Source organism: Equus quagga, chromosome 6 (assembly GCF_021613505.1).
Source record: "Equus quagga isolate Etosha38 chromosome 6, UCLA_HA_Equagga_1.0, whole genome shotgun sequence".
In the NCBI taxonomy this organism is placed as follows: Eukaryota; Metazoa; Chordata; class Mammalia; order Perissodactyla; family Equidae; genus Equus; species Equus quagga.
The window spans coordinates 66,281,014-66,404,106 of NC_060272.1; the positions used below are offsets into that span (position 1 = coordinate 66,281,014).

Sequence of the window (123,093 nt, forward strand, 5' to 3'; positions counted from 1 at the left end):
CCTTTGCCTATCTTAACCTCTCCAATTTCCTCACTTTTTAATTTGGACCACATGTAACTGCCATTTTTGTAGGTCAAATTAGTAAACTACTAGCAATTTCATATGGTTCAAACAAACATAAAGGAAGATTTCTGGCCTATTTCACAAGGCAGTTAAAATGCTCAAATAAGATTAATATGTGCAAAAATGTACAGAGTAAATGTATAAAGCATTGTTATGAAAGACCTTGTCTAGTAACAAATTAGAAGAGGCATTTTCATAACTCAAGATTCATTCTCATGCAAAACACACATTTGAAGATGATTTCACGTTATCCATATGGAATCTGTTTAGGGAGGTCCCATGACCAAGTAAATGCATTTAGTAAATGTTTGAATGCTCACTGTATGATAGCACAAAGCTCATCACCTGTTTGGGCAACTGCTCTTAGACAATGCTGGGGAGATAAAGTCTGTCTGAACCTGGTTTCCAAAATAATCCAGTCTAGATTAATCCAAACCTGGATACCAAAAAGTGATCCAGTCTTGAACCAGGGCCTGCTGAAGTCAGTTTGAACTCCACTCAGTGCTGGGTAACTGGGTTAGTCACTCTATATCTAGCAACAATATCTTAGTTTGGTTGTTTCTTCTACCTTTGTTAACTGACCATTTAGCCCTGTGGTTTCCTTACTGTTCCTAGAATGTGCCAAGGCTTCCTCCACTCCCCCTACTCATTTTCCTACCTTTTCACTTGGTGTGAGTTCACTTCCTCGCCTCCTTTAGATCTTTGCACACATGTAAATTATTCATGGAGTCCTCCATTAACTATCCTTTTTAAAATCAAAACCACTCTTCCATCCAATACTCCCTATCCCCTTTCCATGCTTTATTTCTTTTTCATGGCACTTATTATCATCTGAGAAGGCAAAAGTCCCTGACCTCTGTAAATTTGCCTGATGCTCACAGCTCAGCCATGGTGTTCTGTTGGACATAAACAATCTCACAGAATGTCAACAACAGAAAAGAACACTCAGTTATAGAATTGTCTTTGCTTTCTGAAAATATACAAACCAGAGCAAATGTCCACTTCATTAGACTCTCCCCAACATTACTCAACCAAAACCTAAATCCTATAATAGGTTCTTTCTAACACCGTCTTACTGAGCCTCCCCATGGTTCCCCACGATGACAGTTCTCCCTCACTGCAACAATAAACCCAAGTTGTTCAACTATAGGTGTGTTCCTGGTGATCTTTACCTGAAGGACACTAACACATGTATAGGTTCTTCTTGTTTATTTGTTTATTGTCTGTCTCTCTCACTAGGATGTATCTCTATGCAGGCATAAATTTTTGTCTGTTTGGTCACTGCTAACATCCCCAGCAGTTAGAACCATAGTTGGTATATTATAGGCTCTCAATAAATAGTTGTGGAATGAAAGATTGAACATTAAACACTCACATTTTAATAGACATTTAGAGACACAAACATGAATCAGAGCAAGTCCTTGATGCGTTCAGACTAATGGCCCAGTTTCACCAATACTGGTTCAATAAGTTTTCCTGAGGAAATGAAGAAAGGGACGGAGACAGAAAGTCAAATTCTGCATTGGAGACTGCTGTGTTACTCTGCTTTCCATTCCCACTTTATTTTCTTTTCCTTTCCTTTCTTTCTTAATCAGGGTCATCTTTGGGAAAAAGTCAGACAGACTCTCCTGGAACCAGTACTGGCTAAAGGAAACTTGGGTTCAGCCTGTGCCAATTGGAACTGGACATGCCATGGAATCTCACGTAAAATCTGTAAAATATCCTCTTGATGGCCTCACTGAGACAATAATTCAAGAATTAGAGATTCATTCACCACAATTTAGAAATCCCACTTATGGTTCTCAAACTTCAGGGCACTTAAGAATCCCCTGAGGAGTTAGAAAAAAAGACTGTTTTTAATTGAAACAAAATTTACTAAGTTTATAATAAAATTAGTACATTGAGCTTAAAGTCTTAAAAGGTATAAATTTACATGTTTACAATTTTAGTAAGTTGAATATTCATTAAGACACTGGCAACCATAAATAGTTTTTTCAAGCCCAAAATCTCCCCTCAAGATAATTAGCGATACAACTGGCATTTCTCAAGGTTCTTTGCAAATCCTTTTTCCTTCACAGCCGACACACACACTTCTTTGGTTTCAACTATCATCTTTATGCCAATTATTAACAAATTAATAATTCTGATTTAGGGACTCTCTTAAAAGTGTGGTGAGCTTCCAGGCTGGTAAGGGCTGTGGTGATCCAGCCAGGAATTATCCCAGGTAGGCTCCACCCCAGCTGATAAAAACATCCTTTAGCAATACCATTAGGCTTTTACCCTCTGACTTCGACAATGCTTATTTTAAGTAAACTTTAAAGAATACAAATAAAATCTGGATTTTTAAAAAGAGAATAATTTGTTCAAGGAAAATACTAACACAATACTAGCTATTCCATTTGGTGCCACAAGATGTCACTGATACACAAGAAAAGTCTCCAAGTGCGATAGAAACAATTTTACTTTTTTTCAGCAACATTTTTTAAGGCTCTAATTTGTAAGGACACCAGAATATGCGTTCTGGATGATAGAAGTATGAACACTACAAGGTTCCCAACCTCAGGGAGCTTAAACTGTCACAGATAAATAGATGTGTCCAAGTTGCTAAATAAAATGCATTGGTACATACAACGCAATGCCAGAAATATGAACTGTCAAAGCAAAAATTGCTCCAGATAAAGTTAAAAAGGTAAGGAAGACTTTATTCAAGGCTATGTAAATAGGTAAGAGAGATCCGAACGCAGTCTAAACTCGACTCCACTGAAAAAAAGGATAGGAGAGTTGTTCGGGGGGCAGGGGGTAAATATTTTTTTATTATGGTAAAATATAGCTAAGATAAAATTTACCAGTTTAACTTGTTTTAAAAGTACAATTCAGTGGCATTAAGTACATTCACAAATGTTGTACAACCAGCAGCACTATCTAATTCCAGGACATTTCATCTTCCAAAATGGAAACTCTATACCCACTAAACAATAATTTCTCATTCCTCTCTCCCCACAGCCCCTGGTAAACTGTTCTACTTCCCGTCTCTAAGGATTTGACTATTCTAAGTACCTCACTAAGTGGAACCATACAATAATTGTCTTTTTGTGTTTGGCTTATTTCACTTAGCAAAATGTTTTCAAGGTTCATTCATCTTGTAGCATGTATCAGAGTTTCATTCCTTTTTAAGGCTGAAAAATACTCCATGGTATGTATATACCACATTTTGTTTATGCATTGATCTGTTGATGGACATTTGGGCTGTTTCTGCCTTTTGGCTATTGTGAATAATGCTGCTACAAACCTTGGTGTACAAATATCTGTTCAAGTCTCTGATTTCAATTCTTTTGGAAATATACCGAAGAGTGGAATTCCTGGTAATTCTATGCTGAACTTTTTGAGAGACCACCATAATGTTTTCCATAGCAGTGTACCATTTTACATGCCCACCAGCAACATACAAGGATTCTGATTTCTCCACATCCTTGCCAACACTCATTATTTTCCATTTTCTTGATAATACCCATCCCAATAGATGTGAAGTAATATCTTATTGTTGTTTTTATTTGCATTTCCCTAATGATTAGTGATGTTGAGCATCTTTTCATATGCTTATTGGCCATTTGTACATCTTTGGAGAAATGTCTATTCATGTCCTCTGCCCATTTTTTCCTATAGTTTCTTATTGCAATTTATGAGTTGCAGAACAGAAATTGAAGCTATAACAGAATTGCTGTGAATATAAACATCATATTATTTCATTGGATTGGTATTTGCATAAGATAAATAGTGCTCTCATCAACTGAAAGAAGCTATCAGCACTAAAGAAACAATTTAAAGTATTTCTGATCCTATGAGGTGCTGGCTAGTAAAACTACTCCCTCTTCAGGGGAATATGCTTGTCCACATGAGGTAAATTATGTCTTCAAGAGAGCCAAATGATGATGATGATTTTCGGAGGCCAAGTAATAATTCAGCAATGAGTAAAACTTTTCCATAGAAAATGAGTTTAGAGTATTTATAGATTCTCCAAGCCTTCCACATCAGAAATATAGCAAATGGCCCAATAATTTGATATTTCTAAACTTAAATGCATTTACCCAACGTGTAGCTGGTTATTAGAGATCACAGCAATATTTACAACATGTGTTTGCTGGCTCTGTTGGTGTACAACACATAGAGGCTTGATGACATCATGTAAAACTTTAAAACATATTAAGATATGAGCTGCTCAAGATTACACACATACACAGTGAAAACTGAGTAACTGCACATATGTCACACACATCTATTCCCTCTCAAGGGTACAGCTAAAAAGTCTACCATCATTCAGTCAGAAATGTTACCACTTGTCATAAAATATTTTTATTTGTTTTCTGTTATGGAGCTAGCTACAGTGGATGCTAAGGGAGGTGACTGAAGCATATTTGTTCCCAGTGTTTTTTACAGCTTCTTTTTCTTAGGTGTGTTACTGGATCAATCTCATTTGCAGGTCTTCCAAATAAATTACAAATCCCTTCAGGAATGATGGGTAATTATGCCTATGGGCAGTGGGTACTTAGAATGGCAGCAAGCAATGAATTTTCTCTGACAGGATATTTAGTTCTGGTGCAGTCAATGGAAAAGAAAACATAGCTGAGTCTTCAATAAAACTTAAGACAGTCTTCCTTTGATATCACACTGACTGAAGTATAAAGGTTCAAAGCCAAAACAGTTAAATACACAGGAGAGAAAAGTCCACTTTCTCATGTAACAAACAATACATCAATTTATCACATACTATATATTCTTCTAGTTTTACGTCTTTTTTTTTGAGGAAGATTAGCCCTGAGCTAACATCTGCTGCCAATCCTCCTCTTTTTGCTGAGGAAGACTGGCCCTGAACTAATATCCGTGTCAATCTTCCTCAACTTTATATGTGGGACGCCTACCACAGCATGGCTTGCTGAGCAGTGCCTTGTCCACACCCAGGATCCAAACCGGCAAACCCTGGGCAGCCGAAGCAGAACGTGAGAACTTAACCACTGCGCCACTGGGCTGGCCTCTTGACTTCCATTTTTTATAAAAGCAGAAAGAAATTATAGATATCTTTCAAGGCAACTTGAGAAACTATAGCAAACTCATCTCAGGCACTGGTCTTGCCATCAGCTTCATTTTATTTTCTCATTCTTTCTAAATAGCATTCTCTTATGTTTCAAAAAAATCCCTTAAACACGTTACCATTCAAATGCTCTTAACATAACCTCTTTCTTGTTAAAATGACACAAATGATCATCCAGAAGAATAAGTTTATAGGAATCACCAGAAAAATCATTTACCAGCTTATTATAAAGGATACAGATGAACAGCCAGATGAAGTGATATATACGGAGAGGTCAAGGAGGGTCCCAGGAGCTTCTGTCCCCACGGAACTGAGGTGCTCCACCCACCAGGCATATGGATGCATTCACCAACCCCAAAGCTCTTCCTCTGCCCATTTTTCAATCAAATCGTTTTGTTATTGTTGTTGAGTTGTACGAGTTCTCTGTATATTCTCGATATTAACTCCTTATCAGATATATGATTTGCAAACATTTTCTCCCATTCTGTGGGTTGCCTTTGCACTCTCTTGATTGTGTCCTTTGATGTACAGTTTAGCCGGAAAGGTTTTAAGAGCTTGGGTGAGGGGGTTGTAGGCCATCTGTGCTAAATGGCATTATCCAAAGGAAAATGAAACTTTCTCTTATCTTCATGACAGGGGGTAATTTTACAACTTGGAGCTAGGCATAAACAGAAGTTAGACTCCTACTCTCCCAGCAGACATTGGGAAATAGAGGCATATCTTCCCTGATGATTACATTTCAAAGGGATGGCTCCCAGGTCCTTGAGTCCTGGGTTGTAAAAACTGGTTGGAGGCTTTTTTAAAAATGTACATCTCAAAGGGGCAGAGAAAGAATTTACAATTACATGTTTTCCAAAGTATATTCTCTAAGAAAAGAAAAGTCAGAGGCCTAGAATCAGGAAGAAGCCTATGTAAAGTTTAGCCAAGCTAAGAGGAATTTTAAGGCTTTTTTGGTGAAAATAAAGCATTTGGGGACATCAGAGATGAGAAAAACTAATTCCAACTAGGGAATCCCAGAAAGTGTCTCAGAAGTGATAACATTTATGTGGCCTCGAAGGTGGTGTAAGATTCAGCAGGCAAAGTTATTTAGGAGGAAAATGCCAAGTAAGGTAACATCATTAGTAAAAAAGAGAGAGAGAGAAAGGGAAATGAAAGTTCACAACGAGATAGGGCAGTACAGCTAAGAAGACACCAGTGTGTAAAAGAAGTTGTTGTGGAATACTCTATCTGGAAACATGGGTGGAATCAGGCTGTGTAGGGCCCTAATATCATGTTAAGGAGGCAGACTTTATTTTATGAACACTGAGGCCTCAATGAAAAAGTTTAACAGTGGGGATATGACATGATCCGAGTTTTGGAAGTATGGAAAGCAGCTAAGTGAGGGGGAGACAGGCAAGAGAAGGAGGTCCTGCCTGTCAGGCCTTCCTGTTGCCACCGTTGTGACCAGTGATGCGGGGTCGGTGAGCCGAGGAGTCGAAAGAAAGATTTCTTAGACTCTCAAGATCTGGCAGTAGTGCTCTTTTATTTAGAGAATAGTGTGGAATAGCATGGGGACAGGACCCATGGGCAGTGAGAGCTTCTGCTGCCGCTGCTTCTGCTGCCCCCGCTGGCATGGGGACAGGACCCACGGGCAGGCAGAGCTGGTGTGTGGGGACAGGACCCACGGACAGTCAGAGCTCCTGCTGCTGCCCCGAGTTGAGGGTTAGGGCTAAATTTAAGGCATAGGTATATGATTCATCTCTTTACAAGACAAAGGAAAGAACATGAAAAAAAAGTTAAAATGGTATCAGTGCAGGTGGGGTCTGGTCATTGGGTGATCCCATGACTTTTAGACAAGAATCAAATCGGATTAAGCAAAGGTTAGAAAGGTTAGACGCCACCACCCTAAACCAGTTACATGAGATTGCCAGACAGCAACCAACTTAAGTTCTTGCCTTCCCCATTAAGAGCTTCTAGAGATAAGACCATCCCCCCTTCTTCCTGGCACAGAGAGGGAGGCATCTTCACAGATAGAGGTTTCCCTTAGAAATGTAAATGTTTCCCAACAAAGGGGCAAACAAATTCCACTCCTTGGAGCCTGAATCTCATCTGTAGTTTTAAAACTAACCAGCCTAAAAATCCTCATCATAAGCCATTTTAAAATTAAGCAGCCTAAAAATCCTCATCAACCAGCACACCCGACAAGCCAGCTATCCTTAAGCCAGGTCCTTAAACAGGCAGGTCCTCCTTGAATACTGCTGCAACCATCCTCTCCCTGCACTCACCATCCCCTCTCCCCCAATCCTGTGAGGAGCAGCCTGAGCCAGAAAAGAAGCTGTGACAGAAACAGCAGGGCACAGAGAGCCAAGCATTTGGGAAGGAGAGAGAAGGCGACACTCAAGAAAATAATTTCCACTCAGAGCAGAGCCAGGCAGTTAAGCCTTCAATTCTAAAATCGAGGACACACTAATATGGCAGGGGTTGGGGGGGGGGGGGGGGGGGGGGGGGCCCGGGGAGGGAGTACCGCTGGACAAACAGGCCTGAATGCAATCAGGGAAGGACTGTGAGACCCTTGATGAGTAACTTACATGACAAATGCCAAACATATCCAGATTTGGGCAGGTCTGCAGTGCCACCACTGCTAGTGACTGTAAGAAGAGAAAGAACATTTTGTAGAAAGTGTGATGCAGAAACTCAAAGCCTTCTGAGTCTCTCAGCTGTGTGATCTGGGGCAATTTACTTAAACTCTTTAAAATCTCATCTTCTTCATTTGCAAATTGGGATTAATCAGAGAACTTCCCCCATAGGATTGTTGTGAATGTTAAACGTAAAGCCCTTAGAACAATGCATGGCACATGCTCAGTAACTGTCGTTAAAAAAAAAATTATTCTGACACCTTAAAACTGTAAGACTATATTTGGGACTATAGCAATAGGCTTGGGTGTCAAGACTCTCACAATAGTGGAGACTGATGGGGCTCAACACCAAATACGACAAGGAAAAGTAGGGATTTATAGCCAAGGAGCAGGCTGGGTGTGGTGAGAGTGGCTTGTCAGTGGGTAGAAAATTACTAAGATAAAACATCAAAGATAGGGAGATTCTTGTTAAACTGACTTAAGAGGATTCTTGCTGAAGGCAGGCCAGGGTCCTCAGACATCAAGGGTGGGGGATTCTCTCTAAACTGATTGAGCAACATTCTTGCTAAAACTGTGCCATACAAGGACAGCAAGGGGAGAAGGAGTTGGTGGGGGTGGGGGGTGTGCAAGGCCGAGAGCTAGTCGAGAAGAGGGGTAAGAGGAGCCTGACGAACATTGGGCCAAGAAGAGAGTCTGTCACCATTAGATATTGTTTAACAACTCACAGAGTTGTGAGGATGAAATGAAAGGATACAGATCAAGCATTGAGAATTATGCTCAATAAACATTTTTCTATGAGTAGCAGCATAACTTTAGTAATTAAGATCATTATCTCCAGAGCCAAACACTCTGGATTCAAAACCCTGCTCTGCCATGCAGCAGCCTCAGATTTCTATCTGTAGAATAGAGATAAAAATGATACTTCCCTTGTATGGTTCTTATGAGAGTTAAATGAGTTAACTAAAGTAAAAGATAAATGAGTATTGCTCCAATTGTGATGATTTGGAGGTTTGTGGTATGAGGTACACTATCAACCTTTTATTAATTCATGTTTTATTAGGCAGCTTCCACGTGCCAAATACTCTGTTAGATGCAGGAAACAGAGTTAAGAAATATAGTTTTAAAATTAAAGTGTTCCAGATCTAGCAGGGGAGAAAGATAGTTACATTCCAGTGTAAGTGCTGATAGAAGGAGGCATAGGAAGCCAAGGAGCCTAGAGCTGCAGCACTGAATCAGGCATAGAATAGTAGGGAGGAAGGGTTAGCGATTCTTTCTAGCTATGACGCTTGAGCAGAAACATGCAAGGCAACGTGGGGGGAGGAGGGAAGGAAGTTATAAACGTACGAAAAGATGTTCACCTTCACTCATAATTAAAGAAATATGAAATCTAACAAGATCATGCTTTCACATGGACTGGCAAGATCAAAGAGTTTAATAATACACAGTTTTGGTGATAGAGGCGAGAAACAGACACTCTTGGAAGCGTTTGTGGATGCAAATTCTTAAAGTAATATTCTGCAATACTCTGATCTAATGAAATTTAAAATGCATCTATCCTTTGATGCAGCAATTCTACTATTTCTACTAACAATTTATTCTACAGATGATAAATTCTTACATGGGAACAAGAATTTATATATAAAGCTATTCATTACACTATTGTTTGTAATAGCAAAACATGAAGAACTATGTAAATGTCCACAATAGAAGCCTGGCTTAAAGAAATTATGGTACAGTCATCCAACAGAATGAGTGCATATGTTAGAAGGATGGGGTAGATCTGTACATGTAAATATGGAAAGAGTTCCAAAATGTATTGTCAAGAAGGGGCAACAGCATAGACAGGTATGCTCTTTTTCCATTCATGTGAAAGCAAAAGAGCATATATCCACAAGCATGCCTACACATACACAAAGGCTTGTATATGCATAGAAAATTAATGGAAAGTTAAATAAACATCTTGTTAACAGTAGTTGACCCTAGGGAGAGAAGTCAGTTATCTGAGGTGGGACCATAATAAATTTTATTATAAAAAATTTCAAACATGTACAAAAGCAGAAAAAAAAGAGAATATTGGCTTTCCATCCACCAGCTTCAACAATGATCAATTCATGGTTAATGTTGATTCACCTAAACCCATACCCATTTCCCCCACTACTGTCCCTATGTATTATTTCAAAGCAAATCTGAAACATATAATTTCATCTATGAACATTTCAGTATGTATCCTTTGAGGATATATCTTTAAAGAATAAAGATTCTTTTAAAAAAACAAGCCATGGTACCATTTTCACATCTAAAAAATAGCAATAATTCCTTAATATTATTGGATATGTAATCAATGTTCAAATTTCCTATATTGTCTCAAATTTTTATAGCTTTTTTTCAACAATTTCTTTTAATATGTAAGCTCTCCCTCCCTTCTGTTTTTTCCTTATGATATATTTGTGAGGAAACACTGTTACGTGTCCTGTAGAATCTCCTATATTCTGGATCTTGCTGACTGCATCTCTATTATGTCATTTAACATGTTCCTTTGTCTTCTTTATTCTTTGTAAGTAATTAGTTAGATATAGAGGCATAACTGGACTTTTGGCTTTTTTGCAAGACTCCTTCCTACGTAATTCTGTGTACATCTGTCAGAAGGAATGTAATATCTGGTTATTTTTCTTTACATGATGTTAGCAACCAATCAATGCCTAGATTCATTATTTCATTTGGAGTTTCATAACGGTGAAATCCTGATTCTATTCATCTTTCTGCATTTATTAGCCTTTACTCTTCTTTAAAAAGAAACTTTCAGGCCCAGCCCCATGCCCGAGCAGTTAAAGTTCTGTGTACTCCGTTTTGGTGGCCCAGGTTTATGGGTTCGGATCCCAGGTGTGGTCTTACTCCATTCACCAGCCATGCTGTGGAGGTATCCCACACACAAAAAAATAGAGAGGGACTGGCACAGATGTTAGCTCAGGGCAAATCTTCCTCAAGCAAAAAAAGAGGAGGATTGGCAGCAGATGTTAGCTTGGGGTGAATCTTCCTCAGCAACAAAAAAAAAGAAAGAAAGTTCCACTCATGATGAGGTACAGTGAATTACAAAAACAGGATAAATGCTCAGTTTTATCTCTTTACTTTCCAGTTTCCATTAGTATTGGTAACAAGAGGTACAAATATTTATCTATATCTACACATATTATATTGTATACTATATATAAAAAACAGAATAAACCAAAAAACTAAGATATAATACTTACCAATCGAGGGAGGGAGGAACAGGATGAGGGAACTGAAATAGAAGGTAGAATTTCTAAGTTTAACTTTGTTTTGTAGACTTGATTTGTAACTATACAATTATTTTACATACTTATAAAAATAAATAATAAAAAAATCAATTGCTAAAAAGAAATATCTCTATAATCAAGTTGTTGACATAACCAATCAGAAAAAAACTATTCTAATGACTTAAAAAACACATAATTTATATATGCATTTCCAGTAGTACATACTCTAAGGACAAAAAAATCTCCAAAACATCTTTAAACATTTCAGTGAACATATTATTGATGGTAGCATTGGTGGTGTTATTCTGAGACGGTTGCAAATGTTATGTGGGATAAAGCAATGAGTCATTATTTTGGTGCAGCTGGGAACCAGCATTTTCAGTGTGGGAGAAAGGCCTTACAGACATAAGATCAAGAGGTTAAATAAAAACCCTATAGTACTGAATTTGAATTGGAATGTCCATATAAGTTCATGATGTATGTTATCATATATATTCATATATTATTTTTATTTATACCTATATTTATTTCCTACCTTTGTCCACTGAAATGCCTAGAAACAACGATAATCTGGTAGTCATGAACACTATTATGCCAGGTTGTGCTCTACTTTCCCACTACAGGGAACCAGGGCTCAGTACAGGTGTAAGGCTTTTTTCACATAACAATATATACTACAGACCGAGATATTCCTCACTCCTTTTTATGGCCACAGATTACTGTATTATGCAGCCTTATCATGGTTTATTCAAGTTACCTTTTGATGGAAATTTGTTTCCTTGTAGATTTGTGCTATTATAACATAACGTGCTATTTATGAATAGTGCTACAGTGATAGACTTACTTTTTTATTGCTATATACTTTTGCACTGTTTCATGTTCATGTATTATCTGTCCACTTTCTTAAAAAGTTATGAGAAAAGAAAGCCTACTTCAGCAACAATCTGAGGAAAAGTAGAAGTGAGAGATACCAGGTGAGAGAGGAAACAGGGACTAAAGGTAGCAGGTACCTGTAGCTGCCCAGGTAAGAATACAGCAACCTGGAGCGAGAGCTGTGGAAGTGACCCCATAGGAGAGGAGAGGCCAGACCTGTGAAGGATCTAGAAATGAAACTCCAAGGACTTGAGGACCAGTGGGATGTGGGGCCTAAGAGAAGAGACCTCTAAGCCAGGCTCTAGTCTGTGGGAAGTTGACAACCACCAGCAGGGAGAATATAGAAAATCTGAGGAAAAAGATGATAAATTGATTTTGGACACTTTATATTTGAAGGCCTTTGGTACATCAAGTGAAAAGGCTGAGTTACCAGAAATGTGTAGAACTAGACTCAAGAGTCCTCAGCATATGTGCAGTAGCTAAATCCATGAGAGTGGATGAGTTTGAGTCCCAATCCTGAGATAAACTATATTTACATTTGGCATATACTGGCATGTTGTGTGTATATGTGTGCATGCACATGTGTGTATGTTTAATTTAATTTTATTTTGGACATCTTCAAACATATCAAAAAATGGAGATATAATGAATCACTAATACCTCCTACTCAGTTTCAATAATAACCAATAATTTACCATTCTTATTTCATCTACCATATCCTAATTTTTTGTTTTGTTTTGTTTTGTTTCTTTTTTTCTGCTTTATCTCCCCAACCCCTCCTGTACATAGTTGTATATCTTAGTTGCAGGTTCTTCTAGTTGTGGGATGTAGGACGCCACCTCAACGTGGCCTGACGACCGGTGCCATGTCCGCACCCAGGATCCGAACCCTGGGCCACTGCAGCGGAACGCGCAAACTTAACCACTCCGCCATGGAGCCGGCCCCTTAATTTTTTTATCTTAACTATTTTAAGGCAGATCCCCAAATTCATAATTTCACCTGTAAATGCTATATTTTGTACACCTAACACATAAGGTCCAATTGTCTTATTCTCATAACCAAAAGATCACTATTCCACCTAATGTTATTGTGTTAGTTTGCTAAGTTTCCCATAAGAAATGCCACAGAATGGGTGGTTTAAACAACAGAAATTTATTTTCTCAGAGTTCTGGAAGCTGGAAATCCAAGATCAAGGTGAGAGCAGGGTTGGTTTCCTCTGAGGTTTCAATCCTTGGCTTACAAATGGCCACCTTCTCGCCGTGTCCTCACATGGTCTTTTCTCTATGTGCTCACGTGCCTGGGGTCTCTCCATGTGTCTTAGTCTCTTCTTGCAAGGATACCAGTCATACTGGAAAAGCACCCACCTTAACAGCCTCATTTAACTTCATCACCTTTTTAAAGGTCCTATCTCCAAATACAGTCACATTCTGAGGTACTGGGGTCTAGAGAATCAACATATGAATTTTTAGGGGGACACAATTCAGCCCTTAACAGTTAACAGTAATTCCTTACTATCATGCAGCCAGTTCACATTCAATCTTCCTCCAGCATTTACCACATTATATATGGGGTGGATTGTATTATCATGGCATCACTTATGTTATGCTGTGCCTCTTTTTTCAAGTAAACTGGTAGTTATACCTTGAGGCTTTATTAGATTCAGATTCAATTTCTGTTTTTGTGAAAATATTTCATGAGGCCAGCACAGTGGTTAAGTTCACATGTTCCACTTTGGCGGCCCAGGGTTTGTCAGTTCGGATCCCAGGTGCAGACCTACACACCGCTTGGCAAGCCATGCTGTGACAGGCATCCCACATATAAAGTAGAGGAAGATGGGCACAGATGTTAGCTCAGGGCCAGTCTTCCTCAGCAAAAAAGAGGAGGATTTGCAGCAGATGTTAGCTCAGGGCTAATCTCCCTAAAAAAAAAAAGAAAATATTTCGTAAATAGTAAAAATACAAAGTACATCACATCAGGAGGCAAAAATACTGATCATCTCACTTTTAGTATTGTTAAGTTGTTCTGTTTTGGTTTTTTGCTGAGGAAGATTCACCCAGAGCTAACATATGTTGCCTACCTTCCTCTTTTTGTATGTGAGCTGCTGCCATAGCATGGCCACTGATAGATGAATGGTGTAGATGCATGCCAGGGAACTGAACCCAGGATGCTGAAGCCAGGCATGCTGAACTTAACCACTAGGCCACTGGGGCTGGCCCAGTATTGTTAAGAATGATCAGGTGTTGTCCTCCTTATCCATTCCTTATAAAGTTCTCTTTCAATTTTCTACCTAATAGTTATTTCCCAACCATTAGTGATTATTTCCTCAGCTGTGTCCAGTCTACTAAGAGGTCCATCAAAGGCATTCTTCATTTCTGTTATGGTGTTTTTTAACTCCATCATTTCCTTTTGGTTCTTTCTTAGGATTTTCATCTTTCTGTTTACATTGCCCATCTGTTCTTGCATGCTATCTACTTCATCCATTAGATCCATAGTAATCATAGTTTTAAACTGCCAGTCTGATAATTCCAACATCCTTGCCATGTCTAGTTCTGATGCTTGCTCTGTCTCTTCAAACTGTATTTGTAGCCTTTTAGTATGCCTTGTCATTTCTTCTTGATAGTCAGACATGATGTACTGGGTAAAAAGAACTGCTGTAAATGGGCCTTCAGTTATGTGGTGGTAGGGTTTGGAGGTGAGTGTTCCATTGTCCTATGATTAGGTCTCAGTCTTTTAGTGAGCCTGTGTCTCTGAACTGTGAACTTAACAAGTGCTTCTCAGACTCCCCCACCCATTGGTGGGACAGGATGGCTAGAATGGGCCAGAGGTGGGTACAGCTGTCACTTTGTATCTGCATGCAGGGTATTGGTTCCAGGAACCCGTGCAGATTCCAAAATCAGTAGATGCTCAAGTCCCTTATAGTAAAAAGGCACAGTACAACGAACACACTCAGGCCTCCACATTCATGAGTTTTGCACCTATAGATTCAACCAACCTGGGATGGAACGAAAAACCTGTGGATACGGACAGCCAACTATATTTCTTTTCCCCCAGGGCAGGTGGGCTTTGATAGAACTCCAGCAGATTAGGCTCTGCTTAACTAGTTTCCACTGATGGCAGGCCTTGTTAGAAAGAACAAGAGTGTTCTGGTGTATTTTAAAATGGTTCCTTTTCCCCTCCTCCTGCCTGAAGCACAAGGGGATTTTTCTCCAGTATTTACTATGAGAATCTGATAGACCTCCTAAAGGTAAAACCTACAAAAGTGTGGGGACTACCTTATGACTGGGTCCCCCTGGAATTTTTAACTCACAGAGTTGTCCACACTGAATCTCCAGCAATGCATCAGTTACAGTTCAGGTTTCCTAGCCCCAGCACTGGTTCCCACGGAGACTGCTGCTCCATTAAGTTGTGATTCTATGTTCACTTGTCAGTCTCTCTATTTTAGGGGCAGCAGTTTGCCCTGTGATCCCCCTTCTCTTATGGATCTAAGAAGAGTTGTTGATTTTTCAGCTTTTTACTTGTTGTTAGGATGAAGTGACTTTCAAGCTCCTTACATGTGGAACTAGACAGATTATTTCCTAGAAGCATTATTTTCTTATGGGTTGCAAAATGGTGATATTCTATCATCCTTCTTTATTTCTTCACTGAACTTTCCCTATAAAAAGTTTTCCCTCATTGATAATTTGGTTACTGCAAATTTCAGTTTGTGTAGGAAAAGCAGGACAATTTTGATTTTTTTAACCTTTATTTACCAATTTCAGAATAACAAGTTGGTGTCCTAGCAATCTTCAATGTGACCAGTGAGTTTTTTAAGCTTTATTAAGAATTCACGTATTTTTAACATATCCATTGCAGTCAAAAATCTTTTTGCTTGTCCTTGGTATTCAATTATCCCTTGTTTTGCCAGTAGGAGCCCCTGCAAACTGGATACTATATCATTGCCTACAGAAACACACACACACAAACACACACACAGGCACACAAAGCCAAAGGATTCAGCATATACATGTCTCCCCCTTCTCTCCAAGACCCCATCTAGTTTCCCAGCTAGTGGACTATGTTACACCTGCTCACATTCCATTGCCCAAAGCAAGTCATATGGCAAAATGCAAAGTCACTAGAGTGGGAAAGTATACTCCACCCAAACTGAAGCCATGAGAAGAGTGGGAAATTTTATTTTAAAAATTGTGAACTAATGATACCATCTATCACACTGGGTATGATGGTTGGCTTTAGTGCTATAGTGGCTAGGCTACAGTGCCCATTTATCTAATCAAACACTAATCTAGGTATTGTTGTGAAGGTATTTTGTAGATGTGTTTTTCACCTGTGACCGGTTAAATTTAAGGAGATTACTCTTAATAACATGAGTAGGCCTTTTTCAATCAGGTGAAGGCCTTAAGAGCAAAAATAAGTTTCTCAGAGAAAAAGAAATTCTGTCTCAAGACTACAGCATCAACTCCTGCCTGAGTTTTCAGCCTGCCATGTGGATTTCAAACTTGCCAGCCTCCACAACTGCATGAGCCAATTCCTTAAAACAAAGAGATGACTCTAGCCAGAGCAATTAGGCAAGAAAAAGAAATAAAAAGCATCCAAATTGTAAGGAAGAAGTAAAACTATCTCAATTAACAGATAATATGATCCTATATATAGAAACCCTAAAGAACACACGCACACACAACTATTAGAGCTAATAAACAAATTGGTCAAATTTGCAGAGTATGAGTTCAACACTAAAAAAAGAGATGGTTTTTTATATACCAACAAAGAATAATCTGAAAAGAAATTAAGTTAAAATTCCATTTGTAATAGCATTTGCTTTGGACTGAATTGTGTCCCCTCAAAATTTGTATGTTGAAGCCCTAACACCCAATGTGATTGTTTTTGGAGACAGGGCCTATAAGGAGGTAATTAAATAGGTCATAAAGGTGGGGCCCTAATCCAATAGGATTAATATCCTCATAAGAAGAGACATCTGAGCTTAGTCTCTCTCTCCCTCCTGCCCTCTCACTCCCGTACTACGTGAGGACACAGTGAAAAGGCAGCTGTCTACCGGCCAGGAAGACAACTCTCACCAGAAACTGAATCAGCCAGCACCTTGATCTTGGACTTCCCAGCCTCCAGAACTGTAAGACAGACATTTCTGTTGTTTAAGTTACCCAGTCTGTGGTATTTTCTTATTGCAGCCCAAGCAGACTAAGACAGCATTCAAAAAGATGAAATACCCAGGAATGAATTTAACTAAGGAGATGAAAGACTTGTACACTGAAAACTACAAAACATTGCTGAAAGAAATTGAAGAAGACCTATATACATGGAAAGATACCATGTTGATGGATTGGAGAACTTAATTTTTTAAGATACCAATACTTGTCAAAGTGATTTACTGATTCAATGCAATCCCTATCAAAATCCCAGTGGCCTTTTTTTCAAAAATAGAAAAGCTATTCCTCAAATTCATATAAAATTACAAGGGGGCCTGAATAGCCAAAGCAATATTGGAAAAGAACAAAACTGGAGGATTCACACCTTCCAATTTCAAAAGTTCCTACAAAGCTACAGTAATCAAAACAATGTGGTACTGGCGTAGGATAGACATATAGACCAATGGAATAGAATTAATAGTCCAGAAACAAATCTATATATCTACGGCAAACTGATTTTTGACAGGGAGGTGAAGATCATTCATTAGGGGTAAGAATAATTTGAACAAATGGTTCTGGGACAACATGCAAAAGAATGAAACGGAACCCCTACCACACGGCATATACAAAAATTAACTGAAATGGATCAATGGAAAATATAAGAGCTAAAACCACAAAATTCTTAGAAGGAAACATAGGGGTGAACACGGTAAAACCCAAACTAAAGCAGAGTCATTTATGTTGGAGCCAAAATAGAAGTGGACAATGCAGGCACATTAAAGAAAAATGAAACAGCCTTACCTAACATAAATTGCAGGAACTGACAGCTCTTCTCAGAAATTAGCACAGGATGCCAGCCAATCCCCAAATGTCAGGTCTGTTCATGCCATCTTTGGACTTCCTTGTTCCCCTGACTCAGCTACCTTGACACAAACAAGGAAGAAGACAACTAGGCAACCAATCAGCTGAAAAAAGTCAAATAACCTCCACATTTACCCCATAAAAACCCTTTAGTCTGTGAGCAACGAAAAGCATTGCTCCTGAGTTTCCCAGCTTGCAGGTCAAAAGCCCTGCAATAAACTCATCTTTCTGCATTTTTTTACTTAGTGTGCAGAGTTTGGTTTTTGACCATCCTTACGAACTTGCATTTGGCAATGGATTCTTAAGTATGACATCAAAAGCACAAGCCACATGAGGAAACAATAGATAAATTAGACTTCATCAAAAATTTAAAAGTTGATGCATCAAAGGACATTAGCAAGAAAGTGAAAAGACAACCTACAGAATGTGAGAAAATATTTGCAAATCATATATCTGATAAGGGTCTAGTATCCAGAATATTTAAAGAATTCATAACTTAAACAACAAACAACCCAATTAAAAAATGGGCAAAGGACTTGAATAGACATTTCTCCAAAGAAGCTATACACATGGCTGACAAGGACACGAAAAGATGTGCAACATCACTAGCCACTAGGGAAACGAAAATCAAAACCACAATGAGATACCATTTCATACCTACCAGGATGGCAATAACAAAAAAAACAAGTGTTATTGAGGATGTGGAGAAATTGCAAACACCACACATTGCTATTAGAATGTAAAATGTCTCAGCCACTGTGGAAAGCAGTTTATCAATTCCTCAAATATCCAAGCACAGAATTACCATATGACCCAGCAATTCCACTCCTAGGTATTGACAATGACTCTCTCCTTGACTAAACTTTAGTCAGGCTCCTCTAAACCCTTTAGGCCTCTACCTTAGCATCCACCTGTGGGACTTATATCAACCAATTGTGGCAAGAATCCTGCTAAGTCAGTTTAGAGAGAAGCCTCACCTGGATACCTGATCACCCTCAATATCTGATCGAATTCTTCAGCCCCCACCCATGGTATCTGATCACCCTGATCTGTCTTCAGTCAGAATCCTCTCAAGTCAGTTTAGCCAGAATTCCCGCCTTCAACCCTTGATATTTCCTTTTAAGAAATTTCCATCCACTGACCTCAACCCTGCTCCTTGGCTATACATTCCTACTTGTTCATGCTGTATTTGGAATTGAGCCCAGTTCTATACTGAGATCTCTTTTCCCCTATAGCAATAGTTCCTGAATAAAATCTGTTCTTACTCCGTGAACTCCTGTCTGGCTCTGGTTTTCTTGAATAGTATTCACCTAACAGAATTGAAAACAGGGACTCACATAAATACTTCCACACAAATCTTCATAGCAGCACTATTCACAATAAATAGCCCAAAGGTGTAAACAACCCAAACGTTCATCAGTGGATAAAATTGTGGTATATACATACAGCGGAACGGAATATTAGCCCTAAAAAGGAATAAGTACTGCTACCTGCTACAAGGTGGATGAACCTGAAACATGATGCTAAATTAAAGAAGATAGACACAAAGAGGTCACTTTCCATTTATGTGAAATATCCAGATTAGGTGAATCCATAAAGTCTGAAAGCAATTGGTGTCTGCTAGGGTCTGGGAGAGGGAAGAATGGAGAGTAACTGCTTAATGGGGGTGATGAAAATGTTTCTGAACTATATAGAATTGGTGGTTGCACAACATAGTGAATGTACTAAATGCTACTGAATTGTACACTTCACAATGTCCTGTGAATTATACCTCAGGAATAATAAAAAGAATTGTATAACCCAACAACCGAAGTCGTTTAAAGGTGTAGAATTACAATTATATATTGCGATGTGTGCTGGTCATTTATTTTCTGAATTTTTAAACTTGTCAGCGAGGTTTTGTTTTTTTTTTAGCATTATATTCATTGGCACCTGTTATACTATTAAAGGCTGCACGGCTTGGACTAGTCAAGGTAAGAAGGCGGTCATTCTCTTTCTGTCCCCATGGGCTGGGCAACAAGGTAAACCAGTTGGAAGTTTCCTTCACTCTAGAAATTCGCCAGGGCACCCAAACCCCCAAATAACAGCCACGGCCTACTTAACATTTTACGGACCTGGACGCCAGGCCAGCGAAGGGCTCGTGGCACTGCTCTCTGCCGCACCTGGGCCTCGCGGGGACTCATCCCCGGCGGAACCACCTGCATGAGCCTCCCGGGCGCGGCCCGAGCTCCTCAGCTCCGCCTCTTCCGCCCGCCCGCCCCGCCCAGCGCGCCAGCCGGGAGGCGGGCACCGGAACAGACGTTGGGCCGGCCTGCGGCGCCTCGCCGGGGAGGGGGCGTGCGGAGCGAGCGGCCGGCGGGCGCGCAGCCGGCAGCGCGGGGCCGAGCCCGGCACGTCGCGTTCGGTCTGAGGCTGCGGCGGCACGCACAGGTGGGCGGTGGCGGGGGGGCGTGGCAGGCCCGCGAGATCCGCACGGGGTCAGAGGTGAGCGAGCGGCTTCCCGAGTGGCTTTTCGGCGCTTCCCGGAGCCCCGCGGCAGGAGGACGCTGTCCTGGGAGACGCGGCGGGCCGAGCGAGTGGCCCTCACTGCGGTCGCCTCCGTTCCCTCTCGCCGTGCTGCCAAGCCACGCTTTTCATTTTAGTTTTGACTTTTGGGTTCCAGTTAACAGGTATATCCAGAAACGCGGAAGAATTGGTCGTAACGCTTTGGGGGGCGGGTTTCTTGTCCGTTTTGAATAAAGGCTGTTGGCTCAGCTGTGGCGTTGCGGCGTTTGGCAGGTAAAACGTAAGTTGTTACCAAAGCAGCTTCGAGCAGCTGGAAGAGATTCAGGTCGATCAGGGAAATCACTAGACTCGATTGCTACGTTTGAGTTGGATCAGTACTGGTGCTTGCCGTGTTTACTGGGTGTTCAGAAACGAACTTGGTGAAGAGCTGCCCCTGGAAGCCATTTCCCGCAACCTCCGCGCCGGAGGGGGCTGCTTTCTCTCGAGTCCAGTACTTTCAAGTTGCTGGTAGGACTCAACATGGGAAGTGGCCCCCGAGATTTTCGAAGTTGGATTGAGTACTCTGTACGAATGTTGACCACCGTGATGTAAAGTTAGGTCAAAATTCAGAAAAAAATATATCAGTCCGAGCAGAATCGAGTCTTTTATTTTACATGCTTTGCTTTTGAAAATCTAAAAATGGATGCTGGATTGAGTGGTCTGAAGATTCTAAGGTTTACTACAAAGAATCTAAGATTAAAAACAGGTCAATTCTGGTCTAGTTGTGTGGTCTTAGGAAGGTTGCTCGTTCTGAGTGCCTCATTCTGTAAAATGGAGACGACGATGATTACAGTGGTTTTCTCACAGGACTCTAGTAAAATCTGTATACAGTCAGAATGGTTGGTTTGTAAGTGGTACGTAGTTGTTGGTTTTGGTCTGTAGTGTTTAAATAATTTAAAGTCACTAAGCCTTCCTCTCCCCCATCCACCCCAATTTGTTGACGAGAGATCTGATTTTAAAGTCATCACATTTTACATGTACTTAGTGTATCTTCATCTTTGATTCAGTGGTCAGAAAATTTTCTCTTTAACTTAAATTCATCTTAAATCTCCTATGAGCTCTTCGAGGGTAAGATTAATATTTTACTCATTTTTTAAATGATTATTCCTGGAAGTTCTGTGGTGCCTGTCATTTTTTGGTGGTTTTTTTTCGCCCCTGTTTTCTTCCTTTTTTTTAAACCTTTACGGCAAAACCTAAGTTTTGGGTTCACCAAAAACAAGCCAAAACCATTTTACTTTAAACATACTGTTTTCTGTCGCTTGAAGATGTGCCTTTAGCTCAACTGTGTCTAGACACACGGGTTACAGTGAATTAGGTAAAGAGTAAGATTAAAAATAAGCTTTGTTTAGCATCGGTCTCAGAGCACTCCCACTGTGGGAGGCAGAGAGGATGGCAGCCGCAGACTTCCAACACTGGCAGCGCCTTTGAATCACCTGGGAAGCTCCAAAAATGCTGATCGCTGGGCTCTACTCCAGACTAGTTAATCAGAATCACTGGAGGGTGGGGCACAGGTATCCCACTTTTTAAACCTCCCCTGGTTACTCTGTGTTGCAGACAGGATGAGAACCTGTGTTAGAGGGATGAGGTTCTTGGGAAGGGTATCAAGTTTGCTTGAGGAGGGGAAGGGCTGGAGCGACTGGAGCTGCATCTGGAAGATGTAGCCTGGGGTATGTGAGGTAACATCGTTAAAAGGCTTTTATCAGCTGGTCTGGTGAAATGTATGATTTGTAAAGTGGACTGCACAGTGGCCAAGGACAGTAGGCAGGTTGTTACAATGATCCAGAGGAAGGGTGAGAGCAGGAGCAGTGATGATGGAGAGAAGAAATTCAAAAACATTTATTCTTTTCTCTCCTGGATGTGAAATATTTTTGAAGAAAGTGAATAATGATTTTTAACTTGCAAACGGTATTTTGTCCTACCTAGTTAAAACTGTACCTCTCAACAATGAGTACATAGATTGTGGTATGTGAATTTTATTGTTGCTGAATCTTAACATGTTAGAAATATGTGGGTGTAAATAATTTTCCTTGTTAATAAGTCTCATTTCTCTTAATAGCTTTATGTTAATATGAGGTTTTTGTTGTTTTTGCTTTCACAGTACTGTAAGATTGATATTAAAGACATGGTTTTCACCTCCCTTCATCAGCGCACATAAGTTTTCTCTTTTTTTTGGACCCGTTTTTTTATACCACAATGGTAAGCTACAGCTCAGTATGTTCATATTTGTGTTTTAGAATGTACTCTTCCTTCATCTCCTTAAAAATATCTTTATTAGAGATACAGAAATACTCTTGAAAGCTACCAAAGTTACACTGACCGGGAAATTACTTAGCAATCACATGGCAGAATCTAATCTACAAAATAGGGGACTCATCTCTCAATTTAGTGTTAATAATTATCGTATCCAGGTTACACAGGTAATCTGTCTGTCCTTATCTTTGTGAAGTATTAAAAAACATTTACTTCTATTTACTTTACCGTAGTCCAAATCGTTGTCAAGGAGGATGGGTATAGATACAAATAGTTTGAGGGGCACAGGTTTCTCATGTCTTAAAGATCCTCTTGATTTGTATATATATTTTTTAATTTAAAAGCAAATGTAACCTGCTTACTGCACATAACATACTTTAAGCAGCAGAAGTGTTGGCCTTCTGATGGCACATTTCTGTTCACTGACCTACAGTCACTAAACATACTAAGGGCTGGGTATTTAACTTTTGCCATTAAAAACTGAAAAGAGAGAGGGAAGAAATCACTTTCTAATGTTTTAAAGAAGCAGCATCATTTGACAGTGAGAGAATAAATGAACACTCACCGTGTTGAATAAACCTCAGAAAACATTTATCTTCCTTCTCAAGACTCTTGGGATCTTGCCTGTCTGCCCCTGCCCTGTTAGAGAAAAGTGGAGCTGTGCAGTGGGGTTCTGACCTCACCTTAGACCTTTTGAAGTTTTGATTTCAGAGGATGAAATATTTACTTGAGAAGACTATTTAAAACTGTCCTGTATTATATATTTGATTGTTTTTATTATAATTTTTTATATAAACTTACTTTAGGATTTTATGGCCAAAATAATTAAAAGAACCTTATCTGTTTGTCAAGAGTATATGTCCAGAGTTGTATTTTTGTGTTGGAAAATGATTTCTACCCAAGAGCGCCATCTTGAATCCTGGGAATCATTTTCATTGGGAATCTGCTCCTTGTAAGATTTTTAATAAATTGGTGTGAATTTATTTTAACTGAACCTTTTGAAATGATGGCATATTTCAGACTTTTTTCACTTATTACATTTTAGATGTTTGATAGTGTGGATTTTTTATTGCAGTCTAAAAAGGCTGGCTGTTTTTGTAAACATATGAGTTCTCCATCCTTAGGACTACAGTGACAGGGTCACTTAAACCTTTCCGTGATTACCACAGGCTGGCAACATTTATTCTTCCCCTTACCCTGTTGGGATTTTGGTGGGTGCTGCGAATTTTTACCCCATGCAGCTTGGTAGGTTGAATTACTGGAGTCTACAAAATAAAAGAAAAATTTAGGTCTTTGTAAATAAAAAATAAAGGTTCTGTGCCTCTCAATGGAATTAAAAGTGACTGTCGTTGTGAATGAAAAATACTATAGAAGGTGTGTGGTACTCAAACCACAAAACCAGAAAGAGAAATCATCGGTGGTATATTTGCTTAATTTTGTTTAAAACTTAATTTTTTTTTGTTCTTAGGCATCATTACAACAGAAAGCTTTACAAATGAGGAAGAAAGAACTTACTTTCTTATTTCTCCCCCTTGCCTTAAAGTTTCTAAGGAATGGATGAAGGATAGGGATCTACTGGTAGATCTTAAATTGTACATGTAGTAATAATACCATATTTCATCAATTGTAAGTTGCATTTTCTTTTACATTTTAGTATTACTGAATTGATGAGTCTACAGTCAGTGGCATCTTACAGTTATAAGAGGCAGCACTTTTTTCTTTCTTGGTATTACCTAAAATATTGATGCATGCTTATAATTGATGATATCTTAAAGTCATTGAAACCTGGTAATGATAGCCATCATTTATTGCATTTCTGCTAGGCACTGACCTAGAAACGTATTACAGATTCTAAGTTGATGTTAGGTATCAACGTAACAGTACCACCAATTTTTAGGACTCCTACCAGATTAGGAGAGTTTAATCTTTGCTTTACTTTAATTACAAACTTGATGGCCATTATATTTTCCTCATGGTGCTCTTAGAATATTAAGGAAATTAAAGTTTATAAAATGGTAGTAGTTACCATATCCAGCCCTTGGCCCTGTATCAACCTCACAAGCACTGGCCAGAGAAAACCATTTTGGTATTTCTTACCTAATTTGTTGTCATAATCGGGTGCCCAGGACTGCCATATTTTTTCTTTCTAGTGTATCTTTTTTTTTTATTATTAAAGATTTTTATTTTTCCTTTTTCTCCCCAAAGCCCCCCGGTACATAGTTGTATATTTTTAGTTGTGGGTCCTTCTAGTTGTGTATACTGTATTTTGAGCATAGAATGGAGTGGGCGGAGCAGAGAGATAAAGGAAAATATGTTAGATTTGTTTTAGAAAATAAAACACATTTAAACTTAATTAAAGATCCTATATGTATGTTAAATTATCTTGTGAAAATAACTAATATTATCAAATACACTATTTACTTTTTTATAGCAACAAGCTTTGGAACTAGCTTTGGATCGTGCAGAGGTGAGACATCACTAAGCTAAATATTGAAATGTTGTTTTTAAGTGACAAAACTCAGTTTTAGATGTTTTTGTAGTCATTGTCAAGGGAGTACGTTAATAATATTTTAGGACAAATAATTTTGCTGTAAATTCGTAAAAACACCAGGTGATGGTTACATCATCTGTTACTTGGAATCCTCAGATAATAATGTTGTGCAATAAATATTTGAACAAGGACATAGAATTTCTAAAATTGTGTTTTCCTGTTTTGGCAGATTTTCTATATGCTATATTAAATAAATATAAATAGCTCAAAAATATATACAGTCCTTCCAATTGGATGTGCTATGCATATTCTGAACAGCCATAAAGCATACATTGAGAATGTTTCTGACCTATGAAACCACAGTTGTGAACTGTATGGTTTTGCTTATAGCAGTGAAATATTGTGCTAAATTTTAGTGCAGTTTAAATTTCATTTGCTTGTAATAGACATTTAGAAGTTAGGTAGTTTTTCCTATGAGATGTAATTTAATATGAATCATAGACTTCAGTGACTGAATAGCCTTTTTAAGCCTTACACATATTTTAAATATACTTAATACAGTTGTTCATATACTAAGCAAAAGGCAAGCTGTTTTCATGAACTTTTCTTTTTTAGTATGTCATTGAAAGTGCCCGACAGAGACCTCCTAAAAGGAAATACCTATCTGGTGGAAGGTATGAATACTTAATTGATGACAGATTTATTGAAATATGATGCTAGCCACCATTTATTGCATTCTTACTAGGCATTGTGCTAGAAATGTTATATTACAGGTACTTTCCAAATATTAGAAATTTCTAAGTTGATGTTAGCTGTCATATCCACTCCTAATTTTGGGGAAATCGGGAAAAAATTAATGAAAACTTAAAAGTAATGTTTATTTTACAATTATAACATTCATATTATTTTGTATATTGTCTTTGTTTTATTAAATTTTAGAAAATCTGTATTTCAAAAACTTTATGACTTATATATTGAAGAATGTGAAAAAGAGCCTGAGGTTAAGGTAAGTATACATTTTTTATGTTGTTATGACTTCTGAAGAGTAGAGGAAGAGGGACAGTTGAAGGAGATAATGATTTATAATTTTGTGAGTGAACTAACATAACATCTTTTCCAGCCAGACTGTAGACACTTCTGCAACTTCCCGAGAGCCCTGGCTAATCTGGCTTCAGGCAAAGAGCACCTGCTTAGTTAGGAGAAGGGAGCAGTGTTTACTGAGGAACAGATTATCTCATTGGGAAATTAGAAGAAGCAAAGCCACCATATATATTTTTTGCTTCTCTCTTCTGCAAAATGATTTGTAGACTAAAGACAGGAGAGGAAAAGTAGCCTCTCTTCTGGTGATTTGCACTGGAAAGTTAAAGCTATTACAGGACATGTAGGAAATTCAGGTTGATAATAAAAGTGAATTTGGTCACAAAAATTAGTTCATGGCCAGGTTAACTTAATTTGTGTTTATTTAGCATAAAAGTATGGGCAGTAGAAATGTAATAGAAATTGATTCATTGATATCTTTTGGACTCTTTGGTTATAAGGACCTAAAGGGCTCTATGAGTTTCTCTTGTCTGTCTGTAATTTAAAAATGAACACCGTTTTACTTTTTAGGCAAAAAATTAGTGGCATTTCAGTAGTATCTAGCCTTTAAAACCTTAACATTAGGGGAAAAAATGATTGTTAAACTACAAATAAATCTTATGGTATGTTTTCCATAAGTTTTATGGAGGTAAAATTGACATACGATAAATTGTACTTATTTGAAAGTATAGTAAGTTTTGACATGTATATGGCCATGAAACTGTCACCACAATCAACATAACGTATCCATCACCTCAGAGACAGAACTAAATAGGAGAAATACATAAATAAAGATTCTAAATCGGGGTTGGCAACCATTGTCTACTAGCCAAATCTGACCCACTGCGTTTTTGTAAATAAACTTTTATTGGAATCTAGCCACACTCATTGGTTCATGTCTTGTCTGTGGCTAATTTCAAGGTACAACAGCAGAGTTCAGTAGTTCCAACACAGACCATATGGCCCACAAGCCTAAAATACTATCTGGCCTTTTCACTCCAGAACTAAATGGTAACCAACTAGTTTCCTTGAGGAGGTACTTGTACTGTCAGAATTTATCTAACTGTTCTGTCTTATATCAAATTATGAGGTTTTCTCTACACTTGAAAAGACTTTGAAATTTTAGTTTCTCTTTACTAGCTTTTTTTTTTGAGGAAGATTAGCCCTGAGCTAACTGCTGCCAGTCCTCCTTTTGCTGAGGAAGGCTGGCCCTGAGCTAACATCCATGCCCATCTTCCTCTACTTTATACATGGGACACCTACCACAGGTTGCCTTTTGCCAAGTGGTGCCATGTCGGAACCAGCCAACCCCGGGCTGCCGAGAAGCGAAACGTGGGAACTTAACCACTGCGCCACCCGCTGGCCCCTATTTTTTTAAAAAAATAAAGTGGCTAAAAGTTGTTTTGCCATTTTTTTTTCAATTTTCAAAATGTAGTTTTTTCATTTCTCTCTGTGTATGACTATATATGTACATATTTAAGATACCAAAAACATTTTTTTGAGATCCTGCAAAAATAATATCCTATTGACTCATATCTTTTGTAAATAAGATTTAGTGAAAGAAAGTGTTATAAGTGGGTTTCATTTTTACATCATATGCATTTCAAAATAATGAATTTTGATGTATATGTGTATTATATTTCCTGATGGTTTTTTTACCAGTAGTTTCTAAGGAGCTATTTAATTTGCACAAAATTGCTTAAATTTCTTACTTCCTCTTACCAGATAGATATTTTTAGCATTTTAACATTTCAGCTAATTAGAGCTGTTGAACTTGTTTGGATCTAATTTAGGCCTTAAAATATTTAAGAAATGTGCATCTATGACAGTATGACCAAAGAGAATGCCCCAAATTCTTTATTTATATAGATTTATTTATACAGACTTATACTTAATAGAAACTAATTATATAGCATCTTTGTTTTATATATTTACATTTTTTACCTTTTACTTGTTTTAATATTTTTAGTTTAGGATTTTCTACCTCTGTACTCAAAGGTACATATTTTATGTTAAAGTATTTTTGTTTTGTAGATCACTGGTTTTTCTTTGTGATACGAATTTGCATAAAACGTAGTAATAGATCAAAATTAAGTTGACATAGATGTTCCATCCTTGGTATCTGTAGTGTTTGTGAATCTTCCCCATATACTCAGGATCATAATGTAGAAGGAACACCAAAATTTAGTTCAGGAGGTCTAATTTTGTTAAATTTTAGCATTTTCTGTTAAGGATTATTTTCATGAGCTCCACCTCTTTTTAAAGCAGAAATTAAGAAGAAATGTGAACTTGTTGGAGAAGCTTGTTATGCAGGAGACATTGTCGTGTTTAGTGGTCAACCTATACCCAGGAAATGAGGGATATTCTCTGATGCTCAGGGGAAAAAATGGATCAGGTAAGAACCTTCAGAGAGCAGTGACCACAAAAATCCCTCTGCCAGGCCAGATGTGCTGTCTTTTAGAAGTAGTTTCTTAACTTGCTAAATGATCTGTCCTTCAGATCAGTAGTGACTTGATGAAAGAACACTTAGAGCCCAAATTCTCTTCTTTGTGATGTTTTGTTAGAATATTAAAAATTATCTTCAATATGATTAGCCTTCCTGAAGATGCATTTGAAAAGTATTCTAATTGAGATAGGTCTTTGAAGTTAAATTGTATAAGAGGTAATTTTTAAATAATTGTCAAAATTTCCCCTCAGTTGCGTTTTATTTTTTAAGATAGCATAAGGTGTTTAAAGTTAAGTTTCTCTTCTGCATTTTGGATATGCTCTGTGTCTGAAACCTTCAAAATTAAACAGACTCACTCCCTTTTGAATAATTTTCGTATGTTAACAGTTTATTTCTATTAATGTGAATTTGAAAACAGTTTTAAAATATAAATACTCTTAGATGTCACTAAAGAGAGGCCTAAAAATTTGATATCCTGCTGAAATGGGTTTTACAAGGAACTCACCTAGTTAAGAACTTTTTCCTGTGTTAATAAATCATTCTAAAATGTAACATGAAGAGAATTTTGTTCTTTTAGTAACCGTTTTTCAGATGAGGTACCATATCATGACTGATTTCCAGATTAGATTAAGCAGTCTTCAAGGAACTTTCAGTTACCAGCTTTGGAATTTTATCATATTCTGATTATTGTACTGCTGGCTTTCATTTGTATTATGATTGTTATGCCAGATGTTTTTCCATTATATGTTAGGCATTTTCTCCTTTCTGGTCTAAAATTTTATAAAGTTTATCAAGTCTTTTAGCAGTATGTAAGGTGATTCACTTATAAGATGTAAATAAAGACCAAACTTTAGGAGAGCCTTTGGCTTTGTTCTCTTTTTTTATGAAAAGTCATTTAAATTATGCACGTAGGCTTTTTGGTGAGCCTGATTGTTTTCTGTGTTTTAAAATTAAGATTCTGAGACCATTCGACTGCCTTATGAAGAAGGGGAATTACTTGAATATTTGGATGCAGAAGAATTACCTCCTATTTTGGTTGATCTCCTAGAAAAATCTCAGGTACCAAATTTTCCTGTTTATGTCCTTAGATTTGTCAACTGTATGTCATTTTGTGATAAAGGATATTTAATTGTGTTCTCAGCAGTGCTTAGAACATGGAATGAGACATCATACATAGCTATATGAAAATTGGTTTGTGGTAGGATATTTATCTTTTAGGCTGTACTGAAATGTATAGATTTAGTTGATTCCTCTAGAATTTCTGTAACAATTAACTCATCTACTGGAAATCTCTCTATAGCTACAATCAAGAAATCATAGAACAAATTACTCCCTTGACTTCAATCCACCCCATACTATGTACTTTATTGAGGAAAAAGAAGCCATCAGATGGGAACTCTCATTTCCTCCTAGCACTGGTCCACCAGCATCCCCGTATCTCTGTCCACTCTTTCTGCCTGCCTTTCTATTAAAATGAAGTACGCTGTTCCTAAGGCATTCTTTCCACTTATATTCTGGATCATCCTCCTCCTCAAATAGTTGCAACTATAACCTCCCTGTCTTCTATCATCTGTTTCCCCCTCTCAGTTAGGTAAAGAATACAAGAATATTGTGCTGTCTCTCAACTTTAAAAAAAATTCTTTTCTGTTCTCATCTTAGTTGGTTCTTTAGCAAAGTTCAGTGCATGTGATTACTTTCTCTTTGAAACATCCTTCTTTTGGCCTCTGAGACATCACATTCCTGGTTTTCCTCTTCTGTCTCTATTCCTTCAGTCTTTGCTGTCGTCTCTGTTCCACCTGTAAATGTGTGCAGGTTTCAGTGTTTAGTCCTAGGCATTCTTTTCTTTAGTAACACTCTCCCTGGATGATCTCAACTGGCTCTATGAGTTTAAAAATGACATTTAATCCCTTGCTTATCTCTCACAATGACTGTTCCACCAATCTCCAAACTTACATATTTACTGGAATGTATAACAGGTTCTTCAAACGTAGCGTGACAAAACAGAAGTTTTTATTTTTCCTCCCAGACCAGTTCCTTTACCAGTCTTAACACCCAATGAATGACACTACTCTCACCTTTCACATTCTTTCTATCAGCAGATATCAGCTCTACCTTTAAAATGTATGGTCAAGACCTGCTATAGTTACCTTGCTAAACTCCCTCCTTTCATTCTAGAACCCCATAAGTTCTCCACAGATAGCCAATTAAGCTTACAAAACAAAAATAAGAAAAACAAAAGCAAAAAAACAAAGTTCCCTGCTTAAAGTTCTCTAGCATCCTCTCACTGCACAAATCCCCTGCCTTCCAGTTTGTCTTCACCTCTTGATTTTCATCCCCACTCATTACACTCCAGCCATCCATACCTTCTTTCTATACTAAAACATGCCAATCTTATTCCTCGTTATTCATCTGCTTTTTCTTCTAGAATCTGGAATGGTCTGTCCCAGATGCCTAGCCCTTTGTGATTCAGGTCTCAGCTGAAACATCACTCCTTCAGGCAGGTTTTTAATCAAGCACATAATCTAAATTAGTCCTTCCCCATTTTGTTTCCTTTGTAACATTCATCACTATCTAAAGTTATCTTGTGTATGTGTTTACATGTTATTGCCTGCCTTCCCACACTGAGAGCAGTTGTTGTCTCACCACCATATCTCTAGCTTCTTGGATAGTGACTGACACATAGTTCACATTGTAGTGGCTCAATAAATATTTGTTTGAAAGTGTGAGCATGATAATGACTGATAACATGGAGGTCACAGTGCTCAAAGTTCTGAATGGGTGAAAAAAATGCTATGAGTGACTGGCAAGTGATAATCAGCAAAACTTGAATGATGAAAGTTCTTAACTGTGAACTTAGCAAAAGGATTAGAAAATATTTTTTACAAAAGATTATTATTTGAGTTTATAATTAGCCTTCTTACTCTTATTAATAAAGACTGCTTCCTGGAAATTCTAACAGAGCAAATACAGCAGTTGTATCCAGAACCAGTCTCCAGTAGGGTTGATTGGCAATTTATAACAATGATAAAGTTAGCAAAGTATGACATTGAGCCAGTGAGCATCAAGAACAGCAGCACTTCTGATGATCTATAACATTAATATATAAAGGCCAAAAAGTCAGTCTCTAACTGGAAACCATTAAACAGTTTTAAAGTGCTTCTTGAGTCATGGTGATGAAGATAAAATAATTCCTCTTAAAAGGTTTATGTAAATCTACCAAGGAAGTCCATTTGAGAGTAGGTGAGTGGCCAAAAACATTGCATGAGAGTGTAAAGAACCTGAAACATTCACTATAAACCCACTTATTTAGGCTTTTGAAAAATGACATTTACTTAAATATTTTCACTCAAAACAGGTTAATATTTTTCATTGTGGATGTGTCATAGCAGAAATTCGTGACTACAGGCAGTCCAGTAATATGAAATCTCCTGGTTACCAAAGTAGGCACATTCTCTTACGTCCAACAATGCAGGTAAAGAATGTTCGCTTAAGTATTGTTCTTAGATTTTATTTGGAGTTCTAACCTAAAGTCGTTATATGTTTGCACACCTATACATTAATGTGTTCTTTACATTTTTATTTTCTCTAGACTTTAATCTGTGATGTACATTCAATTACAAGTGATAACCACAAATGGACCCAGGTTGGTTATTTTGTTTTTTGATCCCAAACAGGCAAAATATAGGATGAAACAATACTTACCATTAAGTTAAGCAACGGATATTTTCTGCTGGTAATTTTATTCATGAGTAAAGTTTGGGATTCCTTTATGAGCTTTAGAAGTTAAGGATCTCTTCATACAAGCAGTAATTCCTTAAGGGACTAAAACAGTTTAGTCTCAGTTCCTTTAAGACGTGGTGAAATAGGGTGAGGTTGACCTGATCTGCCCAATGTGAAACTTAGGTTTTTATCCCCTCTGAAACAGAAGAATAATGTTTTGTTTGTACCTTAGGTACAAATACTGATTTTCTTTCATCTAGAGTTCTAAAGCAAGCCTAGCGTTTTTGCCATTCATCCTGATTGTAGCACTAGGGGACCACTCCTACCCCTGAAACAGCCAGGTAACCCTCTAGGGCTTGCTCACTATATATGAGGTTCCCACTCACAGGAGTGTTCACTTATTTCTCTGCCACCATAGAGAGGAATAGTTACTAAACCAAAGAGAATAGCGATAATGAAAATTATTCTATCTGAAATATGATTATAAAGTAAGATTCAGTTCGTCAGTAACTATCAAGTGTTGTATTTTAGTTTGGGCTATAATCTTTTCATTTACAAGAAGGTTAAAAGCTATTAAAAGAAAATTCAAAAATAAACTCATTGGTCATCATTGGAGGTTGCTAGGGTATCAGTTTTCTTACTCTGAAGATTCATAAAGAGAGCAACGAAAGCATTTATTTGGCCTTTCCTGTATGAACTGTATGTTAGGTAGCCAAATAGTAACTAAGGGAAAATTCTTCTTTAGAAAAATTCAAGCTAATAGTTACAAGAGAAATGATAAACTTTTAAAAATATCAACTTGGAAATCTTAATCTATACAGCTATACTTCTAAGATGTGAAAAACTGTTGGATTATAGGTTCATGGGAATTTTTATAATGCAGAGATATGACTAAGCCCACTGGTATGAAAATGGGACACATCATTGTGTGCCTTCTAATGCATGAGAAAGTACACGGTAGTACCGGTGACAAATGCTTGTCTAAAAAACTAGAACCTGAATTAAACCAAGCCTCTACATCTAACAGTTTGTAGGCAATTCAAGGAATAAAAGAAACCGTTAAAGGACATGATGAGGAAGCAACCACCAGATGCAGTTAAATGATACCATGAGAAAGCAGCTGGTCAAATCCAACAACTCAATTGCATGAGGAAAGAAAAAAAGATCGGGGGGAGAAGTGATCATTACAGAATAAAAAAAGATGTTTAAGAGAGAGAAAAACCAAATACAATGCACACGGTTTGTTCAAGTTCAAATTCAAACAAACTGACTGAAAATACCCTCCTGAAATAATGGGAAATTTAAATCTGGACTGATTATTAGAGGTCCTTAGCAGTTAGCAATGCTTGCTGAAGTATTTCAGGTTAAATACAACATCAGAGATGTATTTTAAATTACTCTAGCAAAACAAAAACGAAAAAGTTAGTAGTTAAATGAAATTGAGTGTTGGTACATGTGTGTCATTACACTTCAGCTTTTGTGTATTTTTTGAAAATTTCCGTAATAAAAGGTTGAATGAAACTGTTGAAACAACCAGTGTTGGGTTTTTTGCAAAACTTCTTATTCAGCAATATTAATTGACTAATTTGACTTTAAAAAATTTAGTTATAGCTACTAAAATATTTCAGAGATAAAGCAAAAACAATAGGGTTCAGTAAAGTTACATGATACCAGTAAAAAGCCTGTATCCACTTTGGGATTGGGTTTATAAGGTTTACACAGTATTCGTGTAGTCAGTTTCATTCCTGTAATCAAACAAAGCTGAGTATAGAATGTGACCATTATCTCTTAGTTACTGAAAATGCCACGATCCATTGTACTCTCTAAGGTTTGTCGGGGTGGAGGATTTTATCTGTTTTGCTCACTACTTTAAACCCAACTCCTAGAACAGTACCTAACACGTCATAGGTACTCATAGTAAACACATCATAGTAAATATTTGTTGGATTAATGAATAGACACTCTTAACAATTTGACCGTTTTGTACACTTTACTAATTACTGAATTTCCATTAGTAATTTCATTGTGCTGTCAAGTTTCTAAAGTTTACAGACTAAAGTTGGAACTTGAAATACCGTATTTTACTGTAGTCCTAGGCAGAGTTCCAAGGAATATTTCTAGATGAAGTGGTAAGTATGATTTGAAAATCTTAAATCTGGTGTTGACGTGGGCTCTTATACATTTTAGGAAGACAAACTTTTGCTTGAGAGCCAACTGATCCTTGCTACAGCTGAACCACTATGTCTTGACCCTTCTATCGCCGTAACCTGCACTGCAAACAGACTGCTCTATAACAAGCAAAAGATGAACACACGCCCAATGAAACGGTAATTACCTTTGTGGAGTGATAAACCAAAAGATGCTCCTAAACATGTAGCTCTAAATTTGGCTCTTTATGGTCTCTTTTCCCTCCAAAGTATGCAAGTGCTATGATTTTTTTTTTGAAAATAGCATTTTTAATTGCCTTATGTTACTTTTTTTGTGTAAGTATTGTGATTTTTTTTAATACCCTTGCTTTCTATTGAAGTGATGCATTCTCTGCATTCTTTTAAAGAACAAACTTCTTAAGCTTCCTAAAAGTTTAGAGCTTGTTCACCAAACAGATAGAGGTTGAGAAGAGACAAGTATGAATGGAAACAATAACTTCTTTACTTCCTAATATCCAGTAACCCATTTAATTTTTATTAATAGCACTTGTTAAAAAAATTCTAAATTTGTTTTTGGGATTAGGGAAAATATCATAGTTTTAAAAGTCAGTTTATAACTAAATGTCTTTTTATAACATGGTAATTTTGTCTTTAAATGTTTTAGCATCTGTTCTTGATAAAATAAAAACACATGTTAATTTGGACTGCAGTTAATAGGTGGCTCAGCACTAGTTCTCTTTACGTAACTGTTTGAGTTGCCCACTTTGGACATTTTTCAAGTTTGGAAGGGCTCAAAAAACCTATCCACTTCTAAATTCCCTGATTTCCTATTGAAATAATATATGCTGAGGAAAAGGTACAGCTTTGGAAATAGTCAAATAAGTTCATATAGGATCTGTCAGCCATCCTATGAAGTCTCCTTGTATCTTTATCCACATCTCTCCGTGCCCACTGCCAGTACGTGGTCAAAGCCACTGTCATCTTCATCTTGACTTCTTTAAGAAACTCCTACCTAACTGGTCTTCCTGCTTCCACCTTTGCTCTGCTCGTCTATTCACCATTTAGGCAAACCAGAGTAATTTAAAACCCTCAAAGCAGATCATGCCACCACTTGCTGAAATTCCCTTAACAGAATCCCATCACATTTCACATTAAATCTAAACACGTTATCATTGATCTGCAAGGCTCCTGTCTCTCTCTCTGACCTCGTCTCCTTCATGGACCCTGGTGCTCTAGTCACACCTACCTTTTGTTCTGTTTTTAAAACAAACTAAGTTTGTTCCAGCCTCACCACCTTTTTAAATTCTTCTCTCTACTTCAAATGCTGATTTCCTGATCTTTCCATAGCTGGTTCCTTCGCATCATTCATATCTCAGCTCACGTCATTTCTTCAGAGTCCTTCCCCAGCCTAATGTTGCCCTCTCTATCGCTTACCACAGAACCGTGTGTTTTGTTCTCTTACTAATTGCTCTCTGAAATGATCTTACCTGTTTACTTGTGACTGACTGTCTTCCTCTCTCGACTAACAGCTCCAGATAGCAGGAATTTTGTCAGTCGTTTTCATTTTTCTTTCACTAGTGTCCAGAACACTGCTTGGCCAGTGATAGTGTTCTACAGATATTTATTATTTAATTACATATTTAATGCTCACTGATTTAATTTAAATGCATATGTATTCTGAGTTTCTCTCATTAGCTTTGTTTAATTCAAATTTCTTAACATTTCAGGTGTTTCAAGAGGTATTCTAGGTCCTCTCTCAATCGGCAGCAGGATCTGTCTCACTGTCCACCTCCTCCTCAGCTAAAATTACTTGATTTCTTACAAAAAAGAAAGGAAAGAAAAGCAGGTCAGCATTATGACCTCAAAATTTCTAAAGCAGGAAATGTAAGTATGTATTTTTTTAATGAAACATTATTATGCTGAAAGACTTGCCTTATTTTGGATTTTCAGTATATTTACATTGTTTCTAATTTTTCAGTGTGTAGATATGTGGAAGCAGAGTCCCTGTAACTTGGCCATACCTTCAGAAGTGGATGTAAGTCAATTCATGAATTGCACTTATTTCATAGAAGGTACCTAAGTTTAACTAATGGTAGCTTATACTTTGGGAAAACAAGGAATCTTACATCTTTTAAAAACAAAATAGTTCTTTTTTAAAAAAGCAACTGATTATTTTTAGAAGCTGTATTCTTTCACATTAAGTTGTCTAAGAACGTACTCCCTTAATATAGGTCTGTGTTTAAAGCAGGAATAATAACCAAAGAATTTCAAAATGTGGAAAAAGATGATACATATTACATAATATGCATAAAATGCCTGCGTTTTTTCATAATATGTCATCATGATTTCTTGATAGTTAAATTTAAAAATTAATGATATTGGAGCAGTGGCCGAGATTAGGAACCTTTAATGGTAGTCTTTGCTGATCTGTAGTTAACATGAACTATAAATGATCAAAGACAGGAAAGGGGTCTTGGTGAGAGGTCTCTTATTTCTTTTTTTTTTTTTTCTTAAAGGTTTTATTTTTCCTTTTTTCTCCCAAAGCCCCCCGGTACATAGTTGTGTATTTTTAGTTGTGAGTCCTTCTAGTTGTGGTATGTGGGATGCCACCTCAGCATAGTTTGATGAGCGGTGTCATGTCCATACCCAGGATTCGAACTGGCGAAACCCTGGGCCGCCAAAGCAGAGCGCACGAACTTAAACCACTCGGCCATGGGGCCAGCCCCTCTTAGGTCTTTTATTTTCCTATTTCTTGTGTTCCTTTTTATTTTTCATGCAGCTCTTTAAGATTGATTAGTTATTTTAACAGATGTCTGCTCTTCTGCTTGTATATCCTTCTCAGGCTAGCACATGTCTTATTTTATTTTCTATGATTTTTTTTAAAAATTGTGAAACGTGCAAAGCCAAAAGCATCAGAGGTAGACTGTATATACAACTCGAGGGAGTAAGCCACATTCTCTTTTGGAAACTTATGTACTCCTTGAGAAATTCAGCCTGAAAAAAGATGTTTAGTGTAAATACCCAAGAGTGGAATTTAGCCCTGGAGGGCAGGCTGGCTGTCTAAAGCAAGGCTTCCCAAACTTTAATGTATGTTCGAATCGCCTGGGTTGCTTGTTGAAGTGCAGATTCCAATTCAACAAGTTGAGCTGAGGCCTGAGATGCTGCTGCTGAGCTTGTAGGTTGCATGGTACTGGGATCCACAGACCACACTTTGAGTAGCAAAGCCCCAGTACAAAGTTTCTCACTCTAATTCCATCAGAAGAGTCATCTAGGATACCAGTTAAATATACAGATTTCAAGCCCTGCTTCAAACCTACTTACTGAGTAAGGTCTCCAGGGGAGAGACATGGAAATCTGAAATTGTTACCACGTGCCCAGGTGAGTCTAAGTTACTCTTAAGATTATGGTTACTAGGAAGGTGAGAACATTTGATTCAAATGAACTTGTATGAGATATATGGAATATGTGGTCCAAGTCTGACTAGAAAATTGGAAAGGTTCACAAAAATTTTATCAACTTTAATGTAACTTCCCTCATCTCTTTCCAGTTTTGTCCCCACTGTTACACAACAACTCCTATTCCATTGAAAACCCAGCCAAAGAAAAAGATCCTGGTCCTAATCATCTCTCTGACATTCAAATTTCTCTAAATGACAAGTGTGATAACTTATGGACTAAAAAGAGGCACAGTCCAAAAAAGCAGCTGTGTTTATTAGATTTATTTAATGGCAAATGTTTTATTTTAGAAACCAGTTGGTTTAATTGAATATATCAGGAGAGTTTTAAACTACAATCATGCACCACATACTGATGTTTCAGTCAATGACAGGCTGCGTATATGACAGTGGTCCCATGAGATTAGTACTGTATATCCTAGATATATAGTAGGCTGTACCATCTAGGTTTCTGTAAGTACACTCGGTGATGTTCACACAACGACTTCGTTGCCTAACAGTGCGTTCTTGGAGCATATCCCTGTTGTTAAATGACACATCTATGTACTTAAGCATAAGTAGTTGGTGATATTGGTGATTCAGTAATTCTTGTGCCAAAAAGTATATTAAGTTACATACATTTTTCTCTTTAGTCATAATAGTGATTCCATTATATCGGCTGTCTCTTAATTTGATTTCTTAGGTGGAGAAATATGCTAAAGTGGAGAAGTCTATCAAATCTGATGACTCACAACCAACAGTCTGGCCAGCCCATGTAAGTAACCATTGCATTCTCCCTTTCTAATGATGCTTTTTCTAATCTGAGATCTGAATTTATTAAACATAAGGTGCAGTTGCCTTTAATTTGGGACCTTCTTTTTTTTAAGGACTTTCTGGGGGATTCAGTAAATTAAAAGAAGGAGCAACTATTTAGTTTTGTTTTTCTAAAGTATGATTTCCATTTTAAAGGGCAATTTTATTGCATAACTTCATTTTTACTTTTGGTTGCATATTGGTACTTCTGATTTGTTTTCTGTTTCAACTTAGTAATTAGTAAATTATTCTAAGGGTGTCTCTTAAGAGAAGTGTTCCATGAAAGTTTCCCTAATTGCAATAACCTCTTTAAGGGAGAAATAAGCATAATGTATTAAATTAGGTAAGTGTAGGAGTGAAATGATGAGAGATGTTTTATATGTATGATAGCAGAAAGAATAATGACATATAGAAACAGATCTGTCTTTGAAAGTTGTGTCTTTTTAATATTTAATATTTGCATTCATATGTCCAGTATATGAAATTCTGCCGTATTTCACTCAAGCTTATTCAAGTAAATACCCCATTGGAACTCTGATTTCCAAAGTACCATGTGAGAAAGAATCCTGGGCTTTATTCTAGTAAGCATTCTTGAACAGGTCTATAGCCCAAGTGCTGTGTGTCTTCCTGTTGCCTGGTACAAATTAGTATACAAATTATTCCTGATTTTTGTTAATTCTAATGATATGTTTACTGGAGAAGGTATTTATTTGGGATGCTCTGCCTTTTTCAGGATGTAAAAGATGATTATGTATTTGAATGTGAAGCTGGTAATCAGTATCAGAAAACAAAGCTGACCATTTTACAGTCACTTGGTGATCCACTTTACTATGGTAGAATACAGCCATGTAAAGAAGATGAAGAAAGTGACAGCCAGATGTCTCCATCCCAGTGAGTTCTGTAAATACATGTAATTGACAAAACCAGTCATTGGAGTTTAATTTGCACCTATTGATGAACCATTAATGAATAAAAATTTCCCTTCAAGGATTCATTTGTTGGTTAAATACTCCAATTAGATTTGGCAGTAGTGCTAAGTAAACTTAAATTGTGGTTACCATGTTGTCCAAGAGTTATTTAAAATAGTAATAATTTCTTTTTAGAAACATATGGTATCATTATTTTTATATTTGCTTTGAAGGATATGCCTTCAATATCCCTGTTGGTATGTTTATGTGTTGCCTCTTATGACTTTAACCTCTGAGCATGAAGTGTTTCCAGGCAATATTTTGTTTAAATGGGAGGCAAATTCATTATAAATGTAAAAGTTGTTGAAGATACTTGGTATTTCAGCATTCTGTGTAAGGACATGGATTCTGCTTAGTGTAGTTATTGGCCATAGAAATAGATATAGTTACGGTGCCGGCCTGGTGGCGCGTCGGTTAAGTGCGCACGTTCCGCTTCAGCGGCCTGGGGTTCACTGGTTCAGATCCCAGGTGCGGACATAGCACTGCTTGGCAAGCCATGCTGTGGTAGGTGTCTTACATATAAAGTAGAGGAAGATAGGCATGGATGTTAGCTCAGCAAAAAGAGGAGGATTGGCAGCAGTTAGCTCAGGGCTAATCTTCCTCACAAAAAAACAGGAAAAAAAAGAAATATATATAATCTTCCAAAACTTATGGACTACATTTATTTAGTACAAGGTACCAATATTTAGTTTTCTCTTATTTAGATGTAGTTGGCATATAACATTATGCTTTAGGTATGTACCATAATTATTTGATATTTGTATATATTGCAAAATGATCACCACAATATCCATGACCATACATAGTTAAAAATTTTGCGGCGGACCGGCCCAGTGGTGTAGTGGTTGGGTTTGCACGCTCTGCTTCAGTGGCCCAGGGTTCTCAGGTTCGGACCCAACACCACTTGTTAAGCTATCCCTGTGGCAGCATCCCACATAAAACAGAGGAAGATTGGCACAGATGTTAGCTCAGAGCCAGTTTTGCTCACCAAAAGAAAAAAAAAAGTTTTCATATGATGAAAACTTAAGATCTACTCTCTTAGCAACTTTCAAATATACAGTACAGTATTGTTAACTATAGTAATACTGTACGTGTATTTATTCTTGTTAGTTTTGTTTTTTTATCAAGTTGATGCTGTTTTGAAAAGAATAAAAAACAAAGAGGACCTCAGCAGGAAAAGCAAGGTCCAGGTCTATGTTAAATCATTGATAAAGCCTTATACAAATGCTAATTGAAACTACACCAGAAAGATGAATTTTAAACATTAACCTCACCAATAACCTACATAAAAGTTGATAGGAAGAAATAGTAGCAATCAGGGAATCCTTGGCTAATTTTTTCACATTAGCAGTTTCTACTGTTGAATACTAAGTAGAAAGATCAGATGTTTTGATCACAGTAGTCCCACCTTACCTGCAGTTTTGATTTCCATGGTTTCAGTTACCCAGTCAGCTGCAGTCCGAAAATAGTACATGAAACATTCCAGAAATAAATAATTCGTAAGTTTTAAATTGTGCACCCGTCTGAGTAGCATGATGAAATCGCAAGCCGTTCCACTCTATCCCACCTGAGATGTGGATCATCCCTTTGTCCAGCATATTCACACTGTATATGCTACCTGCCCATTATTCACTTAGTAGCCATCTCCGTTATCAGATCAGCTGTCACAGTGCTTGTGTTCAAAGAACTCTTATTTTACTTCATCCCGGCCCTGAAGCACAAGGGTAGTGATGCTGGCAATTCAGATATGCCAAAGGGAAGCCATAAAGTACTTCCTTTAAAATGAAAAAGGTGAAGGTCTAAGGAAAGAAAGCAGGTCATATGCGGAGGTTTCTAAGATCTATGGTAACTTTTATTACAGTATGTTGTTATAATTGTCTTTTGTTATTAGTCACTGTTAATCTCTTACAGTGCCTAATTTGTAAATTAACCTTTATAATAGGTATGTATGTACGAGAAAAAACATAGTGTGTAGGGTTTGGGCTGTTTGTGATTTCAGGAATCCCCACAAGGTCTTGGAATGTGTCCCCCACAGATAAAGGGGGCCAACTGTATCTATATTTTTAAAAATCTTTTCCTTAAAGATATATATTGGTCATTTTAAATAAATTTAACTTTTCTCAAACACAAGGGAATAATATTATTTTTAATAATTAAAAAAAATTGATTCAAAAAGCCAACTGACTAGATGTGTTTGACAAGAAGATAATTGAATTTTTTGCCTTTACATCAGGGAGTCGCTGCAAAAATGCTGCATGATTTATTACCTTCCAGTCATTCTTCCATATTCATAAATTACTTGATTTTAGAACTATGAAGTTGAAGTTTGAGCTGCATTAACCAAGTTTTTTTCTTTTTTTACATTTTATATTTCAGCTCCTCCACAGATGATCATTCAAATTGGTAATTAAAAAATAAACAAACTCACTATTTTAATCTGTTAAGAAATCATATAAATGTCAAACTCTTTAAAAAGACTTGGTAAAGACATTTTATTTGAATTGGCAATAAGCTATCTTCCTTGTCTAAAATATATTCTAAGATCCTGCTATATAGACGTTAATAATGACTTCCAAAATCAAAGGTTGAAGTGAGAGGAAGGCCAAAGGCCCTGCACACCATAGTTCAGGGAGCTTTGCTGTAGGGCAGACACTTACAAGGGTGTATAGCACTTGGCAATTTTCAACCCAGATTTTGTTTTGGTACATAAGCTGTGTGCCAAAATAAATCTCTCTAAATTAAGTCAGCCAAATTATTCACAGGATTATTTAATAATGCATGCAAAACTTGGTCATTGCTTCATAAGTTTAAATGTATTTTTAAATTTTTTTTTTATGCTATCTTGGTAGAGTCTAAGTCAATTTGTAAAATTACTATCACTGAAATATGGCAACCTTCGAAAGTAATCCCAGAGCTTCTTATGACAACTCTTATCTAATACTTTTCTCTCTTTTCTAAACATTTTAGGTTCATTATTGGATCAAAGACTGATGCTGAGAGGTAAAAATATTTGCATCTTTATTTTTGATCTGGATTGATATGAAGTAGTTCACTCTTAGAGGACAGAGAGTACTCTGTTAGGAGTCGAAACTTTGATTTTAGTTATATCTTTGGTATTCTAGGATTTTTTTCATAGAATTAGGAAAATAATAGAAGAATAATGTTTAAAATGTTTTATTTTAAATAAGAAAACTTAGAAATATCTAGGCTAGCTAGGCAAAACAGTTTCTAGGTAGTACTTTAATCAGAATGTAAGTGAAAGTTGTTGGGTAATTTCTTTGGCTGCTGATTGGTTAAATAATCCCTGTAATTTCCGTATTAGAAACAAGATACTGAAAGTCTGTGTTTAGATTTTTTATTAGCAAAATGTTTTTGAGCTTTAGCTTGTCATTGAAAAGATTAGGAGAATGTACTTTTAATACAAAGATAAATTGTCTAGTTTTTATCTTCGTGTTTTAATGGAACATTTTTTTCATTAACGGTTATTATTTCCTATATAATAAATTTTTGTTTAAAACACAGTTAGCTAATCCTTATTTGTTTTCCCCTAATATTTCAGGGTAGTCAATCAATACCAGGAATTGGTTCAGAATGAAGCCAAATGTCCAGTCAAGATGTCACACAGCTCCAGTGGCTCAGCCAGCTTGAGTCAGCTTTCTCCAGGGAAAGACACAGAAGTGTGTTTGATAACTTTTTTGTGCCTAATTGTTTCTCAAGGAATCTGAGAAATATTAAGGACTATTTTTTTGAGGGATGGGGATATTATTTAGTTTTGTTTTTGCTTTTAACTTTTTCTTATTACTATTATTGAACTTTTTATAATGGAAATTTTCAAATTACACAAAGATAAAGGGAAAAATTTAATGAACACGTGTGTATACTAAGCACCTGGTTTCAACAGTTATTATTTTCTGGGAAAAATTTAAGGTGGGCTTTGACCTCATTTAAATCCTCTGCCTTTCTCCCTCAAACCCTTTCATCCCATCTATTACTCAGAAATCCTTTCTTCATTCTTTATGTATACTGTTAATTTATTTCATGGATCTCTTTGTGAAATTATATTCTTCTGTAGCATCTTTAAAACCCAGTCCTTAACCACTAAGAGTACTTTTCAGAGTTTTAAATTGTATGTTTTCATCTAGGTGTTATAGTGTATTAACTTATGAATTTCTGATTTGACCTAAATTTTAACAAGAATACTTAATGTCACTCTCTCTTAGCAGCCTGAGACTGTGTCAGTTCAGTCTTCAGTATTGGGGAAGGGAGTAAAACATCGACCTCCACCCATCAAACTTCCCTCAAGCTCAGGAAATAGTTCCTCAGGTATTACATTCCTTAGTTTTGTGTAGTCTAGAGTAAGAAACATCATACGATCGTAAATTGTTTTTAAATCTTTGCTCATATTTTGATTTACACAATTCACAGAATTTTGAATTGGGAACCTAGGAAATAACTTTCATGTTCTTCTCCTAGGTAACTATTTTACGCCACAACAGGCCAGCAGCTTTCTTAAATCTCCAACTCCTCCTCCTGCTTCTAAGCCACCAAGCCTTTCTCGGAAGTCATCTGTGGATCTCAATCAAGTTAGCATGCTTTCTCCAGCTGCCCTGTCACCTGCCAGCTCATCACAAAGTGAGTCATAAATTTTTGATTAACTCTTCATGAGCTTTTGCGTTAGTGTTTCTTAAAACAGCTTTTTTTCACCAGTGAAATAGTGAAATCTGAATGTACTGTGTACCCAAAATGTATAAGTTTTGAGAAGCTTCAGGCAAATCTCTTGTTGATTGTATGTATTATGTGTTTATTGTAATTGTATTCGTTTTTCTGTATCTATGTATGCACTTTGTGTATACCTTTCTTATAGACTTGCAACCTACACATCTTCTTTAAAAAATTATCTGGTAGTTAAATGTGGCAATAAGATTCCAAAATGCTTTTTATTCCAGTGTACCCTACGATCATTTTACATCTTGTGTAAACTATGCAGCTAATAAGAAAAATTGTCCTAAGAGTTGTTGCTGCAGTCCTATCTTTGTCTATGTAAGAAGCCAACTATTTCCAAGGTGGTGGTACAATAAACTGAAAGCTGACTTTTCCAGAACACTCCTACACTCTTATAAATTGTTGTCAGTTACTACAATGTGGTGATGATCATAAAGCACTATTCTGAAGATAGTAAAATGTAATTTTTAATACTGAATATTTTTTTTTAACATGAAGGAGTTATACAAGAATATTAGGATTGACTTGGGAGAATTTCTTCAAATTAGTAAATATCTGAGATATTTAGGCACCAATTTCCAAAAACTCATTCCAGTTTTTTAGATTTTTTTATAGATAACTAACGTGTGCTGAAAGTTTTAGTACACTGCACAGTGATACGGTGGTCTTTGCATTAGATATAAACATCTTCATCTTGATAGCTCAAAAGGTGTAATTTTTCTGCCTTCTTGTTTTGCACAAAGAAAAATTTATAAATTTCCTGAAAGTCTTATTCACACTTCTTATGTTGTGGGTATGGATTATGTTAATCTACTGCACACAGTTGTTACTTTAAGTAAGGGTTGAGTGACAGCTTCTGGACATTCACATTTCTTTCCTTTCTTTCTGCAGGACATGAAAGCTAAAAAAGAAAACACCTCAAGAGCTTTTGGTTTTATTTTTTTGGTTTTTGTTTTTTGTTTTTGTTTTTTTTAAAAAGTTGATAAACTGTGCATACTTCATTCACAACAGATTTTCTATACATTCTACATTTAAACAGAAGTACACAGTTACTGTTAAAGATGCAGTATTATCTATCAAATATTTGCTTTATTACTGTGTTTTGTAAATTTGTTCGTCAGGATAAACTTGATGTGTTAGGAATTAAACATGTATATTTAGGTGCCAAATATGATTGTTAACTGTATGTAATTTATTAAATATGTTCAGAGCTTATCTCAGACTGTTATAGAAAATAAGCAATATTTTTAAACAAAGTCCTAAATTAGTGAAATCGTAAATAATAAAAATTAATTTGAATTCCTTTTAAACTTTTAGGCCAAAGGTAGCATGTAGGAAACTAACTTTTAAATGGGTATTGTGGTAGAATACAAATGTATATTTTCACTGTTACTGTAGTAGCATCTCTGATGGAATTTTTAGGTGATATACTGCATCCTTAATTGTAATTGAGTGTAGCAACACTCATGTATCATGTGTAGAAATTAACACTTGCAGTTAACTGCTTAAAAAAACTGGAACAAATTGTCAGTGCTAAGTAAGATTCCATTAACCTTATTTTAAAAAGGACTGGCCATTTATAACAAACTAGCAATTTTTATTTTTCTCAATGAGCAGGATCTGGAACTCCTAAGCCATCTACTCCTACACCAACCCCTTCATCGACCCCACACCCTCCTGATGCTCAGAGCTCAACTCCTATTACCCCTTCAGCCACCCCTACTCCCCAAGATTCAGGCTTCACCCCTCAGCCCACTTTGTTAACTCAGTTTGCTCAGCAGCAAAGGTCTCTGAGCCAGGCAATGCCTGTAACGACCATTCCTCTTTCCACCATGGTAACATCTATAACTACAGGAACCACGGCCACCCAGGTCATGGCAAACTCTGCTGGACTTAACTTCATCAATGTAGTGGGCTCTGTTTGGTAAGTTTGCATTGATGCCCTGATTTTTTTTTTTGAGATATTCTTACCAATCTGAATAAATTCTTCTTTGTAAAATTAAGAACAAATTGCATATTACTGAAAGAAAATAGTTTAGATATGGATAGAAGCTGTCTCAACAAGTATGTTTTAATTTTGGGTGATACATCTATTAACATGCACTACGATGATACTGCTATGCATTGACAGCAGCTTTGATTTTCCTGTTTCTCCTCTGCATTACTATCTTTTAATCCCTTGATTAGCACTTTACTCTTCCAAATTATATTTTAAGCCTTGATAAATATTGACTTAATTTTAGTCAACCTTGCTGTCACTTTTCTAGTGTAAAAATGAAACTGAGCCTGGAAATTGATATTTCAGACAGAAATATCTAATTGTGTTTATTTATTTTTTAATCCAAGAGATTGTTATATGGCTGATTTTTCTTTTTGTAGTGTAGGTTTAATGCTTTGTCTTATTCTTCTGCAGTGGAGCTCAGGCTTTGATGAGTGGTTCAAACCCTATGCTGGGCTGTAACACTGGTGCCATAACTCCTGCAGGAATAAACCTGAGTGGCCTTCTACCCTCAGGAAGTCTGCTACCAAATGCATTGCCCGGTGCAATGCAGGCAACTTCTCAAGCAGGTCAGAATATTGGAAATAATAACCTCTTAAGAAATTAAAGTACATCTAATGTGAAAAATGTCGTTTTAAACATATTATTAAAGACATTTAATGTCCTTATTTCATGAAATATTATGTCACAGGTATTTCATTTCAAAAACCTTTAAAGTTCTGATATTTGAATTAAAAACCATCTAGCAATCAACTTCTGTGAAGAAACTTGGTAAGCCTGTAAGTCTGCAAATCTTTGCCTTCCAAACATTATAATGAAATTAACTTTGATAGTCTAATTGTTGTCAGTGTACTCCTATTCTGAGTAAAAGAAATATATTTTGAAAACCTACACTGTGCAAGAAAGGCAACATAGCATGGCAGTAACAGCCTAGGTTCTGGAGCCAGACTGCCTGAGTTTGAATCCCAGTTGTGCAGTTTCACATACCTTTGTGCCTCACGTTTCTCATAAATAAAATGGGGATAATAATACCTTACCTCGTGGTTGTGAGGATTAAATGAGGAAATACAGATAAGGTGCTTAAATTGTGCCTGAGACATGATAAGCATTTTAAAATATTTGCTGTGATCATCATTAGTGGTAGTAGCTTTATTGTAATAATAATTATTACGTAAAGCATTAAAAATAACTATAACCATTTGAATTTGGTAAACTCACAATACAAAAAGGGGATAATTTGTAACAACAAAAATATAGAAGGAGAAGAGGTAAGAAAATACATTGTAGTATCTTGGACCATCCAGTTGCTTACTACTGAGAAAAAATTTAACAGGAAGAATAAACTTGACATAGTAAGAAAAATTTATCTGAAACTTTCTATGAGTTATGAGAAAGAGAACCCAAAGAATATAAAGATGTTAACATATTGCTGTGATTTCTTAATTTCCAAGTTATGTTCTTATTTTAATGTGCACAAATGTGCTCTAGTGGCAGAAGCCATGCAAGTGGAATCAGATGTTGAATTTAGGATGTTTATATTTACATGTAACTCTACCAGTTACCTGTGGCTCCAAGTGCTAACGGTGGGTCCTGAAAGAAGTTACTTAATTTTTTTCCCCTAGCCTCAGTTTCATCTGCTCTTTTTAAAATATGAGTAAAAATATCTAACTTCAGTTGGTACTTGTGAGAAATAAATGAAGTGTTTTGAAAGTGCCTATGGTAAGCTATAAAGCATTGTACAGTTGTCATCCACCCTTAATGGAAGTTATGCCATTTCTTTTCATGAGAATTCCTGAAGAGGATGTCAATATTGTCATATTTTCATCTGATTATGCTTTTTCAGTTTCTTATGCAAGGCTTTCATACTATCACCTGTGAATTTCCTGCCTCTTTTTAAAATAACAGTTGTCTGCTAGATACGTTTTTAATTAGTGTTCAAATTGGTATATTTTGTTCATGAGCAAAATATACACATACTTTGAGACCGAGGTCAGCAAACTAGAGCCCAAAGTCCAAGCTAAGAATGGTTTTATGTTTTTAAAGATTTGTTAAAAAAAGAAGAAGAACAATATGCAGCGGAGGCTGTATGTGGTCTACAAAGCCTACTAAAAAAGTTTGCCAAACTTTACTTTATGATGTACTCTATGTTGGGTCACAGATTTGAGGGAATAAGTTCAGATTTAACAGCATTCTTGTCTGACTTTCAGTTTGATCCTTACACAGAACCCATCATTCTTTAGCATTATTAATATTAACATTTGTACTTTAAAAAATAGTGCAAGGTAAGGGCTGGCCCAGTGGTGCTCTCTACTTCGGCGGCCTGTCACCTATTCAGGTCCCAGGTGCGGACCTGCACACCATTTGTCAAGCCATGCTGTGGCAGGCGTCCCACATATAAAGTAGAGGAGGATGGGCAGGGATGTTAGCTCAGGGCTAATCTTTCTTCAAAAAGAAAAACACAAAGTACACTGGTTTTCAGAGATTATTATTGTATACTATTTAGCACTGAGGAATGTAAATAGTTGCCAGTACCTGAAATGTATTTGCACAACAGCAATAGTTGTATTATATTCGTGGTGTCTGCATACTTCTAATTTCTCTCACCAACAGTCAAAATTGTGATAAAGAAGTCTCAGTTTCTGAAATACAGAATATAATGTACATGTACTGATCCATATCTTTGAACAAGATCTCAGTGTTAATAAACACTAATGAAAAATTTTTTTAAGGTATTTTAAAAGTATAAAAAATAAGCCCATCTATGCAGAAAGTACTTAGTATTGTATTGATATATACTAAAACATAAAATATTTTCAAGTCTAAGAAACTTAATTCCATTATAACCATGAGTTTTATTTAACAGGTGTTCCATTTGGCTTAAAAAATACTTCAAGTCTCAGGCCCCTAAATCTGCTTCAGGTAAACCTGGAAACACTGCTTTCGATTCAAGTTTTTGTACTTTGATTTTTTTTTTAACTGTGTATATCTATACATTTCAGCATTTGAAATTTTGAGGTTGTTCACAGTCTTCCAAGGATGTGGTTACTATTGCTACCTTTGCTTGGTCAAATGCATAAGGAGAAAGAATCAGTATTCAGCACCCCTGCCTAATCAAGAACTAGCTGTTCCAATGGGGAGAATTAACAACTACCAAGGAGGATACTTGCCTACAAGAGCAGCAGTAGATATACTTAGAAAATAATTCCTCTCTCAGCAGACATTTTATGTATTTATATATGTATTACTTACTGTTTGCTTAAAACAGATTTTGTGCTTGAATAGAGATTTTAAAAATAAGTATGTGTTCTTTTCCTGAGGAGAATATTATTTCTTAGCATAATGCCAGACACCTAATAGTCATTCAGTAAATGTTTATTAGATTACAGTTTCTGTCTAATGATGAGGCTTTTCTTACACGTTATCACTGTTAACAGATAAAGAGAGAGTGAAGGTGGAGAATTTAGTACACATTGTGAATTTACAATATTCTGGGTGTTATGCTAGGTCTTTGGATTTAAGGATGGAGTCCAGTATTAAGCTAGTAGGTTGGAAAATGGGATTATCTACAGAGAAGTTTTGGAAAGGTAGACATGAATATAAAGATCTGAAGACACAAAATCACAGAGCTGTGGATTATTGGGAAATGACAATAACACATCAACCCCAGAAATAACAAATTGAGAAATGCGTTTAGAGCCAAAACTTAAAACGTTTCTTAGAGAAGATGCAAACAGTGTCAGTATTTACAAGCTAATTACAGAACAGTTTACTTGTAATATGCTCAAACCACAGATCACATTGCTTTATTGAGCCAACTTTCCTCCATATTGCTGTTGGAATTTCTCTCAGGGATCATCAGTCTCAGTGTTAACAGGAGTGGAATTCCTTAATAACACTAATAATAAGAAATAAGGACAAACCCACCATATAAATTAATTATATTTTGCTACATTTATTATCTGAGGAAAGAGCATTTGACCTGTGCTGTGTCCAAATTTCCCTAACAGTGAGCTGTGCTGAGTGTAGAGATTTTGACCCAAGGACACCTTTTTCTGACTCTACAGACCTGAAAGTTCTGTGTTTGGTAGCAGTTGCTTGAACTTTGTCCTGATGACTTGAAAATGCTTATAACTTAAACCCCTATAGAATGAATAAAATAGAAAAAGCATTTGTTTCGTGATGCACTTGGAACGCATAATTTTAATTTTTAACATGGAGTTTTCTGAATGCTTCTTTAAAAAAGTGTGTGGGTTTTTTTAAAAATCAATTTAGATTTAGAATAACAGCAAGTAATGTTTCCATATTAAGTATGGACATCTAATACATTTTCTTTTCAGCTTTGGAATTCCTCATGGTGTATAAGAATCCATGCATTTCTGGGTTTTGGCAAAGCTGGAAGAAATTTTCAGAGATGAGTTTTCTTAATATATATCTCTGATTATCAGTAGCTTGTTCATATTTTCTAATGCATTTAATGCTGCTTTATATTGATGTATAAGAAAAGTTAAATAAAAGCAGTATGTATATTTGGATAACTAGCTATTAACTTGAAGCAGATTTATGTTGGAGAGTATTAACATATTTGAAAGCCCAAAGTAATAGCACTTAAAAATTGTTTTTAAAAAGATTTTTTTTATTTAAGAGCAAGGTACTTGGTCTGTTTTGATGTTTGTTCGCCTGTGTTTCCTGAATCTCTAGAAGAATGCCCAACACATAGTGAATGTTCCAAAAATATTTGTAGAATAAATAAATTTAAATAATGTGAAATTGGCTAATTAATTAATTTTTGTTTAAATTCTTAGCTTCCAGGTGGTTCACTCATTTTTAACACTCTGCAGCAGCAGCAACAGCAGCTCTCTCAGTTTACACCACAACAACCTCAGCAACCCACAACTTCTAGTCCTCAACAGCCAGGGGAGCAGGTATGTGCTTTCTCTCCTTCCATATGCTTTGTGTTAGTAGAATTGTTATAGAAACATTTTTTGGTGTATTCCGAGCGTATTTCAAGTGCTTTTATTTAGTTATTCAAATAAACATTTACTTACTGTTTTTCTTTATTAACAATAGTAGCTATCAGTTATTGGGTGGGTATTTCTAATTCTCACAATGGCCACAATGAATAGATAATGATACTTCCATCTTGCATAGTACAAAACAGATTCAGGTGAATAACTTGCTCATGGCCCTACAGTGAGTGGCAGAGCAGGAATTCAAGCCCAAATCTTTCTGCCCTTATAGGCCATGTATTTTCTACCCAATCATCATTCTTCTGTTTACAATATTTTGTCTCTTAGAATAGAGATCTTCCTCTTAGCATGAAGCTTAGGGCAGAGGGAAGATAGACAAAAGCAAATACTTGTCTATTGCCAAATAGAATGAAATTAAATAAGAAAAAAGAAGGAATTACAAGGTTTTCTGAACCTTTGCTATACTTAGGGATTATCTGAAAAACTAAAAACTACTGATTCCTGGGCCCAACCCCTAGTGTCTCTCTTAGCTCACAATTAAATATATGAAATGTTTACCATCAGTCCTTCTGCCAGAGATTCCCCAGTCAAGTCTTTGTTGGGTAAAGTTCATCCTCTAATAGATTTCTCAGGAAGGGCACATTTAGAACTTTTTTTTTTTATTCTTAGCACATGAGGGATTACTTGGCTGGATATAAAATTCTTGATTTGCACTTTCTTTACATTTGTTTTTAATTGTGGTAGAATACATGTAACATAAAATGTGCCATATAACCATTTTTAAGCGTGCAGTGTAGTAGTATTAAGTATATTCATATTGTTGTGCATCTCATCTCCAGAACTTTTTCATCTTGTAAAACTGGAACTCTGTACCTATTAAACAGTAACTCATTTCCCCCTCCCTCCAGCCCTGATAACCATCATTCCTTTTTTTTGTCCACTTTAAAAGATTTTTAACTTTTAAGTTGTTTTCTAAATCAACTTTTTGTTGTTTTTAAGCTCTAAATTATTTTTTTTGTACTGATTCTTTTTTTAAAATTGAAGGTAACGTTGGTTTATAACATTATATAAATTTCAGATGTACATGAGAATATTCAACTTCTGTATAAACTACATTGTGCTCACCACCAGAAGTCTAGTTGCCATCCATCACTGTACACATATTCCCTTTACTTTCTGTTTCTGTGAGTTTGACTACTCTAGGTACCTCATATAAGTGAAATCATACAGTATTTGTCTTTTTGTAGTGGGCTTATTTCATTTACATAGTGTCCACAGGGTTCATCAATGTCGTAGCATGTGTCAGAATTTCCTTTTTAAGACTGAATAATGTTCCATTGTATTTATATACCACGTTTTGTTTATCTCTTCATCCATAGATAGGTGTTGGGGTTGCTCCCATCTTTTGGTTATCATGAATAACGCTTCTATGGCTACACCATTTTACATTCTCACCAACAGCACATGAGGGTTCCAGTTTCTCCATATCCTAACAAGTTTCAACAGTTGTTATTTTCTGGTTTTGGGGGGTTTTTTTTGGTAGTAGCCATCCAAATGGGTGTGAGATGATACCTCATTGAGGTTTGGATATGCATTTCCATAATAATTAGTGATACTGAGTATCTTTTCATATACTTGCTGGCTATGTGTATATCCTCTTTGGAGAATTGTCTTTTGGGGTCCTTTGCCCATTTTTTCAATTGGGTTATTTGCTTTTTTTGTTGTTGAGTTGTAGAAGTTCTTTATAGAGTCTGGATATTAATCCTTTATGAGATGTATGATTTGCACATATTTTCTTCCACTCTATGGGTTGCCTTTTCACTCTTGATTGTGTCCTTTGATGCCCAGAGGATTTTAATTTTGGCCTAGTCCATTTTATCTGTATTTATTGTTGCCTCTGCCTTTTGTGTGTCATATTGAAGAAATCTTTGCTAAGTCCAGTGTTAAGAAGCTTTTTCCTTATGTTTTCTTCTGAGGGTTTTATAGTTTTAGATCTCTTCCTTTAAATTTATTGTAATACTGCTGCCCACTGTTAATTTGCTTTGTATGTTTTTGGGAAGTCTGACATCAGTCTCTATAATTATCTTGTTTTTGTAAGTTATTGATTAGTTTGCCTAGAGGCCCTGAAAATTTGTCTTTATCTTTAAAGTGTATAATTCTCATTAGGATATGTGTCAAAATTTACCTTCCATGTCTTTCCTATGGCCCCTTTTAATATGTGGATTCAGGTCTTTATTTCTGGAAGCTTTTCTTGGACTGTAGTTTTAATTTGCTCTTCTTATTCTAATTTCTTAAAGTGGACGTTTAGATTATTGAGGCCTTTCTTTTCTAAAATAAACATTTAATGTTATGAATTTCCTTCTCAGAACTGCTGGAGCTGCTTTCCACAGATCTTGATATGTGTGCCTTCATTTTCATTCAAGAGTATTCTCTAATGTCCCTCATGAATTCCTTTTAAATCCATGGGTTATTTAGATGTGTGGTGTTTGATTTCCAGATATTTGGGAATTTTCCAGATACCTTTCTTTTTTAAAGATTAGCACCTGAGCTAACAACTGTTGCCAGTGTTCTGTTTTTCTCCCCCTTCTTGTTCTCCCCACAGCACCCCAATACATAGTTGTATATTCTAGTTGTAGGTCCTTCTGGTTGTGCTGTGTGGAATGCCACCTCAGCATGGCCTGATGAGCAGTGTCATGTCTGCGTCCAGGATCCAAAGTGGAGCACACGAACTTAAGCACTCAGCCACGGAGCCAGCCCCTCCAGATACCTTTCTGTAATCGATTTCTACTTTAATTCCATTGTGGTCTGAAGACATGTTTTCAGGTCTTTTAAGTTTATTGAGGTTTTTTTTTAATGGTCTGGGTGAATATTCCTATGTGCCTGAAAATATATGTGTTCTGCTGTTGTTAGATGGAGTATTCTAAAATATAAGATGGATCAAGTTGTTTAATGGTGGTGTTCAGGTCTTCTGTGTCCTTACTGATTTTCTTTTTACATGTTATATCAATTATTTAGAGTAGTGCTAACGTCTCCAACTAAAATTGTTAAGTTTTCTGTTTCTCCTTTCAGTTCTATCAGTTTTTTGCTGAAGGTTGTTGTTTTGAAGCTGTGTTGCTAGGTACACATGTAGTATTGTTATTTCCTTAATTGACACCTTATCGTTAATAAATGACCTTCTTCATCTCTAGTAATATTTCTTGTTTCTTTCTTTTGATTAATGTTAGCATGATTCCAGGTTGCTTGAGAATATTTAATTCCATTTGTGGTGTCTTGCAATTTTGTTTAGATTTGTGGGGTGTTTTTAGGGGGAGAATCTGTGCCAGCTGGGTTTTGTTGTGTTTCTGCATTTTGGGCTTTTTCTTTTATTTTCTAAATCTGTTACGGAAGGGATGTGGTCTCGTTTTTCCTATTCTAATTTATTTCATGAGCAGAGTTCTGAGTTCAAGTGTCCTCTTCTGTCAGTCTGTCAGTTCTGTGCTTTTCTGTGCAGTTTCTTTCTATATCCAGGGAGGTCCCCTCAAGAAAAATGTCTTGTAACTTTTGAAATGTTTAACTTGTATTATATACTGAAATGTTATTTCAGACACCATTTTAGGTGGTAGGAAAGAATGTCTTTTTCAGAGCAGAAGATTTTAGTTTCGATGAAGTCTGAATTATCAGTTTATTTCTTTTATGGATTGTGCTTTAGGTGTTATGTTCTAAGAACTCCTCACCTAACCCTAGGCCTGAAAGATTTTCTCCCGTTTTAACAGTTTTATAGTTTTTCATTTAAATCTATGATCCATTATCAGTTAATTTTGTATAAGGTGTGAGATTTAGGTGAAAGTTTACTTTTGGGGGTGGGATATGGATGTGCAGTTGCTCCAGCACCATTTATTGAAAAAGCCATCCTTCCTCAATTGAATTACTTTTGCACCTTTGTGAAAAGTCACTTGGCTGTGTTTGTTTGGATAGTTTCTGTATTTGTTTGGCTATTTTCTGTGTTCTCTCTTCCATTCCACCAATCTATGTATTTATCCCTCTTATGATACCACACTGTCTTGGTTACTTTAGACTATATGGTATTGGGCAGTGATTCTTCCCATTGTATTCTTCTTTTTCAAAATTGTTTCGCTATTCTAGATCCTTTGCCTTTCCATATAAATTTTAGAATTATCTTGTCTATATCTACAAAAAACCTTGCTGGGATTTTTTTTAAAGGAATTGAGTTAAACGTATAGGTCAGTTTGGGAGAAACCTACTATCTTTACTCTGTGAGTTTTGCAGTCCATGGGTGTAGTATGTCTCTAGCTAGTACACAGTCAGCTAGTTTTCAGCATACAAGTCCTATATATGTTTTGTAAATTTATACCTAAGTTCCCCGTTTTGTTTTTTTTTGAGCAATTGTAAATGGTATGTTTGAGTTTCCACATGTTCATTGTTAGTATATAGAATTGACTTTTGTATGTTTTTCTTGTATTCTGCAGTCTTACTGAACTCACTTGTTAGTTCTGGGGGCTTTTTTGTAGATTTCTCAGGATTTCCTTTTTAGACAGTCATGCCATTTGCAATGAAGGATAATTTTATTTTTTCCATTACAGTCCATTACAGTGCCTTTTATTGACTTACTGTGCTCACTAGAAATTCCAGTATAGTGTTGCAAAGAGTGTTTTAAGCCTTAAAAAGTAGTTTGTGTTTTTTTAGATTGGCACCTGAGCTAACAACTGTTGCCAAGTTTTTTTTTTCTCTTTCTGCTTTTTCTCCCCAAATCCCCCCAGTATTTAGTTGTGGGTCCTTCTAGTTGTGGCATGTGGGATGCCACCTCTGCGTGGCCTGATGAGTGGTGCCATGTCCATCCTCACCCAGGATCCAAACCAGCGAAACCCTGGGCTGCCACAGTGGAGCAGGTGAACTTAACCACTTAGCCACAGGGCCGGCCCCTAAAAAGTAGTTTTGATGAAGCTTTATAGAAGCCTAGAAGCCTTAGGCTGTATTGTTAATACAGGATCAAACAAACGAATATAGAATCAATTCAGAATAATTAGGTTTTATTTGTTTTGCTTTTAAAATACATAAATTTATTCTTACTAATTCGAAATATCTTTGAAGTCTTTATGTTACTCCTTTTATAAGTCTGATGTTGGTATTTTTCCTCATACAGGAAAAAATACTAGTTTCTTTTCACCACTTCAAAATTGTTTTTATTTCTAAACAAGTTATTTATTATTTTTTTATTCAGGGTTCTGAACAAGGTTCAACCAGCCAAGAACAGGCCTTATCTGCTCAGCACGCTGCTGTTATTAACCTTGCTGGAGTAGGAAGTTTTATGCAGTCACAGGCAGCTGGTTGGTATCTTCGTAACTTCATATCTTGAATTTACTGAAAGTATCTGTAATCCATTTGGTATCTCACCATTTTAATTACTACTTTTCCTTCTCTTGCAAGCAGTAACTGGGAAAACGTATAGTTTTATTTAATGTGTGAACTATTAAATTGATGGCCCTCAGATTTTTTCATTAACTTGACAGTTGATGAATTAAAAGTGCTTTGACCCATATATTAACAGCAGTTGTTTCCTTCATGTTACAGTTTGTTGGCAAAATTTCATACAATTTTCAGACTTATAGGAAGCTACCAAAGCTGTTAACTCTTCAGGTTTCCTGGGTTATTGAGACTGCATTTTTCTAGATCACATAATCTTTTGTCTCATTCTGGTAGCTTGCAGTTGCATGAATTAAGACTTAATGGTCAGTCACATAATTTATGTAAGCCACTTTTATCATTTGTAAAAAATTAGGTTATACTGAATGCTTGCTCACCTCTTCTAGCAGTAAATGGTGAACCAGATTTACCTTTAATGAAGATTATCTTGTCAATTGAAGACAGTAATTAGAACTTTACATTTAATTAAAATTAATAAGCCACATGAATAAGAAAGTTATGATAGCATTTGAGGATTAAATGAATGAACCTGTTGTCAACATTTTGAATTATCACTGGGCTTTACTACAATGCCTTTAGAATCCTATACAACTCCCAGTGTCTAAAATTTAATCTGCAAGGTCTTAACAAAAGTTCTAATTTAGAGCTAGTGAATTTCCAAATGGAAATTTATGATAACCCTTTACCACACAAGTTGTAAGTTTCCTAAAATAGCTGGAGTATAATTTAATGGTAAGACCTGTAGGCTGAAAAATCATGAGAATGTTCCTAGATCCAGATCTGCCACTACTTACTTTTGAGTGAGTTACTCAAACCATTAGGCCTGAAGTTTCCTCATCTGCACAGTGAGAGTTGAACTGATTATTGTGGTCCCACCCAGCTCAAAGAGGAATAATGCAGTCTCAGTTCACCACCTTTGTTGCTTATGGTCTGATACTCGTTGTAGCATCTTTAGTTTAAAGCACTTGTTCACCAGTTTTGTCATTATGGTAGTTTGGATTTCTCCCAAACCCCTTTCCTATTTCATTGATTATATTTTAAAACAGCATACTGTGGTTTACACTTTGCAAGAAAGCCTTCTCAACAAAATAGCATTAGTATGAAATTTCATTGAGATGCAAGAAAAGAGAGGGATACAATGCTTTGGCACATGTTTACTCCCTTCCCTTTCATGTCCAGGAAGTTCTGTAATCAGTGGTACCCTCAACTAACAGGAGACTATACTAAATTTATTCTGAAATGTCTGTGATTTGATACTTAAGATTAATCATACTGATAACTTTTCTATTTCATTTTCTGTGTTGTCCTTTTCTAACCCTGGTAGCCTTCAAACTTTTTGACTGGCCTGCTTTCCCCTTCTCCTCTCTGTAGTGTTGTCTCAGCTTGGCTCTGCCGAGAACAGACCTGAGCAAAGCCTTCCTCAGCAGAGATTCCAGCTCTCCTCTGCCTTTCAACAGCAGCAGCAACAGATACAAGTAATCCAGCAACTTCACTCTGATTACATTTTTAAAGATACTCTGCTCCAAAAGTACCTCAAAATACCTTCAGTTTTATTTTACTGTCTTTTAAGACTATACAGTAATTGGTAAATAATTTAGCAAATTTTATGTAAAAGTTTGACATTTTTTAGCTAGTCAACTTGGAGCACTGAATATGTTTTGTACATTTAAGCCATACTCTTTCCTTAATTGAAAATCTTTCATGAAGTGCTGGTGGCACATTGATGTACATTTTTGGTAGTTTCCAGTATATTTTGAAATAGACAGTTTTAAGTGCCAATGGTTAACTTTTTATTACTGTACTGCAGAAAAAGGCAAGTATACCAGTGTTCCTATTAGTAAATGTCATACTGTTTTAGAAAAATGTTATTCCATTATTTTAGAAGTCAGCATTTTATAGTTGACTATCTTTAATATGCAGGGTGGTTTTATGTTGCTATAAACTATCATACAACAAAATGGTAACTGAAGTTGCTGAGTTACTACAGTATAGACTGGCAGGGCAAAGTAACAGAAATACCTTTTAACTTTACCAAGAACTATTTTTAAAGCCCTCAGCAGGCTTCTGTGCCACTGGTGCTGTTTGACTGTGCATTGTCTCAATGTGGTATAGTCCCTTTTTGTTATCTTGGTGCTATCTCCCTTTCAGTTTTGTTGTTTTCATCACTCTCAGGAAAAGCACCTTTCCATACCTGCCTACATTTAACATAACTTGATTTTTTTTTCCCTCCCTTTTACAGCAGTTGCGATTCTTGCAGCATCAAATGGCTATGGCAGCAGCAGCAGCACAAACAGCTCAGCTACATCGTCATCGGCATACAGGCAGCCAGTCAAAAAGTAAAATGAAGAGAGGCACGCCAACCACTCCAAAATTCTGAGTCTCGCATTACTTTTTTTCTCTTTTTTAAAAACATAAGAGCATTGAATCAAAAGGATTCTGAGTTTCTACTTCATTTTTGGTTTTTTTAAATGTGTCAGTATTTTACATTGCTAGATGTACAAACTTTATACAGAAGCACAGCCCTTTGATTTTAAAATAAAAACAGGGAGATGATTTAACAAACCATTAGGGTTGGCTTGCCTAAGTCATTGCTTTTTAAAAATGGTTTCACTGTATATAGTACATACAGAAGTGACATAAGAAATACTAGAATCATCTTTCAGAAGAATGTAGTTTGATATTTATTTAGTATAAAAGGTTTGTGCACAGTGTAACAAATACAGTTTTTACAAATCTGTTTTGAAAATGTGGTGGTTGTTTATTTGGGTTTCATACTCTTAACTACTTCATCCATCAGTTTTTTTACTTCTTTGTGTCTTGTAACTGCTCGGCTCATACAGTCCTGAAGTTTAGCTCCAGTCAGCCCACTTCCACCTGAAAAATTATTGTGCCAACACTTTTAATATGTGTTCTTTTGCATGATCAAAATCATGTCAAGTTATAAAACACAGAAATTCAATGATGTAAACCAGTGGCATGGTCTCAAGATTTGCAAGTTATGTTTCAACAAAACCTCCAAGTGGTTTTGATGCCATAAGTTTAAGAATCGCTCACTGGTATACAATATAAAAATGTAAGGAATTTGAGATAAAGAAACTGTCATAAACTCACATTAGGTAAACTATAAAACATTCTACATTCCATTTGGCCCTCCCTAATACAAAGAAACTCACACTGAATTTTCATTTACATTTTTAGGACTGAAATAGAAGGAACATGCCTGGTTTGTGAAGACAACATAGCTTGCCTTCCTCATCCATTACTACTGTTAAGCTTCCGGTTGCCAGATGTTCCTCCTCTCCAGTAGGGTCAACTATCAGCAGAGTGCTATTTAAAAAATAAAGTATAAATTATCAATCCACGGAACAAATTTTATTTGAGAAGAATACTAAACTCACTACCTGCATTTTAGTTTAGGTATTGATGTCAGATACAAGAGCTAGAAGAGAACTGGCAGGAAACCAGAAAAGTTTAATAGCAACCTAAAATTCTACTACTTGTAAGAATCTTTGCCCTTTAATTTATGAATATACTAAAGTCCTTGGCAAATACTGAAGAAAGCCTAAGGTAAATCTTTTGTGAAATAATTGAAAATTAACATTACATAGGAATAAGCAAACCAAGAAGCAAGTAGGGAGAGCATAGAATTCATCATCCTAATCAGGATGCTTTTGAAATAATAATTGTGCAGGGAGAACAGGTATAAACTCAGATGTCCAGGGCAAACTAGGATGTATGCTCACCTTAGGCATTTCCCAAAAAGTAAGCTGAATAACAATTTATTACTTTAAATGTACAATTTTTTAATACATTTGATTAACTTACTCATCAAACACAGCAAAGGAGGTTGCAACTGGATGAGTTCTAATATTCAAAAAACTTTTTTTCTTTAAATTAACTTCTGCTAAAGCAGTTTCTTCACTTATAGTAACTTCAGGCAACTGTACTAGAAAAAGGCAAATATGTAAAGTGAGTATCTCTACTGTAGGTAACAAATATGGCTTTCTAAGCTTGGTAATTCACTTTTCCCTCTTTCTAGAAGTACTATTTTTAAAGAAATTATCTTAGAACAATTAAGGTAAATATAGTGGATAGAAACAGTTTTTCTTTAATTTAGAAACACATGAATAATAGCTAAATCTTAACAAAAACCTTTGAAAAGTTTATTGAAAAAGTTTAACAAAACAGAATATTCTGACACTTAAGTTTGCCTTTTATTAAGGTTTATTAAGGTTGCTTACCATTCTTTAAGGCTGCTAACAAAGCAAAGGTACAGGCATCCAAAATGTTTCCATCATAGTCCAGGCAAATAAGATCACAGTATAGAACCCAAGCAAGCTACAATAAAATTTACATAAAGTGTAAATTAAAGCCTTCTGATGGGTAGAAGGTGGTATTTGCTTCAACTTAAGAATCACAGAACCTTTGCTTAGACAAGCAAGATAACTTCAAGGCTCAAAAACTTAAAAAAAGCTTTACCTTTATAAAAAAACCAAGACAAGTGGAGAGGTTTGGTTAAAGCTGGCTTTTGACTACCCAGCTGACAAATGACGAACATCTCCACTTCCCTCAAGGGAGCTATAGGTGTAGAAGGAATTTCCATTCTTGCTGCTAAGTTAGCAGATTCAGGAAATGTTTTTGAAAGTCCCAAACGAAACTCAAAATGTACTTTCCCACAGAAACCTTAATACATGAAATGTTTAGGTCTTATAATGCTAACATATTAGAATATAATCAAATAGTAAAAGCCTCTAGATTTTTGGTCAACTAATTAGTTCTAAGTTTTCAGACTTGGAATTTACAGTATGGATTCACCTTAAACACGTTAGCTGATCACATATTATTAATCTGCTATAAGGAATAAAAAATGACAGCATTATTTGCTGTAAAAGTTAAGGGGGAAAAACCTACCTCAGCTTAAAAGGTAGCTCCCAGTCAGCCAATAAATTAGTCAAAATTGATTTTTTCTTTTTTTGAGCTATATAGTTACAGAGTAAGACTGAGTCTGTCTACTGAAATCCATCCAAGAACAAGACATCCATATTTAAGGCTACCATGGTTTGTTATTTTAATTTCTCTGTTCACTTCTCCCCACAAAAAACACTTCAGAATAAAAGCTCATAGCTTCTTTATTCCTCTTACCTTTCCTGGAGAAATGCATAAGTCCTCTTTCTGAATTATCTGTGAACTTGATTTAATGACAGAGAGCACAGTAAATGAAAGGTCAAAAACTTTCTATAAATGAGTGATAGTCAAATTTTATCGTGATGATCTTACTTTTCAATGACATCTGCAATGAACTGGCTAGCCACTTGGGCCTCTTCTCCAGGAGGTCCAGACCGAAATCTCGACGAACACAGAGGTGGTAGATCCACATTAGGAACTGAAAGAAACACTCTGCAGCTATGAACTAAACTTCACCTCTGGTTTACAGAAGTGTTAAAGGTATTATCAATCCACTGCAAAGGCAACTGAGGCCATGAATAGGCTTTTCCAAGTGGAAGGCATTGTAATACATCAATTATATTCTTTTTGGTCTTTGTAAGACTCACAGGCTTACATACAATTTACATTTTCCAACTTTTTTTTCCATACAGTACCACCAAAAAAAAGCATCTATTTAAGGCCTCGATCCTAAAGCCTTCACAAAAGTTTTCTAGATTTCTTTCAAAATACCTCAATCTGTAACAGAAGATAGCCCCTCTACTCATACCCAACTCTTCTGGATTTTACAATGTTGCTTCCTACCATAAAGACCAAGTCAAAAAACATAGCACAGTAGTACAAATGAAGAATACGGAAGCAAATTTGCAGTTACAGCCCTATGCCTAAGAGAGTCTATTTTCTTGGTTGATGACATCTGAATGTATAAAGAAAAAACTGATCAAGTTTGATAAAGAAATGTACAAAATTCGGTGTCTTGCTACTGTGCTATCTTCTAACACAGAAAACTTTCCAGGAATGTTTGCTTCATTCCTGTATATTTTTTAATCTTATGAATAATTTTCCTCTTCAGCTCAACTACTAGGACTTAACTACTAGTATTAAATGTGTTACAGTATCTGTATTAAAATTACAAAACCATTTAACTTACCAACATATCCTTTATCAGGGGCATCTGTTGGTGGTGCTGCAAATTCCTATAGAAGCGAACAAATGTTTCCTATGAAAGAAGCTACTCAAAAATTGTGAAGACAGCTTAACAGTCCGTTATGGAAGGCTCCACCAAAGATCACTCTAGCTAGTTAACTACATCATGAGTGTCTACTGTGCTTGGGGAGTCATGCCAGGGGCTCTGTGGACACTGGCACCAATCCTCACTGGCTCTGCAAGGTAAGAATAGCACAGTTGACTACACTACAATGCTACCCGTCAGAACTACCTGAGGCTCTTAAATATTAATTGGGTTTCTGCCTCACCCTCTTTCCCACTCATTCAGTAGGCAAGAATCTGAATTTAAACCCCACGTGATAAGACAGCCGGATTTAGGAACTGATGGTAGAGTGGTAAAGAGCAAAAGCTCTGGAATCACTGACCTGGTTCAAAAGTCACACCCACACTTTTGGCTCAGAGACTCTGGCCAAGTTATTTATTTTTTTTTTTTGAGGAAGATCAGCCCTGAGCTAACATCTGCTGCCAATCCTCCTCTTTTTGCTGAGGAAGACTGGCCCTGAGCTAACATCCGTGCCCATCTTCCTCTACTTTATCTGTGGGACGTCTACCACACCATGGCTTGCCAAGTGGTGCCATGTCCGCACCCAGGATCAGAAACAGCAAACCCCGGGCCGCCAAAGTGGAACGTGCGCACTTAATCGCTGCACCACCGGGCCAGCCCTGTTATTTAACTTCTTACCATTCAACTTCCTCATCTGTAAAATGGGAAGTTAACAGAGCCTACTTTTAGGGAATGTTAATGAGGTCAAATGAGAGAATGCTGTAAAGTCCCTAACAAAACCCGGCACGGAGTAAGTGCTCAAATCTCATTGTTAAGATATCACTTCAGCTTCAGGGAGGGAGAATCTGAACTTAGATTAAGTAACTCACAGAGTGCAATGTACTCAATACAGTAACAGGTTATGGAGTCAGAGCTATGTCTAAGTTCTATTTGTGAGCCTTATGTTCCCGGATACATTACTGAACCTCATGTACAACAGGAAACAGAGAAATCATACCTCAAATGACTGTTTTGAGGATTAAACTGGATAATTCTGTAAAGCACCTAATACAAGGTGCCTGGAACACAGCAGGTACCCAGTAAATGGCAGCTATTATTCCCTCAGGCTTTTCTTTTGAACAATCTAGATTTTCTACACATTTGCACAGATTAAATGCCATCACTGGATGAAAGGATGTCACCAAAAAATCAATTTCTCAATTGACAACCAAATTCTCTAAAAATTAAAGGTGGTGAGGATTTTAAAAATGATTTCATTTAGTATATTTTGTGCATGTTCATAAATTAAGACTCATTAAACTTGGATCATATTATCTAATACTCAAAGGTGAAAGCTCTTGGGAAATGAAAGCAAATACTAGAAAACTGACACCTGACCACCTAGTCAACAATAGAATTGTAGGTGTACACAATAAGTATATGAGGTTAATTTGGTAACTCAAATCTCAGTAAGACATATGTTAGACCTACCGCTTTAATTCCACAAATTACTGTAGTATTTCCCAGCTTCACTAAAGCAGAACCATCTGCAGTACTAATTGAACCTGAAAAGTATTTAAGCAAAATGAAAAAGTCAGCAGAAAGTATCTTTGTTGCCTATGTATGATTTTATCTTACTATATATCTCAGCTGCTTATGAAAATTTATTCCTCGCTTGAGTCTTTTTAAAATGGTATAACTACATAAAATTACTCTTAAGTATTATTCACTTGTCCTTGAATTTGAGTTAATCATTTTCATTCTGTCACAGGACTGTTGTACAGATAAAAATCTCTTACAGAAAATCATTAAAACCCCTTAAACATGATAGAATTTGGCTGAAATACTGTTCAAGTGGCTCACAGGCTAAAACTTGGGAATGTCATAGGTCAAACTAGAAAATTCCAGGTTTGCAACAGAAGGTTTAGTAAGTTTAAGACACATAAGAAAACCATGACATGGAGGTTTGCAAGGAAGGAAGGGGGGAAAAGTACAGTTACTTTAAAATTTAAAATGGGAAACATATCGATTGAGAGGACAGTGAGTTTAAAAAAAAAAAACTTTACAAATAAAAATTCTTTACTAGTACTAAAAAAAACCAAAAATTCTATTTTGAAAACTAAAGCAACTTCCACATTCTATTTTAGAATTCAAAACGTCCTCACCTATGTTGACAGTAGTAGTTCTGAATTCACCAAGTTCTCTTCCATCAGGACGGCAGTTCTCTTTCTAAATGTATTTATATGAAAGTAGGTTATATGTATATTTTACGCACACCAGAGAAAACACAGTAAACCTCGTTAATTCAAATGGATTAATTTGAATTACCTGAAATTGTTTTTTTAAATTTAGTTATAACTGACATATTAGTTTCAGGTGTGCAACATGATTCAATATTTCTATATATGAAAATTGTCTTTAAAAGAAGCTTAAGATATTGTTATCAAAAAGCATTAACATCTACATAACCACCTTTACTCACCAAAAATCTCCTGTAATACTCCAAAGGTTCCACAGTTCTGAAACACATGTTAAAAACATATCTGAGGTAAATTAATGAATCTTAACATAAATCCAAAAATTGGTAGAGTATGGTGATGCAGCAGAACTTTCCACAATTTGTAACTGTTTCTTTAATAAATTCCGATGTTTACGCTGCCACATGCAACTAATTATAAAAAGCAGATACCCTTGCAGTAGCAATCACTCAACTGCTGTCCTTAATTCTGCGTTAAACAATTAGAGGATGGGGGCCCAAAGCCTTTGTGCATCTTTAAAAGGATTAATCCAGGTGTTACAATAGTATCACTCTCGCTCTGAAGCAGAGATTTTTAGTGAGCACGAAAAAAAGTTACATCTTTATCTTCACTATCTGAATTTCACTGAAATTTAGCATATTCACTTATGACTGTAAGCAATAAACCATTATAAGCAGTATGTACGACTTTAAAAAGATCAGAGATTAAATGTTTTCGTTTTTACTTCATAGCTGTCGAATGTATTTTTAGGCTCACAGTACTCTGAAATTCCAGGAGTTAGTTACTTGACTCCCCATAAATTTTGTTAAGAATCAACTTTAAAACATATATATATATACATAATGAACTCGGTTTCAAAGATAACTTTCCATATATTTGGTTTCCTTTGGAATCCTATTTATTTTATTCATGTAAAAACTTGACTGAGGACGAAAATCTGTAGGCTACACCAGAGCGGCACAAAGAAGGTTTAAGTAAAACCTTCCGAACAAGGTACAGTCCTTTTAGAAACAAATTACGGGAAAGGGAGAACACGAAGGAATCCCGGCGCCGCGCCTCCGCTACACACCAAGCCACGCGCTCGCCGCGAGCACCCAAGTCCACGCACAGTCCCTTCCATCTCCCGGCTCGGGCGGGGAAGCTCCCCTTCCTTTCACTACGACCACCTCCAGGTGCTCCCGCCTGTCGCCTGCTTCCGCGGAGGAAAGAAGTGGGGACCTAGTGGAATGGCCTCCAGGTGAGAAAATCCCAGCTAAGGGTTAAAGGAAGCCGCCATCCGCCAGGATACAAACTCGCGCCCGCCGGCCACCAACACTCACTTGAACCCGGCCGCCATCTTCCCGCGCGCCTGCGCCTGCGCCGAGGCGACCCCGCGCCTCCGGCCCACGCGCCCGCTCCGCCGGCGCACTTTCGACACGGACGCCTGAGCCCTGCTCCCGTGCGGGGGACGCGGAAGGCCGGCGCGCGGCGAGGCTGGGGCCCGGCCCTGCTTCGCTTCGACCGCCCCTAGCCAGACTCGCCTCTAGGTTTCCTTGTCGTCGACGAGTTTTGACGAATCTGCTATTAGTGAAGTGAAGACTTGTTTCTAAAGAGGGCCGCTCTCAGAAACAGTCTGGTAGTTCAAGAGTTTAAGACAAAACCGACTTTGTAGCAAAGAATCGGGTATTGAGTATTGAGCAGTATTCCCATGTTTCTGCATCCTTTTCCCGCCTCCTGCATAGGCCGGGCCCGGGGCTTGCCGTCTCCAGGTAAAGGGCAACCTGCTCCAGCACCGACAGTTACGGTCCCGTTCTGTGCGCTCCTCAGCCGCACCGGTGCCACTCTGCAGGTCCCAGAGCGGGTTCCAACGGAGCGGCTCGTGTCGTAGGCTGTGTCGGGGCTCACAGCTTCCACCTCCCTCCTTGAGAGGGTTCCCAGATAAAATACAGGACATCCAATTAAATTCGAATGTCAGATAAACAGTATTTTTTTACTGAGTGAGCCTGAAATAGTGCGTGTTACTTTGTTGTTAACAGGGCCTGGGGGAGCAGGGAAAGTTGTAGAAATAGATAGTGGTGATGGCTGCAGAAAATTGTGAATGTAATTAATACAACTGTGTTGTACAGTTAAAATGGTTAGAGTTTTATGTTTTATTTTGTTCACAGTTTTAAAAAGTTAACGTAGTATACCAAAATCTTTTGAGTCGGTTGTTTAGTGTGTGAATTATATTTTAATAAAGTTGTTAAAAAACTATTATTAGTTGCTTATCTGAAATTCGAATTAAGTGGACATCCTATATTTTTACTTGCTGATTCTGGCAACCCTACTAGGGAACAGCGCCTGCCTCTCCACGGTCTGAGCGCCTGGCGCACAAGAGCTACTACGTGTCCTTCTGGCCGCGCGGGAGCGCTGTGGGCGGCGGCCGGTCCCGGGTGTGGCCGCGCGGGGGCGCTGTGGGCGGCGGGCGCTCGGCCCCGCGGCCTCTCTGCGGGCGGGAGGCGGGGCTGGCGGCGCGCTTCCGCGTGTGTGTAGGCGCTGGATAGGAGCGCGGCGGCGGCGGCGGCGGCGGCCGGGTCATGGAGGATGGCTCCGCTTCTGCTGCAGCTGGCGGGGCTTGGCGCGGCGCTGCTGGCCTCAGCCCTAATACTGGTGAGGAGAGGGGTTGGGGGCCGACGCGGCTTGGGCTCCCTGCTCTCCTGGACACTCGGCTCCCAGGCATCCTCTCCGCCGCGCTGCCGGCTCCTCGACGTGTCGGTTTTCACCACGCTTCCCCCGAGCCGGAATTTCGCTTTCTGGGATTTCACACCCCCTTTCTTCTGCTCTTTATTTTTATTTTGGAGCTTTCTCTCATAGCCTTGTACGCTTGTTCCTTCGGGGACGTGCGCACCCAGTCTTCGCTTCCGCCCGGTCCCCGGACCCTCTGCCGGCCCGCCGGGTCCGCCCCTACCTCTGCAAGACTTCCTCCGGGGCTGCAGCGCTGCGGGTCTAGCCCTACCTGGCGAGGTCTTGAGTCCCTGGAAAGTGTGTGGTTACGCGAATAGCGGTGACAGCACTGACAGGAGCCGTCTGTTACAGATTGGAATAAATCAGGGGATCAGGAAGACCCTCGAGGGACACAGGAGGAGCAAGATAGACAAGGCCTGTTGTTGCCATATGTCTGGGGGTCTTTATGTCTCGGAATTAAACGCCCTGAATTTGCTGCTTCTAAATGAGGCAGTACAGTGGAATTCAAACTCAGGTTTACTTTGCCATTACTCCGGAAACACAGTTTATGTACAAACGTTCTATTGCTGATCCATAAGTAGTAGAAAATTTGCCAAGTGAACTTTAGCCCATGTAATTTGGAATGAGCCTGCCATCTACTTGGTGAATGGAGAGGTTTCTGCTTCCTTGATATTCAGATTTAACAGCCTAGATAACACTGCCAGGAAGGCCACTCTGCGGTCTTGCCAGAAATGTTGTAAGCTCACAGCTTGGAAACAGTTTCAATAGCGAAAAACCAATATCTGCTGATGTCTTTGGTGATTTGTATCCCTTAGTGGTTTATGGAGATTTCGGGTTTTTCAGGTTTTTTGTGGGGCAGAGTTTGACAGACTCCTAGATTGAATCAGCCTTCTGTTGAATCTGTTGCATAAATTTAAATGTGTATGTTTTATGAGGTTGTACTGGAAGTATTTGATCCCACTAGCTTGAAGTGATTATAAGAGCAACGTTTATTGAGTACTTACAATATGTGGGTGTTATAGTCACTGTTTAGCAGGGATTGTCTTACTTCATCTTTAAAACAACACCGGTATAAATGTTATCATCATTAGCTTCAGTGACTGGTGAGGAACCTCAGGTTGGAGAGATGAGCTCGTATATGCAAATGGAACACAGCTAGTAGAACTTCATTGTTTTAAATGTGAGAGCAGGAAATCATTCCCCACTCCCACCCCCCAAAAACACAACTAATCTTGTTTTGTATATATCCATCCTCCATACATACTTTCTTCCCACCCCTGTTCCTTTCTGATTTTTTTTTTTTTTTTTTTTTTTTGGCGAAGAGATTGGCCCTGAGCTAACATCTGTTGCCAATCTTCCTCTTTTTGGCTTGAGGAAGGTTGTCCCTGAGCTAATATCTGTCGGCGCCCGGATCTGAACCAACAGACCCAGGGCCACTGAAGCTGAGCACGTGAACTTAACCATTACGCCACCGGGCCAGCCCTTATCACAGATTTTTTAAAAGTGTAACTGTTATTCAGTGATTTCAAGTATCCCGTCAGTTCAAATACCTCATGTATGTCTTAGTATAGTCAGTTTGTTCCAGTCAGCATTCACATGTAGCGCTTGACGGACATGTCTCTAGTCTCGTAATCTGTAACAACTACTCCAGTTTTTTCATTTTCCTTGTCTTCGATAAGTGGTCATTTGTCCTGTGTCATTTCTCACAATTTAGATTTTAGTGATTGCATCCCCTTGGTGCCTTTTAGCATCTTACTCTGTCTCCTGAATTTCCTGTAAGCTAGTAGTTACATCTGGAGACTTGGTCAAATGTTTGTTTGAGTTTTTTAATCAAGAAAAGTGTGTGAGTGATGCAGAACACCTCCTCTTCTATCACATCAGAAGGCGTAGAATGTCTAATTTTCGCTGGTGTTAAGATGGGTCCGTGGGTTCAGGACTTGTTAGCCTGACCCACCAGTTATAAATCTTCTCATTAACCTAATGGTTTTAGCAGTCATTGATGATCATTACCTAAATCCATTATTTCGCTATGAGTTGTAAAGTGAAATATTGTAATTATATCATTCCTTCTTCATGTATTACCTGGAATTCTATAATGAAAAAAATCTCGGGCCGGCCCGGTGGTGCAGTGGTTAAGTGCGCACGTTCTGCTTCAGTGGCCTGGGGTTCATCAGTTCAGATCCTGGGTGCGGACATGGCACTGTATGGCACGCCATGCTGTGGTAGGTATCCCACATATAAAGTAGAGGAAGATGGGCACGGATGTTAGCTCAGGGCCAGTCTTCTGCAGCAAAAAGAGGAGGAGTGGCAGCAGTTAGCTCAAGGCTAATCTTCCTCAAAAAAAAAAAGTAAAAAAACCTTATACTCAGCTATTCAGTTACCCTGAAATACTTTTCATATATACAAGTAAGATAAAAAGCAAGTTTTCAAAATAATGAGATAGTTCCCTGGCATTTTGCAAAAGTGACCAATTAATTTTTTATTTTTAGGATCATTATGATTCCATAATATAAAATATTTTCATGTGTCTCAATCCACTGTAGTAATTATTCTTTTTGATGCTCAAATCCTCCCATCATAGGCCAGTGGGAGCCCCTCACATTGGCTCCTTTTTCCTTTTGGCATGGCCCTCACAATCGCTGAAGCCTTCCTCGCTTTCTGGTCTGACTGCTATTCCACCATTGTACATTTCCTGCCCCAGACCTGAATCAGCCATTCCTCTTAAGAGCACTGGTTACTTTTAGTGGGAAATTGAATTCAGAAACCACAATCTGGACACTAGGGGTACAGAACGGGAACTCTTAACCACTGGCCTGGATACTGCCTCCATGCTCAAACCAATCAGAGGCATACTCAATTTCAGTCTATACCCAATGGAATATTGTAAATGCTCATCAAATTACAAATGAGTACCATTCCAAAAATTTGTAGATTGATTGTTTTGCAAGCAGAAGGTGTACCAATGACAATGTCACAAAGAATGGTATTTCCAAAACTAGCTCCCAAATGAATATCAAAGGGAGCTGTATAATGTTAGTAGTGCATGGTGCCTACAGCCTACAAGTCTGATACTGTACTCCAGGAAATACTGCATTCTGAATTCAAATCTGAGCTAAGTATCAAGAACATATTCCCAAGCATTAGTGGTTCATACTATGAGGATTGGGGGAATCTTCCCTTCGTATCCTGGGTCAGTCTGGTCCTAGATGGGAGGTCTGCCCTCTCGCCACGCATTCCACTGCAATACAAGCTTGTCCTCCGTCACATATAGGCTCCAAGTAGGGATGGGAACTCATTGTGTGTGTGCCAGGGATCGGGCGTTCAGGGCATCTAAGAGTAGATTGCACTTCGGTAGTCACTGTTCCCTACTAGACCTGGAATGACAGAAGCCTGGGGAATGACAGGTCGGAAGAGACAAAGACCCTCCTAAGCCATTAGTACTTTATTAATGGAAAAGAGGACAATAATCAGTTCATAAGTAGAGGACTGACTGGTTTGAATTTTGGAGTCACCTCCAGACCATTGTTAATTGGCTAAAAACTGAGAGTAAATATTCCACACACAAAAAAATAACAAATGTAACAAAAAGGGGCAACATAACATAGTTTCTTTTTATTTCCCAGTTTTATTGAGAAATGATTGACATATGGCACTGTATAAGTTTAAGGCATACAGCGTAACAAAGTTTCTTGTTAACGTATCTGCTTTTAGATTTCCTTTGTTGCATTTATAACTGCCACGGAAATGCCAGACCTTCATCGACATGAGCAAGAGAAGTTCTTCTTAAACGCCAGGGGGCAGAAGGAAACTTTACCCAGCATATGGGACTCACCTACCAAACAGCTTTCTGTTGTTGTGCCTTCATACAATGAAGAAAAACGGTGTAAGCCCTATTTGGTTTTTCTGTAAGGGGTAATTTGGGAAGAAAGGGAAATTTAAAGTATGGACTTTACTGTCTTTGTGAGAACATTAATGGGTGTGGGCTGTGGTGAGTGCGTAGTTGGTTATTGCAGCTCAGAAGAGGGGAAATGAGTATCAGCTGTAAAGCGTAGGAGCAGCTTCGTGAAGTAGTGGGACTGAAGTGTCTAGAGAAGTAATAGCAGATGTGAACAGAAGACAGTCGTTCCGGATGGGAATGGCCACTGGGGGAAGGTCCCAGAGGGGCTTGTTAGATTATTTAGACTTTTCCCGTACGTAAACTGAGTGTGCTGGGGCTTGGTAAATGATGTTCAAAAACAATTTTTAATATGTCTTTTTTTTTTCTTTAAGTGCCTGTAATGATGGATGAAGCTCTGAGCTATCTAGAGAAGAGACAGGTATCAGGTTTTCTCTTTCAATATCAGGTCTCCAATTAAAACTAGACCAGGTCACCAACCTGTGGACCCCAGGCTAGATGCACTGTGAGAGGCAGTGCGAGCCACACTCGGGCCATCCCGATCACTGGGCCACCCCGTGCTCAGCTTGTTGTCCATGGTCAGCTGTTAGCAGGCAAGCCCAGCACGTAGCACACCACCTCCAGAGGCAGGTGGCTGACCCCAGAAACTGGAAAGTTGAAGTTTCTCTTATATACCCTCCCACCTGCTTTTCATCCTGTCTTGCCTGATGATATTTAAAATCGAGTGACAGTGTATGTTGGCAGGCTTTGTATGACAGCACAATGCTGTGTTTACTTTTGTGACTTTTTAAAAGACACTTATTTGAAAAAGACTTATAATTAGGGTGAAAGTATCTTGTATTATTTATTATTCTGAAGAGTCCCCCTCATTTATTTTCCTCTTCTTTCCCTGCATAAAGAGAAGAAAAGTAATATGTGCCCCGCTTTTGTAGCATGAGCTGCTGTTGGAATCTCCTTGGAGAGTTTAAGAAAACAAGTGAGCTTCGTGGCTCCTGCTTCTTTTTTTTTTTGTAGAAAACTTGTTTCGATTTACTTTGGTTTTAGGTTTTTTTGTGTAAAGGGAAAATAAAAGATTCATCAAAAGGTGGGGGCCTTACTCAAAAATTCAATTTAAAGAAAAGAGGAAGAGAATTGAGCCCCTGTTATATTTGAGGCTCTGCTTCTTCCTTTGCATGTAATCTTCACAACAGCCATGTGGGCTAGGTTTTCTGGGGGCGCTTTTGGTTGTGTTTTTTTTAAATAACAAAACAAGTCACAAATGTCACTTGCCCAGGGTCATAAGGCTAAGAAGTGGTGCAGTCAGGTTGGAATCTGCACCCTCTGACTTCAGACCTCATGGGATTTTTTCTCATACACCTCGAAGCCTCTCTGAGATGTGCTCGCACCACAAGAACCTGGCTGCTCCTGACAACATGGGGCAGGCAGGCCACAAGGAGAGCAGGAGGCCCGCGGAGATGCAGTCAGTACTCACCCTCTACTTCCACCCCATGTCTCTCCTCCTTTTTGTTCTTGGCCTGTTTATCTTATGTAGTTTGTGTACTTCTCTATATTCATATTTATAGACATCAACCTGAAACAATTATTTTTTAAAGTTCTTACAATTTTATTAGAGTTCTTGATGGCATTCATACCAAATTGTGGTATTTTATTTTTGCTTCTTGCAGAAACAAGATCCCACCTTCACTTATGAGGTGATAGTAGTTGATGATGGCAGCAAAGACCAGACCTCAGAGGTAAGTACACTTACTTTTAGAATTCCAGTAGATAGAAAATACAGAATCATTTAGCAAATGTAAAATCTTACCTCTGCTTTTCAGAGAACCCTAAAGCTATGCCAGATACTCCCCCTTGTTATCGTGTGAATAGTAGAAAAAGCAGAGAGATTGCGTTTATAGAAAGGAGAAAATATCCTGCTGTTACACTGCTCCATGAGACCGGGGAAGCTTTGAGGGTCACCAGATCAGGAGAAAACATGCACAACAACATGGTGCCCCAGGGTGCCTGGGGAACTCTCTTTGCCTACAGATTGATGGTTCCTTTTTTCTTAAGCGTGATTCTTTTCTTCATGCTCCACCTTGCCTTACAGTTTCCAGAGCAGTCATGCAAACAGGAAGATGCCCTCGTGTCTACCACTGGGGTCAGGTGTGTCCTTTGGCATTCCCCCTTCTAGATTCACCCCTGGGAGGCAACAGCGTCTTAGTGTTAGCCCCCTCATTCCTGTGTTCCTGCACCTGTGACTGCTGGGCCTAGGGGCGATAGTCCTTGCAGGAGTACACTTGTGAAATCTTGCCAGTGATCCTGATAAATTGTTCTCCAAATACCTAAATGTTTTTAATATTAAGAATGCTTCACATTTTCTTCTTTGACATTCATATTTCTTTAATAAAAGATTCATTGATGGTGCTATTGATATTTTTGTTAAATAGCAACATGATGGACCTTAAAATAAATATACAGGGAAACATCTATTCACTTGATTATTCATCAGTAATGATTTTCATTAAATACCAGCTGTACACGAGGTGCTAGGCCCTGGGTGGACCATACAGATACATGAGCCTGCCCCTTTGTGTAAGGAGCCTCCAGGACAGGTGTGCAGCATGCCTACAAATTCTATAACGCAGATAAAAAGTGGGGCTGAAAATAACATGCTATAAAGAATTTGAGAGAAAGAGAAGTGACTTTTGAACTAAACCTTTAAAGATGGTTATGACTAGGAACATGGAGGTTAATATATTCAGATTGGAAAAAAAGTGTAAACAAAGGCTTAGAGGCCAGAAAGTGTTGGTGGCATCCACTTTAGGAAGAGTAAGTGCTGCCCTTTGAATAGTAAGTATGACATGAAAGATAGGAACACAAACTATTCCGGCAACTCATTCATATATGAAGGGAATGACCTAGAAAATAAATATCAGGCACCTGCTGCTGAGATTACGGACGCAGCCTCCACCGTGCTGAGGAAAAGCAGCTTTCCCTGACGAGCGCTTTTCTTAGAGGCCCTTTGGCATGTGAGTGGCAGGTTGCTCTCCTAGAAAGATCCGTGAGGGAGAGATTGGCATTTGCTCCCGAGGTTGGAAGACCTAGAAAATTTGAAATCATGTTTAGTAGAAGTTTTTATTTAAAAGAAGAAGCTAGCTTCCCCTAAGTTGTATATTTGTCTGCATGTTATGTCTCTCACTCTGTGAGGTTTATGAGAAAAAATTTAGATATAATTCGTGTTCTTAGGGAGTTTTAAAGTTAGGAGGTAGAATTTATGCACAGAATCCTATGTATAAGAGTGTTGCAGTTGTACAATGGTATTTATTATACCCTTAAATAATACAAGGTACCAGAAAGGTGAGCACTCAGCATGCACTAAATTCACAAACAGTGGCCAAGTAGCAGCTGCTGCGGTGTCCAGAGGACACACTGTAAAGCTTCAGTGTTTGTGCATTCCAAACAGGAATGGCTTCAACAGTATTTGTTTTCTTCGAAGCTAGATAGCATCCCCTTTGGAAGGAGCCTTTCATCCTAGCCTGGTAAAGTTTCTTTTAGTTCAGCTACTTGCACAATGACTTCATCTTCCCGGTTTTGGAGTCTTGTGGTGACTGTCAAGCTTTATGCCATTCCAGGACAAACGTCTACAACTCTAATAGATGTTCTCTGAATAGACCTTTCTTGAGCCATTAACATGAGTCAGGGGCTGTGACTGGTACTAAAATGCAAAGATGGAGACCTGTCTTCTGCCTTCAAGGAATTCTCATCTAATACTAGAGACATGAACCAGATAAATGGAGCACAATGTGTTAGATACTTTTATTAGTTAGGAACTGTCTCATGGGGAGCTTAGGTAATAAAAGGCATTTAATTCTCTCATACACCAGGAAGTCTGAATGTCATCGCTTCAGGAGTTGGCTCAGCATTTGAACAATGTCAGCTTGCCAGATCCCCATCTTTTCAGTTCTCATGTGCTCCTTAATCACAGAATGGCCACAGCTCAAAATAGCACGTGTCCTGAAGCACTAAGAAACAGCCAGGACTTTAAGAATTATCTTTGTGTGCCTCTCTCCATTTTAACTGGGAGTAAAAATCTTTACCAGAAGCCCCAACTCTCTCGTAGAGTTCAGGAGCCAGAACTTGGTGATATGGCCACCCATTCCTGCAAGGGGGGCTGGGAAAGTACTTGGGAAAGAGGATTTAGACCAAGCATAATTCATCTCCTAGGACTGCACACACTGTCACTATGCAAGATTGGGGCCATAATAGCAAGGAAGAAGGAGGCATTGTTTGTTGGGCAGGCAGCTCCCAGTGCTATACTAGGAATGTGCATACAGGATTATTACTCTTTGTGGAAATTAACCAAGTCCATGTGTCAGGCAATAGAAATATTAATCTTTATCTTTAAGTAGCTCACAGCCTCTTGGGGAGGGTCTGTAATTACATTATGTAACTGTGAATGGGAAGATGCCTCAGGAGCTCATATTGTTAGAATTGTATTTTCCTTTTTGGGGAACCAGTAAGGATGGTCATGAAAGCTAGGAAAAAGAGATGGTATTTGAGCTGCATCTTAAGCTGGTCTGACAGGAGGGTAAACACCAGATGAAAATAACTTCGCAACTGCCCATGGAAATGCGTGTCAAAGGAGAGGGTGCCATTGATGGAGAGAGGTGAAAGAGAAAGGCAATGTGGAAAAGCAAAGGGTGTGGGCCATACTACAGTGGATTGAAGACGAAATGAGTGATGAAGAGATGTAGATAGCAGCTGTAGATCACTGTTTTGTGACTGTGCTTATGAATCAAAGAGTAATGGCAGGTGCTTAATTATGATAACAGTGCAGTCAAAGGAAGAGTTTAGGATGCTGGAGTCTTGAGGACATTTGAGGCTGAGGAGCCAGTGGAGAGGAAGAGAGTGAAGATTCAGAAGAGAACAGGTTTCAGTATGGATATCTGCTGAGAGAACGGAATTTGAGTGAGAAGATTTGGGGGAAATGGTCCAGGATACAAACAGCCTTTTGGGAATAAGATCAGGTGCTGACAAGTAAATAAGTCATTAAGCAGCACTGGAGGCCTGATCACAAGTTTGTAATAGTTGGTTAGCACGTGGATTTTATTTTTTTTAGCAGCTCAATAGCTTAGGTAGAGGAGTCAAGAGAATAAGAGACGGCTGCTGCCTATTCTGGTGGTTCCTCTGCAGGAAAGTGAATTATGACTACAACCTAGAAAGTCAGTGTCAGATCTTGGCACCAGGAATTCGACAACTCCCCTCGGCCACCAAAATGTATGGTGGATATAGTCGAATCACTGGAAGAAGGCAACTGGAATAGCAGGGTTTAAGCCAAAATGCAAAACCCAGTTATATTACTATCTTGGAACCCAAGTTAATTTTGTCTGACTTTTATGTAATTTGACAGGTAGCTTTTAAATACTGCCAGAAATACGGAAGTGACAAAGTACGAGTGATAACGCTGGTGAAGAATCGTGGGAAAGGTGGAGCTATTAGGATGGTAATACATATTTTCAACATTTTTATCTAAAATAAAGATATTTTGAATAACCTCTTTTGCAGACTATAAGTACATGTATATTCTACAGCTGGCTAGTTGAATACCAGCATTTCAAGTTAGTGGCAAATTACTTTTAATTACTTTTAATAATAACTTCAGACATATTGTATATATAATTTGATCAAATCTAACAATATGCCATATCTATAACATACTGAGTGATTCATAAAAATATGTTTATTTTAATCAAAATTTAAAATGTTACCATTACTTCTGTGTGTCTTTGATGTAGTTAGTTACTGGATAAGAGATTCTGTGATTTTTTTGCAGTTTATATAATGCTTTTGTGTTAAGTTTTACCTATATGAAGGCATTGTGCTAAGCATGGTAGTGTGAACCAAGATGAATCTGCTGTGGGTCTCTCCTGATGGAATTACAGTCCAATAGAAAAGATGAGTATACTTAGGAGAGAGCTACAGACGAAGCCCTATAGAAATTCCCAGAGAAAAGCGGTGACTTTAAGAGCTGAGGCGTATCAGGTAGGAATCAAGATACGCTGAAAGAAAGACCAAAAGTCAAGATATGTGAAAGAAAATCCAAAAAATAGTGCCTTAAATGAGTTAGAGGTTTATTTATTTTAGCTGCCATAAAAAGAAATCTAGATATAGGCAGTTCAGGGCTTATTCAGCAACTCCATGGTGTCATCAGAAACCCCGGCTCCTGCCTTTCGCTCTCTTTTTCTCATGCACACAGATGATTCCTGGAGCATTAGTTATTGTAGCCACATTCCAAACAGGAGGAAGGGCAGAGGGCAAAAGATGCCTGCCAGCTGGTTCGCCCCCTTTTAAAGAGCTTTCCCAGAAGCTCCACCCATTGACTTACTGAAATTTCATTGGCTGGAACAGTGTCACAGGGCCCCCGCTATTTCCAAAGAAGGCTGAGAAATGTTTTTTCTAATATTTTCATTCCTGACCAAATCAGGATTCCAATAGTAAGGAAGAAGGAAAGAATAAATATTGGGTAGATAACTAGCAGTCTCAGGCACATGAGGAAAACAGCAGACCTCACAAAGGGATGTCACTGAAGCCAGGCCTCCAACAGTGGTGAATACTGGCTTCCACTTGCTGATTATTTTGAGCTGGACAATAAATTATCCACTTCAACATAATTATCACATTGAATCCTCCTCCTATTCTCTCATGAGTTAGGTCCTATTATTTTGGTTACATAGATGATGGAAATGAGGCATAGACAGGTAATGTAACTTACTCAAGGTCACTTAGATATTAAGAGAGAGATTCAAAATTTGGATTAGGTTAGTTTCATGCTGAAATGAGTCCTCTTAACCCCTCTGATACTGTATAGAGAAAAAGTTGAGAGAAGAGCATGCCAGTCAGCAAAGCAAGAAAAGATAGAAGTAGGAACTCTTGGAACTAGAAACAGTGACTTTGCTTTCACTGGGTCACAGGATACAAAAAAGAAGAAAAAGAAAATAGGATTGACAGAATATAACAATAGGCTTTAAATCCATCCATTCGTTTATTTATTTAGCCAACATGTGAGTGCCTACTACATGCCAGATACTTTATTAGAGATACCGAGATGAAAGACAACCATCCTATCCTTGAGGATATCACAGTTTAGTGGTGTTATAAATGCTATAATAGAAGTATCTGCAAAATGTTGCTACCACCTTCCATCTAGTAAGAGCAGCAAAGACTTCTCATAGGAGATAAATTCTGAAGTGAGTCTTCAAGGAGGAATAGGAATTATCAAGGCAAAAGTCAGAGGAGGGAGCTTGCAGAGGAGGAACATGACCAAAGGCGTAGTGTTGTCAACATGCCACAATAAAGGAACTGCTGGTCCAGCCCAGTGGCCTAGTGGTTAAGTTCAGCACACTCTGCTTTGGCAGCCTGGGTTTAGTTCCCAGGCATGGACCTACACCACTCGTCTATCAGTGGCCATGCTGTGATGGCGGCTCACATAGAAAGTAGAGGAAGATTGGTAAAGATGTTAGCTCAGGGCAAATCTTCCTCAGCACAAAGAGAAGAATTGGCAACAGCTGTTAGCTCGGGGCAAATACTCCTCAGCAAAAAAGGAACTGCTAGGTACATGTGGCTTGACTGTATAGAAATAAGGTCAGAGAGGCAGGTGGGCTCGGATCATGAACTTTAGGCTAAGGACTTTTATACTTTTACCATTGACAGAGTGACAGCAGCCAGCACAGTAATATAGGCAAGGTACAATGAGTATTTGTTTGGATCATGATGGTGACACAACAAAAGAGAAGAGAATAAACGTAGGAGGTGTTAAAAATAAGGTAGAGTTGTAACAGGTGATCAGGGAGAGGAATGAATTTCCAATGGCCTTGGGTAACTGAGAGGATGATACATCATTAATAGAAGGAATGAAACACTGGAGATGAAACTGACTGAAGAGACAATATGTTTAGTTGAGTTTGAGCCCTAATAAGTTTGAGATACCAAGTAGTGATATCCCGAATAGCCTGGTAGAGAGGGTACTAGTGAGTCATCCACATGCATCGGATGATAGTTGAAACCCATTGAATTGGCCAGGGAGAGGGTATAAAGCAAAAGGAGAGCCAGGAAGCAAGCCTTGGGGAAAAGAGGCACATGGGGAGGAAGAAAAATAAGAGAAAGAGCAATCAGAGTGGATAGGGTATGATTGAATGGACAAGAATGGGAGCCACTAACAGACTACCTTTTCAAGAAGTTTGGCCTTGAAGCGAAGGCCATCAGTGGTAGAATGGGAGAGCAGCAGACATTGACAAACCCCCCGCCCCTTTAAAAAAAAAAAAAAAAAAGATGAGGCGGCTTAAACAAGTTTGAGGGGCAGAGGCAATTTTCCATTAATGCTAAATAATAACCTCTAGTTCACCCTTGTCATGTATCGCTGAAATAGTTATTTTATTGGGGTTTTTTTTCCGTGTCAAACTCATAGCTAGAGATTTTGCACCTTGTCATGTTTTCTCTTTTCTAAAACTTCATGTATGTTGTTTAGATGTTAAATATAACATTTTTATTTCTGCCTTTTTCCCATATTCTAATGGGTATAATAAAAGACATCACAGATACTAATGAGTGGGCTTCTACGATAGAATTAATGATCAGGTTTCTGTCTACATTTGTATATATCTTATCTGTATTCACACAGTTAAGTGATAGCAAAGCTATATTCTACTGTATCAAACCATAAATATATTTACACTTAAGAAACAATGAATTGACTCAAATGTACCATGAAATTAATAATTGATAGTTGATTTCTGTGTGAAATATATGCCATATTTTGCACAGATACGGTGTAAATACAGCCATATTTTGCACAAAAGACCAACAATTCAAAATTGAGTGGCATAATTTTGCTAAGTGTGAGATGCCTCAAATAACATAAAACAGTATTTGGATATATCCCCACTTCCTAAATTTGAGTAACATCCATATTTCTTTATTCAATAATAATTTAAAATACTTTAGATTCCACAATAAAGAATACTAAAGATCTCTCATCTTATGATGCATTTTACAGCAAATCTGCATAATATTTGTTCAGTCTGTCCATAAATATGTCCTTCATATGCTGCTGTAAGTAGCCCCAGATCCCTTTAAGGACCATGATACATATACACAATATATATCTGCAATACATATATATGTGTCATTTATACAAAATATGTCATGTATATGACAGGTATTTTACTTTCTATTTTTATTGATGCAGAATATCTTTAATTTGCCCAAATTATTTTCTTATCTTGATATTTTCCAAGGTAATAGTAGTATGACCTCACAGAGTTTTTAAAATCGTGAAATAGGCGTTAGATACATTTGGAAAGTTATCAGTCATTTGTTTCCACTGAACTTTGGCCTCCTTCTCCCATTTCATACCTACTATTTCACTCTTAGATATTTTAAGTAAAGCAGAAAAAACTATGTCATTGAATTTAACCTTAATTTTTAAGCAACTTTCTTTTAATTGAAATTTTTAAATACAGGGTATATTCAGTTCTCGAGGAGAAAAGATCCTTATGGCAGATGCTGATGGAGCTACAAAGTTTCCCGATGTTGAGAAATTAGAAAAGGGACTAAATGATCTACAGCCTTGGCCTGTGAGTCTAAGAATATAGTTTAAATTATATTCAATCAAGAATATAGGGGGTCTAAAGTAAAATTAAAATGGGCTTTACCTGTAAGTTACCTATAATTTACGTATAAGTTTTAAATTGTTTTTTTTTCTTGGTGTGAAATTCGTGTATACGGTCCTACAGAAGAGCTAATCATTTTATTACAAACATTCACTGATTTTCTGAGATTCATTTGACATTTATTACTACTCTGGCCATCTCCCTTGATTTTTTAATTGTTTCTACCAAAGTTTTAATATTTATCATGCATATTTAGCTAAGGCTTTTATTTAAAAGCATAGACTGAGACTTCCAGGTAAAGATGTAAAATGAAACTGGATCACAGAATCTTGTTTTTGATGAAACAAATAAATGAAAACACAAGCAGAGGCCGACCCCATGGCTGAGTGGTTAATTTCATGTGCTCTGCCAGGGCGGCCCAAGGTTTCACTGGTTCGGATCCTGGGGGCGAACCTGGCACTGTTCATCAAGCCATGCTGAGGCAGCGTCCCCACATAGCAGAACTAGAAGGACCTACAACTAGAGTATACAGCTATGTACTGGGGGACTTTGGGGAGGAGGAGAAGAAGAAAAAAAAAAAAAACACAAGCAGCAACCACTCAAAAAAGATTATGTGCAACTTATGCCATAACTTCAAAAAGTGGAGGTTGACTTTCATTCAGTATAATGCATTTGAGATTCATCCAAATTGCTGCGTGTATCAATAATTTGTTCCTTTTAATTGCTAAGTAGTAGTCCATTGTGTGGGTATACCACAGCTTGTTTATCCATTCAACTGTTGAAGGACATTTGGGCTGTTTCCAGCTTTGGCAGTTACAAATAATGCCACTACAGTCATGTGTGGCTTAACGATGGGGATACATTCTGAGAAATGCATCATTAGGCAATTTTATCGTTGTGCAAATATCCATAGAGTGTACTTACATAAACCTAGATGGTATAGCCTACTACACACGTAGGCTATATGGTACTAATCTTATGGGACCACTGTCGTATATGGAGTCCATCATTGATCAAAATGTCATTATGGAGTATGTGACTGTATCAATATTCATGTAAAGAAAAAAGTGGAGATTGAGGAAAGAGAAAATCCTGGTGCCATTCCCATCTTTTAAAAGCCATTTAGAAAAAGAAGATGAATTTACCAAATTCTGAGCTTTTTACCAAATACTCCTGGTCTGGAAAGAATCAGACTGAAAGAATGAATAAGCACCCTTGGACAACATCAAACAATACACAGTATCCCTGGATTTCAGCAGAAGCAAGAAAAATTGCTGAGGCTCACCGTTTTCGGGGCTTCAAGCTAAGTTTGGGGCACAGATCCATATGATTAGATCCATTCCTCAGAGGAGTGTCCCCTTGTACAGGACAAGACCACATCTCACAACAGCAGGGAACCCAAGTGACCCAACAATGCTACATAGAGCTCAAGAGATAAATGGCAGCTACACTAACCTATTACTACAAAAAAAGAATTAAAATTTCATACAAAAGAAAGATAAACCCTGTCTGAAAGCCATTATAATCCAAGGAAAAGGGTAAAATTACATGAGAATATTTTTGCTAAGGAAATAATAATTAATGAAAATAAGCATTCAGCAACACAAATTCAGGCATTTGAAGGTGAGATGACAAAACAACAGAACGATATTAAAAAAGAAGTTACAGAACTAAGGAAGCAAAATTGAGTGCTACAATAAGATCAATAAATAGAACTACCCATGAATGAAATAGACCTAATTTAGAACTGTTTTTTATTATTATATATTTGTTAAAATAATCCCTATTCATTATAGCAAAAACCAAATAAAGTAAAACACGACATATAAAACTCATTAAAGCAAAACTCCAAACAACAGAAAATTTAATATTACAAACCCTCACCTCATATCCTACTTCCTAGAAATCAGTATCTATTTAATTTCGTGATTTGTGAAGTATTCTATTTCCCCCTCCACCATCACCCACTCCCCCTTTCTTCCCAGCAGTTTTTCTTTAGAGATACTAAATGAATTAATTAATATAGTTCTTAAAAGAATTAGTTCTGAAAATATCCCTTTTACCTGTGCTATTCAACACAGTAGGTACTAGCCACGTGTGGCTATTTAAATTTAAATTAAAATTTCAGTTCCTCAGTCTCACTGGCCACATTTCATATCCTTGTAGCTTGTAAGCTACCTTATTGGCTCACACAGACATAGACCATTTCCATCATCACAGAAAGTTATGTTGGACAGTACTGCCTTATACTCTATGATACAAAATTATTATTGGATATGTTACATGTTCACTCTTACTGAAAAAGTATGTCTTCTTCCACCTCTCACAAAATCATGATAAGCTAAAAGAAAAATCCAACTGATGAAGTTTTTGGGTTTGATTTCCTACTTCCCCCGAAAGAACCCACAGAGACTTGATAGATGTTGCTCCCTCATTATCCCTGTAGCTGGGGAGCCATGAGTGGGGGGGCGGGGTGGAAGGTGTCAAATTGTTAGCAGCTGACTTTATGTCATCCTCTGGTGGGGCAAAGAAAAATTAAATGATTTAACCAAAATTAGGAGGTGAACCGAACAATAAACAGGAAAAAAATCTGATCCTTCCTCTTGTAAATCCAGTTCCCTTTAAACTACTCTGAAAAGGAAAGGAGTTCTGATGCCATCTTTTTTCCTTGTCATAATTCAGTTTACTGCATTGTTACTGTAAATGTTGTGTTTTAAAGAACTAACTCATATGATTAAGCTATTAATTCACAGCCTTGGTCTGTAGCACCTCAAGGGAAGCCTGATTATTTAAGAGGATCACAACTCACTTGAATTAATTGGAACTCAGTTTATTAAGAGTTTTTATCAATATGCATCATGTAACACTTTTTGGAGGAAGTGGAAAGGAGGCAGATAAATGATAGGTAATTAAAGTTCCAAAATCCATAGTCTTTGGATCGACCCAGTGAAAATTATTTTTGAATCAGGACTCCTGTCTACTCATGATTCTCACAAAGCTTATAAAGAGTCATTGCTCTCAGAAAACTTATATTCTGAAGCTAATGTGCATAGAGGAATTAGAAACTTTTTAATTATCTAATTCAGGTGTTGGCACTTTTTCTATAAAGGGCCATTTGGTAAATATTTTCAACTTTAAAGCCATACAATCTCTGTTGCAGCTACTCAACTCTGTGGTTGTAGCACAAATACGTAGATGAATGACCATGCCTGTGTTCCAATGAAACTTGATTTATAAAAACAAGCAGCAGGCCAGATTCAGGCCACGGGCTGTAGTTTGCAGACCCTTGATCTAATTTAGTCACTTATTCACTATTGGAAACTTTTCACAACCACCAAGTGATCTTTCAGTGTCTGTTTGCATAGCCCTGGTGATGCCCAAGCAGCCCTTCCATCCCAACTCAGTTATAAAGTTCCTCTTTACATTAAATGCACGTCTGTCTCCTTTTGGTGGTTCTAATTTTACAGCTACACAAAACAGTCTACTTCTACTTCTTTGTGACAGCCCTTCAGAGCGTTAAAGCTGTTTTCCATGTGTCTTCTCTATTTTACGCTGTCAGTAGTTCTTCCAGTTTGTAAAGAGCATATTTCTTTTTCTTACCATCTTGGTCATTTTCCACTGAAGATGCTTCAGCTGGTATCGATCTGGTCACCACGTTACATTTTTACCTCATACAGCCAGGTCTTTGTCATATGTGTTGCCATTGAACCTTGCCTCCACATCCCTGTACTGGTACGGTTGTTATTTTTATTTCTGTGTTTCCTTTGCTTTGTTTTGTTTAGGAAGGAAAGTGTGGCTCGCTACTTATCCCTATTAAACATCAGCACGTTCAATTTCAGTTTCTCAAGGTGTGGCTTCTTATTCTATCTTTAGTACACTTGCTCTTGCCTTCTCAATTCATGTAGGCCACAGATTTGATAAGCATGCATTGCATATACTTCCTTAAGCCCTGATAAAAATTGACTAGAACAGTTCTGAAAATAATGAAACGGGAACATGGGTTTCAAAGTAGCTGAGTTCTATAATGACTCCACGACTGACTCACTAGATGGCAGTAGTTCACTTAAATGTCTTCTACAGTATTGACGGCTTCTAATGTTTGCTTCTCAGCGGATTTTATTTTTAATTGCAACAAAAAGAAATTTGCTGCTGCTTCTTACTTGGATTTCCTCTTAGAGTAGCCAGGTCATATATTCTGGTCTGATTATTCTTATATGATGAACTTAGAAAAACTGCCTGTAATTCCTTCTCTGAAGATAATTGTTCTTTTAAAGTTTTAAACTAAATGTACATAATTTAAGTAGAGCTATGTACGATAAACAAGTAAAAGAGATATTTACCTTTAGTTCCAAATATTTTACTTGTATTATCTTTTTTTTTAAGTGCAAAACTTTCTCCCAGCTTTTCAACTTCCTAACCAGTAGTTTTTCTACCCTTCTAATAAAATTATGGTTGATTTTACAGTAATTTTTCTAAGTAAAGTATATGATGATCACTTGTGTAGTGATTTAACTATTTGAAATAGAGTCAAAAATCCGTGAACAGGCAACATAGATGACAAGAAGTCTGTAATCCATAATCATAGGATAATTCCTCAGGCCATGATTTGTATCTTAAATTCTCATTTAGACATAGTTCCAACAAACTTAGTTTTCAGGTTTTTAAGGCCACAAATGATTAAAGGTAATGGATATTAAAGAGATATGGAGTAAAATTACATTAAGAAAAACTATAGGAAACAAATATTAACCACGCACACAGCTCAATCTGGAGTGATTGCTAACTAATGACCCTGCATGTTCCTGTATCTTCAACCTGGTACCTTGGCTAAGTGCGGTTTTGGTACACCAGCATTTCATGTGTGTATGTGTGGTTTGGTTGTTCCTTAAATAAAAGAATAACAATTATGTTTCCCCTTTTTTGGACCACGCAGGCAGGTCTAAGAACCTAGTCTATTTGCTTCACCCTCTCAATACGTGGGTAGATGACCAGGCTTCCAAAAGAGATCCCTTGACTTCCCAAGTCATTCGTTTTATAGACCAGGTAGTTACACAAGCATTTTGCTGAAATCTTTGTGAAAATCAAACAAAGGAGAATGCAAAAATTAAAAAGGCAGGCTTGAAAATGTAAAAAAGTGGTAGACTGTACATAATAAAACTTCAGGAGAGTCTGTCTCAGCAGATCACAGTGTGTTTCCCAAACTAGTGGAGTCCAAGGGCTGCCTGTCAGAGCAGGTGTTCAATACCAACGAACCGAGTTTGAAAGTGGATCTCCCTTAGAACAGGGAACAGCAGACTTTTTCTGTAAAGGACAGAGAGGAAACACTTTAGGCTCTGTGGACCATGTATGGTCTCTGTTGCAATATTCTTCTTTTTTTAAAAACCGTTCTTGGCTCATAGGCCATCCAAAAACAGGCCGCAGGCCAGCTTTGACCCACAGGCCGTAGTTTACCACCCTTGTTCTAGAAGATTGAAACCTTGATTTTAACAACCATAATTTTTTCTAACCACAGAAATTTTCATAAATTGCATATCCTTGTGATTGTCGAGAGAAAATACTCTTAATTTAAAAGGCAGGGAAGTAATAAGGTACCTTTCCTCAAATAAAAGGAAACAAAACAGATATTGCCAAGTTTATCTGTTGAGTCTGTGCAGATTGATACAAAGTTTTTTTAGAACAAGTTGGAAATATGAATCAAAAGCTTTAAATAATTCATATCCATTGACCCAATTTTGAGAAATTTATCTTAAGGGAATAATTAAGAATGTGTATAAAAATAAATTTTCAAGGAGTAGTGTTTTTTAATAAGAGGAAAAAACTAGAAACAATTTAACATGTCCGATATTAAATTACACTGGTTAAACTCATTATCATATAGGATGGCTATTCATTATACATAATTAAGTGAAAAAAGCAAATTTTAAACATCTGGATATATATGGATAAATCTATCTATATATGAAATAGTGTGTTAACATCAGTTGTCTGGATGGTGGGATTATGGGTATCTTTTCAGATTTTTTTTTAGATTAATTCTATTGTTAGTTTTTAACAATGAACCTATATTGCTTTTAAAGAAAAAGGGGAGGGGTGATTTTTTTTAAATCAAAACTTTATTTTTTATAATAAATAAAACTTATTCTTAACTTGGTAGTTTGCTTCATATACCAAGTTTTCCGTTTCTGCCCATATTGGCTGAATATGGCTAATTTTACTATTTACTTTTTTTTTTTACTAATTTCTAAATTTTTTCAACTTTGTTTCTATAGCTCTACCTTATTTGGAAGCATTTTTGTCTTTTGGAGTGCCCTGTGCCAATTTCCATTTCAATATGTTTCTTAACTTTGGATGTGGAGTTTGAATAGACCTAGTTTCAAATCCCATGCAAACTGGGGCAGGTTAATCCAGGCATCTCAGTTTGCTCATCTCTGACATAAGGACGATGAGCCCAAGTTCATAATCCTGAGGAAATGATCAAAATTTAGAAATCTATGTCAACCGTTTCGTGTGTGTTCAGCACTCAGTAACCGTTACCTCTAATTATTAACATTAGTCTGTGATTGATTTTCAGAACTAATTGTAATGTTACTGTTTATAATTGTTAATGTACATTGGACTTTCCTAGTTTTTCTAGTCTATTACTTCTCTCCCATGAATTGTGAGAAAACACTTAACTAAAAAAGTGTTAGGAAAGAGAGATTCTAATTAAGCATTTCTTTCTAGAATAGAATACAGCACCAGTTTTTCCACTTTTAAAAGCCAACTGTCATAGCAACTAAAATATTCATTTTTTAAAACAATAAGAAATTCAGCTATACTCTGAAAGAAGCTTAGAAGAAAGAGACTCCATGTCTACATATATATTCTAATATGAGCAGTTTTTAAAACAAGAATATCCTTCATGCCTGAAGAACAGCTAACTGTTCTAAAAGCTACTTAGATGAATTCCACCTGATACTGAGATCACTATCAGGGATTCAGTTCTTACATCAGAACTCCAGATACACAAAACCCGCTTTAAAAGCTTTTAGAGGCTTATGCTGAAAGAAAAGGAGATTTTAAAATGAAATCTTTTGCTTTTGCTTTGTTTTTAGTTTAATTAAGTGGTATTTTAACTCTACTCAGTCTCTGAAAGGTAGAAGGATGTCCTTCTTTATCTATTGCTCAGTAATGCTACTGCTCTTTTTGGATTCAAAGTTAAAGCTTATTCGCCATATATGATCTGAACTTTTAACGTGGTTCTCCTCTAAGAAAACCCTTCTCTCCCTTCCTGAGCAAAGTACCTCTGCCAGAAAAAGGGAAGAAATTATTCTTACTATTAAATAGTACGTAAACAAAGAGATAACAGATAATTTCTAGAAGAAAATATAGATGGCTAATAAAAATTTCCCGGAAGTTTACCTTTTTATTTTTAAAAAAAAGTAAATTAGATCATGTGTAGTTATATTTTTCTGTTATCAAATTAGCAAATTTAAAATGAGAATGATTAGAACTGACAAGAATTTAATGAAATAGTCAATATCATACCCAATTAGTGGGAATGTAAAGAGCCTTTTTAAAGATTAATTTGGATCCTATACATTAAAAACATTCATATTTTTAACTTAATATTCTACTTCTATGACTTCTCCAAAGAAAGAAATCCAAAATACAGTTGGAGTTTTATATCAAAGATATTCTTTTAGGCACCTTTATAATAACATGAAATTAGAAATCATCAACACATAGGCAAAAAATGAAAGTATGTGTGGTTATCTGTACAGTGAAATATTGTATTGTCCTTAAATCGGCACAGGAAAGAAAAACCGACGTGAAGCACGACTATGACAAGTTCTTGCAAAATAAACCTGAATCTTATCAAGCCTCTAACTCTAACACCCAGTTCACAGGAAATGCAGAGGACGGAGGAACATGTTAAATGTCACCAGGGGGGTCAAATCAGCAAAATTCAAAACCTAGGAAACTCTACAGGATAAATTCCATTGTTTCTTTAACAAATAAATTATAAGAAAAAAACTTAAAAGACATAAGGGGGAACCCGTGGATAAAAGAAATACCAATCAATTTGTATGGATTTTATTTGGCTCTTGATTGAAACAAACTGGAAACATTACGAGATAATTGGGCAAATTTGAAAACTGAGTATATGTGATGGTGTTAAGGAATTATTAATGTTTTTGGTATGATAGTGATATTATAATTGAAATATATATCAATTTATAGGATGCTTAGAATTTGTTTCAAAATAATCCTAGGTTGGGTGGGTGGTAGTGAGGGGCTTGTTGATAATTGTTGAATCCAGGTGGCGGGCACATGGGGCTTTATTTTCTTATTCTCTCTACTTTTGGGTATGTTTGAAAATGCCTGTAATAAAAAGTTCGGAAACAATGAACTTGAATATAAGAAAACTTTAGGTTATTTTAAATGAAAAAGAGCATGATACACATGACTAAATTTTAGCTATGGTTTTTTAAATGCAGAGGGAAAAAAGTACAAAAAATAGACAAGTAAATATACAAAATTTATCAGTGGCTGCTTTTAGGTAGTGAGATTATATGTGACTTCTCTCTTTATAATAAAGTTTTGTCATATATATGTAAATTTATATTCTAATTTTTTTTTACAATGAACACGAATTTTAATTATTTTGGTGAATGATTCAAAATTCAAATAGTATTAGAAGATATACAGTGAAATTAGCCCCACCCTTCATTTTTCAGTCAACCAATTACTCCTAGAAGTAACTAGTGTTATCCATTTCTTATATCTCCATCTGGAAGTTTGTATATGTATTCTTTATTTAATAAAGCGCAAAACCATAACATTATACACTGTTCTGTTATTTCCATTTAACAATATATCTTGGAGATTGAGCTGTATATATACATCAAAGCGCTTCTTCATTCTTTCACAACTTCATAGCTAGTTCCTTTGGATAGATATACAAGTTTGCTGCTTCAAACAATGAAATGATTAACCTTGCATGAATATCTTCTTACACATATGCAAGTTTATTTTTAGGAAGACTTCCCAGTTGTGGAATTGCTGGGTCAAATTATATGTATATTTGTAATTCTGTTAACAGTTTTCAAATCATTGTCCATATAGTGTGTAGGCACAGTACGGTAAAAACTGCTAGGTTTTATTTGCATTGCTCTTGGTATAAGTGTGATTGAGGATCTTTTCAGTTGTTTAAGAGCTGTTTTTACTTACTTTTTTGTGAACTCTCTGTCCATAGCCTTTGCCTCTTTTCCACCTGAGTTGTTGAGTACTTTTTTAATAATTTGTAGAAGTACTTTGTGCATTTTGGAAATTAGCCTTTTGTCTGTAATATAAATTATCAACATTTTCCTCCATTTATTTTGTCTTTTAATTTTTAATATGGTTGAATTTTTGTTGTTTTGCCACACAGCAATTTTTTTTATTTCAAATTCATTTATTCTTCTGGGTTTTATGTACTTGTGCCTTCCTTGAGATCAAATTATTTCTATTTTACCCTTAAATCTTCGATGTATCTGGAATATATCCTTGTCAGCATGCGGCTTGGTTTCCAAATGGCTACCAGGACACCCCACAGCATTTATTCATTGATCTTTTTCCCACGGGATTTAAAATGTCATCTTTATTGTATTTTAAGTACCCACGTGTGTGTGTTTGTGTTTCTGGCCTTTCCATTCTGGCCCATGCATTTATCTGTTTACATTCCAGTACCTTTTTAATTATTGTAATTTGTAATATGTTTTTAAATCCTCTGGAGCAAGTCCTTCCTCGCTCTTAGAATTTTCCTGGCTCTTCTTGGTTCTTTATTTTTCAATATTAACTTTCAAATCAGCTTGTCTAGTTCAATGAAAAATTGTTTTGGTATTTCTATTGGTATGGCCTTCAAACTAAAGATTAATTTAAGGAGCACTGACTTTTTAATGCTGTCATCACCTGCCGTTGCCCACGATCATGGTGTGCCCCTCTGTGTGCTGTGTTGTTTTGTTTCCCTTGGTAGCATTTACTTGTTTCCTTTGTTTAGATCTTGCTACATTTCTTGTAAAGTTTATTTCTAGATTTTTCTTTTTTATTGATGTTGTAAATGTTGTCTTTTCTTCCACTTTATCTTCTGATTATTGTTTGTACATATGAAGGCTAAAATATTATATATATATTCATTTTGTTCCCACTCATCTTTTCAAATTCTCTTGTTTGTAGTAGGTTTTCAGTTGATATTCTTAGATTTTCAAGATTTTAGTGATTATATGTAAAATCATACCATCTACAGATAACCCTTGTCTTTCTAATACTATTAATTTTTCTTTCTAAAAAAGTATACTTATATTGATATAGTATTTTTAATCAGAAAAATCATTTAAATATGTGAATTTTGAAGTAATACATGCCTCTTATATTTAGTGTCCTCTTAGTAAGTGCAATTAGGCTTCTTGAAGCTGTAACTATTCTGAGCTCCTCAATAAACCTTTAAAGATATTTAGTCTTACTTTTTTAAAAAATCATTTTCTAAAAAATGAGATATTCACATTGAAAATAAATATTTTTATTAATGATACATAAGTTTTGAAAAATCGTTTGATTTTGTTTTCTTCAGGATCAAATGGCTATTGCATGTGGATCTCGAGCTCATTTGGAAAAAGAGTCAATTGCTCAGGTGAGGCTCATTAACTGGCAGGGGTCAGCAGTTTATTCCTGTTTTACATATACATTAGCACAAAATAAGCTTTCATACTTAATCTCATAAAAATGAGGTTCCTTTCGAAAGAAAAGAATTTTTTTAATTTTGGAAATTTGTGAAGAATTGGAACATTTAGGAATTGATTTTTTCTTTTAATGAGTTTACAGAAGGATGTAGACTTCACTTTGACTTAGGATGCAAGCAGCTCTTTTTTATTTTTTTTTAAGACACAAACAGTCCCCATTCAGTTATAATATATAACAAACTTCTAAATGATGCATTTTTGAACCTATCAACTGCCTTTAGTTTTGTCATACTTGCACACTTAGATACTATATTTTGTTTCATTCAAAGTTTAAATTCTTTTTTAACTTTATTCCTCTTACAAAAGCACTATACCTTAAAATTTGACAAGTTGTAACTGCCCTTTTTAGGATATAAAAAAAAATCACTGAAGGGGGCGCCAGCCTGGTGGTGTAGTGGTTAAGTTCATGCATTCTGCTTTGGTGGCCTGGGGTTCGCAAGTTCGGATCCCAGGCGCAGACCTAGCACTTCTCATCATGCCACACTGTGGCGGCATTCCATGTAAAATAGAGGAAGATTGGCACAGATGTTAGCTCAGCAGACGATCTTCCTCAAGCAAAAAGAGGAAGATTGGCGACAGATGTTACCTCAGGGCCAATCTTCCCCACCAAAAAAAAAAAAATTCACCGAAGACATGAAATTCTTCATTTTGTAATTTGTAGATTAGGCTAGAAAAGCTGGAGTAACTTGAAGGAAAAAATATATTAAGGAATTATTCTATGCAATTTTTTTTATTTGAATCATTTTTTCACTTAAAAATGTTGGTCTAGTGTAACAAGCTCAGTAATTGTCCATTATAGTCTCTTTTTTTCTTTTCTTTTGGTGAGGAAGATTGTCCCTAAGCTAATATCTATTGCCAATCTTCCTCTTTTTGCTTGAGGAAGATTGTCCCCGAGCTAACATCTGTGCCAGTCTTCCTCTGTTTTGTATGTGGGACACCACCACACCATGACTTGATGAGTAGTAAGTAGGTCCTCGCCTGGGATCTGAACCTGCGAACCCTGGGCCACCAAAGCAGAGTGTGTGAACTTAACCAGTACGCCACAGAGCCAGCCCCTGTCCATTATATTCTTAATGGTTCATCTAGAGTGGTCAAGTAGTTTGAGAATAAAGCCATATTTTTCAGTGCAAGGTCAAAATTATTTGGGGAGGTTTTTTTTAAATACATATTCCTGGGTCAGTCTCAGCCACACTGAATCAGACTCTAGGCATGGGACCAAGAGTCTGCATTTTTAACAATTTCCCAGGTCACCTTTATGCATACCAGAGTTTGAGAACCAGTGGCATAGAAGATTTAACCTTTTCCTCAATGATTCTGAAATAAGATAAGAAATTCTGATTTTTTTATAAAAAATATACTGATGGCAGAGTCATAAAACCTCTTAAGGATTATGCTCACATGTGGAAACACAGACTCTCCTTTTTTTTAATAAATAAATTATTTTAACATCTTGAGCATCTGGTCCAGTATTCTATATTCCTATGGACTCTTATTGGTATTTGAAAAAGTTTAATCCATTAACCATAGAGAATATCATACTCCCAGGAATTTAAAACTGAAAGAGAGTTTAGAGATTAACTAGTCCAACTTTATTACTTTACTGACACACAAGGGATAAGGGAAGGATGTCCAAGATGTTCAGCACATTATTTATAGTTACACTAGAAACTATAAAATACTAAATTCCAACACTAGAAAATATAGATATTTCCCCTGGCTGAAATGTCACGCAGCCAATAAAACAGATGATAATGGAGACTACATAATCACATGGGAAAAATACCTAAAATATTAGGTTGTATAAAAAACAGTATTATATTGTAAATACAGTATAATTGTGTAAAAATATCTATGCAAACGAAAACACAAAATAGACTGATATTAATTTCATGGTTGTGTGATTGAATTTTTTCTTTTTTCAAATAATATATTAATAGGGAAAAAGAGGATAATCTACTTGGTGGAGGAAAAAAGATAGATTGAAGAAATAGGAAGCAGTAATTAGGAAGCTATTGAAATACTCTAGGCACGAGATACTTGGGCCCTGTATTTATTGTTGGTGGCAGTAGAAAGGAAGTATGTTGTTCTTTGGTTTTGTTTTTAATGGTGTAAATTCTTTTCAAATAGAACATCCATTAGTTGAAAACTCTTTGAATTTTTCTTAGAATAGTATTCAAATAAGACTGCTATGGTCTAAATCTTCTTTTACCTAGTACTGCTTTTAGCCACACATCAAGGGATCTAGCCCAGGATCCACATGTTTATAATTTATCTTGTTATCCATCCATCTGTTCCTCCATCTCTAAAACTTAGTGATTGATTTAGTGCTTTTTGGACCCCATAGAGTTGGCTACTACTCTGTAGAAAGAAAGGATAAACTGATCTACTGACTAGGGATCAGCAGTTGTCTACTGCCGATGCTCAGTAGGCTTGTAGTTCAAGTTCAAATCCAGATGATCCTCGTAGAGCTAGACCTGTCTTAGAGATGCTCATCTCCAAGAGGCAACATATCCATCTGCCACATGTCCAAGAAACTGCGGCATAGCCTTCCTTTTCTGAGCCACTCAGGTTTTCTCTTAATGTGCTTGCATGGTGATCAGTCTGTGGACAGTAAAAAAATTATGAAAGAATTAATCAGGATAGTAAACAGCAACTTCAATAGTTTAACCCTGTAGTTTTCAGTCTTATCTTTGCTAGATACGTTTATACACATTCTCAGTTAATCCTGCCATCTGTTGTACTGTTCTCTTGGAAGATAAACATGACACAGCCCCAGTGGAGTCCTTTAGCATCCATAAATGTGTGCACATCCCCATGTGTTCTGTATAACAGTTACAACAATCATGTGGAAATTGTCTGGGTATTCTTAATTTATCACTTTTAAAGGACTTAAAATAGAATCCATTACCATTTGTTTGATGTCTTCAGATTTTCTTTGAAGAGTCTTTTCTTAAGTCTTGGGACTTCTTTGAACTTCTGACTTTAAGATAATGAAATTACCAGTCAACTTTAAATTTCACCTGAATTCTTTGTTTACATTTCATAAACATTAGAGAGATTATTGTTAATATTGAAGTAGTGAATGTCTTTTTTTCATGTTTTTAAACATCTACTTCAGAAATTCATATAGTACTACTCTATGATTTTGTTAGCTTAGTTTAACTAAATAAGTCTATCCTATGATATGTTTTTAGATATCTTCTAAATTTTAAGGTATTTTGCCAAGTTTTAAAATTTAAAGATCCTCTTTTTGTAGTATCTTGTTATGCTTTTAAATATGTTGGAAATCAAATAAATTAAGGTTTTCATGTGAACTCCACATGTTTCTGGTTTTTCAAAGATAGCCATTATCATAAAACAAGCAAAAATCTTGTATTAACATGCAAGCACAAGCAGTTGTAAATATTTTTATTTGGTAACTAGTAAGCTCACCTAAATCACATTAAAAATCATTCTAGGAGAATATAGGTATTATTTTTCTACCTTTTAATTTTTATTTTTCTATCTTTCAATTTCTATTTGTTCTTTTCTAAGCATAAATACTCTTTTGGAGGTTTAATCAGTCAACCAGTATTTATTGGAAGTATTTTATATGGAAGGCACTGAGCAAGCTGTTGTGAGATTCCCAGAGTATTTTAAAATGAGGTTTCTGCCCTACTTAGAGAGGTAAGACATATTTACATCAAAACGTAACTAATGATTCTAGATAATAAGAAGTGCTAAATGCTTTCAGAAAGTTTGTTTTACATACTTTATAGATAGGTATTTTATTCTTCCTTCCCTTCCTGCCCTATTTAATACACAAGTGAAATTGTAGTCGGGAGGTTAAAGTGAGCTTCAAGCCTTCTTCCTTTATATTAAAAACATTTATTGAGTTCCTGTTACTTTCTGTGCCAAACACTTGGCTAAAGGCTTTAATATTATCTCCTGTAATCCTTATAATAACTTTATGAGGTAGGCATTTTCATTCCTATTTTATAAATGAGGAAAGTGGGACTTTGAGAGTTGAGGTAACTTGCTCAAGGTCACCCTGCTAGTTGTTAGTGGAGCCAGGATTCAAATAGAGATCTGCACAGGTCAGTGGCGTTTTTCTACTATGTCGTGTCATCGCTGGTCAGTCATGGTTCTGCTCAGTAATGATAGAAAAAGCCATGTGAGTGAAGAACAGTACTAAAGATTACAATTATGAAAAGCAAAATCCAAAAGGAGGAAGGGACCTCTATTTAATAGTATGAGACATTAAATGTTCTCCGCAGACTCTGAATAGGTTCCTTATGTGCATGTATCACGTGGGTCTATTACCTTAGTTATAAAAAATGTTGAGATTCCTATCTTTTTTTAATCCTAAACATGAAAGTCTTGAATACAATGATAATGATCTATTGTTACTATGTTTTAAAGTTTGCAATGTTTAATGAATAATGGAATATTATGTCCTGTTACTACTAATTATAAAATTAATTACTAATGACAGCAGTGAATACTCAGGATTAAAGACTACTTAAGTTTAATATCCAAAGTATTAAAGAACTTATATTTAAAATATATTTAATCAGATATCTGTCTTACCTAATTAGAGAGACAGGGTTTTTGCTTCAAACTTCTTTCTAGTCTGTAACTTCCATGACACTCTGCTGTACCTCTTTTATCAATATTCTCTTTAGCTAGGTATCAAACTTCAGGTTCAAATCTTAGTGTTTTGCTTTTGCAAAATATTCTGGTAACTGTCACCTTTTTTGAAACTGGAATATATTTTGGGCAGAGAGGCACAAAATATGTAGATGAATGAGATGTTCTCCTTGCTCATGGCAGCCCAGAACTGCTGTGGTATGATTCTGGTAGGTTGAGGCCCTGACCTCTCACCGGTACTGTGCTGCTTCTTGTCACTCAACCACCAGGACGTGAGTAACTGCTTCTCCAGAGCCTCCGTCCGCTCAGCAGTAGGCATCCTCCCCCTTTCTGTATAATGCTTTGCCAGTGAAGGGAATGGAACAGTGTGTTCATCGACCAGTCAATTAAATATTAAAATGCAGTTGTGTACAGGCCAGGTGATTTCAATGTCTCTGTTATAGATAAATGGAAAAATCATTTCTATTTTGTCTTTGTTTCAGCGTTCTTACTTCCGTACTCTTCTCATGTATGGGTTCCACTTTCTGGTGTGGTTCCTTTGTGTCAAAGGAATCAGGGACACACAGTGTGGGTTCAAATTATTAACTCGAGAAGCAGCTTCGCGGACGTTTTCATCGCTACACATTGAACGATGGTAGGTTCCTCACCAGCATGTATGTGGTATATCTTATTATACAGAAGGTATTCCAGATCATGAGAGGCAGCCCTGTGTTCTCACAATGAACCTCCAGATTTAAACAGATTGACATTTTTATATGTAAACTTAATCTGTGCCTTTATCCTTTTACTGGGTTGGATCTTATTTTGAAAATGTCAAACCAAACATAGGGTATAAACTTATGTATTCACCTTAATTGTAGACAGTATAAATTGGGAGGCCTGAAAATATCCCCTTTCCTTCAGCTTTGTTTTTTTCCTTGAAGAAAAAAGAAAAAGAGAAGGGTACCCATTTTCTCTTCTTCCCTTCCTTTTATAGGAGTAAGTTCGCTCTCCTGCCTAAGAGCCAATGCTTTGACCTCTGCATCCCCTTCTACCGTCTAAGAGCCTAATCCTTTTGGCTTATTTTCTCTCTTGTGTCTGCAGCCTTTTCCCCTCAACCACATCTTGCCCATCAGTTCTTGAAACAAGTTTAAATTTCTCTTGCCATTAAAAAAACCCTCTCCATTGATACCCCAAACACCCCTCCAGCTCTAGCCCTCTCTCCTTTCACAGCAAACCTTTCCTTGAAAGAGTTGTCTATATTCAGTGTCTCCATCTTATCACTTCTCACTCACTCCTTACCTACCTTACTATGGATTTTCCCCCATCCCTCCATCTAAACACCTCGTTAACCCCATGTTGTTAATCCCAGTGACCATGTTTAATATGACCACTTACTATCTTAATTAACCCATTGGTATTCAACACTTCTCAGCTCTCTGTCTTGAAATATCCTGTTCCCTCAGCGTATCTTTATCCTGGACCTCACCTCAGCTCTCAACCTATTTAATGAATAACGCTGTCACACAGAAGCTTGAAACCTTGGGGTCAGCCCCAACATCCCCCACAGCCCCTCCATATATCCAATCCATGACCCAGTCCTGTTGATTTTAGCTTTTATGTCACTCCATTTCTCTTCATCTTCACTTCCACCATCCAGGACATCATCACTTCCTATGCTTCAGCCCAAGGGGTCTTTTCAAAAATTAAAAGTGATTAATCAAATGCATCTCTTCTGCTTAGAATCCTTCAGTGGCTTCCCATTGCCTTTTGGCCCCTTCTGTGGCCTTGACAGGTGTACTGATACACAATATCAGCACTGATTGCATAGTCTGGCCCACCAGAGTCTCCACATGCAGATTCTTCCCTTCTCACCCCCACCCCTCAGCCTCTCACCTTCTCCTTATCCTTCAGGTCTTCCCTAGGACAGCCTGGCTTCACTCTCCAAACTAGATCAGACACCCCTAATTGTATACTGTTGCAGTACCATAAGCCTTTCTCATAGCACCTATCACATCTGTAGTCTTTGCTTATTTGTGTAATGTTTCCTTTTCTCTGTTAAAACATAAGCTCCACAAGAGAAGAATCCTATGTGATTTTGTTTACTAGTATATTCCACTATCTGATAGCGTGCCTGGCCCATCGTAGGTACTCAATATCGTTGAAAGAATTAATACTTACTCTTAGTCGTGGGCTCTATGTGAATTCTTTTCATGGTGGAATCTGCATAATTATTTCAGTAGATGTTCATTTTTGTAGTCTCTGCAACTTTCTTGCATCTATTTGCAAAGATCTATAGTCTCCCTAGAAATAGATATCATATAGCCCTCCAAATAACTTTAAAGAAACTATAATTTCAGAATGAAAATTATCATTCAAACATGTTTTTCAATCTTTTTTTCCTAGATTAAAAAATTTTAATTAATGTATATTTGGTCTTCAGATTCAGACATGTTTCTATTATGTTAAAGAATAAAACATCCTGATAGTTAATGGACTCCAAAATGAGAGAACCTAATTTAAGAAGCCACTCTTGATGCCTTCCTCTACATTGGGCATTGAGCCATCAGCCGTTACGTCTAGAACTAGGGTTCTCTGCAGTTTGAAAGGAAGGATTATGAAATGGAGTACGTTAGGGTTAGGGTGATAACTTAAAAATCATGAAGTTTCCTTGTCAGGATTGTTCTAGGGCTGCACTGTCCAATATAAATATAATATGAGACACAAATGCAAGCCATACATGTAATTTTAAATTTTCTAGTAGCCACATTAGAAAGTAAAAAGAAAGATGAAATTTATTTTAATAATATACTTTAAAACAGTATAAAAATATTGTCATTTCATCATGCACTCAATATGAAAAAATATTGAGATATTTTACATTCTTTTCTTTGTACTGTGTCTTCAAGCAACAGTACATCTCAGTTCAGACTAGCCACATTTCAAGTGCCCAGTAGCCAAATGTGGCTCTTGGTTGCTCTATTGGACAGCACAATTCTAGTGTTTTGGGGTTTTTTTTTTTTTTTTAGTTAAAGAACATTTTTTAATTTTTTTCTTCTTTAAATTTTATGTTCATGTGCATGCTTTTTGAGTCATTTATTTTGGACTTGATTGACATGCTATTGATCTGACTTAAAATTTTAGCCTCTTGTATCTCTCGTTAGGGTTTAATTATATTTATTTTGTGCCTGTAAAGGAGAACCACCAAATATGTATGTATCGACTTGATTAGCAGTATACCCTTCACCACAGTAATGTTTCATCAGTGGCTTTTATTGAAACCTGTCTGTTCCTGCACTTAAGTCAAGAAAGACTAAAGAACAGATGTACTTTTTTCTTATGCAGCATAACTTATAGAAACCAAGTTCGGCATTTACTCCTTATTTCCATTTAAGTGTCACCTTAGACTGTTCTTTTTTTTTTTTAAGATTTTTTTTTTTTTTTCTTTTTCTCCCCAAAGCCCCCCCAGTACATAGTTGTATATTCTTTGTTGTGGGTCCTTCTAGTTGTGGCATGTGGGATGCTGCCTCAGCGTGGTTTGATGAGCAGTGCCATGTCCTCGCCCAGGATTCGAACCAACGAAACACTGGGCTGCCTGCAACGGAGCGCGCGAGCTTAACCACTCGGCCATGGGGCCAGCCCCTAGACTGTTCTTTTTTAAGAATTTATTGTAACAGAGATTCATTGAAATTTTTCTCCTAACTTTCAGGAAATCCAAGTCAAGTAGACTTTCTAGGTATTAGAAAACATCAATGAGGACAGCTGAAGTTAAAAGACTATAGGCATCTCTTTTTTTTTTTTTTTTTTTGACCTTTAATACGGGTTGGATTTTTTTTTTATTATTAAGATTATGATAGATTACAGCCTTGTGAGATTTCAGTTGTACATTATTGTTAGTCTTGTTGTGGGTACACCACTTCCCCCTTTGTGCCCTCCCCCCACCCCCCGTTTTCCCTGGTAACCACCGATCAGTTCTCCTTGTCTATATGTTATCTTCCACCTATGAGTGGGGTCATATATAGTTCGTCTTTCTCTGTCTGGCTTATTTCGCTTAGCATAATACCCTCGAGGTCCATCCATGTTGCTGTGAATGGACCAATTTTGTCCTTTTTTATGGCTGAGTAGTATTCCATTGTGTATATATACCATATCTTCTTTATCCAATCATCAGTTTTTGGGCATTTAGGTTGGTTCCATATCTTGGCTATTGTAAATAATGCTGCGATGAACATAGGCGTGCAAGGGACTCTTGGGATTTCTGATTTCAGATTCTTAGGATAGATACCCAGTAGTGGGATGGCTGGGTCATAAGGTATTTCTATTTTTAACTTTTTGAGATATCTCCATACTGTTTTCCATAGTGGCTGTACTAGTTTGCATTCCCACCGACAGTGTATGAGGGTTCCTTTTTCTCCACAACCTCTCCAACATTTGTCGCTCTTGGTTTTGGATGTTTTTGCCAATCTAACGGGTGTAAGGTGATATCTTAGTGTAGTTTTGATTTGCATTTCCTTTATGATTAGCGATGATGAACATTTTTTCATGTGTCTATTGGCCATACTTATATCTTCTTTGGAGAAATGTCTGTTCATGTCCTCTGCCCATTTTTTGATCGGGTTGTTTGTTTTTTTGTTGTTAAGCTGTGTGAGTTCTTTGTATATTATGGAGATTAAGCCTTTGTCGGATAAGTGGCTTGTAAATATTTTTTCCCAATTAGTGGGCTGTTTTTTTGTTTCAATCCTGTTTCCCCTTGCCTTGAAGAAGCTCTTTAGTCTGATGAAATCCCATTTGTTTATTTTGTCTATTGTTTCCCTCAACTGAGGAGTTATAGGCATCTCTTTGATGCAGAATTAGAGGCTTGAGTTTGGGTAATGTTAAATACATATATATATATATCATCTCCATCTGCAGAACTGTACCTCACCTAAATTCTTTCCATTTAATGTTAAGGTATAATTTGACCTACTTTATGAGTAATTTTAAAAGTGGATTCTTTGAAATGTCCTTCCTTTAATAAATACTTAATCCATGTTATACATTTTTATGATTTAAAGTCAATAAGACTTATAACAGAAAAACAGTTGTCCTTTGCCCCATCTCCCGCCATCCCCAATCCCTACGCCCTGGCTGTAGCTACTTTCATCTTTTTACTTTGTCTTTGTGGTATTTGCTTTCATATTCAAAATAATGGGTCTGCATAGCTGTGTCCATTTTCCAGTTTTAGATGTTACTTTCCAAAATAGGAAATCAGTGGATAAGTATTTAGTTCTCTTAAACTCCTGTACACCCTCCACACTTACACTCCTCATACAATTTTAAAATAATTTTTGGTCAGATCAGTATTGATTGTTATAGCTGTGTGAAGATAATTCACATTTGGGCTGTAGCATACAGTATGATTATATTACCTTTCTTATCATACTTTTTGTTTTCCTAGAGATAATAAATATCTGGAGGTTCTTTTGTTCGTTTGCTTTTTTGGTGAGGAACATTGGCCCTGAGCTAACATCTGTGCCAGTCTTCCTCTATCTTGTATGGGGTTGCTGCCACAGCATGAGTTGATGAGTGGTGTAGGTCCACACCCAGGATCCAAACCCATAAACCCTGGGCCACTGAAGCACAGCGCACAAACTTAACCACTGTGCCCCCGGGCTGGCCCCATATCTGCAGTTTTGTGTTGGCCTTATTCTCCTGTGAATCTGTCACTTACTCACGCTCACACTCCTTCAGGAGTATAAATTCTTTCTCAGTATGATCTGACACATCAGATTATGCGCCAGTCTGATCCTTTTTTCTTGGGGACATCTCATGGGCTCTTTCTAGCTGTTCTTTGGCCGGCTGCACAGCTCCTGTCCTCGATCTCCTTTTCCTTGGTTTATACACCTGTTTTAGTAGAACACGTCCTCTGTTAAACTTGCTAAAAATATGAGAAGGAAACTTTGAGACCTCGCATGTGAAAACTTGTCTTTATTCTACTCTCACACTTGTCTAATAGTTAACGGGAGAAGGAATTAGAGGTTGGAAATCATTTCCTCGGGATTTTGAAAGCCTGGCCCTGTTGTCTTTGGCACTCGGTGTTTCTGTGGAGAAGTCCAATTCTGTAGATAATCTGAATCCTGCTTCTTTGTCTGTGGCATGCTGTTTCCATCCCCCTCTGGAAGTTTGCTTCAGTGTTTTAAAATTATTCAGAGACTCATGTGGCCCTTTTCCATGTGTTTTCTTGGGTACTCAGTAGGCCATCTAAATCTGGAAACTCTTGTCTTTTAGTTCTGAGAAATGTCCTTTAATCATTTCTTTGACAATTTCCTCTCTCCCTTTTCTCTCTTCTCTCTTATAAAACAGATATGGAACCTCCTTACTGATCCTATAATTTTATCTTCTCTCCTCTTTTCTATTTTTCTTCTTTTGAGAAGATTTCCTCAATTTTATCATTCAGCCCTCCTTTTGAATTTTTATTTCTGCTATGAAAATTTTAATTTCCTACAACTCTTGTTTTCCAATATTCACTTTTAAAAAAAAAATCTCTCTTTGTTTCATGACTACTATATCTTCCACTACTTCTCTTAATGTCTCATTTAAAACTTTGACATTTTCTTCTTTCCCTGCATTGTGTCTGTTGCACCAATTTTTTTTCTTTGTTTTAGTCATTAAAGTTTATCCCAGATGTCTTTAGTCTGATACTAAAAAAAGCTCATCAGAAGCTGTGTGCATGGTCAGAGCCTCTGATTGACTCGTAGATTTCACTACAGATTGAATAGTGGGGCCATTTTGTGTAGGAAACTCCTAGTTGTCGCCACCCTTTGGGCTGGTCGTTTTCACTAAAATGGGATCCCTCGGTCTCCTGCCTAGGAGATATGAGCCTGCCTGCCAGCATTCGCAGAATCTTTGGAGGAAAGGAGAATCTCATCTAGATTTCAGTGAGTCGTCCCATCTGCAACCCACCTGCACACCCACTTGCAGGCGTCATTTGAGGCTCTGATGTCTGAGCCTTTGGGCCTTCTGTGGCACCCCTTAACCTGCTTCTAGACTTCTCCCCCTGCCATTGTCTACTTTCCCTAGTTACCACTTGTCCAACTACTTTCCAACTTTGAAATTTCCTCTTTTACTGCTGTCATCTCCTCTTCTCTTTGTTCCTGTGTGTCTGTTCCATCCTTGTTTTAATTTCAGTGGAATTTCAGGAGTGAATGGTCGGGTACGTGTGTGTCTGCTGTGTTTCCCAGAGTCTCAGCGTGCCCTTTCTTCTACAGGAATACATCTGTTCGTGAGGTAACAGCTAGTCCAAGAGCTGAGTAACAAAAGAAAACATGGGGCCTCTGCCCTCCCCACACTTGCAAAAACACATGGAGGCATCTTACTGGAGAATAAACCTTGTACTGCTTCTCCATAGTAGCATACAGTTCCGTGCAGAAGTACTTGATATTTTAATTATAATCTTTGCTGTGGTAAGAGATTGGTCTCTTATAATACGGTGAAGTTTACTGCAATTTTTAAAAAATAAGCGTCTTCATTTCATCTAAAATGTTTAAGGGAAGAAAGATAGAGTAAAAAAAAGTAATCATTTAGAAAACAAATAGCCATTTAAGGGATTTTTTTAATATAAAGTAATGTCAATTAATCAGTGCTTTTTTCCTCCTTTCATCATTCTTATGTTGTTTTGTGTCTTTGATAAGTCACTAAGCATATACTGATATTCTTAGAAAAACACTTAATAATCTTGTTCAGATTATTGAATATCATTAGAACTAACTCAGCCCATTAGGTAAATTTTTGTTTTTGTGTTAAAGGAGAGGGTTAAGCACAAGGCTTAATATTCAGATTATCTCCTTTCATGAGTGTCATAATTCTAGTTAACGGAAGTTTCACATAGTCCTTTTAAAAATACAAAGAACACTTTTGTAAATGGTTTATCATCTTAAGTAAATATTTTATTAGGATAAGAAAAAGCATTAAGTGTTTTAAAAAATAGTTTTCTCGTTGAATTATCCAAATACTTGGGATTTAAACTAGTTGCATAATGGATGGTGGTGGTATTATGGCCAAGAAAACAAAACTCGCGAATTCAAGTTGTCTTGGATCAGGGAAATCAAACAGAAGTGGGTTTTAGGCATTTTCCTCTCTATGCTAATATTTTAAAACCAAGCCCTGAAAGTTTGAAGTGTGTTCCATGTAGTCTAGAAAGTGAGGGCCTGATGACTCAAGGATCAAAGCAGAACCGTGAAGGACTTGAGCACTTTTAGGGGCAGTTAAAGAGCATGAAGGTTAACAGGTAGTGCTGCTTCTCTTCCTGCGCTTGATGCCAGAGAAAGGAAGCAGCTGGTTCAGAGAACTTTGTAAACAGAGCCCAGGAAAACTTCTGAGTCAGGGAAAGCAGATTTGACCTAAACCGAGGGGCTGTGAGGAGGAAACCTTTCGTAGGTAGAAGGAAGGATGACCGGGAATTGAGACTGGAGATGTTTTTAACGGTGTATGTTAGAAAGAGACAATATATCTACTTCCTCTGTATGTATTAGTTATGCCCAAAGAGCATTTCCGACCAGTCTAAACTGGCTTTTCACTTTCAACAGCTGCCAGTGCTGTATTGTCCACGATGGCACGGGGAAGGGCAAAGGAAAAGATGGGGCCCTAGGGGCCCTGTGTTTAGAAAAGAACCCTTGATCCTTTGACAGTAGAATGTAATCAAGCAACTCTAAAGTGATTTAGAACATTCTCTCCAAGAGCTCCTCAGAGTTCCGCTTTATCAGCTCTCTGAATCAGTTGAAAATGCTGTCAGTTCTGTACCTTGAGCTAATTAAGGCTAGGATTGCAAACCATGGATCATGAAAATTTCCAGGATTAAATTTGCTCTTGGAGCGCAAGAGGCCATTTTTATCCTTGGGGTTTCTGAGTTGTGATAGAGACAGCATATTTCTCATTTAAATGTTATGCAATGACACACTAAATTATTTTATTTGCCTTGAAGCTCCTGAACTACTTACCTTTTATTTGACCTTATGTGAATCTGATCTTCAGTTTAACAGTATAAGCTTTACATCTGCCATGTAAGCTTCTTTAAAACCTGCCAAGGTAGAGATTTAATTACGCTCTATTTGTCTTTTTAAAAATAAATATCAATATATATTCTATTTCAGGGCATTTGACGTAGAACTGCTTTACATAGCACAGTTCTTTAAAATTCCAATAGCAGAAATTGCTGTCAACTGGACTGAAATTGAAGGTGAGTATACTGTTTATGTTACAGCTGATCTTATGTGGGGGTGGGGGAGACATCAGAAATACAGTTGCCCAATAAAGTCAGCTGGCTTTAATGTTCCCCCCTGCCCCCATTGGGCCTACTCAGCTGTCTTGACTCAGAGAGGCTGTTCCATAGAGAGTACTGCCTGCCTGCTGATCCCCTCCACCCGGCTCACTGCCTTCTCTTTTACTTCAGTCTCTTCTTGAGGTCTTCAGTAGGCCTACTGCTCTGCCCAAGAAATTCAATCAAACTTGCTACAGTAGACAAGATCACAGTAATCTGAGGCTAGAAATAAACTTTATTGTTTGCATCACCTTTTTTTTTTTTAGTATTATATTACTCATTGGGTAATTTTAGTATTGTATTACTCATTGGATAATCATAACTCAGTGGGTATTGAGTACCTGCAAACCACTATGCAAAGCTAAATAAGGAATTATAGTTGTTTTTACTCCAAATGTCCACAATCCATTCACAGCCAATTTTTAACTGTATCTGTACATATGTTCAAAAAGATCTCTAAGATCTTTAATAATGTGAAGACGTAAAGATCTCTAAGATCTGTAATAATGTGAAATCTATCATAATTCTTTTGTGGGTCCTTCTAGTAGTGGCATGTGGGCTGCCTCAGTGTGGCCTGATGAGCGGTGCCATGTCCGCGCCCAGGATCCAAACCGGCAAAACCCTGGGCCGCTGCAGTGGAGCGCGCGAACTTAACCCCTCGGCCACGGGGCCAGCCCCTATCATAATTCTTAATAATTCCTGTTCAGAAAAGTGTAGACTACTCTGGCTGTATAGAATTTAAAACATATTCTAGTTTTCTCCTTTGCTTACTTTAGAGTGAACCTATGTTAGTTAACAGTGTGGGAACAGTTAACAATCATCTGGAGACTTTCAAAGTCACCTGTCCCCCAGGTGAGCATGGCCTCCTCTGGAAAGTCATTGTTGCAGTAAGCCATTATTGCTCTGTAACCTCAGATGTTTAGGGACAGAAAAAGATTAAGAGCCGGTCTGGCAGTCATACAAACTATACAGTCTAGAACGAATTTAAACCTCTTGGAGTCTTGCTGAATCGAATAGAGTTTACAGAAATTTAACTAATCTCCACAGTAGCAGTATGGATCAAAGGGGACTGGGAAGCAGGTAAAAGGATTGCTCAGACTTGTAGTGATCAACTCTGTTATCTGTCTGTGTTGATCTATGCCCAGCATAGACTCTATGGGAAGATGAAGTGGGGAAAAGTAAAAATGTGTTTCATATTTATATCATTTGCTCATTTGCATTTCAGAGATAGTTGTGTATTATTTTTCAATAACCAGCACTCAAAGAGTAGTTTTGTATTAGTTGTTCCCAGAACCCTCGGCCCTATAGTCAGTCCCTCCTCCCTATTAGGGCCATCTGAAATTGTCACAGTTTAGATCCAAGTTTGATTTCACTTCAAGATGTTTTGTTTTTGTTGTTTTTAGAGAAACCACTCACTTCATCTTTGAAGATGTTTAATTCTTTTGTCCATGATGTAAACATAATTAAGGTGGATGTGTTAATTAACTTGATTGTGGTAATCATTTCACAGTGTATACGTACATCGAATCATCACATTGTATACTTTAAATAGATTTCAATTTTATTTGTCAATTAAACCTCAGTAAAGCTGGGGGGGAAAAGAAAGAAAAAGAGAAAGCAGCTGGAGCCCCAATGCTCCAATCTGGAAATTGTCAGTGATTAGTACTGATCTTGGCCATGTCACTTTACCAGCCAGCACCCTAGTTACCAGAACTGGGGGGAGTGGGGTGGAGCTCCACTTCCTACTAAAAAGAAATCCCTCGGGGTCAAAGCAAGGGCTTTTAAAACATGTTCAAGGAGGCAAATCTCATGTAGTCAACTGGGCTTGGCATGTTGCCATTTGGCAATCACAGCACAAGAAGATGGCCTAGCCAAGATGGTATTTATTTTAGCTGATTGAGAGTCTTTGATAGAATTAGAATAAAAATTGGATTTTTGTCTTGGACTTATCTCAAGATTATTAATCCATACTTGTATTATGTGTGGAGGGGTAGCTGATTCCCTGTAGTACATGAGAGACTGAAAAGCAGCGTGTAAAACGTGAAAATTTGTCCCCAAAAGTCATCTTTAAACGTACAGATGGAATTAAATGTTTAACATGCATACACACATAAATACATACATACATTAACAATATGAATAATAAGGTTACCAGAAGCTCACCAAGGTCATGTAGATTGACTTCTAAAATACTATTTTACACTGATATATTTTCTCCTGAGTTTATTTAAGTTTATTTTTAAATTGCAGGTTCTAAATTAGTTCCGTTTTGGAGCTGGCTACAGATGGGCAAGGACCTGCTTTTTATACGACTTCGATATCTGACTGGGGCCTGGAGGCTTCAACAACCCAGGAAAGTGAATTAGCTTATTTGCCATCATTGATTGTGTTCTTATGCATCAGTGTCATATTATTTCATTTGCAATTAAAATTTTAAATAAAGCTGGAATAAACCTATGCCATTGTCTGCCTTTTGATAATGTTAAAGAATTAACTGCCGTAAGGAAAAATTTGTGTACACCTTTAGGAACGACAACAAAAAAATGTTAAGGTGTTTGTAAACAAAATCAGATTTTCTTTTGCTTTAGCAATTTTGTTTATTTAGATTAATTATCCTTATGATTCTGAGAAATACAGTCTTTAAACAGAAGACAGAAGCAATTATTCGTACTCTAAAGTGCCTGCATAATTCTCATGAACGTAAATAAAAACCACAATCATATAACAGTGTTCAGAGATTTAAAAATAAAGTTAGCATGTATTTAAATATATACAAATTCATCAATATTAAACCCATATTTCAATCTATAAAACCCTAGGAAATTGTATGTTAAAGAAAGGATATAGACTTGGTCACAAAGGTATCCGCTTTTTTATACAGTCTTACTTGTCTCCTTCCTAATTTTACTTACTTTTACTGCACTTACTCTCTTACCTCCTGTCAATCCTTCTCTCTTGAGTTCATGTTATTAGAAATTAGAAATTCTTTATTAAAAAGAAAGTTTCATAATATTAATAAATGTATTTACTTAGTAACATCAGAAGCCTGTGTTTTCAGATACTGTAAAGGCTAACAAATAGTAATCATAAAATAATTGACCCCTAAAAATCAGAATTAGATTGTTTCTGATGTTTTAGAGAAGCAAACTAATCATAATAATACCTAATATTTATTGAGCGCTTACTCTGTGCCCACCACAGTTCTGAGCGCTTAGTGTGTAATGACTCACCTAACTTAACAACAGCAGAGGGAACAGGCGCGACGTGGTTAGGTCCCCGACGTCCCAGAGCTAGGAAATAGTGGAGTCATGACTAGCCCATGTCGTCTGGATCCAGAGCCTCCATTTTTTACTGACTATGCTACTTCAGTTTCTGAAGGTATGAAAATTGGGGATAAGTAGAAAGATACAAGTACATTGAATATAACATTTTAAAGACAAGGTTTAAGTGGAAAAGGAAATAGGCTAAAAATGACTCCTCTCCGGTAGTTTCAACAACAGTGATACTATCACATCTGCGTTAGACAATAAGCTCCTTGAAAACAAATGATTTCTTACTCAAAATTAGTGTCCACGTATGCTCTTCGACATCCATCTTAGCAGCATGTTTTCAAGTACCATGTCTGACCAGGCAAGAGAAATGAGAAAAAATAAACAAATGGGACTACATCAAACTAAAGAGCTTCTGCACAGCAAAGGAAACGCATCAACAAAACGAAAAGACAACCTAACAATCGGGAGAAGATATTTGCGAACTGTATATCTGATAAGGGGTTAATATCCAAAATATATAAAGAACTCATACATCTCAACAACAAAAAAACTAACAACCCAATTAAAAAATGGGCAGAAGATCAGCACATTTTTCCAAAGAAGATATACAGATGGCCAACAGGCACATGAAAAGATGTTCAGCATCGCTAATTATTAGGGAAATGCAAATCAAAACTACAAACTGGTGCAGCCACTATGGAAAATGGTATGGAGATTCCTCAAAAAAGTAAAGACTACCATACGACCCAGCTATTCCACTGCTGGGTATTTATCCAAAGGACATAAAAACCCAAATGCGTAGAGATATATGCACCCCTATGTTCATTGCAGCATTATTCACAATAGGCAAGACTTGGAAACAACCTGGGTGCCCACCAAGGGACGAATGGGTAAAGAAGATGTGGTATATATATACACAATGGAATACTACTCAGCCATAAGAAATGAAATCCGGCCATTTGTGACAACATGGGAGGACCTTGAGGGTATCATGCTAAGCAAAATAAGTCAGAGGGAAAAAGTCAAATACCATAAGATCTCACTCATAAATAGAAGATAAAAACAATGACAAACAAACACATACAAACAGAGATTGGATTGGTGGTTGCCAGAGGGGAGGAGGGGAGGGAGGAGGGTGAAAGGGGTGATTTGTACGTGCCTGTGGTGATGACGGTAATTAGTCATGGGTGAACATGATGTAATCTACACAGACATCAAAATATGATGCACACCTGAAATTTATATAATGTTATAAACCAATGTTACCTCAATAAAAATAAAAACAATATCTAAAAAAAATTAATGTCCCCAGCACAATGCTTAGCATGTAGTAAACACTTAATACCATAATTTAGATTATTATCTACTAAAAGGATCAGCCTCTTAGTGGTAGCTAGTAGATTTGGAATCAGTCACCAGTCTTTGTCCTGTCTTGGCTAGTCCATAGAGAAGCAGCTTAGCCCTCAGGTAATACAAACTTCCTTTACTACCAGGGTTTGAGAGCATTTAAGTCACTTAAATGAATGGAAAAGGCGAGGTTTATGCAAGTAGAAGTGACAGACAGCAAAGAGAATAATGACCATGAGCATATACAACAATTTCAGGATAAGCTTTGAACCAAAAATAAGATCCCTAATGAAAATATAATAAGACAAAGTATGTACTGTTCTTTGTAAGCTAGTAATAAAAATGTGTATTTGAAGCGTAATAGGAATTTTGAGGGAAAGTGTCAATACTTTATACGTAGTTCATCCATGAACACTATTAAGAAAGGTTTGATATCCTTGATGCTAATTTACCTTTCTAGGCACAGCTTCACCTAAGCTAAAAGCACAGTATAGAATCTGAGGCACTCAGTAAGAGAAAAATGTAGTTTAAATTGATAGCATTACAGAAATTTTCTTTATTTGAAACTCATCCAGGATCACTTGCTGTAGTAATAGAGTGCTCTACGTGTGCAAGCAAAACAGATCCCGGCGCCACCCTCTGAGGACTTTGCATTTCAAGGGCGTGATGCCTACAAATCTCACCTGTAGAACCACATGCCTAGAAGCATTCAGCCTGTCGTCAACTTAGAAGCGGGTTTCATTCAAGCCAGCTTGTAAATCAGTTGTTTGAAACTCAGAAGGCGTTTTCCCTTAGAAATAATGTTGGAAAGGATGGTTACGTCCTTAGAACAGTCTAAAACACGTATAACGTGTCTGTAATATACCTAAACTACTCTGTACTGGTCTGCAGTAAAACCTAACCATGCTTTGCAACAGTATTTCTGTGGAAAAATTGTTTTCCATTTTCTAAGTGGGAATGCCAGGGAACTATCTCTACCCTGGCGTCTATCTCTAGGAATCCCAGTGAAAACTCAGGCACATCAGCAGTGGGTTTAAACCTCATTGTGACCTCTGCGGAGACTGCAGGCAACTTCCCCCACCAGGGAGAGTCTGCTGGGGGAGAGCAAGGGCTCCAGCCATCATCAATGGCAGTGTGAGAGTCAGGGAAACCTGCTTCCAGTGCCACATCAAAAGGGCAGACAGTCCTATAGAAAGGACTGGGAGCAGAGAGAGGACCAAGAATGACAGCAGCGGTCCTTGTCTGGGTAGCATCACAATGCACCTCAGAAATACTCCTAGGAAAAGTAAGGTACATATACTATTTCTCTGACCCATGAATGTCTACAGTGACAAGATGTACCTGTATGTGTGTGTGTGTGTGTGTGATGAAGGTGGAGGGTAGGTCATTGTCAGTGCAACTCACTCTACTATCAGAGCACGGATGGTAAAACCTAGGCCCGAAAAGCATCATGCCCACAAAACACCCCCCAACCATCCAGTGGTATAAATTTAAATTCAAATCCTCCAAAATAAAATTAAAGAGAAAGTACAAGTCATTAAAGTAAGAATACATATGCTGTCAGGTCTTTAGAATATATTTTATATATCATTTATTTCTTCCATCATTCACTCAGTGAGTACATGGTGAATGCTGAGCTTCCAAGCATCTCTGGATGGATTTACTACACTGTTACGAGGAAATCAATAGCAGCCCTGCATTAAAAGGTGTCTGTCCTCAAATAGTCTACTTAAAAAAGAAAATGCGATACGTTTATATAACAATTCAAATAATGTAAAATCAAGGAGCCAGATATATTATAAGGATAGATAAATCTTTGCAGTTCAAAATTAGGAAAACTTTCCATAAATTCATATATTTCTATGGGACTCTCCATGTACAGTGTACAACTTCAATGAAAGTAGAATCACCTCCATCTGGGGAGACAGTTTACATCCTCTCAGTTCCTTTTGGTCTTCGTCATTCTTCTCAAATAAACTTAGAAGAGCAGTCCTATTCATTTATATTTTGCACTGTATTCCTTGAGATCTAAAGAAATATTTTCTCAGGAATTTTAGTCGAAGGGCCAGCTAAATCAGAATAATTATACCATGACAAAAAAAAAATGAAAGTAAGGACGACTTTGACTTCTGGGAAGATGGAGTAAATGTACTTTTCCCTATCCTTCTTGCTAAGTACAACTAAAACCCCTGGACATTATACATAAAACAACCATAAGTAGACTTTGAAAGGTTCAAACAAGGCAGACTGTCTAGGGACTGCCATGATGGTGGGCTCCTTGGCTTTTCTTTTCATCTCATATATCTCAGACTTGGAGCTGAAACCAGCAACCTAAAAATGCCAATGAGCACAGACGAAAAAGGAGACCCAATAAATGCCTCTCTCCCTTGCTAAAGGACCAAGAAAGGGGCAGAAAACCTCTAGACAATAAGTGCTCTACTCCAACCAAACACTATGGAAAAAATGATGCCCTGGCCCCTGCTGACAACAGCAAAGGCCAAGTGGGGAACCTAGACTCATACCCTCACGAGGCTGTAAGAAGGCACTTAAACACCCTTACCAGGTGTTGTCAGAGAAGACCAAGTAGAGAGCAGGGCCTCATCCTTACCAGCCAGTAATGAGTCCTCTACATCATGACACCAGTGCAGGTCACCAGGGGAGCCTGCACTTCCATTCCCACCCTGCAGTAACAAGCTGCTTCACCCACTCCCCGCTGGGATGGTGTCAGAGGAGCCTCGTTTCCTCTGGTGGCCCAGCAGTAATGAGTCCACCCCCACTAGAGTGACAGTAAAGACCATGTAGTAAGCCAGAACTCCTACCCCTGCCCAACAGTAATAAGTAGTCCTGCTTCCCCTTGGTGTTGATGGAGGCCAAGTGGGGAACTGTACTTACAGCTCCACTGGCAATATAACAAGAGAGCACTCTCCCTGCCCCTGCTGGAGCAGTGTCGGTAAACGTCAACTAAAACAAAAGGCTTAATAAGATCCAGAGTGTCAGAACAAAATTTTAAAATGTCCAGGTTTCAAAAGAAAATCATTCATCAAAGCAAGAACGAGAAAAAGCACAACTTGAATGAAAAAAGACAATCAATAGATGCCAACACTGAGATTTCAGAGATGTTAGAATTATCTGACAATGATTTTAAAGCAACCAACATAAAAATGCTTCAATGCAATTACAAACATGCTTGACGGGAATGAAAAAACAGAAGCCTCAGCAAAGAAATAGAAAGTATTAGGAAAGTAAAAGAAGATATCAAGAAGAACCAAATAGAAATTTTAAAACTGAAAAATAAAATAACTGAAATTAAAACCTCAGTGGATCAGCTCAACAGTAGAACGGAGGTGACAAAGGAAAGAATCAGTAAACTGAAGGATAGGACAATAGAAATTACTCAATCTGATCAAGAGAGAAAACAGAATGAAAAACAAGCCTCGGGAACCTGTGAAACTATAAAAAGATCTAACATTTGTATCATCAGAGTCCCTGGAAGGGCTGAAAAAGTGCTTGAAGAAATAATGGCTTAAAACTCCTCAAACTTGGCAAGAGATATAAGCCTATAGATTCAGATTCCTTACAGGATAAACCCAAAGAAATCCACACCAAAACACATCATAATTAACCCTGTGAAAACTAAAGGCAAAAGATCTTGACAGCCACCAGAAAAAAATGACACCTTACCCACAGAGGGAAAAAAACCACAATAACAATGAATTTACCATCAGAAGCCATGGAGGTTGGAGTATTTTTCAAATGCTAAAAGAAAGGAACTGTCAGTATAGAATCTTGTACTTAGCAAAAAAGTCCTTCAAGTATAAAGCAAAAATCAAAACAATCTCAGATGAAGGAAAGCTTAGAGGATTTGACACTCACAGACCTACCCTAAAACAACAGCTAAACAAAGTTTTATAAACAGAAAGAAAACATTAAAAGCAGGAACATTGGAAAGGAAGAAAGCATATGGTAAGCAAAATATTGCTAAATACAAAAAACTTTCCTTCCCTTCTAGAGTTTTAATTTTATGTTTGATGGTAGAAGTAAATACTATGACACTGTCTGAGGTGGTTCTAAATATATGTAGAGGAATATATAGGACAATTATATTATAAATGAGGGAGAGTAAAGGGAGAAAAACCAGAACAACTAAAGCAATCACTAAAAAACTATATAAAGAGATATACTCAAAAATACTATAAATAAATCAAAATGGAATTCAAAAAGTTGTTTGAGTAACCCACATGATGGCAGAAAAAGAAAAGAGAAAAACAAAAACCAGAACATCCATACAAAAAAATATATAATAGCGGACAAGCCCTGACATATCAATAATATGTTACATTCAATGTAAATGGTCTAAATTCAACACATGAAAGACAGATTGGCAGACAGGATTTAAAAACATGACCCAACTATATGCTGTCTACAACAAAGTCACTACAAACATGACAATATAGACAAGTTGAAAGTAAAAGATGGAAAAATATATATCATACAAACCTTAATAAAAGGAAAGCAAGAGTGGCTATCATATCGGATGAAGTAGGCTTTCAATCAAAGAAAAATACCAGAAGCAAAAAGGAACATTATATAATTATAAAAAAGATTCAATCCACCAAGAAGACATAGAAATCTTCAATGTGTACGTCCCAAACAACAAAGCTGCAAAATATGTGAAGCAAAAACTGATAGAACTGCAAGGAGAAATAGATAAAGAATAGTTGGAGGCCTCAATACTCCTCTCTTAACAAAAGATTTCTTTAAAAACAATACAGAAAATCAGCAAGAATATAAAAAATAAAACCATCAACTAACAGGATCTAATAGACGTTTATAGAAAACTCTACCCAACAACAGCAGAATATACATTCTTTTCAAATGCCCATAGAACATATGTCAAGATAGATCATCTCTTGGACCATAAAACAAACCTCAACAAGTTAAAAAGAACTGAAATCATGCAGAACGTGCTCTCCAACCACAAGAAAATCAAACTAGAAGTCAATAACAGAAACATAACAGAAAAATCGCCATCTAATAACTTGGAAACTAAACATCACACTTTTAAACCATCCATGGGCCAAAGAGGAAATTTCAAGGGACATTTTAAACAATATATTGAATTAAAATAAAAAATAGAACATATCAAAATTTGTGGAACACACCAGAAGCAGTGCTGAAAGGGAAATTTATGGCACTAAATGCATACACTAGAAAAGAGGAAAAGTCTGTATCTGCAGATGACATGATTGTCTACATAGAAAATCCCAGGAAACCCAAAAAAAAACCCTCCTAGAACTAATAAATGAGTTCAGCAAGGTCACAGGGTACAAGATAGACATACAAATATCAATTATATTTTCATATACTAGCAACGAACACATGGACACAAAGTAAAAATGTAATATCATTTACATTCAATCAAAATAATTAAATACTTAGGTGTAAATCTAATAAAACATGTACAAGACATATATGCAGAAAACTACACAATGCTGATGAAAGACATCAAAGAAGATCTAAATAAATGGAGAGACATATACCATGTTCACGGATTGGAAGACTTAACATTGTAAAGATGTCAATTCTCCCCAAATTGTTACACAGGTTTAACACAATTCCTATGAAAATCACAGCAAGATTTTCAGAAGATGTAGACAAGATTACTCTAAAATTTATATAGAAAGATAAAGGAACTAGAATAACTAAAATAATTTTGAAAAAGAAAAATAAAGTAGAAGGAATCAATCTATCTGACTTCAAAACTTATTATATAGCTACAATAATCAAGACTGTGTAGTATGGTGGAGGAATAGACACATAGATTGATGAAACAGAGCAGAGAACACTTGGGCCACACAAATATGCCCAACTGATTTTTGACAAATGTGCAAAAGCAGTTCAGTGAAGGAAAGACAGTCTTTTCTACAAATGGTGGTGGCGCAATGGACATCCATGGGCAAAAAGTGAACCTCAGCCTAACTCTCACACCTTACACAAAACTTAACTCAAAATGGATCACAGGCTTAAATGCAAAGGGAACTGTTTAAGAAGAAAAACATAAGAAAAAATGGCATCTAGCGCTAGACAAAGAGTTCTTCGACTTTACACCAAAGGCACAATCAATAAAAGGAAAAATTGATGAATTGGACTTCAAAATTAAGACCTCTTGCTCTACAAAAGACTTTGTTAGAGGATGAAAAGACTAATTACAAAGTGGGAGAAAATACTCAAAAACCACATATCCAACAAAGGACTAGTATCTCAAATATATAAAGATCTCTTAAAACTCAACAGTAAAAAAATAAACATTCTAATTAGAAAATGGGCAAAAGCACGAAGAGCTATTTATCAGAGAAGATATATGGATGAAAAATGAGCACATGAAAAGATGTTCAACATCTTTAGCCATTAGGGAAATGCATATTAAAATCACAATGAGCTATCACTGTACATCTATCAGAACGACTAAAACAAAAAATAGTGATAACACCAAATGCTGGTGAGGATGCAGTCACACCAGATTGCACACACATTGCTGGTGGGCACGTAAAATGGTACAGCCACTGTGGCAAACATTTTGGCAGTTTCTTAAAAAACTAAACATGCAACTACCATGGCACCAGCAACTGCACTCCTGGGCATTTATTTCAGACAAATGAAGACTTATGTTCACACAAAAAATGTGTATATGAATGTTTATAGCAGCTTTATTCACAATAGCCAAAAGCTGGCAACAACTCAGAAGTCCTTCTACAGGTGAATGGTTAAACAAACCGTGGGACATCCACACCACGCTCCGCTACGCAGCAATAAAAATGAGCCGATTATAGATCCGCGCAAGAACCTGGGTTAATCTCCAGAGAATTATGCTGAGTGAAAAAAAAGGGTACGCACTGTACGATTCTATTTATAAAACAGTCTGAAATGACAAATTTATAGAAATGGAAAACATATTAGTAGTTGAGGAGAGGGTTGGGGTGGGGAGGAAGTGGGTGTGGCTGTAAAAGGGCGTCATGAGGAACCCCGTGGTGATGGACATGTTCTGTCTTTCAACTGTATCAGTGTCAGTATCCTGGTTGTGATGTTGCACCATAGTTTTGCAGGACTTTACCACTGGGAGAACTGGGTAAAGGGTACACAAGGTCTTTCTGTAGTATTTCTTACAACTGCTTATGAATCTACAAGTCAAAATAAAAAGTTTATTTTTAAAAAAAGGACAGAAAGAGTTTTTCTTTTTTCTACTGCTGCTATTACCACTATCAGCTACTGCTGCAGCAACTACTAGTTTTGTTTCATGATTTTTTTTAATGTCCAGAGATGCTTTTAACTCAAAATGTAAAAGTCCTAGTCTTTTATGGTAAAAATGAGTCTTGAACATTGAAATAGGCCTTGCGATCCCCTAGAAACTCTTCTGGCATCGCAGGTGGGGAGCTGTGACCCACTGTTGGAGAATCCATAAACTAAGGATGCAACTAGTACCCACCTTGTCCTTTTTTAAAAGAAATGACATATTTGCAGAATCTGCCAAATGCAAGCCCAAATCAGGTGACAGCTTGTCCTACTAAAGTAGGCAGTGTAAGATTCTGACCCATTAATGTTTTCAACTATAATTAGTTTTCTCTTCCCACAGGCCAATTATATAAAGAGAAAAATGAATTGAGACTTTCAAATTTAAAACCATCAGTTTAGGGGGCCGGCCCTGTGGTCAAGTGGTTAAGTTCGCATGCTCCACTTCTGCAGCTGGGGGCTTCACCGGTTTGGATCCTGGGCATGGAGCTACACACTGCCCATCAAGCCATGCTGTGGGGCATCCCACATAAAGGAACTAGAATGGCCTACAACTACGATATATAACTATGTGCTGGAGCTTTGGGGGAAAAAAAAAAAAAGAGGAAGATTGACAACAGCTGTTAGCTCAGGGCCAATCTTCCCACCAAGAAAAAAAAAACGCAGCATACCTTAAAAAAAATAAATAAAATAAAACCATCAGTTTAGTCAAGTCTCATACAATTTTTTAAATTTCTCTAATATCTGCAAATTTACCTTTTCTGATAGTTAATAAGTGCACGATAGTTGAGTTTTAGCAGCAATTACATCTCATTCATTTTTTAAAGATTATCATTGTGCAAAAGATACTTCAACAAAAATAGAACCTTATTTCTATTTCTTATAGGAAATATATGTTAGAAAATTTAATTTCATTAAAAATGTGGTTTCTTGGGCATTATTTTTCCCTCTGGACAGGCAATTGATGTGGCTGGATACTGTTTGGGTGAGTCAGGAGACTTTTTCCAGTGATGAAAGCTGTGTCCACCTCAGTTTTCTTACCTATGAGGTGGTAAGACAGAGAGAACACCAGAGCTGCCTCCCCACAGGGTTACTGCGAGAACCACATGAAATAATACGAGGTTAAGCATTGAAAACTACAATTTTATGAAAATGTAAGATAACTTATATGTACATATCGGAAAGAATATTTTTGTATTTGGTAAATGCAGAATATTATCTTATGTTTTATTGGTTTGTTTATGACCTGCCTTATTCTAAAGGTAACTTTATTCTAAAAGATCTTATTTCTCTACCCAAACTTCTCTCTCAAAGAAGAAAGCAAAAACTAATGGATCTGTTTTATTCTAGTGCTTAACTATTTTCAATAAAGGCCTTAAAAGTAGACCTAAGGCTCACTAAATAATATGCAAAGACAGCAGCCCACTATTAAGGACCAAAAATGATTAAGTTTTACTGGTCAAGCATTTAAGATTCTGGATGAATATGAAACATTTGTACAGAAAATGCTTTGAGAGATATTATTTTATTCTCATGTAAAGTGTTTTGAATATCTCTTTAATTTCTCCTAGAATTCACTCTGCCAGAAGTCATCTATAAATTAAGGTAAATTGAAGAGCAATGTATGGATCAAAGAGTATCAGCTTTATTAGCCCTGATAAAGAAGAGAAGGCCACACAGAATGGCAAAAAGTCAACGTATTAATCACTAACAAATAACTAGGGAGAAATCTGCATCTTTCAGCCAGGCAGCAAACAGGCAGGGGTCTTGCTGGTCTCATAGCCTCAGCCTGTCCTTCAAAGGAAGGGGAGAGACTGTTTCCAATCAACTGAATCAAGGGCAAAAACTTGACTTTAAACTAAGGGTTTTTGGTTTTGTTTTTGTTTTACTGAGGAAGATTCGCCCTGAGCTAACATCTGCTGCCAACCTTCCTCTTTTTGTATGTGAGCCACAACCACAGCATGGCTACTGAGAGGTGAGTGGTGTAGGTCTGCACCCAAAACTGAACCCAGGGCCACCAAAGCAGAGTCCACGGAACTTAACCACTAAGCCACTGGGGCTGGCACAAATTAAGGGTTTTAAACTAAGGGTTTTCCCATTGCTATGGATTGAATGTTTTTGTCCCCCCAACATTCACATGTTGAAACCCTAACCCCCAGTGGGATGGCATTAGGAGGTGGGGCCTTTGGGGATAATCAGGTTTAGATGAGGTCATGAGGGTGGAGCCCCAGTGATGGGATTGGTGCCCTTATAATAAAAGAAAGAGAGTAGAGCTTGTTCTCTCAGCTGTGTGAGGATACAATGAGAAGGGGGCCATCTGAAAACCAGGAAGTGGGCTCTCCCCAGACACTGAATCTGCCAGCACCTTGATCTTGGACTTCCAGCCTCCAGAACTGCGAGAAATAACCCTCTGTTGTTTAAAGTCCCCTGGTCTATGCTATCTTGTTATAGTCCCTGATCTGACTAAGACACCCGGTATTAGTAGTGACCCCCAACTATAATTCCATGATACCCTAGGATGTTGCCTTTTATTTCAGAAAGTATTGCACAGTTCCAAAATCAAAATTAAATTTATCTTTATCTCAAAAGCAAAGGTCTGCAGTCAAAAACAATGGGAGCCCATTTAGTTCTTTGGGGATCAGATATCACAAAATCAAGCAACCCTCATAACGCACAAAAAGTATATAGAAATAAAGTTTAAATTAAAAAGTCATTATAACTGCGTTCAAGTTTGTGTCACATGTACCATCAAATAATTAAATCCCACATAAAAATAAGAATAAATCTTAATCTCATCCTTACTGTGGAGGTAAGTTTTGTGGATCATATTGCTCTCTCTTTTCAGGTCCTTTAATATGCCTGCCACTTCCCCAAAATGACCACAAAGCACCCCCGACTTCACTCCCCACTACACACACACACACACACACACACACACACACACACACACATTTCTGTTAGTTTTCCAGAAAGACCAGAGGCAGGCATTGCTTTCTCCTGCACTGGTACGCCCTTGGAATAAAAAAAAAGCCTGGTGTGAATCCAAGCCCAAGATCTGTTACTCTGTCCTCTTCTTCCATGCCTAATCAATCTTTATACACTGAACAAGCACTTCATGAGCACTTACTATATACCAGGCGTTGTTTTAGGTTTTGTGAATAAACAAGAGCAAAATCAGATACACTCCTCATTCTTTTAGGTATTACAGGTAACTGAAGGAGACAGGCATTAATCAAGTAATTAAATAGGAGTCGACTGGAACAATGATGTTGCTTATGAATGAGAGATACATGGTCCCCTAAGATTACAAAACAGAGGGTCTGACCAAGTCAGAGAGGAGCAAGAAGGCTTCTCTAGGATATGACACTTGCACTGAGATCTGGAGGAAAGTAGGTGTTAATGAGGCAAGGAGGGGAAGGAGGAGCCCAATGATGAAGACCAAGTGAAACTTGAATTGGGAATTAATCATGGTTGAATAATTCCTGCCATTTAATTGAGTAGAATTTTTCTGTTCTTCATTTCATCCATGCTGCATTCATTCATCTATTCATTTAATTTCCTCAAAAAGTTCGTGGGTTTCTTAAAAGCAGCAGAGGCATCAAGAATGAGGATCAGAGGCTTACCCCGTGGCTGAGTGATTAAAGTTCTGCACATTCCACTTCAGTGGCCCGGGTTCGTGGGTTTGGATCCTGAGTGTAGACCTGCTCCACTCATCAGCCATGCTGTGGAGGCATCCCACATACAACACAGAGGAAGATTGCCACAGATGTTAGCTCAGGACTAATCTTTCTCAAGGAAAAAAAAAAAAAAACGGGAGAGGGAGGAGATTGGCAACGGACGTTAGCTCAGGGCCAATCTTCTTCACACTCACACACACAAAAAGAATGAGGATCAAATATGATACCAAGTACAGGCAACAAAAGCAAAAATAGACAAATGGGACTACATCAAGCTTAAAACTTCAAAGGAAACAATCAACAGAGTATAAAGGCAACCTATGGAATGGTAGAAAATATTTTCTTTTTGTTTTAAATTAATTAATTTATTTTTGAGGAAGATTAGCCCTGAGCTAACATCTGCTGCCAATCCTCCTCTTTCTGCTGAGGAAGACTGGCCCTGAGCTCACATCTGTGCCCATCTTTCTGCACTTTTTTTTTTTTTAAAGATTTTATTTTTTCCTTTTTCTCCCCAAAGCCCCCCAGTACATAGTTGTATATTCTTCATTGTGGGTCCTTCTAGTTGTGGCATGTGAGACGCTGCCTCAGCGTGGTTTGATGAGCAGTGCCATGTCCGCACCCAGGATTCGAACCAACGAAACACTGGGCCGTCTGCAGCGGAGCGCGCGAACTTAACCACTCAGCCACGGGGCCAGCCCCACATCTTTTTGCACTTTTTATGTGGGACGCCTACCACAGCATGACTTTGCCAAACGGTGCCAGGTCTGCAGCTGGGATTCGAACAAGCGAACCCCGGGCCGCCGAAGCAGAACGTGAAAACTTAACTGCTGTGCCACCGGGCCGGCCCCTGGAGAATATATTTTCAAGTCACATATCTGATAAGGGGTTAATATCTAGCACATATAAGGAACTCCTACAACAACTAAACGACAACAAAAACAAATAACCTGATTAAAAAAATGGGCAAAGGTCTTGAACAAACAATTCTCCAAAGAAGATACACAAATGGCCAACAAGCATATGAAAATATGTTCAATATCACCAATAGTAAGAGCAATACAAATCAAAACCACAATGAGATATCAAGTCACACCCATCAGGATGGTCTCTATCAAAAGAGCAGAAAATGACAAGTGTTGGCGAGAACGCAGAGAAATTGGAACCCTTGCACACTGTTGGTGGGGCTGTAAAATGGTGCAGTCACAAGGAAAACAATATGGAAGTTCCTCAAAAAACTAAAAATACAGCTACCGTATGATCCAGCAGTCCCACTTCTAG

General features: G+C 37.2%; 3 protein-coding genes and 1 long non-coding RNA gene across 20 annotated transcripts; 2 read left to right on the forward strand and 2 right to left on the reverse strand.

The window, feature by feature from the left end:
• Window positions 1-7,714: 7,714 nt before the first annotated feature.
• On the reverse strand, window positions 7,715-20,219 carry LOC124240839 (uncharacterized). 2 transcript variants are annotated; one of them, XR_006889023.1, is made up of 4 exons: window positions 20,029-20,219; window positions 17,855-17,976; window positions 11,013-11,044; window positions 7,715-7,776 (listed from the first exon to the last, which is right to left on the reverse strand). It is a non-coding gene; the product is annotated as an uncharacterized LOC124240839 (long non-coding RNA). The 2 variants fall into 2 exon arrangements; XR_006889024.1 differs by lacking the exons at window positions 7,715-7,776; window positions 11,013-11,044 and adding an exon at window positions 13,776-13,830 and having other exon boundaries at window positions 20,029-20,217.
• A 1-nt stretch (window position 20,220) lies between these two features.
• On the forward strand, window positions 20,221-59,658 carry SUPT20H (SPT20 homolog, SAGA complex component). Of its 14 annotated transcripts, XM_046663960.1 has the most exons (27): window positions 20,352-20,583; window positions 22,557-22,654; window positions 24,177-24,334; window positions 25,140-25,175; window positions 25,815-25,873; window positions 26,139-26,205; window positions 28,545-28,671; window positions 29,678-29,781; window positions 32,078-32,194; window positions 32,312-32,365; window positions 34,630-34,769; window positions 36,317-36,473; window positions 36,568-36,624; window positions 38,726-38,797; window positions 39,569-39,726; window positions 42,180-42,206; window positions 42,771-42,803; window positions 43,363-43,480; window positions 44,024-44,126; window positions 44,277-44,435; window positions 46,143-46,449; window positions 46,939-47,093; window positions 49,388-49,443; window positions 51,327-51,446; window positions 56,710-56,815; window positions 58,284-58,387; window positions 59,152-59,658. In XM_046663960.1, exons 7-27 carry the CDS (start codon window positions 28,584-28,586, stop codon window positions 59,287-59,289), a joined length of 2,373 nt encoding a protein of 790 aa, XP_046519916.1. In that variant the 5' UTR covers window positions 20,352-20,583; window positions 22,557-22,654; window positions 24,177-24,334; window positions 25,140-25,175; window positions 25,815-25,873; window positions 26,139-26,205; window positions 28,545-28,583; the 3' UTR covers window positions 59,290-59,658. The 14 variants fall into 14 exon arrangements, with proteins under 14 accessions (XP_046519909.1, XP_046519916.1, XP_046519910.1 ...); XM_046663953.1 differs by lacking the exons at window positions 20,352-20,583; window positions 24,177-24,334 and adding an exon at window positions 20,221-20,344 and having other exon boundaries at window positions 28,542-28,671; XM_046663954.1 differs by lacking the exon at window positions 24,177-24,334 and having other exon boundaries at window positions 20,352-20,692; window positions 28,542-28,671.
• EXOSC8 (exosome component 8) lies at window positions 59,570-66,748 on the reverse strand. The gene is made up of 11 exons (XM_046663970.1): window positions 66,644-66,748; window positions 65,549-65,585; window positions 65,232-65,295; window positions 64,558-64,631; window positions 63,007-63,052; window positions 62,190-62,295; window positions 62,055-62,100; window positions 61,154-61,250; window positions 60,738-60,858; window positions 60,133-60,239; window positions 59,570-59,786 (listed from the first exon to the last, which is right to left on the reverse strand). The coding sequence occupies exons 1-11, from the start codon at window positions 66,658-66,660 to the stop codon at window positions 59,671-59,673; spliced, it is 831 nt and encodes a 276-aa protein (XP_046519926.1). The 5' UTR covers window positions 66,661-66,748; the 3' UTR covers window positions 59,570-59,670.
• Window positions 66,749-66,925: 177 nt separating this feature from the next.
• ALG5 (ALG5 dolichyl-phosphate beta-glucosyltransferase) lies at window positions 66,926-108,689 on the forward strand. 3 transcript variants are annotated; one of them, XM_046663968.1, is made up of 10 exons: window positions 66,926-67,072; window positions 71,739-71,910; window positions 72,297-72,343; window positions 73,587-73,655; window positions 77,312-77,404; window positions 81,420-81,533; window positions 92,161-92,220; window positions 97,441-97,592; window positions 106,066-106,151; window positions 108,483-108,689. In XM_046663968.1, the coding sequence occupies exons 2-10, from the start codon at window positions 71,772-71,774 to the stop codon at window positions 108,596-108,598; spliced, it is 876 nt and encodes a 291-aa protein (XP_046519924.1). In that variant the 5' UTR covers window positions 66,926-67,072; window positions 71,739-71,771; the 3' UTR covers window positions 108,599-108,689. The 3 variants fall into 3 exon arrangements, with proteins under 3 accessions (XP_046519924.1, XP_046519923.1, XP_046519925.1); XM_046663967.1 differs by lacking the exon at window positions 66,926-67,072 and adding an exon at window positions 67,808-67,952; XM_046663969.1 differs by lacking the exons at window positions 66,926-67,072; window positions 81,420-81,533 and adding an exon at window positions 67,808-67,952.
• Window positions 108,690-123,093: the final 14,404 nt, after the last annotated feature.

Excerpts from the sequence above, each read along its gene's own strand:
- SUPT20H (XM_046663953.1), top strand. Across the intron at positions 34,770-36,316 it reads AACACACGCCCAATGAAACG|GTGTTTCAAGAGGTATTCTA; the intron begins GTAATTACCTTT and ends TTAACATTTCAG. Across the intron at positions 43,481-44,023 it reads CTCCAGGGAAAGACACAGAA|CAGCCTGAGACTGTGTCAGT; the intron begins GTGTGTTTGATA and ends ACTCTCTCTTAG.
- EXOSC8 (XM_046663970.1), bottom strand. Across the intron at positions 62,101-62,189 it reads ATTGCAGATGTCATTGAAAA|TTCACAGATAATTCAGAAAG; the intron begins GTAAGATCATCA and ends CATTAAATCAAG. Across the intron at positions 60,859-61,153 it reads GTTAGCAGCCTTAAAGAATG|TACAGTTGCCTGAAGTTACT; the intron begins GTAAGCAACCTT and ends GCCTTTTTCTAG.
- ALG5 (XM_046663967.1), top strand. The coding sequence starts at position 67,887 with ATGGCTCCGCTTCTGCTGCAGCTGGCGGGGCTTGGCGCGGCGCTGCTG. Across the intron at positions 73,656-77,311 it reads GCAAAGACCAGACCTCAGAG|GTAGCTTTTAAATACTGCCA; the intron begins GTAAGTACACTT and ends GTAATTTGACAG. Across the intron at positions 81,534-92,160 it reads ATGATCTACAGCCTTGGCCT|GATCAAATGGCTATTGCATG; the intron begins GTGAGTCTAAGA and ends TGTTTTCTTCAG.